The following is a 144,179-nucleotide window of genomic DNA, read 5'->3' as shown; positions in this document are numbered from 1 at the left end:
CCTGGATGGGCCAACTCCTTCCATTAGGACAGCCTCCAAAAGGGTAGGAAAGAGCCAAGTGTTAACAGGCACCTTTCCCATCTTTTCATTGATGCTGCAACCAGAACATTTAAAGATGAAATGAATAGAGGGGAAGAGGAATGATGCTCCACAGTAAATACTAACTGCTCTACCTCCATTGATGGCCCTTCACAAAAGAGAAGGAAACTTTCCACACTTTTTAAACAGTTTCAGTTTTCTAGCTGATGACAATCAATCAAAAAGCATTTAAGCAGCAATTACTATGGACCTTTCCAACCAACCAACCAGGTTGTCTTGGGCTGGAAATTTGTTTCACTCTTGTCTTTTTGTGGGTTCTGCTGCTCTAGAATTTGTTTAGAACCATTATGTACAGGTATTTGGAGGGATTTGGGGGAGAACTCAAGCAAGTCACTGCTTTTACTCTGCCATCTTGGCTCTGCCCCCCGCAGCAATTACTATGGGCCAAGTGCTGGGGACACAAAGAGAGGTAAAAAACAGCCCTTATTCTCAAGGAGCTCTAAATCTAATAAGATAATATCAATAAGTAGGCAAACACAGAACGTATACGGTGGATGGAGGGTAATCTTAGAAGGGAAGACGCCGTTAACTGCTAGCAGGCAAACCACTATTGATCTATTCTAATACAAAGTACTCTATAGAGCCAGACAGAATATTTTTGGCTTTTCCTTCCAAAAGCTTTCCACTCCTTCTGTTGAATGGAAATGTACTTCTATGTTATAATAGAACTCAATGTAAAAATAGGCCATGCTTAAAAGAAAAAGTCTTATTGATGCCTTTCCCATCCCAGTAATTTCCCAATATATCTTCCCTCCTTAAAACAAAGCAAAAAAGCTAAATAACTGTCTGACAAAACAACCCATCTGATAGCGTGTACATCTGCATCCATGGGCCCCTCCATCTCTCTGACAAGGGCAGTTGTTTCATCAACTGTTCTCAGGACTAAGATTGGTTACTGCAACCAATCTGATTTCAGCTGCCTTTTAGCAGAGTTCTAGGGCTGCTTTCTTCACTCCATAGACTAATTTACTTTGAAGGAAACCACTTCTGAAGCAGTTTTGCTCAAGTATGTCTGTTCCATACAGTGGGAGGTACACGCACGGTTTTCATCAAGTTTTAATATAGCTTAAACCTTTTCTCTCCTGCTCTCAATTTCTAAAGACAAGGGAGCCTTCCTGATGAGGCTCTAATTCATCTTGCTTGTTCCGCACTTCTCAAAATCTCTAGCTCTTGTAGCTGGGAAGCAGTCAATCAGGGCCCATGGCTCCTTTTGGTTTGAGCCTGGAACGTAGGAGCAGTGTTCTTCAGTGGGAGCCATGCTCTTTTTACTCTAATGACAGAGTTCACTAAGTGTTACTTGTCCAGAAAAAAATAAACTTCTGACTTCGAATGAGTTGGCTAATTATAGGTTATGCCTGGCTTACTCCAGGACGTTTTGACCGTCCCAAAGTAAACCCTAATCTTCAGGGTGGGAGCCCAAATGGCTTCCGTCGTCCAGAGATCAGGAAGGCCTAGGTCTGGGCCAAACCATTCAGGCTTATGCTTCAGCAGAGTTCCTGGGCCCACTGATCTATCCCCATGCCTCTTGGCTGGAACCAAGATAAGCCTAGCCTCCTGAAATACTTCATGGCAATTCAACAGTGAGTTGGAGTCAGTGAGAAAACAGGAGAAGAGGGTGCCTTGGAAGCCAAAACCTAGGACAGAGAATTCCTGGCATCTCTTGGCATTTCGATTCACTCCTTGACATGCAAAGAAATCTCGGGTTATACTCACATGGTGTCAAAACAGCTACTCAGTAGAATTAATGCGCTGAAATAAAGAGGGAGAAAAAGCTGACAAACTGGTTGGTTTTCACCAACAACTGTTGATTGGCTGAAATGTCCTATTTTTCAGCTCAATGTTCTGACATCATCTGGACAGCCCTGGCGAGCAGCCACTAAAAGATGATGCCTTGTATTTTGTGAGCATCCCCTTGGCAAACAACACTCATCTGGTTGTTTACCAATTTTCATTTCTATCTCTACTAACAATCACCAAATATAACCAGACTAAAGTAGGGGCAGTTAGGTGGCAGAGTGTCCAGTCTGGAGTTAGGAAGACCTGAGTTCAAATCCTACTGACACTGGTATGAAACCTTGGACAAGTCCCTTAATTAGTTTATCTCAGTGTCCTCATTTGTAAAATGAGAATAATAACAGTACCCATGTCTCAGGGTTATTGTGAGGATCAAGTGAGATATCAAGTGTAAAGCACTTAGCACAGTGCCTAGCACATAGTAAGTCTAAGTCAACATTAGTTATTTCTATTAACTAAACTTCCCTCCTGAGTTTTGACCTCACATTTTCAGCTACCTCCAGAATACTTTGACTGAACATGTACTGAGACAGACCAGTCTTCTCCCCATTGCCCCTAGCCAGCTCTGTCTTCTCAGCAGCCTCATTTCATCAATGCTCCCTGTATTTTCCCATTCGAGAGGCTTCACCCCAAGACACACAGAACCAAAATTTCCTGTTGGCTTTCTTTCAAAATGCCTTTCAGACTCAGCCCTTCCTTTCCATTCACTATCTGCTGCCAACCTTGTGACCTCATGCCTAAATTATTACAACAGTGTCTCAACTCATCCTTTTTTTTCTTGCGTTTTGGTGAGACAATCAGGGTTAAGTGACTTACCCAGGGTCACACAGCTAGTAAATGTCAAGTGTCTGATGCCGGATTTGAACTCAGGTCCTCCTGACTCCAAGGCTGGAACTCTATCCACTGAGCCACCTAGCTGCCCTCAACTCATCTTCTTGATTCCAATTGCCCCCAAATCACTAGAACCACATCTATCTTCCTAAAACTCACCCTTCACTATAACAATCTGTATTTGTGTATGCTTTCCAAAGCACTTTTGCAAAACTTATATCTCATTTTATCTTTACTATACCCTTCAAATTTGTGGAAAGGTATTTTTATTCCTGATATACAGATAAGGAAACTGTGTACTAGAAGAGTAAGGGTAAATTAACCTCTTTTTGTATCATGGGTCCCTCTCCCTTTGGCAGGGGTGGTCCTTCGAGCCCCTCTCAGAATAAGGATTTTTTTCTTTTTAACAAGAGACTTTTAAAATTCTTTTTGTCTTTAGTTCCAAATTCTCCCTCTCTCTACTCTCTGCTCCACCCAATGAGAAGGCAATAAAAATAAAACCTATTACAAATATGCATAGTCATACAAAACTAATTTCAACATGGGCCATGTTCCTCCAAAAAAGACAAGAAAAAGACAGAAAAAAATACACTTCAATCTGTACTCTGAGTCCATCAGTTCTCTGTCTGGAGGTGGAGAGCATTTTTCATCATTAGTCCATTGGAAGTGTGGTTGGTTAATTATGTTTCTGAAAGTTACTAAGTCTTTCCAAGATGATTATCTTTATAATACTGCTGTTACTGGGTACAATGTTCTTCTGCCCTGCTCACTCCACTTTGCATTTCTTACAGCACAATAGTATTCCATCATATTCATATACCATAATTTGTTTAGCCATTCCGTGATTGATGCAGAATTGATGTCTGTTTGACACCACAAAAAGAGCGACTATAAATATTTTTGACATGAGTCCTTTTCCTCTTTGATCTCTTTAGGGTATAGCCCTAGTAGTGTGGTACTGCTGGGTCAAAGGGCATGCTCATTTTAATCACTTTCCGCACATGCTTCCAAATGGCTTTCCACAATGGTAGGACTATTTCACAGCTCCACCAACGGTGCATTAGGGTACCTGATATACCACATCTCCTCTAGCATTTGCTAATCTGATGAGTGCCAAGTGGAATCTCAGTGTTACTTAATTTCCATTTCTCTAATTATTTGTGATTTTCATAAGGCTATCAAAAGTTTTGATTTCTTCCTCTAAAAATTGCCTATTCATATTCATTCTTACCTGCTATCAGTTGGAGAATAACTCTTAGAATAAGTCTTAAATGCATGCAGTAAAAAGCATTAGATTACAAAGGAAACCACTTATCAAAAGATTTTCAACACCACGTTTGCAGACCCCATGAACTGATGGTGGTCTCTAAAGTCTATTCTATAATTGGTGATGCTAAGGAAAGATAACTGATGATCTCCCACAAACAACTGAGCAGATCAGGACCTCCCACACAACCAAAGCTAAAGGAATAAGCCACGGACAGCTTTTTGGTGTTGGAAAAGGTGAAATGACTAAAAGGAATCATTTCTACACCAGCAGAGCCTGATGGGAACAAGGATTCAAAATATTAAGGTGATGAGACCTTAAGGGTCATTGATTCCAAGATCTTCATTTTGCAAATAAAGAAATTTAGGCCCAGAGAAATTTCCCAAGGTCATACAGGGATTCAATGACTGAGGCAGGATTTGAGCCCTAGGTTTCTAAATCCAGTGCTCTCCAGACCATATCCCCTCACCACTAGGCTTAGCTCCCAAGTCACCACATTGGTCACAACCTTCCTCAGGTATCCAGTTATTCTCTTTACCTCCTGAAATGATATTATTTACTATTGTGCATCTGTTATAACCCCACTGTGAGGACAGGGTCCATTCCATTTAGCCAATGGGCCAGCCAAAGGTTGGCCTCCATCACCATGGAGGATGTCCAGTGCAAAGTTGGGAGCTTTCCTGGGGGTGAAGTCCTCTGAATGCCTCCATTTATTATTTACATGTCATGGATGGAACAAGGTGAAAGAACAAGCCCTTTTAGCACTTAGCAGAGTTTATTCAATGCCTGCTATGTGCCAGGTATTGTGGTGAGCACTGAGAATATAAAGAAAGGGAAAGAACTAAAGACAAAAAGAATTTTAAAAGTCTCTTGTTAAAAAGAAAAAAATCCTTATTCTGAGAGGGGCTCAAAGGACCACCCTTGCCAAAGGGAGAGGGACCCATGATACAAAAAAGGGTTAATTCACCCTCATTCCCTTCTCAGTTTAATTGAAGAGTTGAAGTTGTTTAGCTGTGCTGAGTCTTCATGAACCCATCTGGGGTTTTCTTGGCAAAGATGATAGAGTAATTTGCCATTTCCTTCTCCAGTACATTAAGGCAAATTAAGGTTAACTTGCCTAAGGTCATGTAGCTAGTGAGTACCTGAGGCCACATTTGAACTCAGGTCTTCTGACAACAGAGCCAGTGCTCTATCCACTGAGTCACCTAGCTGCCAGCTAACAACTACGTATAAAAAAAGATATGTACAGCATAGACTGGAGATAATCTACCAAGAGAAGGTACTAGTATTAAGAAGGATCAGGAAAGGCTTTTCATAGAAGGTAGGATTTTAGCTGGGACTTGAAGGAAGCCAATGGAGCCGGGCAAGAATTCCAGGCCTGTGGAGAAAGCCAGGGAAAATGCTGGAAAAGTCGGAAGATAGAGTGTCATAAGTGAACAACAGCAAAGAGACCAGTATCACTGGATCATAAGGGTACGTACAGGGGAGTAAGGTGTCAGAAGCCTGGAAAACTAGGAAGTGGCCAGGTTATGAAGGGCTCTAAAAGCCAAAGGGGAGCTTTTCAATTTTATTCTGGAGGTGATAGGGAGCCACCCAAGTTTACTAAATAGGGAAATGACACGGTCAGATCTCAGACCTGCACTGACAACTAATGGACTGCATGACGGGACACTTGAAGCACCAGACCAATCAGAAGGCTGTGGCAATAGCCCAGGTATGAGGCCATGACAGCCTGTGCCTGGGTGGTGGTAGTGTCAGAAAACAGGAGGTGTACATGAGAGACTGTATGAAGGTAAGATTGACAGGATTTGACAACAGATTGGTGACGGGGGTGAGAGTGAGCCAGGAAGGTGAGATAGGGAGGACAGGGGTGGCCATGGCACTAACAGGGCAGATAGCAAGAGTGGATGCTTAGTAAATGTTCATTTGACTGAGTCCCTGAGGAGATCATATCCTCAAGGGTTACACGATGAAGTGGGCAATTGCTGCCTGGCTCTATCACAGGCCTCAACTGTTTCCTGGTACCCTGCCATCTCACTTCAACATTAACTTGTTATGACCAACGCAAATTATAGCCACCTCCATTATTAGTCACACTGGGATGCTACTGTCTTTTTCTTATCCTTATAGAATCAATTACATCTCCTAGAGCCAAGTCATGGTGTGAGCACTCAATAACTGCTGATTGATTAGTATATGGAACAGACTATAACTAGCTCCACGTATCATACTCAGATCACTGAAGATATACCTACAACCTTGGCCTGTGATTACATTTCTTGCAACTACCAGGTACTATACACCAAAGTGATTATTACAGTTCTTAACTCACATTTTCACTTGATGAAGTAGAAAAATACTTATTAAGCACCTCTTGGGTACAGAACCCCGGGTGAGGTATGGAGAGAGGAATATGAGTAACAGGAGAGGGAGGGCCTTGTTCCCACCTTCTCTTCCATTTGTGTAATGCAAGTAACAACCAGAAACATGCAGGGGATCCACAAGTCTGGATGCCGGGTTATAATATAATATAATCCTGACTGAGGGCTGTCAATACCGTTTATGAGCACATTGTTTTATGCCTTAATTGATATTAATAATTAGAAAGGCACCCAAAGCTCTTGCTACTCTTCCCACTCTCAAAGCACATTGTATAATTTTGGTACATGTACAGGAACTACTCTGAAAGAAGAATTTTTAAATGGGGAATTCTGTTCTATAGAATCACAGCAGAAATTCAAAGCATTTACAGTAATAATACAAATTGCCTTTATAAAGTTGAATTGTTTTCCGTGTGTGTGTGTGTGTGTGTGTGTGTGTGTGTGTGTGTGTGTGTGTTTAAGATATTCAGTAGTGCATTTTTCCCCAGGGATCTCAAAGCATTTAATGTATTTTACCTCTCATTTTTCTTCAGACCATAGTTATGACAATTTCAGACCAACTGATATATAAGCAATTAATACAAACATATATAAAACCAAGAGCCATTCCCCAGTGGAGAAGTGGTCAAAAATATATGAGAAGTTTTCAAAAGAAGAATCACGAATTATCTGCAATCACATGAAAGATTCCTCTAAGTCACCAATGAGAGAAATGATAGTTAAAATAAATTTTAATTTTCACTTCATATTTTGTTAAAAAAATTAGCAAACATGGCAATAGATCAAAATAGTCAGTATTGGAAGACCTGAGAGATAAAAAAGGAAACTAATGCATTGGTGGTTTTTGTTGTTGTTGTTGTTTTTTTGTTTTTTGCTTTTTGATGAGGCAATCGGGGTTAAGTGACTTGCTCAGGGTCACATAACTAGTAAATGTCAAGTGCCTGAGGCTGGATTTGAACTCAAGTCCTCCTGACTCCAAGGCTGGAGCTCTATCCACTGCACCACCTAGCTGCCCCTGAAACTAATGCATTGTTGGTAGAATTGTGCTCATTCTGGGAAATCATTTGGAATTTTTAAAAAGTCACTAACTGTACATATCCTTTGACCCAGATAGTCCACTACTGGGTCTATACTCCACAGAAGTCAAAAACAGGAAGAAAGACCCTACATGTATGCCAATCATAGCAATACCTTTTTGGGTAGCAAAACAGGTGTCTAAGGACTAGGAATGACTGAATAATTTGTGGTATATCATTGTAATGGAATATTATTTCACTATAAAAATGAACATGAAGGATTCAGAGAAACACGGAAAGACTTGAATTAATATACACAGTGGCATAGACCAAAACAAGGCAAAAAAGTGAGTAACTGTAATAAGTGGCCAAGGAGAGGGATAAAGAATGTGTACTTCCCTCCTTTCAGAAGAGTGGTGGGAGAACTATGGGTAGAATGTTGCTTATACAATACTACCATGTTACTCATTTTATTTAACACTAAAAGGACCTGAATTTAAAAATAGATTGAAACACCAGGCTGTCAAGGAGGCAAATACAGGAGGCTATTTGATGGCAGTGGTAGAATGATGGACCTGGAGTCAGGAAGACTCGAGTTCACATCCATTCTCAGATACTTACTAGCTAAGTGACCTTGAGCAAGTCACTTGACCTTTGTCTGTCTCATTTTCCCCAACTGTAAAATGGAGATGATAACAGCACCTACCTCGAAGGGTTGTTGTGAAGATCAAATGACATAATTATTTGTAAAGCAGAGTGCCTGGCACATAGTAGGTACTATGTAAATGCTTATCCCTTTCCCTTTACCTAAAGATAGTAGGATGAAAATGTTTATTTCAAAGTAGAATTATATCTGCCCATAGTTATTTGTATTCAAAGCATATTTACAGAGATAGAAATAGCCAATAATAGTAAAATTATGGGGAAAATTTTTAATTATTTTTTTAAATTACTGTATCGATTAAAACAATTGATATGACTGGTACTTCACCCTTCTATTACGAGGGAGGACTCACTGGGTTGCAGGGAGGGGGGTTGTCACTGCCAGAAATGACTATGTTATAAAGCATAAAACATGTTTTAATTACCCCCAATTTATAAAAGAAACTGAGGCCCAGAGTGTTTGTTAAACTGAATTGTGCCAAAGGTCCAATGGGTAATAACACCAGAAAAAACGATGAGAATGCAGTTCAGTAGTCTTGTCTTCTAAACTATACTAGCATGATACCTCTTCGTGTCTTTTTTTTTTTTTTTATTCTTATACCGTAGTGGAAAGATCACTGGATTTAGTCCAGGAACCTTGTATGACTTGAGTCCCAGCTCAGCCGGTGCCTCATAACCCAGCAGTGGGCACCTCTTTAACCTCTCCATGACTCTCAGCTTCCTCATCTTTCAGACACTACTACCCACACATCAGACAGCCTGTGAGGATGAAGAGGAAATGTGTGGGAAGGTGTGTTTTGAAAAGGAAGGACAAAACACTACACAAATCATTTTCAACACCTCAAGGACTTTTGGTCCTCATTCGACCCATAGATATTCCTGCCTGAACTTTTGCACCCAGGAAAATCAGAAGTTAATAGTAAGTTGCCACGAGTGGTCTGACAAAGAAATTATATGACCAGAAATTGATGACCTGAATGAAACTGAACATTGCCTATGGCAAATGGTCAGCTTTATAACAATAAGGATGCTTCTCTCCTCACCCAACCACCCACCTCCACTTGAAGCAAAGGCACCATGTGAAATTGTACTAAATCTCAAAGATGGAAGGGACCTGAGGCCATCTTGTACTTAAACAAGAGCCCTTCAATAACAGATGAGGAAAAAAAAAAGCAATTTTTGCTTAAAAACCTCCAGAGTCAGCCTTCTTCAAGGCAGCAAGATATAGTGGAGAGTGCAACTGGAGTCACAGGACCTGGGTTTAGTACCCAGCTCAGTCACTTACGACCTGTGTGATCCTGGACAAGTCACTTTTCTTCTGTGAGTCTCACTTATGCTCATTCCCTGAGTGATATGAGGCAAATCAATTCCCTGGGCCTCGGTTCTCTTCAACTGTAAAATGAGAGGGTTGTACTAGATAGCCTCTGATGTGGCTTCCAGCTATCAATCTAGGATCTCAGAGCATCACCATACACTTGAGCATATGGATACTAGGGGCCTGTCAAGCATCCAGGGACACACAAGATGTATCACATTACCTTTCTTGCATACCAGTAATTCAATGGGAGTTCATAACTATCAAGAAGATTATTACCTATACTACTATAAACTAATGATAATGATAACAATAATTCTTTGGAGAGAGAAGACCTTAACTTTAAGGCATTCTCTATGATGAGGCAGACACAGGCCCCTGAGGAGGTTCTTTATCTTCTGGACCTCGGTTTTCTCAACTGTGAAATGGGATTGATAATACCTTCCCTACCAATTTCACAAAAGTGTTATCAAGATCAAAGGAAATGACATACGTGATGGCACTTTGCAAAAGGATGAAGTGTCAAAAACTGTCAAGGTGATAGTGGAGAACTGAAATGACTGAATCTTATTACCCCTGAAGCAATAAGATGTGGGCAGAGTCCATTGATATTAAGTCAAAACATCCAATGCTGTGTTTGAAGAATAATATTTGACCATCATACAAGAAGGGAGATGGCATGGACCTAGTAGGTAACGGCCCTCTAGCCACCCATGAAGAAAGAAAGATCTGGTTCAATTGTTGCCTCCATGTGTGACCATGGTGAAGTCACCTAATCTCTAAGGCCCCAGAAAACTCTTTACAGACCAGAAGGAAGAAATAGTAGAGTTAAAATAGTCTTGGATGGTAAGATAGTAAGAAAACCTGAATTTGAATCATGGCTCTGCCACTTGCTGTAACTTCTCTTGTTCTCAGTTTCTAATCCTCCTCCGTAAAAAGGGGCAGATAGGTGGCTCTGGCTTGGAGTCAGGTGGACCTGAGTTCAAATCTGGCCTCAGACACTTGACACTTACTAGCTGTGTGACCCTGGGCAAGTCACTTAACCCCAATTGCCTCACAAAATAAATAAATAAGATTTGGATGGGATGATCTCAAAGGTCTTTTTCCAGCTCTAAATCTGCGATCTTATGATCCACAGATTTCAATGGAAATGGTTTCCACTCCTAGAGTTCTCTATATCAAAGAATCGGATAAAAAGCATAACATCCTTGTCCCAAAGTGCTTTCTACATAATCTCATAGTTTACTATCCAGTTTACTCTTGTGTGACCTTGGGTAATTCACTTTTCCTCCTCTGGTCCTTATTTTCCTCACAACTAAAATACAAGGGGTTTGACCATAATGGCCTTTAAGGTCTTTATTAATTTTACATCTATGATCAGTCTTGCAATTAATTTCAGAGTAGATTTTATCAAAGTGGGCTGCCCACCAAATACCTATATCTTCCCGAGATGTACAGATTATAGTGTTGAAGCCACCTACTTGGTAGTAAAATGAACACACCTGGCTCCTCCCTGCCCCACCAAAAAAATGTGAACTTCTGTGTGAGTTTCCTCTCCTCTTGGAGCCTGGGAGCTCACATTGAAGGCAAGGTCAATCTGCCTGAACCTGCAAACACCTCCTTAGTTGCATATAGCTTCGTGTTACATTCTTTACGGGTCAGAAGCACTGGATCCAGATCTTCCTTGAAAGTTTGTGGGAAAAGAAATTTGGGCAGCTTTCCTAAATGCTTTTTTGTTGTCCCTGCCAAAGGAAACATTTTCCTGCTACGATTTTGGTTGTGTGATAACTGCTGCTTTGCTATCTAGAAATGACTAGACTTCAGAGAATTATGCAATGATTTAGAAGCTGAGGGCTAGAGGTTTGTTTTTTTTTTAAAGGATAAAAAAAAAAACTGGCTCTGCAACCATAGTGTGTACTAAGAAACTTTTCTAAGTTTGCACACACAAACATGTGAGAGAGCACTAAATATATTGCATTCCAATAAAAAGTCAACAATCAATTTATCTCATGTATGTGTGCACATATCTTTAAAAAAAAGTACTTCCAAAAGGAGGTTTCTATAGAGATATTTAGGCTTCAAATAGCATTAAAAACATCTTTCCCCACTATGAATCCTTCAAACATATTTATGGTACTACAAGGCACTCAGCATAATTTCCTTCAAAATACAGACAGCGCTTGGAATTGTATGCTAAGCCTAAAAATAACTTTGCTCTCATAAGGAACAAATTACAAATCTAAATGTCTACTCAAGGCTCTATACAAGTTATATGGCTTGCTCTTGGCTCCCATCCACTTACCCTTGACCTGTATCCATACAGATTTATAAGCTGTTAGAGTTAGAAGAGACTTTTGTTATTTTAACCATGACATATGTACCTTCTGTCCAACCATGTCTTAATATTTCTGGTCTAGTGCCTGTGTTTGGATATAGTGTTTCCTGTCCCACTCCGGGAAGTGCCCAGTGAGCAGAAATTATGTCTGTCTACCTCTCAGTACAGTAGTTAGCACATGACCTAGGCAAAATGGTATTCAATAACCATAAAATACCCATCATCATCATCATTCTTATCACCACAAAAGGCAGAGATAAAAGCACAATGTGAAACATGAAAGAGGCTGCTGCAAGGAGCAGTAACAAGGACTGTTCTTGGAATGAGGAAAACCCACATTAAAGTCCTGTCTCTGATACATACATAATAGCTCTGAGTAGGTCATGTCATTCAACACAGGTCCTTACCCGCCAGGCTGTTGTCTGAGACTACAAACTATGGTGCCAATACCCATCTGCAGGGTTCCCCTTTCCTCACCAGGAATTCCCTATAATGCTGAAATCACAGGTCCAAGCAAAACAAAAAGGGCAAAAAGAAAAAAAAATTGCCCCCTACTAACGAAACAGGCTTCCACTAATACCATGGGGTAGCTGGCTATCCTATCCCTCTTAATGGAAGCCACGCCAAAATATAGACTGTATCCCTAAAATGAGATCTGTTTGGAAGCAAAAACAGGTAAAGAAGTTTTTTGTTTGGTTTTGTTTTGGATTGGTGGTTTGTTTGGTTTTTGGTCAAAATCTGTGATTTCATGGGTGCCAAGGAACTTTCAGTCAAAATACTCCCTCCACTGATTTGAAGGAGACAGACTGCTAGTCAATAAACATCTATCAAACACCTACTATGTGTCAGGCATGGTGCTAAGTGCTTGGGATAGAATAAAAAAAAAATTGAAAAACAGCTTCTGCCTTCAGGGAGCTTACATTGTAATAGGGGGCCACAAAATACAAAAGAAAGCTGGGGAGGGGAGAGGAGAAAGAGGAGAAAGGCAAGGAGGCAAAATGAAGGAGTCAATCAGAGAAGTGGCAGAGTAGGGCAGCTAGATGAGAAATGAGACCTCTGGACCTAACTCTTTCCTTAAAAAGAGATTTGGATATCCTGGCCCCACCCTCCATCAGAGAGGCAGACAGCAGTGATAAGACAGAATCCCAGGATGGAAGAGATCCTAAAGGACGATGCGACTGTCTCAATTATGAACTTCCTGGGCCAAGGTGAGAAATCAGTTAGGAGTTCCAGAGCAGTGAAGCCAAGTGTAAAAATCCACCAGAGTCTAGACAGGGAAGGCTTCCTGTAGCCAGTGTCCCTTGGGCAGAGTTTTGAAGGAAACAAGGAATTCCCAGAGGTAGAGAGAAAATGTACCAGCCATTGGCCCACCACTATAAAGACAGAATGAGCATAGGCAGAGGCAGTCTGATGCAAAGGAAGTATTTAATAAATTCACCTTGGTATGTTCCTGATTCCAGGGCTATGAGATATTATCATCATGCTAGGCTGTCTCATATAGACAGACCCTAAAAATTATGCGAAATTGTTATTGCATGACGGATTTACTGTGGAAATTGAGCCTTTCAGATATATATATTTCTTTTTATTCAAATAAAGATTCCCTTACAATTTTTTATGTTACTCTCACTAATGGAATGATCATAGGCCATACTCAAACTTAAAATAAGCTAAATTTAGGAGATAGTACACCCTATATTTGGGACACTGCTGGAAATTTTGTGGCTGTCGACATTTCGAAAGGATTACAAGTACGTTTCTAGCCCTTCCACAGTATTTATCTAGACTTGAACCACTACTTTTCCCAAACTTTTTTTTGGGGGGGGATTATAAAATAAAGATCTCAATTCACAAATTGTGTAAAGCTCTATTCAGGCTTCTGAGACATAGTATCTTCACATAAAATCTGACCTAGAACATAGGAAGGACAGAGAGTAACCATAAAGTCAGTCCCCTCCTGAAGAGATGTACAATGTTCCTCTTACCCAAAGACATGGGAACTATGGATACAGACTGTGGCATATGCCGTCAGATTCCAGGTGCTAAATGGCCCACACTCTGCCCATTGGAGTTCCTTAATGATTCTGTTGTTGTTGTTGTTAAAGGGGAAGGGGGAAAGGGTGGGGATGGGATCTCAGAATATCCAGAAATGACTTCTAAAAACAAAAGGTACCAAACTTTAAAATGTGTTTTGCCTGGTTTAGCCTCAAAAAATTTCAGTTAAAATTTCCCAACCACTTCGCTCTAAGGTATCACTTCTCAAGTTGTCCCTATTTTGACACACTATCACTGACCCAGATCTCTCCTACCAGAAGCTTGGGGTAGAGAGGTGACCGATTCACAAAGCTAGAGAAGAGCTAGGGTGAAGGTCTAGAGATACCTTTGCCAAGACACAATTCAAAAGAATTCCACCTGTGCCCTGCAAAACAAGTTAGTTCCTTTTCTGTAGGAGGGATGTGGTAGGCTACCCTACCTGTGGGGGGAGGAAAAAGCAGGCAACAGGCTAATGTCAGTGCCCAGTTTCTTCTTCATTTGAACCTAAAGAGGAAAATAAAAGTATCTCTTTCAGGAGTCTTTGACTGGTTTCTTCCTCTGCTCCTCCAATTCCCTATTCTCTCTTTCTTTTCTTTTCTTCCCAGATTGCCTAAGGGGTTGGTATTTAATGGGTTCCAAGCTGTCCCTTCTGTCCTTTGTAAGCAGTGGCACTTAGAGAAGAATTAGACTCCTTTTAAAGATGTACAAGTAAATGACCCTTTTCTATATGCTGGACAAATCAAGGGCATTCATGAGAATGCTGAATTATAAGAGTGAGAGAGGCCCTTATAAATTCTCTTGGTTCATTTGTGCATCTCTCTTAAGGTCTAACCTGACATGGCTGGCATTTGTATCCTTACTGGCACCGTTTGGGATGGGAGGCTTCTGAAAGACAGGCTTCCTGAATTGATGAGTTGTTTTTGTTTTGTTTTTTAATTCTTTTATTGCCAGCACCTAAACAGTCCCTGGAACACAGTAAGGGGGTGCTAAATGCTTGAGTAAGGGGATGCTAAATGCTTCAACTAAGAGTCAAGCTTCAATTGGATTAAAATGCAATGCTTCAGTTAAGATTGTACCTAAAACTCTTAAATACAATCTGAATTGAATGATTCATTCACACAGCTCTCATTCATTCCAATGGTTTTAGATCCATCCTAACTGCCTACTAAACTAATTCTCTTCCCTGAAAAAAAAAAAAAAAAAGGAAAAGTCCTATGTATACTAGGCAGAAAAAGAGCCAGAGAAGGAGCAGCTGCTCTGGGAGCTCCCTAATCAATGTGGGGTTTTTTTTATCCTTATAGATCCCTTTCTGCTCCCAAGTTCTTAGATTCATAGGTTTCAGGTGGGGCAGGGGCCTTAGATCATCTAGTCCAACTCCATTGTTTTTCGTATTTGTCAACAAGGGCCACAGAGATTCCTTGAGTATCCAGTGATGCTGCACATTGTAGGCACTTAAGAAATGCTTGTTGATTAATAATAAGTAGCAAAGTCAAGATCTGAATCCAGGCCCCCCCCATTCAAAATCTAGCACACATAGTGGAACCTAAGGTTTCAGACTGACTTTGAGCATGAGGGGCAGTGATCAAAGTCTTCAGAACAGGAGACTGAAATAAGAAACTGGAAAGAGAAGATCGAGGGTGATGTGCCGCACAGGTGGGCAGGAGGGTAGGGTAAATTCGGGAGAGAAGGTCGATCCAGGGTAGTTGAACTCGATGTCGGAGGACTTTAAACTCCTAGAATCCCAGCTCTTGGCCATGCTTACCCTGTGGCCGGGGAAGAGACACAGCTAGATTCTCAAATTAAGATGGTCCTGGAAATACTTAAAATATACCCCGGTAATCATTAAGATTAACAACTGTGTTCTTTGCTGGAATCTGGCCCTACCACCCAACTCGAGCCATTCTAGGAAACTGGGCTCTGGCTCCCAAGTACCCAGCTTGGGAGTGATTAACCAGAACACTGTGCTGTTTGGTCCTTCCCCCCTCCCCGCCAACTCCAGTCACAGGCTGAAGAAGCAACAAACCCGCCTTCTTCAGCTGTCACCCTGTCAAAACAAAGACTATCGTTCGAAGGGCCACTGACCTCCAGGAGCTCGGAGGCTACTATCCCGAAGATCAGAATTCAGCCCCCACCCTGAGCCACATCTGGATTTGGGAGGGAAGGGGAAGTGGGGGAAAAGAGGGAGGGAAGGCAGAAAAGGATCCCAGACCATAGACAGGGGTGGGGTGTGGAGCACTAGAGAAAGAGGGCAGAGGCAGAGGGAAGCGTCTTATTCTTAAGACCACCACCAGCAGCCAGCCCAGCCAAGCTTATCAACCCGCCCAACTGTTCACAACCCCAACATCTGGGGCAAGGTTTTAAGCACACCCGTAAGAAGGCAAAAATAAGGCGTGCTGGCATCCCGCTACCCAGTCCCCGCACTGGAAATTTGGCGGACCGCCGTACCCATCCTCCAGGCTACCTCCTTCCCTCCCGCGTCCCGCCCCTTCCCCCGCCTCTCCCCCTCGGGAATCCTTAGCGCCCAGCTGCTGACCGCCAGTCAGTGCTGGCAGCACCTCCCCGACTGGAGAAGTGGAGAAGCAGGGCACGAGCGCACGCCCCGATCGCTCCCTCCCTTACCCAGGCCACACCAACACGCAACACTCTTCGCCAGACTCCGAAAGCCAGTCCTCCGGGGACAGCGCGCGGGCGCGCCCTCCCCAGCCACTCTTTCACTCGCCCCCCCCTCCCCACCAGCAAAGCCGCTCCTGGCCCAGTCAAACAGATCCGGAGAAGCAACTTCTCGGCTGCCCCCTCCGAAGCCAACACACGCACGCACCAGGGCCCCAGACAGCAAAAATCGCCTCCCGTCTCAGCTTTCTCCACCCCACCCACCCCCACCTCCACCTCCACCTCCACCTCCACCATGCACGCGCGCATACACACATAAACACACCCACGCACACAACGCAGTCCAAGAATCCAATCCACCCGAGAGCTGCACTTCCGCGGTGCAGCACAGAGAGGGAGGAGAGGAAAGGAGAGGCGGGGGAGGCCTTCGGGGAAGTGAAGGCAGCGGGTCCCAGCGGGCGCCCCGTCCAGTCCCCGCCAACAATCGCGGGGAGGTGGGGGGGAGGGGGCAGGACCGCTCCCCAGGTCTCCCTGGCAGTGAGGTGAAGCGGACGCTACCTTGCAGGAGGAGTAGACGCCGAGTTTCTCCAGTTTCTTGGCCCGGGGAGCGGAGCGCAGCTGCGCCTTCTTCACCGCGATCCGGGCCGTAGAAGCGCCGCTGCCGACCCCCGGGCTCTCGGCGGAGGCCGGCCCGGAGGAGGCGGCGGGGCCGGGGCCGGCCGGGACGGGGGCAGGGACGGCCGCAGCAGGAGCAGCAGCAGCAGCGGCGGCGGCGGCGGCGGCGGCGGCCGCGGACGCCGCGGCCCGGGCCGGTCCGCCCCCAGAGGCCGGGGATCCCTGCGGGGGCGGCGGAGGAGGAGGCAGAGGCACAGGCGGCGGCGGCTGCGGGGGAGGGGGCGGCGGCTGCTGCTGCTGCTGCCCCCCAGCCCCGCCGCCACCGCCACCACCGCCACCGCCCCCGGCCGGCCCGGCCCCGCCAGCCGCGGACATGCCACCGCCGCGGAGCACGGGAGGAGGAGGAGGAGGCGGAGTGTGGTGGTGGCCGCCGCCGCCGCCGCCGCCAGGGTCTCCCTGGGCGCCTCTGGGCTCAGGGAGGGCGAGAGGGACCCTCCCCCCTCGGGGCCTGGCCTCCCTCTCCGCTCCCTTCCCCCTCGGAGTTCCCCTCCCCCTCTCTCCTCCCTCCTCCCCCGCGCCCTGCGCTGCGCTGAGCTGCGCGGCTCTGCTGCGCTCCGCTCCTCTCCCCTTTGGCTCCGAGCCCCGGCTGCCCGCTGCTGCTGCTGCTGCTGCTGCTGCAGCTGCAGCTAGGGCTGGGGTTGCGGCTGCTGCTGCTGCTGTCGCCGCCACCGCTGCCCCCGGAGGGAGGGCACTAGCGGCCCCGCGGCCGCCGCTCCCGCCTTCCCCCGGGGTCTACTCCCCGGGGCCCTATTGGGCTCTGTGCCAGCGCCCCGCAGCAGCAGCCGCAGCAGCAGCAGCAGCAGCAGCTGCAGCCTCCGCCACCGCCGCCGCAGGAGCAGCAGCAGCCAGGGACATGTTCAGCACCGGGGGCCCCGGAGCGTGCATGCGTGGGTCAGCCCGAGTGTTCGGCCGCTGCTCCTCCCTGAAACCTTCGCTCCTCTTCCGCTCCCCGCGGGGATGACCCGGGTCTCCCTGGGTCCCCGAGCGCCCGCGATGTGGGCGGGGCTCGGCGGAGGGGGGGGGGGGGGGGGTGGCGCTGTCCGACGGAGGGCGAGGCGTAGCGGAAGGGTGGCGGAGCGAGAAAAGAGCCCGGAGCTGAGATCCCCAGGCACCTGCTGGAGGCACCCAAGGCTTCGGGAGTCCCCTGCCCCACGGCGGGGAGTGGGGGGGGGTGGTAAACTCACTGCTCCCCAGTCAGCCCCACCCCGTCCAGTGGGTAGAGCTGGGTGCCTTGCGGGGGGGGGGGGGGCCGAGGCCGAGCAGGGACGGGACCCCATGCACTGCAGGTCCCTGGAGGGCGGGGTTGGGGGTGCGTTTGCTACAAGAGGGGGCCTAGGCACTGTGCCTACCGGCTCCAGTTAATTCCACACACATACACATACACACACCACCACCACTCCCCGCACCCTCCCCCCCAAACACACCCACACCAGGAAGGGAGACAGCTTCACGCAGCTTTTTTTCTGAGCCCTAGAGGGAGCGGAAACAAATATTTCGAATGCGACCGAGCTGGACAGATGTTCCTCTTTGTTGTTAGCCAAAATAAAGACGACTTGTTTTCTTTTTTAAGCGCCAACTTTTCCGCTCTGCGATTCTTGATTGGAAGGTTAGAAAAAGTTCTTCTTTCGACTACTCCTAAACTGTGCTAACAAAAGAAAAAGTAAACTGGGGCTATTTACACTTTACAAGAAAAAAAAAGTTTGTCTTTTTGGTTTTTTGTCACAACGCCTTTAAAAGTCAATTACTAGACTGTTTGAAGTGAGGCTTTATGATACAACATAGAATGCAGAGCTAAAAGAGTTTCTGCAACATAGAAAGAGAAAAAAAAAACTAGCAAAGCATCTCGGTCAGAAAGGACGTTGGCGACCATCCAGTCTAAACTCCTTTAACCGAAGAAACTAGAGCCCAGAGAGGGGAAGTCACTTACCCAAGGACACACAGCAAAGCAAGAGGTAGAGCCAAGAGTAAAAACGAAGTCATCTGTGTCCGTTTTTATCCGGTGACCTTTTCACTAAACTATCGCTGTGCCTGATCTTCAGGGCCTTACTACTAATTTGGGATGGGGAAAGCTTTTGAAAAAAAAGTTTTAATTGCTTTTCATTAATTAGATGGAACTGGGACATTTTATTGACTTTATGCAGGTGAGGGGTTTTTTTTGAGTTGCCTTCCAAATTTACTTTTAAAACTATTCATTATTTCTCCGTATCTTTTGCAAGTGCATGGTGTAGGACAGGGAATTTATATGTATATTTTACCAGATTGTTTGCATTCCTTAAGAATAATAGCTAGCATTAGTTTAGCGACTTGAGGTTTGCAATGTGCTTTGCAAATATTTCAATGTTATCCTCTCAACAACCCTGGGAGGTAGCTGCTATCATCGTCCTCATTTTATAGATGAGGAAATCAGTGAGTCTTGTCCCTGGAAAGACCACCAGCTTTCCAGTCTCAGCTTACTATTTTTTCCATCCCTGATTTTTTTTTATTTTTTTAAGAGTTTAAAAAAACATGCAAAATCAATGTCATTGCGAATCTGAACAGAGATTGTTTTAATAGTAAAGCAAATACCTTCCACCCAATCTTTTAAAAGTCAGTATAAAATTGCTGCCAATTAGGTTGCATAATGTAAGTTATGAGAAGTTCAAGGTTCCATTTCCTGTCTGATATACAGAACTCTACTTTTCAGTGTTAACCAACTCACCGTGGTACTGAAGGCTGTTTGCATATTATTGATACTCTCTGCACCAGTCAGGTGAAATTCTAGGGGCTCCCACATGGTCCTGTCAGGGAGGTGGAGAGACCACTCCAAAATCACAACAATGTTGACTCACCCAACACCTGGACAAGGTCAGTATGCATTTTGCCTGAAGCTGGAAGACACAGAGAAAATTTGAGAGGCAGCCTGCTTCCAAGACATACAGTAGTTAAGGCTCCGAAATCCCATTTCAATCCACCCTGAAAGTCATTATGTTTGGATGGTGAATGGTTTCTGACAGCTGAAAATGGATTTTCATTATGTCATATCTCACAGCCTCGGAATGACATGTGGCTTGAGGCCAGATGCCTGCAATCCAAGGCATGTAGGAAACCTATCAGGGGCTTTGGATGCAGGGTGCAGCTTCTCCCCCTCATCATGATCAATCAATGAGCAGCATTTAGGAAGTTGAGAGGTGATAAAAGGCACCAGACTAGGAAGGACCGTGAATTACAAAGAAGCCATTATATTGAGGGCATTGATTGAGAGCTGGAAGTTGTCATCGTCCAACCCCACCCCACCCCATTCTGTAGATGCTGATAGTCTGGCCCAGAAATGCTAAGAGACTTGCCCAAGGTCACAGGTAATGAGTTGCAGAGTCAGAGCTGAACCCAGGTCTGGTGACTTCAAAGCCCAGGCTTTTTCCCATTTGATTCAATAAGTGTGCATTAAATTAAATTAAGTACGTGCTATGCAATATGCCAAGGTATTGGACATAAATGTGAAGTCTATTCGGGCCTTCCAAAGAGCTCGAGATGCACTGCTTAACAAGAAGTACAAAAAATAAGTTAAGCAATGGGAACAGGAGGAAACATAGCATGATCTGGGATCAGGAAAGGCCTCACACCTTACCGAGGTGGGAGGCCCAGCACTTGAGCTGAGTTTTGAATAGTATTAATAATTCCAACAGGTTGGGGCAGCTAGGTGGTGCAGTGGATAGAGCACTGGCCCTGGATTCAGGAGGACCCGAGTTCAAATCGGGCCTCAGACACATACCACTTACTAGCTGTGTGACCCTGGGCAAGTCACTTAACCCTATTACCTAGCCAAAAAAAAAAAAACTAAAAAAAAATAATTCCAACAGGTAGAGATGAAGAGGCAGAGCATTCCAGGCTTGGGGCATAGCCTGTTCAAAAGCAGGAGATGGGATATCCTTTATGAGAAAATAAGAAGGGACTACAGAGTCTTTGAGGGGGAGTGATGGGAAACCATTTGAAAAAGATAAGCTAGACACGGCTTGTGAAGGGTTTTTCATGCCAAGCAGAAGAGTTTGTATCTTCTTGTATCGGAGCACATGGAGGCCGATAGGTGGCTCAGTGGATAGAGCACTGGGCCTGAAGTTAGAAAGACCTGAGTTCAAATACAGCCTTAGACACAGTCAATAACTGTGTGACCCTGGGCAAGTCACTTGAACTCTATTTGCTTTAATGGACTAGAGAAAGAAATAGCAAACCATTCCAGTATCCCGGATAAGGAAACCCCACAGACAGTGTGGTCCTCAGAGTCATGAAGAGTCAGAACTGACTGAGCAACATCGACATAGGAACACAGAGCTAGAGTTGGAGGGGTCCTTAAAGGTCATCTCATTCAGTCTCCTAATTTACAGATGGGAAAACTGAGAAATTAAGTGATTTGCCCAAGGTCACAAAAATAGGAAGCATCTGAAGCAAGATTTGAACTCCAGCCCTTGATTTCCATTCCACAGCTTCTCATCTCTAATTTTAAGAAACTTGCAACTTAACAGTGGCAAGGAAGTCGGGTCAATCAGTCAGTCAACATACGTTGGTAACGACCTGCTATGTGCCAGGAAAGGCAAATAAAAAAAAATCCCTGATCTTAAAAAGCTCATATTTAATGGAGAGGACAACATACAAATGCATATGTACAAATAAGATGTAGCAAAGATAAATTGGAGATAATCAGCATAGGGAAGTAGCTGGCATTAAGGATGATCAGGAAAGGATTCTGTGAAATGGGCTTTTAGCTGGTTCTTGAAGGAAGCCAAGAAGGCTAAGAGACCAGAATGGAGAGAGAGAGAGAATGCCAGGTGTAGGAGAGAGTCAGTGGATGGCAGAAAGGCAGGAGAAGGAGCGGGGGAGCAACAGCAAAGATGTCAGTGTTACTGAAAGGAAGAGTATGTGGGTAGGAATAAGGTGCAAGACCTCACATAGGAGAGGATCAGCTTCTGATGAGCACTGAAGCCAGGGCTGTCAAATAGATGCCAACTCAGTGAAAGAAGCATTTCTCCATCTTTATAATGGGACCATAGCAAAAAGAACTGGGGAAAACCTTAGAGATTCCCTAGTCCAGCCCTCTCCTTACATGTGAGGAAAACTGATGCTTTGAGAAGTAGTGACTCCACCAAGTTCACACATTTAGGAAGCAGCAGTCAGAATTACAAGTCAAATCCAGTACTTTTTGAAAAAAAAAAAACTATTCTTTGATATGAAATATGGATTACAGAACTATGCCTAGACAGCAATGGATAAGGAAGTACCCTGCCACAGCATAGCAGAGGATTAGCCTTCGAGTCAGAAAAACATGGGTTCAGATTCTGCCTGTGACAGATATTGGTGGCTATGTGGCCTGTCACAAATCTGGCAAATCTTTGACTATAAATTATTGATGATTTTTTTTTTACTTCTCTGAGGTAGAAGTAGTTTTCACACTAGATGTTCCACACAGATTAAATCACCTCCAAATACAGGTTGTTTCTGTATGACAAGAACATTTGCTGTTGAGTCCTGGATATTTGGATCCCAGAAGAATGCCACACCATTTGCATACTTGGTAGAATGGCTTCCAATTCCTCCTTCTTTATTTCTTTCAACCATTGAATCATATACAAATAACCTCAGTGCAGAGATGACTAGCAACACTAACATTGAATGGAAAAAAAAAGTTAGTTTTTCCAAATTCAATTCAAAAAGCATTTATTAAATGTGGTATTGGGCTCTGGGGTATAGGGTATAAATGCAAGTCTCTGCCATTGCATTCCATGAGGAAAACAACATGTGTACATGTAAGAATATATAAAACATGAAATTTATATGTATGTAGGCATGCATACATATGTGTGTGTGTTATAGATAGATAGGAAGGCCCATCTAAATGTGTTAGTTAAAATTTAAGAAAAAAAATATAAATGAATTTCAGGGAAGAACCCGCTTGGAGCAATTATTCCAGTAACTCATTGAAAATCAAATTTTAAAAAAAGACCTATGGACAAAGAAATCCTGCCAGAAAAATCCCATGTTAGCTCCAGATTAGAAGTGGGCCATCTTTGCTCCCTCTCTTTGACCTGCTTTAAAGATAGGCCTCCCATCCCCCAGATCTAGGCAGCTATGTGATACAATGGATAGAGCATTGGATTTACAGTCACAAACAGCTGTGTTCAAATCTAGCTTCAGATACTTTCTGTGACTACTGGCAAATCACCCTCTTCATCCTCAGACTCAATTTCTTCATCTATAAAATGAAGATTATATTAGTACCTATTATCAATATAAAATCACATGAGAAAACATTTGTATGTGTTTATACACATACACACACACACACACACACACACACACACACACACACACGAGTCATCCCTTCCACACCATCACTTTCTTCCTCATGGTTTTGATATATCATGGGTCAGCATAAGAAATTAAATGGGAATCTTGGGGCAATTTTGTGGAAGCCACCGATAACACACAAAACCAGCAGATGACAGAAAAAGTTTAGAAATTCAGAAGTACATAAAATTTATGTGTGGTATTATATAAAATCAATATATTTTATTTTTCAATACCATAATAATTCAGACTTCTTCTCTGGTACCAAGTCAGGGCCCAAAAATTTTATGAGGATTTTCCAGGTTTCGGGGTACTGAGCACCTAACCCTACCTTGATGTCCAAGGGAAAACTCTGTGTGTGTGTGTGTGTGTAGCACATTGCAAACCTTAAAATACTACAGAAATACTAGTTATCATTTTTATTACTGTTGCTATTACCAATGCTAGCTGTCATGATTTTATTATTACAATAAGGTTGTTGAGAGGATCTAATGACATAATCTGTGTAAAGTGAATTGAAAGCTTTAAGATTCCTCCCAGAGCTCAGGCTGATCTATACTAACCTTGAAGCCTACTTGGACTGCTGGTCAGGGGCTGAGCAGCATTGGTACTATAATTCCTGTGTTAATACTTAAAGGAAACTAAAATGTATCTCACATTAATGAACCAATTAACATAGTGTCAGCAAGGGAGATTAAGTCTGACTTAATCCCATTGAAGCAAGTGCTGGGTGAGTGTGTTTGTTAGTCTTTCTTTCTGAAAGGCATAAATAAAGGGCTGAGACCCCTCCACCCAGAAGCATCCAAGATAATGAGGACTCTGAAGGCTATCCCACCTAGAAACATCTGAGGTAATGAGGACAGCTGAAGACAGACAATGGGGCCAAGACCACCCCACTCTGACCACTGAGGCCAACGTGTCACAGTGAAGACCAACCGTGCCACACAAGAACAAAACGGGAGGAGGGCTTAATTGTCCCAGAATTAATGGGACAAGGCTTCAACATAGTACAAAGAGAGCTTTTCAGGGACATTCATGGGGATTTTTGTATGAAAGGATCCAGTGAAATGAGGTCCTTTCCAGAATTCCATCCTACTCATGTGCATATATTTTCCAAGTCCTCCTCCTCCTTCTGATGTCACTCACATGTACCCCCCCATTCCCACCCTGCCACCCTCCCACCCTTGCCCCCAATGATGGGTGAATTTGATAACTATGGACTGTACATAAGCTAAAACATGAATGAATAACTAGATATGAATGGGTCTCTATGTGTGGATGTATCTGTATACTAGGATTAATGAAGCTTCTTAATTAATAGCCTCTTGCTAGTTAATAAATCTTTGAAAAGTCATTCAGCCCTTCCTCTTTTGACTTCCTTCTGATGATTCCATCCCTTTCCCTTGGTCTTGCCAACCTTAGCTTCTCTGTTCAGACCAAGTGCCAGCTCCTCTGGGAGATCCTCTCTGATCTACTCACTTCTTGGTTTGCTCTCCTCCCCAGGGAAAAATTCCTTGGTATTTACTCACAATCGTGTTTGGGAGGATCCTGGAGCTGGAATGGATCTTAGGGACCGCACAGTCCAACGCCTTCGTTTTACAGGTGAGGAAGGAAACTGACGACTTATGGTCACAGACCTTAAGCAAATGAATGTAAAACATAGGAGATGCTGTATAAATGCTTGTCCTCTTCTCCCTCTTTCAGTTAGAAGGGACCTCAGAGGACACTTAATCCAATACCCTCATTTTACAAATGAAGAAACTGAGGCCCAGAGCCCAGGAATGACTTGTGTAAGGACACCAAAAATAGCATTAAAAGAAAATCCTGATTCAGGTCTCTCCCTGATCAATTAAAGGCAAACTCAGGTAATTAGACAAAAGGAGTATAAACTCCTTTGGCACCCCAAAACATCAAGTAGTTGGAGTAAGGCAAGCCTCCAAATTCCAGCATTGAGCTGTTTTTATTAGCCAGGAATAAAACAATTTGTAGCTAGGTGGTGTGGTAGATAGAGCACTGGACTTGGAGTTGGGAAGACTCATCTTCTTGAGTTCAAATCTCAGACACTTACTAACTGTGTGACCCTGGGCAAGTCACTTAACCCTGCTTGCCTCCAGAGTCTTTGCTGAGAAAACCCTGAATGGGTGGGACACAACTGAAAAAAGACTGAGTCTCCCCCATCACAGCATCGTTGGGAGATGGGAGTAGCCCTCAGGTGATGGGATTTAGTCTGTAGGAGATGGAATTAGTTTGCAGGATATGGGTATAATCCTGAGTGGACCAAGGAGCCCTCTTCTGCAGGCTAGCTGAGCACTCAGAGATTGAACAAGGTTCACTCAGACTGATTCTGTCCCAATGGCTGACTTTGTACAAGCTCCCCCTTTGGTGCTAACCGTGTTCGTGGTGCAACACCACAATCACACCTATATGGTTCCTCTCTCCTTAACTACGTCATCCTAATCTCTGCTGCTCATGCCAAATTCCATTTGAGTGAGCATTAGTGGAACAGCAATAAGGTGGAACACTTAAACCAGCAACAGGAAACAAGTATATTGTGGCCATGAACATTACAAAAATCATAATACCGTGTTTCCTTCGGTGTCATAAAAGTTAAACACACTTAGTTGAGCAGAGTCATAATAATACTCCCCAATAGTAAATAACAGCAAGTCTCCTAGTAATCTGGTAACCCACTTCCATTATTTATTCAATCCACACATTTGGGCCCATGCAGTCTTCTGGTCCCTGGAAACATCTTCCTTGGACATTCTGGAACAGGCCTCAGGTAACTCTGAAGGAGCATCCTCCTAATGGATCAGCTTTTCTGGTTCCAAGTCACTTGTAGAGATTCCAAGGTAATTCTGCTACAATCTGCCAGGAATAAGATTCAACTCAATTTAGTACCACCTCCCCAATTTGCTTCTCCAGTACCAAGCTCATGTGGTAAAAACTAACTCAAACCTTACGTATTTAACCCTATTAACAGAACTACAGGAAGAACAACAAATTAGGGACCCAAGATTCACCTTAAACTTCTGAGAATTTCAGTTTTTACATACCACTTGCTCTTTCTATCTTTACCCAAATCCTGTACTTGATATGGACAATGTCATTCACAGACTGAAGGAAGAGGGTCTGACTTGGAAAATGTACCCTCCTGTCCCTCAATATTAACAGACAGGAACTTCAAACTGAAAGGAAAAAAGGACATGATTAAATGATTTAAATGTCTTGGGGCAGCTAGGTGGCACAGTGGATAGAGTACTGGCCCTGAAGTCAGGAGGACCTGAGTTCAAATCTGGCCTCAGACCAATCACTTAACACGTACTAGCTGCAATGACCCTGGGCAAATCACTTAACCCCAATTGCCTAAAAAAAAAGTTTTTAACAGTCTAATCTTGTTGGTTTCTTTAACTTTGCTACTCCATTAAATTTAAAAGCTTTTTAACATCTTAATCTCATCCCCACCCTTTTTTTGAGTATGTGTATACACACACATATGCACACACATATATTCCTCATATCATTTTGAAAGAATGAAGTACTTTAAGGACCTAATCTTATACACAAATATATAACTATTTGCAAGTGGATAACAAACCCAAGAACTCATTTACTTAGTTGCTTAGAATGTGGAATTGACAGCAACTTTAGATTAAAATAGTAAGATTTTTTTTTCTACTTGCACTTTATTATAGTAACTCATTACCTGTGTGACCTTGGGCAAGTCTTTCAGCATTTCTGGGCCTCAGTATCAGCATCTTCAAAATGAGAATGGGGTGGGGTTAGACTTGATGACTACTTTCAGCTCCAAATCAATGCCCTCAACCTGGTTTAGTATGTCTGCCAAGTTGGTTTTACCAGGGTGTGGCCACTATGCGGGCTTTAGCTTCTTGGCACCCAGCTCAAATGCTGACTCTTCCTTTAAGCCTTTCCTGATGCCCACCCCCACCCCAAAGCCAGCAATAATCTTTCCTGCTTGTATCTTCCATACCACTTCATTTACTTCCCATACACTTGTCATGCATTATTTTACACCAGAGTTTATCTTTGTATGTGTGATTTCCCTAGCTTGCTTCGAAGAGTGAAGTCCTTTAGGGACCTAATCTTAGACACAAATATATAACTATTAGCAAATGGATAACAAACCCAAGAACTCATTTACTTGGTAAGTTGTAGGTAAAATAATCTCAGAGAAGGCAGTAGCATTGGAATGGGAAAGGCCTGGGAGGGAGATTGGGGGGGTCATTTTAGCTGTGCCTTGAAGGACACTCCTGACTTCAGAAGGACAAGATCATAACCCACATAATTTCTGCCATCCTGCCCTTTCTAAAGGAGGGACATTAGTAGCAGGGAAATAGCAGCCTATTAGGAAAACATTGGACAACAAGGCATTCTATAGATTCCGTGGAATTACGAGCTGTAGTAAATTGTAAGATGCTTCCTTCCCTCCATTGAGTACATTGCTGTTGGCCTTATGAGAACATGACTTCTTCCTGCCATCCCTCCCACAGCCAGGCCCAAAACCTAGTTGTTGTTGTTCACCCTTCCTTCCAGAAGAAGACCAGGAGGGGGATGTCCTGACTTGCACGTGAATTGGACTTAAGTGAAGCAGGGCTGTGCAAGGTTACCAGTCTCACTTCAGAGACATCAGAGTCCAATGGCAAGACATAGATCAAGACTCCTGGTGATGGCCTCGGATGCAGTGGGAGACCTTGGCCTTTTTAAGTTAATGTCTTTCCCTTGTCTCAATTTGTCTGAGGCAACGCCCATTGAGTAATTAAAGGCTAGGTAAGAATTGAGTCAAAAGGTGGTCTAGTTTGCCTTCACAAAAGAATCAGTCTGGGAGGGGAAAACCCTCAGAGTTTCAGGTTGAAGCAGAAACAATTTTTATTTACACTCTTGTATTTATTTATTTATTTTAATGAGCTTTGATAAAGCCCATTAAAATTCAAATGGAGCTACTTGATTATGCCTTTAAATCCAAATCACCCTGGTTTTGGTTGGTCAGTAATAGGATCCAGCCCAAGCCTCACTTGTTCATTGTTTGTGTTTTGATGGTCCAAAACTTTAGTTATCTACCTCAAGTCGCCAAGTTCCCTCAAACCCCTGGCTCCATAGCTAATTAATTTCCTAGTCTTGTCATCTACCTCCAAGGCATCCCTTACATGCATCTCCTTGCCTCAACTTCTATGGTCACCACCCTACTTTAGCCCCTCAGTGCCTTTCCACTGGATTACTGAAATAGATTTTTAATTGGTCTCCTAGCATCCAGCCTCTCCTCTCCTCTCTTCAATTCATCTTCTTTAAGACTACCAAATTGCAATTCTCTTTTTCTTTCTAAAAAAGCGTTGATTGATAGCTGATTTTATAAGAGCTTGATTTTCAAGTGATGCCTTCCCCTTTAGGGTCGGGGACATCTGGGGGGGCACCTCTCTTGATCAATAGTTTGACACCTATAAATTTCTAATTTTCCTTTCCCCATTTAAATTCCTGTGATTTATGCCGATAAAACTTACTGTTATTTTTTTAAAAGACAGCATAAAGCAGTTTAACAAAACCAAGACATCAACTATGACAGACAACATATCAACTATGACGGACAGCAATATATTCTGCACCTATAGTCCCCTCACTTCTGGGAAGAAAGGAAGGAACTTCTCAAGGTTTAAGCAGATGCCAGCTAGTTTTCATTTTACTCTCAGAACAAGTATATGTATTACGTGCCCATAATGTGTGAGGCACTATGCTAAGCATTAGGTATCTCTCCCCTACTTAGCACAGAGATAAGACACCATTCCCTAGAAGATTTAACCTGTTGACTCAGCTGTCCTGATTGGTGATTTCCTCACATGGCCCAACATATCTAAGGAAGCTCTGGCCAGGCTTTATTTTACTCCACAGCAGCCTTGCTATGTCAAACTTATCCCATTCTACTCCCCCTTTGTAGTCCTGAAATCATAATCTAAACAATACTACCCATCCTATTCTTAAGGTTATATTAATCTACTCACCTATTGCTCTATTCACCATTTAACAACAATACCAAATTCTGGCCTGTTGTTGTTCAGTCATCTTTATGACCCCATAGACCATAGCATGTCAGAGCTTTCTATGCTCCACTATCTCTTGAAGTTTGTCCAAGTTTACATTTGTTGTTTTATGACATTATCTATTCATCTCATCATCTCCTGTCTCCTTCTCCTTTTGCCTTCAATCTTTCCCAACATCAAGGTCTTTTCCAATGAGTCTTGTCTTCTCATTATGTGGCCAAACTATTTAAGCTTCAGCTTTAGTATTTGACCTCCCAATGAGTAGCCTGAATTAATTTCTCTAAGTATTGACTGATTTGATCTCCTTGCTGTCCAATGGACTCTCAAAAGCTTTCTCTAGCACCATAATTCAAAAGTATCAATTCTGCAGCATTCAGTTTTCCTTTTAGTCCAACTCTCACAGACATACATTGTGATTGGAAAAATCATAGCTTTGATTATATGGACCCTTATCAGCAAGGAGATACCTCTGCTTTGTAGTATACTGTCCAGATTTGCCATAGCTTTCCTTACAAGGAACAAGAATCTTTTAATTTCATGGTTGCAGTCACCGTCCACAGTGATCAAGAATATTAAATCTGACACTGCTTCTATCTCTTCTCCCTCTATCAAGAAGTGATGGGACCAGTTGTCAAGATCTTAGATTTTTTGATGTTAAGCTTCAAGCCAGCTTTCACACTTTCCTCTTTCACCCTCATCAAGAGGCTTCTTAATTCCTCTTCACTTTCTGTCATCAGAGTGGTATCATCTGCATATCTGAGATTGTTGATATTTTCCTCAGCAACCTTAATTCTGATTTTTGTTTCATCCAGCGTGGCATGTTGCATGATGTACTCTGAACATAAGTTAAATAAATTAGGTGGCAATATACATCTTTGTCATACTCCTTTTTCAATGTTAAACCAATTAGTTGTTCCATATTCTGTTCTGTTGCTTCTTGGCCCGAATATAGGTTCTTCAGGAGATGAGTAAGATAATCTGGTACCTCCATTTCTTTGAGGACTCACCACATTTTGTTGTGACCCACATAGTCAAAGGCTTGAGTGCAGTAGTCAATGAAGCTGAAGTAGATGTTTTTTCTGAAACTCCCTTGCTTTCTCCATAATCCAGCAAATATTGGCAATTTGGTCTCTAGTTCCTCTGTCTCTCTGAAGACCAGGCTGCTTTTTTGCTGATTCTCAGTTCACATACTACCAAAGCCTAGCTTGCAGAATCTTAAGCATAACCTTGATGTTGTGTGAAATGAGTGAAATTGTTCAGTAATTTGAACATTCTTTGGTATTGTCCTTCTTTAGGATTGGGATGAAACTGATCTTTTCCAATCCAATGGCCACTGTTGTGTTTTTCAAATCTGCTGGCATATTGAGTGTAGCATTTTGATAGCATCCTATTTTAAGATTTTTTTTTTCATCACAATGATAAATTTTTATTTGTCAATCTTTAAAACTTCTTAGACAGATTCTTGAACTGGTGGTTCATAGCCATCAGCCCTTTCTACTTTTGTGCCCATTTTACCTCCTGAAGGTTTTCCAGAGCCACCACCTTCACCATGCATGCAGTTCCATTAGCTTTCCCAATTCAAATTTGGGCTTCTTGAGCATCTTGACTTTTAGGACAAATAATCATGGAGAGGGTAAATGGACTGGCAAACCTTTTCTATGTCTTTTCCAAAGCTGTCTGGAATTAGTTTATTGACAACTTCTTTCAAGTCATTTGTCTGCAGCTCTCAGGTCATGATCTCCATCATTTTCCTATGAAGTTGACGGACCTGTTGGTGCTGGGCACAAGAGGTCTTACAGATCTGGTTGTTGTGCTTTTTGGTAAAACCAGCACAAAAGAGGCAGAGCAAGTACCCATTGGTAGTTTTGACATCAACATGGGTTTCAAGCATGGTCTGCCACTTTTTGACCATGGAGCACATCTTGTCCCAGGTAAGGTCCATTCCATGGAAATTAGTCAAACAATTTTTACCCTGAACATCTTCAGTAATTAACTCGAATTTACAAAAAGCACCCTCATCATTCTGCAGATCAGCAAGGCTCACTTCAAAAACTCAACCCTTGAGACCGGCCGAGGCAATTTTTGTTCCTTGGGTCCTTGTAACCAGTGTCTTGCTAATATTGCAAATGTTGAACATGGCTGGTGCTTCTTTGAAAATGGATCAACCATTTTCTTCTTGGCTCCTTTTTTGCCGCCTTTGGTGAGGAGCTTGTTCTTGCCCACTGCCATGATCCCTCTCTGAAAGCCAAAAGCCATCTTTTAAGATTTTAAATAGCTAAATTGGAACTCCATCATCTCCACTAGCCTTATTGTTAGCAATGCTTCCTAAGGCCCACTTGACTTCACTCTCCAAGATGTTAGACTCTAGATCAACCACCACACCCTAATAGTTATCAGTGATGTTAAGATCTTTCTTACATAGTTCTTTTGTGTATTCTAGCCACCTCTTTTTAATCTCTTCTACTTCAATTAAATCCCTACCATTTTGGTCTTTTATCATTACCATTTTTGCATGAAATTTCCCTTTGATATCTCTAATTTTCTTGACATCTCTTATCTTTCCCATTCTGTTGTTTTTTTTTTATTTCTTTTCATTGCTCATTTAAGAAAACCCTCTCCTTGCTGTTCTCTGAAATTCTGTCTTCAGTTGGGTATAGCTTTCCCTTTCTCCTTTACTTTTAGCTTTCCAAGATCCTTAACACCACTCTCCTACTTGTCTTTTTCTCCAATTAAAATGTGAGTCAGTCAATAAACATTATATACCTACTATGTGTCTAGTACTGTGCTAAACAATGAGACAACCATTGTCCTCAAGGAGCTTACAATCTAATGGGGAAAGACAACACACAAACAGTTGAAAAGGAGGAGGGGTATGATGTTGAAGTCCAGAAGGAAGCAGATGAGCAGGGAACAGAAGGGTTAAGTGTCAAAGAAAATTCTGGGTGGAGCTCTCCATCTACCCTCTCCAATCAGAGGGATGGGATATTGAGAAGGTGGAAATTCCAATGTCTTTATTTTTGTATTTGAATCCCCAATACTTATTCTGGTGTTTGGCACATAGTCTCTAAACAAATGAATATTCCTAAAGCATAGGTATGACTATGTCACTTTCCAGCAGAGAGGCTGACTGTAGCTCCCTATTGTCTCCAGGCCAAAATACAAAGTCATCAGCCTGATATTTATGTCTTTTCTGGCTCAGGCCTACTTTTCCACTATTGAGTTACTCCTCCTTCAAGCACACCTTATTCCAGCCAAACTGGCCTACTTCTTGTTCATCAAAATCAGCATTCCATTTCACACCTCCAAACCTTTGCATAATCTGTTTGCCAATCCCTAGGAAGAGGAGGCTTTCTGTCTCCACCTCTTAGAATCTTTAGCTTCTTCAAGTCTCAGTGTAGGTGCCATAGCCTTACAGGAAGTCTTTCTTTGTTCTCCTGGGCACTAGTTTCCACTCCCTCCCAAGTCAAATTATCTTGTAGTTACTTATCTATGTGTGTGGGCAGAGGCCATATCGGTTTTTCTCTTTGTATCCTCAGTACCTACCGTTGCACTAGTAAATGCAAATTGAATTGAGTTGAATTTTTCAGGTTAAAAGAAAAAACCAGAGCAATGTATCTCAACACATGGAATTGGAATATTTCTAAAAGTCCATCACAGTTTTAACTTAAAAAAAAACTGAGAGTGGACATTAGAGTAACATAATTTTACTCTTAAACCTAACCTTTTTCTTTGAAACCATGATGAGTGGTATATGTGATGTAGCCGAATTCTTTTAGAAAACATTTCCAGAGACAGCATGGTGGCACAGTGGATAGAGCACTGGCTCTGGAGTCAGGAGGACCTGAGTTCAAATCCATCCTCAGACATATAACACTTACTAGCTGTGTGACTCAGGGCAAGTCACTTAACCCCAATTGCTTCACCTAAAAAAAAAAAAAAAGAAAGAAAAGAAAATATCTCCAAACTATTAGCTCCTTGATGTCTTACTTTGAAATTTACAAGGAAGTAGGTTCCTTCCTTCCCTTTCTATGGCTATTGCTGCCATGGAGACCAGCATCAACTTATGGAAAGCATAGCAGGGAACACAAAAGTCCTTTGCCCTTCCTTCCACCCCCATTCTGTTCCAGCAGAATTGTCCATTCCCCTGTATACATGCATTATCATCTTTCCTGTGGATTAGGCTAACGCAGAACTCATTAAATCTCAAGGACTTTAGGACCCAAGTGAATACTAAGCATGGTTAGAGATTAACTTTGGTGGCAACTTTTCCTACTTTTTTCTCTCGTCTGTTCTTGGACCTGATCAGTTCCAAAAAGTATCACTGGTATCAAGCAAGGTATTGTTCACTTCATTTTTAATTTAATTTGTTTTTTATTCATTTTAAATTCTGAACTGTCTCCCTACTTCCCCACCCCACATAGAGAAAACCACCATTTTACACACACACACACACACCCCCACACACACCATACTATGCATACTTCTATTTATCAGTTCTTTCCCTGGAAGTGGATAGCATCTTCCTTGGGGGTCCTCTGTAGTTGGTTTGCGTATTTATAATATTCAGAATAACTTAGTCATTCATAGTTGCTCTCTGAACAATATCACTGTTACAGTATGTATCATTCTCTTGGTTCTGCTCACTTTACTTTTCATTATTTCATGCAAGTCTTTGGACTTTCCTAAAAATTTTTTTCCTAAAAATGTTTTTCCTAAAAATCAACCAGCTCATCATTTCTTATAGCACAGTAGTATTCCATCGTGATCATTTACCACAACTTATTTAACTATTCTCCAATTGATGGGCATTCCCTCATTTTCCAGTTCTTTGCCACCACAAAGAGAACTGCTATAAATATTTTAGAACATATAAATTCTTTTCCTTTTTATCCTGATCACCTTGGGAAACAGACCTACTAATGGTATTGCTGGGTGAAAGGGTATACGCAGTTTTGTAACTCTTGGGCATATTTCCAGATTGCTCTCAAAAACAGTTGGATTAGTTCACAGTTCTACCATGTATCGGGGTCCTAATTTTTCTACATCCCCTACAACATTTGTCTTTTCCCTTTTCTATCATTTTAGCCAATCTGATAGGTGTGAAGTATTATTAACTTTATTTTTTAATTTTTTTGTGTGTGTGAGATGGGATAAAGTGACTTGCCTGGGGTCACACAGCTAGTAAGTGTCAAGGGTCTGAGGCCAGATTTGAACTCAGGTCTTCCTGAATCCTAGGCCAGTATCTTAGTATCCACTGTGCTATCCAGCTGCCCTGGTATTACTCACTTTAACAAAAAATGTAAGATACAGCATATGAAAACATATGAAAAAATGTAAGAAAATGTAAGACACAGCATACAAAAACAAGAGGGACAATTTCCTTTTTATAGGTCTTCAAGCAAAGATGCAATAATCCTTCCCTGAATGGGTTGGACTAGATGATAGCTAGGGTTCCTTCTAACCCTCAAATTCTGTGATTGTATGAACTAATGAAAAATAAGAAGTTATTTTCAGTCCTTATAGGGACAGTATAGAACTATGCCCTTTCTGTAACCATTCCCCCCTCCATGTCATGTACTGAAATGGTCACTTTCCAGTTAAAGGCTCTTTTAAGAGCTCAGCACAGGTGACCAGAGAACCAAGTAAAAATATATATGAATGCAAATTGTAGACAGGGAAATTACAATCCTGGAATACATATGGATACCTTATGTCTTAGATAAAGAAGGGCAGTCTGAGATTTCAACCCTTTTCACAAGTGTCCACCAAATTGTCCCTCTTTGATACATTTTGCCCCTCAATAGGCTCCACTCTCTTTTTACTCTGTCCTGTTGTCTAGTAAGAATCATATTTACTTGTTCAACCAAAGCCTTAAATTATCCCTGGCCTTCTGCCTTCCAAGGTCATTGCCTAACCACTCAGAGTTGACTCTGCAGATGGACCCTCCCCATCTGTTTCCAGTCATTTTTCATAGACTGAGTTGTTAAATCCTATTTAATAGCCTTAACCCAGAACTTGGGACAAGAAGGAAGCCTGGCTCTGGGTCCAAGCTCACCCTTATGCCCTAAACAGTTGGTTGTGTCTGGAACCTGGTCCCTTAAATGACCAAATCCTGGAAGAAAAAAGAAACTAAGAGTTTGAACTGGGTTTGAATCCTAGATCTGCTCTCTCCAGTGTTTAGCACAGTGCCTAGCACATAGTAAGTGCTATATATATATATATATATATATATATAATATATATATATATAAATTATTATTATTATTAATAGTAGTAGTAGTATCTACCTGTGTGATCTTAAGTCACTTAACCCCTCTGGCCTCAGTTTCCTCAAATGTAAAATGAATGAGTTGGGATATGTGACTTTGAGGTCCTATCCATCTTTAGATGCATGACCCTATGACTAACTAACATCTAAAGCCTCTTTTAGCACTAAATTTTGGTTCCTTTGAATCTCAGTCTTGCCAATGATCATCTCTGTGACCTTAGACAGGCCTCTTAAATACTCTGAACCTCATATTACTCATCTCTTAAAAACAGTTGGAGAGTAGCAGTGGTAAATTAGATGACCTCATGTAGACAGAAATAAAGAGCCAATAGATTCTCGCAGCCCTTCATGTCGTAGCAAAGAAATGGAAACAAAGTGGCTGCTTATCACGTGGGGCTCTTTGACCATAGCAGTAAGAAAGGATATAGATGAGGGATTCAGAGAAATATGAAAGGACTGGCTGGACTGAAGCAGGATAAAATAAGAAGAACCAAAGAATACATGTCCTGGACATTTGCTCTGTCTGTCCCTCATGCCCGGAATGCTCTTGCTCTTCCACTCCCATTACTGATCTCCCTGGCTTCAAGTTCCAACTAAAGTCCCACCTCCTACAGGAAGCCTTCTCCAACCCCTCTTAATTCCAGTGCTTTCCTTCTTTAAATTATTTCCTATTTATCATGTGTATAGCTCACTTTGCATATGTTCGTTTGCACGTAGATTGTAAATTCCTTGAGGGCAGGGATTATCTTTTGGCTCTTTAAAAAAAAATCCCCAGTGTTTGTGTCTGGCACATAGTAGGCACTTAATAAATGTTGGCTGATTGATTGATTAACATGCAAGGACTCAATAAGAAGCAACTGGTGGCTCAGTAGATAGAGTACTGGTCCTGGAATCAGGAAAACTGAGTTAAAATTTAGCCTCAGACACTTACTAGCTATGTGAGCCTGGGGAAGTCACTTAACCTCTGTCTGCCTCAGTTGCCTCAACTATAAAACAGAGATAATAACAGCACCTACCTCCCAGGGTTGTTGTGAGGATCAAATGAAATATTTAAAAAGTGCTTAATGCAGTGTCTGGCACATAGTAGGTACTTAATAAATACTTGTTTCCTTCCTAAAAAGGAAGAGGAATTCTGAGCAATTGGAAAACCAATAATGGTCCCAGAAAACAAGTATCGAAACATGTTTGCACACATGACAGACACTACTGGGATATTTAAACCATCTATCTGCTATTCCTGGCTTTCACCACATGACCAGCTTTGTTCCTTTTCTAATCCTCATTTCATTCATGCTTCTCTTAAGCCACTTGCGTTGCTATCAATGGGCACTAGGAAGGTAGTGACTTAATGGAAAGATACGCAGTGGTGGGCATGAGCAGGTTGTGACATATAACAAACAATGTATACAGGAGAAATGGGTCAAAGATGTTATTGAAGAAGTGGGTGACAAGAAACTACAATGAGTTATTGATGTGGTGAGTGTGAGTCAATCAATGGGTAGCCTACATAGGCCACTGTTTTCTATGCACTGTGATGGAACATTGGATCATCTTGCTGTGGCAAATTCTTTGGAGGACATGAGTAAGAGATGTCTATGATGGGCAGGCATGGATAAGTAGCCTTCTACATTCCTGGAGATCAGAGAACTGTTGTAGTATGACGGCATATGAATGAGGGGCAGAGAGGCTTAACCTCTATCATACAACAAGCCAACATTTAAACCTAGATCATCTGACTCCAAATTCAGTGTTTTCTTCTACTCCTCCAGCCTCCTGCTTCAAAGCTGTGAAAACCCTCAAGTTCTTTGCAGGGAAGATCCTGAGTGATTCTCCTTCATTCCTCTGTGGAGTCAGGGTCCTGGTGAAGGCCTGTTTATGGGGCAGGTCTCCCTAAACCAGGAATATTCTGGGAATGTTCCAAAGAGAGGAAAGTAGACTTTCATTAAATTAATTTTAAAATGTCCGAATATTTATATCAGAAAAAATTCTGCTGAAACAAATCATTTGGTCTTTTACAAAAGCTTCATTATTCCCATTCTCTTCTTTCGTTGGAAAGCTAGGCAGGTGTCCTTCTCAGCACAAAGCTACAGCTGGCCCCAATGGGAGATCCCTGTGCCGAGCAGTCCTGGTGCTGGGCTGAGGGGATGAATGGAGTTAAGTTGTGTTCCTTCCTTTAATGCATTGTATGTTCCTTCTGTGTGTTTCTTCCATTAAATAAATACTGGGGTATTTATAAGAGCTGTCAGCAAACCACCCACTTCATTTTCTGTTCTACAGACCCACTTAGCTCATGCAGGAGCCAGCTTTCACAGAAACAGTAACAGCCTGTACCAGAATCACAGTGATATGCAAAGAGATATGCCTTAAACGAATGCTAAATATAGCTCTGTTCCACATCCTCTAGTAGCTGAAACCTCAACTTTCACAACTATTGTTTGTAACTATCTTTTTTGGCTGTTTGTTTGCTTGGGGATGCAGATCTGTAGTCTCATCTGTATGGGAAATCCTGATGGAGAAACGCACACCAATTGATACAGATCTGAAAATGAGCTGCCATTTAGAGAGATTTGCATAAGACTTGGCAAGGAAGCCAGGTGACTCAACTGTGGTGGCATAGTTAGTGTCAGAGGTAGGATTTGAACTCAAGTCTTCCTGATTCCAAGAGCAGCCCTCTAGTCACTCCCTCTTCCATATGGTCTCTCCTAAACTTGAATATAATGGACTCCTTAATGTGCAAAATATAGAGCATATCCAATGTACCCTTTAACCATTTTATAGCTTGGCCCTATTGTGAACCTGTATTTGGAGAAGGAAAGACTGAGAACTTGGGCCAATAGTTGAGAAAGGAAGAGACACAGAGACAGAGAGACACACGGAGACAAGAAGAGACAGAGAGATAGAGAGAGAGACAGAGAAGGGAAAGGAAGATGGAGAGAGAGAGAGAGATGAGAAAAGGGAGACTTTGTGAATGGTTTTAAGAATGTCAAGTTTTCTGGTACATCAAACCAACTCTTTTAAATGCATCTTTTCTGAAATTTCAATTTGCCTGGAAAGGCCAATATCTTGCTTGAGTCAACTGTCAGCTTTCCTAGTTGCCGTGGACAGCCACAAGTTCCTATAGCCTCGACTGTTTGTGTCTGCTTTGGACATGAATCAAAGGGTTAAAAAAAAAATCCCATTAAATGTCTCCCTTCTCCTATTTCTTGGATTTAAAGTTACAAGGGACCTTAAAGAGCATCCAGTCCAGTTCCCTATTGATAGAGGAATAAACTTAGAGATTAAATAACTTGTCTAGAGCCACATAGGTAGTAAGTGTGAGAGCTGATTTTGAACCCAGTTTTTTTTTTTTAATCTAAACCTGATATTCCCATGGTACCACACTGCTAAAGACATTTTAAATGAGGCTTATAACCACTCTAAGCAGTTTATTTTTTTTTAAGTATGGCATGAAAATTCACACAAGAAAAACAAAATGGATGAAGAGTGTCTATTGTCTAGAAAAGATTTACAGCAGAATGGACAACACGTAGAGCTTCCATCAGACATTACAAATGAACACTGAGCTTGACCCAGAATTGTATGTGAGGAGGAGAGTAGGCTGATTGCCTATGGGAAATTTCCATAAGCATGCATAGAACATGGGCAGGGTGTGCTAGCACACACTAGACTAATCATCACAGTGCCAGAATGCCCTGTTCATATCCAGCTACACCTAGTGGATATCCACACCAGTAGTCTTCCAGTGACTTTGTATGGTTATGAACTGCTATAGAACTATGGTGCTAACACTCTAGAATACTACAGTCTACAAAGAGTTGAAACTGAGGGTAACCCAAAAGGCAATGGAGATGCCCATGGAGGCTGTGAACAATCTACAAATCATTGCAATAGGGAAGTCTGCGAGAGACACTGTCTAAAAGCTGTCACTGTAGAAATGCACAGATAGGCATCCCCTTGCTCCATCTGGTCTTTCTCTACTCTACTCAGAATGATGCAGACTTGGCTAGAGCTGGTGACAGAAAGTGAGGAGAGAGGAACAGCAGAGACAGAAATGCCATGCTGAAGGCCAAGGTCAGAGAGCAAGGGACGTCAGGATTGGCGATGGTGGTGGGTGGCCTTCTCTGCCAAGGATAGCTACTGAGTCTAATTAACCTGCTCTCTGATGGGCTAGCTACGGCCAGATGATATTTTAGTTACTCTTAACAGGACAAGACAGTCAAGACCAAGGGGCAGCTGGTGGCGCAGTGGATAGAGCAAACACCTGAGTTCAAATCCGGCCTCAGACCAAACACTTGACACTTACTAGCTGCGTGACCCTGGGCAAGTCACTTAACCCCAATTGCCAAATAAAAAATAAAAAATAAAAAGACAGTCAAGACCAAGACTATCACTTGCAATGGTAACTTAGATATTTTCTCAAATCCTTCCAGATGCCCAGTTCTTTCCCCTGGTCTAGGCCCAAGACGCTCTCCTAGTTTCTGTCTCTTTATCTAAAGACAAGCCCCATGTGAAACATGAGTTGGGCAAAAAGTGAACCTCTTTTTCCTACTTAAAGAGGAGTATCAGTTGGAAAATAAATTCAACATACTCACTTTCTACAACTCCTAGGTTGAAGCAGTTTCTGAAATTGGAATGGTTGAATTTAACTCTATATGTCTTACATACAGAATTTGGTTAGTGGTTAGGCACATTGAGTTTGCAGCATAGTTTTGGGTTTTTGTTTTCCTGGAGTTGATCTGGGATTCTTTAAATTGGCACTGTTTTCTGTATTTGGAAGTTCTGGGCAGTTTTCTCATAATATTTCTTCTTTTTTTTTAATTGTCATGTTCTTCTAGAAGATTTATGATCTTTAAGCTGTTTCTTTGGAAAGAGTCAATGACATGGATTCAAGTTTTTCTATTCTGCTAATTATTTCTGCTCAGTGGGCCATAAATCCTGCAATTTGTTCCCTTTTTAACTTGTTTTCAAAATTCTTATTTTTCGCTTGAACCATTCAAGAGTATTTTGTTGTGACACTATGTTTTCTCGGGAGTCCACAGAGTTCTCTGCTTAATTAAGGGTTAGTTCAATTTCACTTGTCTTGTAATGAGTCTCAAATTCATTTAGATGTTCTAGAGGGCATCTTCTCTTTTGTTTTAATATCTTCTCCATTGATTTAATTGCATGTACTCTCAGTTTTTATCTGAGCTTTCTATCTCCTCAGATACTTGGTAATTTCAGTTCTTTTGCCCCTTATATTCTCCTATCGCTCACTTTCTGGCTCCTTCCCCTTTGATGTCAGGTCCTATGGGATTTGAACCTCAAAGGCATCTCAGCCTCCTCCCACATTGGGGAATTAATTTTTCACCATCCTCGGTTCCTGCCCCCAAATGACTTCTGGGGCTAGGGGAAATTAAACTGGCCCCAGTTGAGGCAGGTGTTAGTGCCCTTTCCTTCAGGTCTGGTGCAACCCCCCACATGTGCTGACTCTCTGCCTCAGTTTTCTGGCTGAGCACTGCTGTTTCATTTGGCCATGCCCCAGGCAAAGCACAAACATTTCTACTTTCCTGTACCTTCTCACACAATGGGGTGGGCACAGTTGAGGTCTGCTGCATTATTGCCACAGAATGGTGGGGTGAAAATGTGGGCCAGATTGCTGGCAGAGACTGCAATAGCAGCAAGAAAATCGCTGGGTTGATCCCAGAGCATAAGAACACTGGCTGGGTTTTGTCACTCTGCCAGAGTTTGGGGACTGGAGAGGGAGGGGGTACTGAGAAAGCACATTAGGGTTTATTTTTTCTGTTCTTAATTCATCAGATTGTTGCCTTAATCAACTTCTTGGTGTCTTTGCCTGTTGAGATATCTGCAATTGTTTTACCTTTTCTACATATCTCCTATTTTGAGGAATTTCTGAGAGTTTGTGAGGAATAGAGAAAATCTCTAGTCCTTCATCTTATCATGTAACCTGGAAATCTTGAATCAGTTTTTGTACTGTCTAAGGGGGCTTTCTGGGGTTTGGAAGAATGGCAGGTTAGTAGTCTCTTGGTAGAAGTATTATTATTCATGGTTTCCTTTTTATTATGTACTGTCCATTTGTTCATTGATTTTATGCTATAAGTAGATGCTGAATACAGTATCCAAGCAATCTACTTCTATGGATAGCCATCTCCAGTGTAACAGTACTGTATGACTAAGGATCATTGAAATATAGCAAATCCAAAGAAAGAGGGAGAGTTTGCTAGTAGGTGGGGGCTCAGAGGTAATTTCTGTTTCAGTAAATCTACAATCCACATATCCCTTGACAATAAATCACTAGTGTCCTACAGAAACAAATGAAACTAAGGGACAGAAGATCACTGACTCTGAGAGCCTTCGAAAGCTCAGCACTTAGCACTTTCACATATCTGGGTATGTGCAAAATCACCAGGGTGATGGCTGGGTAGGAAAACCCAACTTCTAATCTTTCCTGTTCACTAAGATCAGATGAGTGGCTATCAATACAATGCAGTGGTTAAATAACACTGGAAAAAATGGGCTGGCCCATACAGGAAAAGTAAGAAAGAGCCTGCATGTTCCATTGCTATTCATCTGTGTGAACTGGGTATGAACAAAGCTTAGACTTCTCCATTGAAACAATCAATCAAAGGCAGTTCACCTAGGTGCAACAGAAGGTATGTTGAGATTTACTGAAGAAACTTAGTCAGGCCTTGTGGCTTTTATTTAAAATAGCAATCCAATTGGATGCCAGCATTTCAGTGGCGAGCCAGGAAAAATTAGTCCCAGTTAAGCCAAGAGGGAGCTGTTCAAGGATTGGAGAGAAGAGAAGAGAGGGAGATAGAGAGACAGAGAAAGAGAGGCAGAGACAGGCAAAAGGAAACCTAGAGACAGAGACTGAGGAGTGGGGACTTGGAGAGATGAGTTACAAAGAATCAAGCAGCATAGGGGCACAGATGGAAGGAAGAAGAAAAGGTAGCTGTGCCTATAGGCATCTCAGGGTGGAAGACTGGGGCTGAAACCACACTTGCACCAATGTCTTCAAGGACTGAGGGAAGTCCCAAGAAAAAATATTTTCCTTCCCCAGGGTCCCCTCCACAGTGCCTATCAACAGACACTGTGGCTTAGTATCCTTGTTTCTTTATACAAACACTTCTGGTAACCTGAATTTTTTCCTCAACCACAAGGAATTTGAAGGTTGTCTAGAGATAAATATAGAGAGCAGCAAGGTGGTACAGTGGATAAAACATGGGGCCTGGAGTCAGGAAGACCCCAATTCAAATTTGGCCTCAGGTACCAGCTGTGTGACCCTAGGCAAGTCACTTAACCCTGTTTGTCTCAGTTTCTTTATTTGTACAGTGAGCTGGAGAAGGAAATGGCACACCACCCCAGTACCTTTGCCAAGAAAACCCCAAATGAGGTCATGAAGAATCAGACAACAACAAGATTAGGGCAGAGAGACATCTACCTAAATATTAGGAATTTTCCTGAGAGTTCTGGATTATTATGATTGAATTCCTGACATTTAAGCTATATAAATAAGGTAGCAGAGAAAGGAACCACATAGACCTGACAGGTATTGATTCTAGACCAAGATCTCTTCAGATATCCTGGTGAAACCTATGGACCCATTCTCAGAATCATGTTTTTAAATGTATAAAATAGAACACATAGTAATGCAAAGAAAAGCAATTATATTGAAATACAATTATCAAAATAAATGTCAACAATTTCAGTACCTCAAGTTAAGAATTCATATGGCCAAGGCCAAAAACCAAGCTAATTGTTAACAGGGTGTAGCTAATTGATTAAATTCCCAGAGACCAAGGGGGCAAAGATAACCATGATGTTATCTTTGGTCACCTGTACTTGCAGCAAAAACACCCCCAACATCCACAGGCTTTACAATATAATGTCCAAATAACTTGAGGAGGGCTCTTAACACCTTCAGTGGACCCTTATATTGGATCTACTGGAAGACATAAACAAGATTGGTACAGGCTAAGTTGGAGTGAACGGAACGGGAGCTGCGTCATTGGAAGGACTAGTAGCATTGATACCATTGCTAAGATTAATTGGGGTGTTGGAATTCATTTTAAAAATTCTCTAGAAATAATCTTGTTAGGCAAGAATATGTACAGGCGTAACCCATAATAATGTTGCTCTGATCAATAATAGTCATCATATTGAAAAGGCAAGAGGAGCTATGTAAGGCTGGTTGCATTTTTCTCCCAGAAGAGAGACATGGTTAGATTGGACCTGTGCGTTAGAAAGATTATTTGGCAGCTTTGTGAAGGATGGAGGGAAGAAGGAAGCTATAGCCCACTGTTGGTCTTTTATTCCGTCCTCTCCCAGCTATATCCTCCCCTTCTTCCCACAAAAAAAACTAGAAGTTCCCAATCTGACCTATTGCTCAATGTCATGAGACAGAATCACTCCCTGTCTAAACACAGAACTTTCGGTCTGCAATTTTCACTCTCCTTCCATGTCCCTTCAAGCTCCCCTCACTCCATGCCAGTCTCTAAACTTCCCCTCTACCAACACCAGCCTCAAGCCATGTCTTTTTTTTTTTTGGCTAGGCAATGGGGTTAAGTGATTTGTCCAGGGTCACACAGCTAGTAAGTGTCAAGTGTCCGAGGCCGGATTTGAACTCAGGTCCTCCTGACTCCAGGGCCAGAGTTCTATCCACTGTGCCACCTAGCTGCCTCCTTAAGCCATATCTTGATGGGCCTATACTTACTGTGGCCATCTTTGTCTAGTCCTGAATTCTTGGGCTCACAGTAGTTTATTCTTTCTCTGTCTTTATCTCCCTCTTCACATAAGTCCTAGTTGATATCTATTATAATTGAAGTGAAAAGGGATGAGAGCGTGGACCAAGGGGGTTGCAGGCTTTCATCACTCCTCCCTCCTTCTCAGGGGTATGTTGGAGCTAGCTCATACTGGCTCTGAGAGTTGATTATAAAATTTTCAATGTCAGCATTTACACTTTGGGAATCAGCAAACCCTACAAATCATGGATGGTTTGTTTTGTTGATTGTCTAGACTTAAAGTGATGAAGAAAATGCAAATAATACAGATTAAATTGAAAAGTATGGCATGCTTTCTGGAAAGCTGGTTGTTAAACATTTACTATGTTTAGTAAACACACACACACTCCTCCTAGAATATTTCTGGGTAGTAAGGAAGGAAGCTACACTAAAAGTCAGGTCACCACTATGCTTTAAGAATCTTTCTTTGCACAACTTCTGCAGCCTAGCTCAACATTTGGCCTTTCTTACTCGTGGCCAGCCATTCCCTGAAATCACCACTCTTGAACTAACTTTCCAAATGCATTCTCCAAGCGAATTTCACATAAACTGGTGAATCTTCTCACCTACATTCATTCTCTGAACACTCTCCCCTCTTGTTTCTCAATATCAGCTCTTCTGCCAAACTCCCTCCAGCCCCAGTCATTCGAAGTTACCCTATAAACCTCCACCGAAAAGACTAGCCCCAAAGACAACTTCCTGATAGAGTTCCTCAGCTTGTAGGACAGACATCTGTGTTTCCCCATTTCCCCTTCCACCAGCCTCAGACTTACAGTTATTTCTTCTTTCCTTCTTGTCCTTCTAGCATTCCAAGCTGCAGATTCTTTCTCTCTCTCTTTCTCTCTTTCCATACGTAGATAGATAGAGAGATACAGATATACACAAACATACATATATATGTATATATGTGTAAATACATACATATACATACATATGTATATGGCCATCAGAGTTAAGTGATTTACCCAGGGTCACACAGCTAGTAAGTATATGAGGCCAAATTTGAGCTCAGGTCCCCCTAACTCCAGGACCAGGGCTCTATCCAGTGCACCACCTAGCTACCCCGACTTCAGACAACATGTCCATCTCCATAAAGAATCTGCTTTATAGTACTCAGAGAGGAAACTCATTCCTACTCAGTTTTGTGAGAAAAAGGGCCAATAGTCTTAACACCTTCTCATTTGCACATTTTCAAAAGCTCCTCATTAAGATGATCGTATGGTTAGTAAAAAACGTGTCAAGGATCTTGGAGTCAATCAAGTTCAAACTTGTTGATTTTACAGAAGAGGAAACTGAGGCTGAGACAGCTTAAGTGATTTGCCCAGGAATAAACTAGTAAATATCTGAGAGCTTGGATGTTTCTAAGTGGAAATTCAGGACACTACCCACTGTGCCATCTAGCCTATTCCTGTTGTTCTTCTTCACCTTTTGTTTTATTTTTTGGTGAGGCAATTGGGGTTAAGTGACTTGCCCAGGGTCACACAGCTAGTATCATGTGTCTGAAGCCAGATTTGAACTCAAGTCCTCCTGACTCTAGGTCTGGTGCTCTATCCACCGTGCCACCTAGTTGCCCCTTTCTTCACCTTTTTTGTGTAGTGGACCCAAATATTGACAGTCTGGTAACGCCTGTGGGCTTCTCAGAATGTTATTTTTAAATGCATAAAAGAAATCACATAGATTTACAAAGAAAGCAAAGGTTAGTGGAAACAAAGATGTATTTTTTTTTCTCATCCAAGTTAATGGAACCTCTGAAACTTATCCATGGACCCATTAATTCTAATTCAGAGGTCTGTAGACTCTAGGGTGAAGAAATCTGCTCTCCACTGTACAGTATATTGAGAGGGCTAAAGTTTGCTGAGGACCAATGTCACCCTTGTCTCCATCTGTATAGCTGAGATGGAGATTTGAATTTAAAGACCTTTTCAACCTGCAGGCTTCTTCACAGGGCATGCCTGATCCTACTTGAACATTCCCAAAATGTGACTATTTTTTTTAAATCCCTGTTCCTTATTTTCATAGCCACCCCCTAACAGTGTGCTTACATTCAGACTTTTCTCATCATTGAAGAATCATGGCTATGTTTGCAATTTTTATTTTGTTTTGTTTTTGTTTTTGGTGGGAAAAGAGGAGGTATCTCAGCTTTCATACCCTCAAGACCAGTTTAGGGGAGTGACTAAGTCCAAACCTCCCACCCTTCTGAGGGAAGTATTGTCAGCACCAGTGGGCCAACTAGGCCCCAACACTGCAAACATGGGTCCACATTAGTCCAGAATGGCCCTGCCTTAGAAACTAGAAACCTCTGTATGGCCCTAAGTGACTCTTTCATCTGCTGTCTCTCCCAAGACTACTTTTTTCCCAACCTGAGCCCAGGACTAATTACACTAGTGGGCTAGATGACCTTAGTCATTTCATCTAGGATGAAAAATGATGGCTTGCCCTATATTGCCATAATGGGGATACCTACCTGGGCCACCTGATCCTTACATTTATGGGCCCTAGCCTTGGTTGCAGGTCCCACAACTACCCCAACCCCCAACTCCACATTCTTAACCTTTGTTTTAAAGAAAGCTGGTTTTAAAATTTTTATATTTAAAAATTTTAAATTTAAGAAGTTATTTTTTATTTTATTTGTAATATGTTTTATTGTCATTTAAAAAACATCACTGTCCCTTGGTATGGACATCACCAACAATAGGATCTTCTCTTGTAACCACTAAGTATAGTCAGGTAAAAAAAAACAAACCAAACCAAAACCAAAACATACTGGCCATGTCTAAAAATATATGCTTCATTTCACATGCATAGGCCACCACTTTTCTGCAGAGAGGCCCAATTGTTGGGCATCTATTCCCCATCCCCTGCCCCATTCTTTGCTATTACAAAAACTATTGCAATAAATATTTTTGTTTTTATAGGACTCTTTTCTCTGTCTTGAATTTCTTTGGTGTATTTGCCTAGCAGTGATACTGCTAAGTCAAAGGGCATGTGCATTTTGTTGGTTTTGGGGGGAAATAATTTTAAATTGTTTTCTAGAATGGTTGGACCAAGTCATAGCTCTCTATAAATAATACATTAATGTATCAGTCTTCACTTAGGCCCTCTGATAATTACCATTTTCATCTCATCATTTTGTTATCTTTGTCAATTTGACGGATGTGAAGTGAAAATCTAGAGCTGTTTTAGTTTGTCTCCTATTATCAGTGATCTGGAGCATTTTTTCATATGGGTCTACCTAACTTGCCTTTCTTCTTTGGAAACTTTTTGCCTATGTCCCTTGGCTACTTATCTGTTGTTGAATGAATGGATCTTATATTAACTGTAAATCTTTGCTATTAGATCTTCAAGAGATAGATTTGCTACAAATAGTTTCCACAATTAACTGCTTTTCTTCTAAAGCTAGCTACTTGATTTTGTTTGCTAAAAGCTTTTCAATTTTGTGTAATCAAAATTGTACATTTTGTCTTTTACAATCGCTTCTATCCCATGTTTAATTAAGAAATTCTTTCTCTAGCTTAACTGGGCAAAATGCCTCCTTCCTTTCTCCTCCAATTATTTTTAGGATGTGACCTTTTACATTTAGGTCATGGATCCATTTGGACATTATTGTTCAAGCTCCTCAGCCTTCATTGGCAGCAAGAGTGCAGGGTTATGTTCTAAACGCTGTCCCAGAAATGCTCACTTCTCCTGGAAATTAGGTTGGGTTGTTGGCCTTGACTTCTTTGGAATCACCAGGTTTGAGAGTGAAATCAATATAATCTACGCTGGATGATGATGTTGCCCTAGTGGTGGAGCAGTAAGCTCTTAAAGCTCCCTCAGTCTCTCCTCTAAAATCTGAATCACCCTCACCAACTTCTCCAAGGTGATTAGAGAGAGGGTACTATCTCCTTGGTTATGTAGCTGTTATTGTTACCATGCACTGCCTTGCTTAAGGGCAATATGTCTCTCCCTCAAACCCTTGAGAAATCTCTTTGCAAAATGGAACCAAAATGAACTTAGAAATCCACAATTCAGATACGCTACATGAGACAGAGTCTAATCACGAAGTGTTTCATCATTGGTCTCTCCTGATGACGTATTGATGTGTTAATGAACCTAGTCACAACCTTACCCTCCCATATGAAGTATCTCTTATCACAGATGTCCCCATGAACATCAGGAGCTCCAGACTCCCTTCTCATACCAACGCATCACTCATTAACTCACTGGATACTCTCACCAAAATCACTCCCATCTCCAAAGTCCAGGATTATTTCATGATGGGAGAAATCACTCACCTTCACTCACTCTCTAAAACACATTATTTGTTCTCACTCTGCAGTATTAGCTCTCCTCTCATGCTTTTTCAAGCATTATTCATGGCACACCAGTCTCAACTTTCACTCTTATAACACCACTTCCAGGTTATGTCCTGCTGCCTGTAGAACTGTGGCCATCTCTTGTCCAGTTTTCCTGCATCTTTGGGTGCACAGATGCTTTTTCTTCTCTGTCTTTATCTCTCTATTCACAAGGCTTCTCACTGTTATTTTAAAACGCAAAGTGGTTTGGAAAGCCTGAACTTAGGGGAGCAGTATGCATTGTTAAAAATCTACTAGCACGTTGATCTATATTTCAGTGCCCCCAAATCAAAACATCTGGTCAGCAATGATCTAGGCTAGCCATGGACCTCAATAGTATTAATTCCATCCATGGATGTACATCACAATCTAACTCCACCCTAATCCCACAGAATGGAATGTTCCGAAGCACAATAATATTCTCATAATACCTTTGTTATTAGGTGACACAGGCTACCTAAATCCTGTTTATCTGGTATTTTTAAAACCCTAAAGAGTATATTTTTCTTCAAGGTCATTCTTCCACCAAACTTCTCCATTTCTGTTGATGATACCACCATTTTTCAAGTAACCTAGGTTCATAGCCCAAGACTTATCCTTGATACTTTAGATCTCACCTATATCCAATCACTTACCAAGTCTCATTAATGACTAAAATCATTCTCTATGTACCAAACACTGTGCAAAGCCCTAGGGAAATTAAAAAAAAAAATGGGATAGTCTCTACTTTCAATCAGACCACACTCTAATTGAGGGAGACAACACAGGGAAGAGAGTTCATCTGTAGGGCAAATAGAAAGTCCCCAAAGCCCTAAGGATTCATAAGTAGGGTGATCAGCAGGTCAGTGACAATACCTGATGATCTAGAGGGCATCTGATGGCAGAACAGATGGCAAGGCCTGGTGGTAGGTTCTCCATTTTGCTGAAAAGGTGATAGCTGGTGACTGCCAACCTACCCAAGTGGTGATAGCAGCCATGTCCTCATTCTTTCTTTTTTTTTTTTTTTGGTTTTTGCTTTTGTTAGGCAATGGAGGTAAGTGACCTGCCCAGGGTCACACAGCATGCTCTTATTCCTGCCAAGTGGACGGGAAGGGGTCTGGGAGACCCTGGCTATGGGAAAGGGTGAAGGGAAAGCAAGGGGGAAGGGTGTTCCCTACTGGCAGCTATTCCCACAAAGCCACACCTCCTTGTTTCCAGGATTAATCCTATTTCTACCACCTCTTAGACACCTATTTCCTTCTCCCCACTCATATGACCCCTGCCCTGGTTTTAGCGCCTCACCATCTTATATCTGGACTATTGAAATGAATAGGTTCCCAACTAGTCTGTACCTCTAGTCTCTTCCTTTATCAATCCATCCTCCACAGCTACTAAAATGCTCTTCCTAAAAACACAGATCTGGAGATGTCACTTAACTTACTACAACACCTTCTAAATCTCCTTATCTCATTGACTATGAGATAAAATACACATTTCTCAGCCTAGCACTGAAAACCCTTACCAGTCTGGCTCTGACATACCTTTCTAGCTTGTTGTTGCTGCTGTCGTTTTCATATTGTTTCCCTTCATGCTCTCCTTCTAGTCTAACTGGCATTAGCTAACTGGTCTAAGCTGGTTCACACATATCATATTCCAACTCCCACCTCCACACCTTTGCACTACCTCTCAGAACTCTTAGATTCCTTTTTTTTTAACCCTTAGATTTCTTTAAAACAATAGAGGGCCAACTCCATGAAATTTTTCCTGATTCTCCCTACCCAATTTTTAGAAATCCCTCTGAAAATTATTTTGTTTTACTTTTGTACAGTTCTTAATTATTCATTGTGTAGAGGCTTAACTCCAGAGTAGAATAGAATGTAAACTCCTTGAGGATAGGCACAGTATCCTTTATTTATTTATTTATTTTTATCCCCTATGCTTAGCACAGTGACTTTCACATAAAAGAGGCTTAGTCAATTTGTGGAATTGAATTGAATAGTCTAAATAATGTTCTCAGGCTCTGAAAATTATTTATTTTTAGGTGAGGCAATTGGAGTTAAATGATTTGCCCAGGGTCAGCTAGTAAATGTTATGTGTCTGAGGCCAAATTTGAACTCAGATCCTCCTGATTCCAGGGCCAGTGTTCTATGCACTTCGCCACCTAGCTGCCCCTGAAGATTATTTCCAATGTATTTGTAGCAAAGGTAGCATCTTTAGAAGTCCCCAAGTGACTGATTTGAAGACACCAATGGTTATGTGAGGGGGCACTCAGAGAGCCTACCTGATCTGCAGGACGGGGGCAGGTTCAGGTCCCATGGGGCAGAGCATTCATTCTAGTCCCTTCTAGTGTGGCACATGCCCTGGCCTCTGCCTCTCTTACAAATGTATAAACCCAGTTTATGTACCTAAAAACCAAGTTCTATTATTTTATACTCACACATGGCAGGTTACTGAGTAATGATGCATGTCCAAGGGGAATCTTAAGACTGTGCTATTTCTCGCTTTAATTCTGATGATGAGATCTTCATTCCTCAACCCCACCATTTGGCTGGACCCTATTGCTCAAAAGACATAGCCACCCAGAACTACAAAGTAACTTGTGGCTAAGGATACAGTTGCTATAGTGAGCATTCCAAACAGGAAATTCTACTCTTGAAGACCTGCTGAGCTCCCGTAAGAACTTTTGGGAAGGGGGTAGGAAGAAAGAAATGGGACAATGATCCCCAAACAACATGTCAGAAAATCTTAGTGGGTAAGTTTTCTTGGGTTTCTGCCCTGCTCCTTTATCTAGCTCTTTCCAGGTATTTAAAAAGCAAATGAAACCTTGAAACCAAGTTGTATCAAATGAGTGTCAGGGGAGATACTGGAGGGATGCCATTTGCCAGATATTTTTGTGCTATAAATTTGTATAATGAGACAGGCTGTCCGCTTAGTAGCATTAGGTATTTATGAGTTAGGGGAAATTTTGTTGCCATAAACTTGTTACCTTGCAGGAATCTGCTGTTTGGATTTGGAGTCGATCTGGTAGGCTCGGCTGTTTTTTGTTTGTTTGTTTGTTTTTTCCCTTTTCTTTTTCTCTGGGACTTTGTAATATGCGTTAATTCTGTTGTTCAATACTTCATAATAGTAGCTGACATTTTTAAGGTTCGTAAAGGGTTTTATGTACCTTGTCTCATTTGAAAGCTACAACAATAACAATTCACATTTATACAGCCCTTTAAGGATTACAAAATGTTCTCTATACACTATCTCCTTTGGTCCTCACAACAACCTTGCAAGATAGGTGGCATTTTAATCCTTGTTTTAAAGAGGAGGAAACTAAAGTTCAAAGAGGTTTGCCCAAGACCCCACAGCCAGGAAATGTCTGAGGCCAGGATGGAACCTAAGACTTTTGAACTCCAAAACCAACACTCTATTCACTATATCTGGCTGTCTTTGCAAAGGTCCTTCCCTTGTTAATCGCTTTACCTTTGCCAATATAAGCAAGGCCTCCCATAAGGGTAAAAACACAACTGCCCATTTTTATGCCTTAGATAAGCAGCTGTAGGGATTGGGGATAAGACTTGCCTGGAATTTGGCTACTTGTTTGTCCTAGATATCAGGAAGGAGATCTCATGACTTGCAAGTGAATGGGATTTAAATGAGGGAGGCTACTAGGGCGAAAATATCTAGAACACTTGAGGTTTCTTCTCTGTTGAAGGATTGGCTGCTGGGCAGTGGGAGGTGGGGGTGGAGAGTTTAACTCTGCTTTGTAGAAGGAGGAAATGACTCAGGATAATAAGGTCATCTCTTCCCCTTTGAAAATCAGGGCTGGACAGAGGAGGTGATGTGAGTGTGGTGTGGGCTAGGGGGAGAAGGTTCATCTGGGTTGTCATGCTGGGAGTCAATATCCCTTAGAAAAATACGGGGTTTCTAGGGTGCTGGAGCACTTGTCACTGCTAGAGAAAAGAGGAACTATTATACATGTATGTTACCTAATCTCAAGCGGGCTCTCACTGCAGCAAGGCAATGTGTCTCCTCCTTTCTATCCCATTTACCAGAGCAGCTATTCCTTCTCTTCTCTCCTCTCCTCAAACTTGCTACAATGCTACCCCCTGCAGAAGCGCACACTCAGGTAAGGATCTCATCTCATACTTCACCAAAAAAATTGAGGCCCACTGTCAGCTCTCTTTTCTCTTCAAATTTTCATAATCAACTTGTGACCATTCACCATAATCTCCTTTGTAATTCTAGTGCCTGAGGAAGAGAAGGCCTTTTACCTTGCCAAGACCAATTTATTCCCATGTACCTTTGATCCTATCTATTCTCATTTTCTCCAGTAGATAGTCTCCACTATCATCCCCCATCTGATCTTCAATCTTTCCTTATCTCCTGGTTCCTTCCTCATTGCCTACAAAACACCTAGGTCTCCTCTATTCTTAAAAAATTCTCCCTAGGTTCTAAGTTACTGTATCTCTCCTGTCCTTAGCTAAACTCCTTGAAAAAGCCATCTATACTCAGTCCCTCTACATCTCCTCCCCTCCTTCTTTTCTAAATCTTCTGCAATCTAACTCTCTACCTCATTCAATTGAAATTGTTCCCTCCAAGGTTACCAAAGATCTCTTAATCACCAGATCTACTGGGATTTTCTCAGTCCTCATTCTTCTTGACTTCTCTGTAGGCTTTAACAATGCTGATCATGAATCCTTCTAAACTCTCTCCTCTCTGGGTTTTTATAATGCTGCTTTTCTTGATTCCTTTTGTACTTATATGACTGCTACTTCTCAGTCTTCTTTGCTGGACCTGCATCATGCCATAATCACTAATAATGGCTATACCTCTGTGCCCCCTTCTTTTTTCTCTCTTTGGTGATCTCATTAGTTCCTTAGGCTTCAATTATAATTTCTTTTTTTTTAATTATTTCTTTTGATTCATCAACAATCACTTCCATAAGCTTTTGCTTTTGAGTTTTAAATTTTTCTCCCCCTCCCTCCTAACCTCCCTCCCCAAGACGTTGCCCAGTCTGATATAGGCTATACATATACATTCCTATTAAACATATTTTCACATTAGTCATGTTGAAAGGAAGAATTAGAACCAATAGAATGAACCACAAGAAAGAGGAAACAAAACAAAACAGAAGGAAAAAAAAGAGCAAATAGTATGCTTTGATTTGCATTCAAACTCCATAGTTCTTTCTTTGGATGTGGATAGCATTTTCCATCATGAGACTTTTAGAGATGTCTTAGATCTCAATTATAATTTCTATCTAGTTCATTCCTAGATCTTATCTATTCAGCCCTATTCTCTCCTGAGTTCCAGTGTAAACTCACCTAGTGCCTATTGGACATTTCAAACTGAATATCGTGTAGGCATCTCAAACTCAACATATGGAACACAGAGCTCATTATCTTCACCCCCAAAGCCTCCCCTCTTCTCAACTTTCATATTACTATAGAGGACACTACCATACTTGAAGTCACCCACTTTTCAACCTTTGTGTCACTCTCTATTCTTTGCTCAACACACACAACCATTCCATCGTCAAACTTTGTTATTTTATCCCCACAACACTTCTTGTACGGGTCTCCTCCTCTCTGCTCACATAGCTACCACTCAAATTTATGCCTTCATCACCTTTTACCTAGACTGTTTCAATAGGCTCCTAATTGATCTCCTCACCTGTTTCATTCCTCTCCAATTCCTCCATCACATTGTTGCTAAAGTGATCTTAATCGAGTGCATTTCTGACCATGTCATTCCCCATCCCTCACTCAATATATTGCAATGACTCCCTATTATGTTTAGGGTCTAATAATATATTTCTCTGACATTTAAAGGTTTTCTTACACATTATTCCCTTCCACACATTCCACAGTTTAACGTACTGGCCTACTTGCTTTTCCTTACACACAATGCTCCATCTGCCACATTTTCAATGGGCGGATGGACCATCCTGCACGAGGCCCAGAATTCTCTCTTTTCTCACCTCTACTTCAGAGAATTCCTAGCTTCCTTCAAGACTCAGTCCAAGCACTTTTTATTTTTTAAGTTTTTTTTTTTGGCAATAGGGGTTATGTGACTTGCCCAGGGTCACACAACTAGTAAGTATCAAGTGTTTGGTCTGAAGCTGGATTTGAACTCAGGTCCTCCTGACTTCAGGACTGGTGCTCTATCCACTGAACCTCCTAGCTGCCCTCAAACACTTCTTTTTGAAGGAGGCTATTTTCTCCTCAGCTCCCTGTGCTACTTTGTGCATATCTAGCTTATACATAATTTATGTCCAGATCCTCTCCTCTAATTGAATGTAAGCTTCTTGAGGGCAAGGGTTTTTTCTTTGGATCCACAGTGCTTAAATACTTTCTCTGGCAAATTGCAATTTGGCATAATAAATGTTTGTTCAGTGAGTGATTGGTTGATTCTTCATCCATTTGATTGTTCCCATGTGCATGGTCAGGAAAAACTCTTTCTAGTGATTACAGATCTCTTCCAGGAACCTCTGCAATGTTTCGGGGATTGATACAAAAGGCTTAATGTTATCTTTAAACGGGAGCTCATATGGCCTGCTTGCAACATTCCCAAGTGTGTGAACCAGATTAAAATGTAATTGGGAAATATTTAACAAAATAAATAAAAATACAATAAATAGATAATATTAATGTGTAATTGTCTAAGTCAATATGTGGCATATAGCGATCTTTATATATAGTTTAGGGGTCCCACTTTCTATTTACATTTGACACCCTTAGTGTAGAGGACCTCATTATCCTCAGAGAATGTCTCTTCAACTTAGACTCTACCCTGAATTACTTCATCTCAATGACAAATACCTTTGGGAACATGCATTTCCATGTTCTATGCTCCAGCTGATGTTTGGGACCAAAGGGTCATTGAAAAAGGTTATTTCTGTGGCTATAATTTTTAAGAAATGTTAAATGATTTTGATATATGAAAGAAAGAAATATTGCTGGAAGGAAGCCTTTAAGGCAGTCTTTTGTTCTGCTGAATCAAATGTTTTTTCATAATCAGCAAACAATGGGCACGTGAGCAGAGCCAAGATGGCAGAAGAGAGGCAGGAACTCACCTGAACTCTCCCAAATCACACTCTAAACAATTTTAAAATAATGTCTCAAATAGAATTCTGCAGCAGCAGAGTCAACAAAAGGTTGGGGTGAAACAATTTTCCAGCCCAAGACAACTTAGGAGGTTGGAAGGAAAGATCTGTCTCATAGGGTGGTAGTCAGGCCTGCTGCACAGTGGCAAGGCCAGCAGCGGGTCTTGAAGATGCCAGCAGCAGCTTTGAAGAGCCCTCAGCCAACAGATATTAAGGGGATGGGACAACTGATTAGAAAAAGATTGCAGGTGACCTGGCACTGGGTTTAGGACCCTGTTGCATTGCCCAGATGCGGTTCTGGGTCATAGTTCAAGGGTGAAGAGAAGCTGCCAGAGGGGAGTGGGGACCCTAGTTACAGTTATAAGGTGGAGAAGAGTGTTTGTGGTCACTAACAAGGGAGCAGGGGTCCTGGTCTCAATTCCAAGGCAGAAAGGAGCACAAGCACATGCAGCCATAGGAGAGTAGGGGCCTCCAGGGTGGAGAGGAGTGCTTGTGGCTTGGTTGCTCACAGGGAAATAGAGGTCCAGGTCTCAGTTCCAAGGTAGAAAAGAACACTAGCATTTGTGCCTATAAGAGAGTGGGGGATCTGGTCACATTTCCAAGGGTAAGAGGAGTGGGCTAGCTGTTCCAGGAAACAGGGTTCCTTCCCGTGTAAATACCAGAGCACATGCCAGGAAAGCAATGGCTGCATATTCATCTCTCATAAAACAGGCATGAAGGGAAGAACTTTTACAGTAGAGAACGTTAGAAACAGGGTTCAGTCACTCCTTGGTAGGGCTCGGGGTTTAGCCAGAGCGTGCAGCCACAACTCCTTTGCTCCCCTAAAAACATATCACGCGGAGTTCTGTCCTCACTTAAAAAACAAAACTTAAACTGAAGTGAGCAAAGGACACGTTTTTTACAATTCTTGCAAGAAGGAGGTGTGTGTGTGTGGTACCCCCCCAAAACACACACACACACACACACACACACCAACAGATGCCAGAGCAAGCCTTTTATGCAGTTAGTTCCTTCTGGTCCCTCCCTTCAGAGCTGGGATTGGTCCCTGCTGTTCCAGGTTACAATTTTCCTGATACTCCCACTTCATAACATGTCCCTCCTCCTGCTAACATAAGAAATGTGCCTAGTTTTGTGCTATTGCTCCCCTCTGGGAGGAGAAGTTAGTATTAATGAGCCCATTACTCATGTGCACTCTAAGTAAAGCTTCAGCTTTGTCCTACTTCCAGCCTCTTTAATCAAACAACCAATTTCATCCACTTTTAGCCAGTTCTAGAACCTCTGACCTAGAGCTACTTTTTCTCTCAATTTCCTTATATGGAAACATAATCGTTTCTTACCTCTCACAATGGGAAAATGGGGGCTTGAACCTTATTTTCATCAGAATTGGCTCAAAGAGAAAATAACATACATACTCAGATAAGTATATATTACCATAGAAAGAAATAGGAGGGGAAGGGGACAAAAGGGGCGAGTGGGGCTGATGAAGGGGATGGCATGTTAAGGAAGGTAGTAGTCAGAAGCAAGACAGACTCATGAAAAGGAATTAGGAATCATAACTGTGAAAGTGAATGGAATGAACTCATACACAAAATGGAAGCAGATAATAGGATGGATAAAAAACCAGAATCCAACAATATGTTGTCTATAAGAAACATTTGATTCTTTTTTTTTTTCTGGTGAGGCAATTGGGGTTAAGTGTCACACAGCTAATAAATGTTATGTGTCTGAGGCCACATTTGAACTCAGGTCCTCCTGACATCAGGGCCAGTGTTTTATCCATTGCGCCACCTAGCTGCCCCTAGAAACACTTGAAATAGAGAGACATACAGCATAAAAATCAGGGGCTAGAGCAGAATCTATTATGCTTCAGCTGAGGTTAAAAAAAAAGTGGGGGCAGCAATAATGATCTCAGACAAAGCAAAAATTGACCTAATTAAAAGAGATTGTCAGGGAAACTACATTTTGCTATAAGTTACTATAGACAAGGAAGGAATATCAATACTAAACATATATGCACCAAATGGCATAGCATCCTAATTCTTAAAGGAAAAGTTAAATGAGTTACAGGAGGAAATAGATAGTAAAATTATGCTAGTGGGAGACCTCAACTTTCCCTTGTCAGAACTACATAAATCTAATAATTACAAAAAACAAAAAGAAGAAAGAAGTTAAAAAGATGAATAGAATTTTAGAAAAGTGAGATATAATATACCTCTGGAGAAAACTGAATGGGAATAGGAAGGAATATACCTTTTTCTCAACTGTACATGGTACTTTCACAAAAATTGACCATGTATTAAGATATTAAAAAAATGTGAAGGAAGGTGGCCTAGCAATACCAAATCTCAAACAGTATTACAAAGTGGTAATCATAAAAAATAAAAAACAAAATCTAGTACTGGTTAAAAAATTGAGTGGTAGATCAGTGGAATAGATTAGGTACTCAATACATAATAGTAAATGACCCTAGTAATCTAATGTTTGATAAACCCAAAGATCCCAGCTTTTGGGACAAGAACTCATTATCTGACAAAAATTGGCAGCAAAACTGGAAAGCAGTCTGGCATAAACTAGGAATAGACTAGCATTTCACACCCTATGCCAAGATAAGGTCAAAATTGGTGTATGATTTAGACATAAAGGACATAAAGCATAATTAGGGGAGAATGGAATAGTTTAACTCTCAGATCTATAGATAAGGGAAGAATTTAGGACCAAAGAAGTGATAGAGAACATTACAAAATGTAACATGGATGATTTTGATTATATTAAATTAAAAAGGTTTTGCACAAAGAAAACCAATGCAGCCAAGATTATAAGAAAAGCAGGGAATGGGGAAAATTTTCCAGCAAGTGTCTTTGATAAAGGCCTCATTTCTCAAATATATAGAAAACTGAGTCAGATTTATAAGAATACAAGTCATTCCCCAATTGATAAGTGGTCCAATAATTTGAATCTTTTCAGATGAAGAAATTAAGACTGTCTATGGTCATGCAAAAATGTTCTAAATCACTATTGTTTAGAAAAATGCAAACTAAAACAACTCTGAGGTATGACCTCACACCTATCAGATTGGCTAATGATAAATGTTGGTAGGAATGTGGGAAAACTGGGACACTGAACTAATTTAACCATTTTGAAAAGCAATTTGGAACTATGCCCAAAGGGCTATAAAATTGTGCATACCCTTTGACTCAATAATGCCACTACCAGTTTGTGTCCCAAAGAGATCACGAGAAAAGAAAAAAAAGACTTATATGTACAAAAATATTTATGGCAACTCTTTTTGTGGTGGCAAAGAATTGGAAATTGAGGGGATGCTCATCAATTGGGGAATGACTGAACAAGTTATGGAATATGATTGTGATGGAACACTATTGTGCTATAAGAAATGGTGAGCAGGATAGTTTCAGAAAAACCTGGAAAGGCCTAAATAAACGGATGCAAAGTAAACAAAACCAAGAAAACATTGTACACAGTAACAGCAACATTGTGCAATGATCAGTTGTGAAAGACTTAGCTATTCTCAGCAATACAATGATCTAAGATAGCTCTGAAAGATTTATGATGAAAACGGCTGTCCACTTCCAGAGAAAGAACTGATGAAGTTTGAAAGAAGCATATTGAAGCATTACGTCTTTAAACTTTAAACCATTAAAAATCATTAAACTTTACATCTTCTTTTTATTCTAATGCTTCTTCTTCTTCTTCTTCTTCTGCTGCTGCTGCTGCTGCTTCAGCTCCTTCTTTGTGTTTTCTTTTGCAACATGGTTAATATGGAAATATGATATGTATAATCTATATAAAATTGCTTGCCTTCTTATTGGGGGGGGAGGAGAGGGAGGGAGTTCGGAACTCAATTTTTAAAAATGAATGTTAAATTTTTTTACATGTAATTGAGAAAAAATAAAATATGAGAGGAAAAAAAAACAATTGGCACAGTGGTATTTTGTACTCACTACATCTAGCCAGTTGTGTAACAGTAAAGATAATTTAAAAAAAATAGCTAGCATTTATATAACTTCAAGGTTTTTGAAATACTTTACAAATATTATCTATTTTTAGCCTCACAACAATCTTAGGAAGTAGATACAAATATTATTCCTATTTTATATATGAGGCAACTGAAGGAAACAGAGGTTCAGTGACTTGCCCATGATCCCACAGGCAAGTAAGTGTCTGAGTCTGGATTTGAACTCAGGTCTTCCTGACTCCATGGACAGTTATAGGGCAAGCTATAGAATGCCAAGTCTTAAGTCAAGAAGACTCCCTTTCTGGGAGTTCAAATCTGGCCTCAGCCACTTACTGTGTGTCGGGGCAAGTTTGCCCAATTTGCCTCAGTTCCTTGTCTTTACAATGAGCTGGAGGAGGAAACAGCAAACCAATCCAGTACCTTTGCCAAGAAAATACCAAATGGGGTCATGAAGAGGGAGATGACTGAACAGCAACAGCATCCTGACTCCAATGCTCTAGGTCCAGTGCTCTATTCACTGTGTAACACAGCTGGCCCTGATGAGGTCCATTTGACACTATTGATTGTGATAGCCTCCCTTTTTTCTGCTAATACCCTCATCAACAATACAGGCATACTTCGTTATATTGTGCTTCACAGATATTGTGGTTTTTTGTCTTTTTTTTTTTTTTAATTGAAGGTTTGTGGCAACCTTGTGTCAAGCATATCTATAGGCACTATTTTTCCAGCAGCATGTGCTCATATCATGTCTCTGTGTCACATTTTGGTAATTCTCACAGTATTTCAAGCTTTTTCGTTATTATTATATCTGTTATGGTGACCTGTGATCAGTGACCTTTGGGGCAATTGTTTTAGGGTGCCACAAACCATGCCTATAATAAGATGGCAAACGTAGCTGATAACTGTTGTGTGTATTTTGATTGCTCCACCAATCAGGCCATTTCACCCATCTCTCCCCCTCTCCTTTGGCCTCCCTATTCTCTGAGACACACCAATATTGAAATTAAGCCAGTTAAGTCCTACAATGACCTCTAAGTGTTTGAATTATTATTATTATTATGATTGGCAAAATAATCACGGTAAAGTGACTTGCCCAGGGTCACACAACTAGTAAGCATCAAGTGTCTGTGGCTGGATTTGAACTCAGGTCTTCTGACTCCAGGGCCGGTGCACTATTCACTATGCCACATAGCTGCCCCTAAGTGTTCAACTTAAAGGAAGAGTCCATTGATTTGTCAAACTTCATTGGTCTTATTTTAATAAATTGCCATAGACACTCCAACCTTTGGCAACCATCACCCTGATCATTTAGCAGCCAGTAGCATTGAAGCAACACCCTTCACCAGCAAAAGAGTACTATTAGCTGAAGGCTCAGATTTAACATTTTTTAGCAATACAGTATGTTTTAATTAAGGTATATCCATTACTTTTTTTTTGGACATAATACTATTGCACACTTAATAGACTAGATTATAGTTTAAATATAACTTTTATATGCACCAAAAAACTTGTGTCTCACTTTATTGTGATATTCACTTTATTGTAATATTTGCTTTATTGTGGTGGTCTGAAACCAAACACATATTATCTCCAAGGTATGCCTGTGTCCTTGATAGATAGACAAAAGATAGATACAGAGATAGCTAGGTAGGTAGCTGAATCTCATAAAGATTACAGTTGGGAACATAAACATATAGATTAGTAGCTATTTATGGTTCCTTGATTACCTACCTTGTTATTGTTGTTGTTATTAATAAGGTTTAAATTATCTTCTACCCCCTTTCCTGGAACATGGTTAAATACCTAATAAATGTTCAATTTAATCTAATCCTTGGGCATCTTCACCTCTTTCCAGATACTTTGTGAATCAATCCCTCAACTACCTCATAATCCTGTAACCTCTAGGACAGATTTATTTCCTTTATCTAATCTTGATACAATCCAGCTACTTTTCTTTATTTTGTTATCTTTAGTTTCCTCTCTATAAACACATCTCGGACAATGATGTTAGAATTCAAGTGTGGTGGCTCTACTGTACTTTCTGGTGAAAAGTTTGTTATAAAAAAAAAATCTTTGCAGATCTTTTCCATTTTATTCTGTCTGTCCTTCTATTTTCAACCTTAAATGTCTTGGGGCATGAAATGACTGCTTATTTGGATCTCTTACTAAGCCTTTTTTTTTTTAAACTGTTGTACCCTCCGCTGCTTTTCTTTGCTTTTAAAGGTAGTACTACTCATAAGCATCCATCATCTTCATAACATTTTATTACCAAGTTTATTTCTTAAACTAGCATTGCCTTTGTCTACCATCTCTCTTTGAGTTTGGTAAGTAAGGCAAGTATATGCTTACCAAAGTGCTTTTTAGGCTTTTTTGGTATCCCTGTGATACCAATTGATACACATCAGTTAAATATCTCTATAAAATTTTTATAATTGGTTTCTACTACCCATTATTAATTTTTAAGTACTTACTTAATTAGTTCAAGATTGAGTTATTTCAACTTCAGGCCCTACGTTTTTCATTATTATTCTTTACTCTAACTTTTTATTAATTCTGATCTTTGCTATAACAAATCAGTGGTCTGACTGTTACACAGAGCTGACATAAGGATTATAAGCCATATTAATAATAATTATAAAAATAGCTAGCATTTGCATAGTATTTCTAGTCACAAAATGCTTTACAAATATTGTCTCATTTTATCCTCACAATAACCCTGGGAGAGAGGTACTATTCTTTTTTTTTTTCTTTGAGAGTTGCTATTCTTATTTCTACCTTACAAAGGAGGGAATAGAGGCCACGAAAGGTTAAATGACTTGTTTATGATTATATAGCCAATAAGTGTCGGGGGCAGAATTTGAACCCAGATCTTCCTGATTCTAGCCACCACAGCATACTGTCTCTCTAATACAAGTATACACATCCCAACAGTGCTTGTATTAAATCATATAAGTCTCTGCACATTACACTAGGAGAAGGATCTGCTCAGAGAGACAATTGAAGTTTCAGGTTGCTTCCTGCATTTGTTAATATCTCTCTCCCTGTTTGCAGAATACTGTGGAGGTCTAAGGTACCGAATGTTTCGAAAATTTCAATCAAGGAGGAGAGGAAGCTAGAAGCTGACACGAAGTCTGAGAGTTCAGTATTCCAAAGAGAATCCTCAGAGTTTTCAATCAGTGGAACTTTCCAAAAAGCTGAAGCAGGAACAGCTCAGAACACCCCACTCTTTAAAAGGTCAACCTATAGGTTCAGAGATGCTTACAGGTTCACCATTCCCTGTTCGTTATGCCACCAAGAACTTCGTCCATCTGAATTTTTTGCCCATAAAAGACAGCACAAAGCCATGACTGTGATGGGCTTTAAGATGACAGCTGGGGAAAAAACAGAAAGACAAAAGGTTATAACACAGAGGCATTTTCTAATCTCTACATTAATTGAAGCCTATTTGTACAATGAAAAAACCAGACAAAACATTGACAATGCTTGTGAACTCCTTTGTATGCAGCACATACCTTCCTATTACAAGATTCTTAGCAACTCTTTCAATAGCTCTGTGCACCTTAGGAAAACAAAAAACCCACTAGTTAATGCTGTTGCCATCTGTGAAGACCAGAACAAGTCATGGAGATCAGTAATGGAAGACAGATATACTTTCCAAGGCAGATACGGGAAAAAATCCAATGTGTGTTTTTTTGGTTTGTTTGATGGACATCATGGCTCTGTGGCAGCTGAAACCACCGCTGTCGAACTCCCTAAATTTTTTCTGGACCAACTTGCTCAATATGATTATTCCTATAAGCTGACCAAGAGAGAACAAAGATTTGTCCATTCTTTTGACACAGTGTTTAAGGAGGCTTACAGGAGACAAGAATACTTGTTTTCTTCCCAAAAGAGAAAGATTTCAGCTTCAAGCTGTGATTATGAGTGGATCCATAGGGCCTTTGCTAAAGCTTTCTGGAGGATGGATAGAGTTTTGAAACTTGGGAGGAAGGAAGTATCCAATTTCTACTGGAGCGGCTGTTCAGCCGTTGCCTGTTTGCTGGAATTCGAGGACGATTTTGGTAGTAATACCACTTCGCAAACTTTGAATCTCACTGAGGATTCAGAAAAGGAGATGGAAGAAGAGAAGGGTTTTCAGCTTTCCAAACAATTAGAAAGTAACTTTGGAGTATTACATATTGCTAATGTTGGTAAGTAAGTTGCTCAGTGATAGCCCAAAGTTGGCCTTATTTTATTTCTTAGTAGCAAAGAAAATGTTTAGTGAAGAAAGAAATATATGACCAATACATGCCAAATTTCAATAGTATTCAGTTCAATTCCACAAACACTTATCAAGTGACTCTGAGAGTAGAGGCAACTAGATGGCACAGTAGATAGGAGTGCTGGCCTGGAGCCAGGAAGACTCATCTTCTTGAGTTCAAATCTGGCCTCAGATAGTTACTAGTTGTGTGATTCTGGGCAAATCACTTAACCATGTTTGCCTCAGTTTGTAAGATGAGCTGGGAAAGAAAATGGCAAACTATTACAATATCTTTGCCAAGAAAATTCCAAATGGGTTCATGAAAAGTCAGATACAACTGGACAGCAACAACTGAGAGTAGAGCATTATGTTGTGCCATGGGAGAGATGTAAATTCTAGAGATAAGAAACGGTTTCTTCCTCCAAGGAGACTACAGCCTAGTAGGGGATGTAACATACACATAAATAAGAACAACACTAAATAATTTAAGATGAGTGCATAAGAGAAGGGAAAGAAAAGAATTGTGGGAAGTCTGGGGACAAGTTATTGCTTAGTGGGGTAAATCAGTGAAGATTTTCTAGATGAGGTAGAATTTGAATTGGACTTTGGTCCAATTTGGTTTGGTAGCAATCCAATAGTTTGGGGTGGAGGGCAGAAAAGAGGAGAGTATTCCAACAAAGGAAACAGTGTGAGCAAAGACATTGAAGTGGGAACATGCAGGGTGTACAGAAAGACAAGGAATAGTTTAGTTGTTTTTTGGTGAGGCAATTGGGGTTAAGTGACTTGCCCAGGGTCACACAGCAAGTGTCAAGTGTCTGAGGCCAGATTTGAACTCAGGTCCTCCAGACTTCAGGGCCAGTGCTCTATCCACTGCACCACCGAGCTGCCATCAGGAATAGTTTAGTTGGGCTGGACTATAGGATATTTGGAGGGCAATCATTAAAGATAAAGTTGGAGAAGTTGGCATTGTGCTAGACCATGGAGAACAAAGTATGTTATATGCCTGATTGGCATGGAAGCTGTTAAATGGTTTTGAGCAGAAGAGCAACGTGGCCAGATCTCTACATAAAGATGTATCAAGGAGAGTTGTGGAGGATGATTTGCAAGGAAGCAGGGAAGAGGGTAGATTTGGGAAGATCTATCAGGAGAGAGTAACTCTAATTAGGGTGGTGGCAATAGAACTATACAGGAGAGAAGAGAAGTCTGAGACAAAGTAGTTAGAGAACTGAAAGGATTCTGTAACTGATTAAATATGTGAGGGAAAGACAGAGCGAAGTGGAGAACCTGGGGTCTCAGCCTTGAGGCCACATGTGGCCCTCTAGGTCCTCAAGTGAGGACCTCTGAGTCCAAGTTTTATAGAACAAATGCTTTTATTAAGGGATTTGTTCCGTGAAGTTTGAATTCAGTCAAAGGGGTGCACTTGAGGAAGTAGAGGGCCACGTGTGGCCTCCAGGCTACAGGTTCCCCGCCCTTGACATAGAAAATATCAAGATTAGGAATTTGCAAGATGAGATGAATGGTGGCACCAATGACAAAAAAAAAAAATAATAATTAAATCAAGAGAAAACCAGATTTAAGGGGAAATAGAACAATTTGTTTTTTTTAAATATTTTATTTTTTCTAATTACATGTAAAATTTTTTAAACATTTGTTTTTTTTATTTTGAGTTTTAAATTCTCTCCCTCTCTCCTTTTTCTCCTCCCTTCATTGAGAAGGCAAGCAATTTGATATAGGTTATACATGTGCAGTCATGCAAAACTTATTTCCATATTAGTCATGTTGTGAAAAAATACAGACCAAAAAATAACAAGAAGAATATGGAAAGTTAAAAGAGTATGCTTCAATCTGCATTCAGACTTCATCAGTTCTTTCTCCGGAGGTGGATAGCCTTTTTCATTATGAGTCCTTCAGAATTGTCTTAGATCATTGTATTGCTGAGAATCGCTGAGGCTTTCACAGTTGATAATCATACAATATCGCTATTGCTATGTAAAATGTTGTCTTGGTTCTGCTCACTTTACTTTGCATCAGTTCATGTAAGTCTTTCCAGGTTTTCCTGAGAGCATCTTGCTCATCATTTCTTATAGTACAATAGTATTCTAATTCTATCACAATCATATAGTACAACTTGTTCAGCCATTCCCCTATTGATGGACATCTCAATCTCCAGTTTAACATTACAAAAAGAGCTGCTATCAATATTTTTGTACATATAAGTCCTTTTCCTTTTTGTGTGTGATCTTTTTGGGATAGACTTAGTAGTGGTATTGCTAAGTCAAAGGGTATGCGCAGTTTTATAGCCCTTTGGGCATAGTTCCACAATTTGGGTTTCTGATATGTTGAATTTGGTGGGCTGATAGGAGTTGCAAGTAGAAATGTTATTTAGGCAGTTGAAAATGTGGATCTGGAGCTAAGTCAGGGTTGGTGGCATAGATATTCAAGTCATTTATATAGATGAGAGCTGAAGCCCTAGCAAGGAAGGGGTTTGAAGAGAACACCTTGGGGACTACCAATTTTAAGAGGATGGGAAAAAGAGAGATAGGAAAGGAGAAGAGGGAGTGGTCAGAGAGGAAGAAGCAAAACTAGGTAAGTGTGGTGCCTTTGAAACCAAGGAAGGTGAGAGTAACCAGTGTTGGAGGTGGGGAGGGGAGGGAGGAGTTAGCAGTGTCAAAAGCTGCTGAGTGATGGAGGCCTGAAAAAAGGCCAATGGGTTTGGCAATGAGGATGTATTTGGTGATCTTTGTTTTTCAAAGTTTTCAGTAGTAATAGTTGTAATAATAAAGCTAGCACTTATATAGCATTGGAAAGTTTGCAAAGCAATTTATACATATTATCTTATTTGGTCCTCATAACAATCATTGTGAGGTACGTGCAATTCTTATTCCCTTTTTTGTAGATAAAGAAATTGAGTACAAAACAGGTTGCTCCTAGTGTCTACGGGATAGGAGTCAAACTCAGGTCTTTCTAATTCCCAATGCAATAGGCTAAACACAATGCATTGTAAGATCAGTAGTAGGAGAGAGTGGGTGGTGAGGCAGTGGAGATGACAGGTGTGGACAATGTTTTGAAGAAATTTGGACCTAAAGGGGAGGAGGAAAATGGGATACGATTGATTGGTCAAGGGTAAGGTTTTTGTTTTATGTTTAATTTTAAGGATTGGAAAAACCTAAGAATGTTTCTAAGTAGGTGGGAATGAATGGGTATTTAGGATTCATGAGAGAGAAGAGTGATCATTGGAGCTGAATTCTAACAGAAATGAAGGGGGAAAGAAAGAAGGAAGTTCTGAGTAGTCACTGAAGGGAGTTGAGGAAACTGTCATAGGATCTCCTCAACCTTCTCAGTGAAGCAGAAGGTAAATGGGGCAGGGTGGGGGGGGCAGGAAGGAAAAGTATTGCATTTGTGGAGTTGGGGAGAAAGGAATGTGGTGGAGAAAAGATCGCAATCAGTAAGATCAGCTGAAGGATATGAGCAGCAGTGAGAGCTCAAGCAGGGAAAAAGAAAATGCAGATTTAATGAAATTGAAGTTGAGGAAAGGATAATCTCAGAAACAAGGGTTCTTAACCTTTTGCGTGTCATGGATCCCTGTGGCAGCCTGGTGAAGCCTAGGAACCCCTTCTCCAATAATGTTTATTGCCTACATTCATAATAGAAGGAAAGGCTAAATTTAGTTAGAGGTTAGATATTATTTTTCCCCATTCAAATTCACTGATCCCCTGAAATCTGTCCATGGACTCCTGGGATGGTCCCAAAGACCCATGTTAAGAATGCCTGTTCTAAAATGTCTTTGGAATTTAAGATAACCAATAATATTTTTTTCCCATTTAATTTACAACACAAGCCCATTGCTTCTTTTCAAGATAACTGAAACTATGTTTCTTCTTTTTTTAATAGTTGTAAATTTAAAAGTGTTTAATGTCTTATTTTTACATAATTTTCAGTTCCAAAATATCTTCTTTCCCATTCCCTTTCCCAAAGAGCATCACTTGTAACAAAGAATAAAAAAGAAAGGGGTAAAAAACAGTTTGGTAAAACTAAACAGTGAATTAGTCAAATCTAGTTACGGGAGGCTCTCCACCCATAGTGCCTCACTTTTGCAAAGAAAAGAAAGAAGGTGATCCTTTTGCTCATAATTTCTTTAGAACCCAAATTTTCTCATTTCTTAAGGAAACTGTAAGTCTAGTGGTTCAAATTGGCTTGCTTATTTTGGTAATTTCCAGCTTACTTTCAAGTAAGCTGAAAAGTCTAAGAGACCGAGGTGAGGAGGTCGCATTTTCCACAAAGGTGGGGGTGGGGAGGAAACAGTTGGCTCAACTGGGTAGTACAGTGCCTGCAGAGGAGTAATGAGTAATAAGCCTGGAAAGGTCATTTGGACTACTTAATTCACAGGGCTGTTGTGAGACTCAAAGATAATGTAAGTAAAATTTAAAGTGGCACTTTGTATGGGTCATTTACTAACTGATCAGGACACACGTTCTCATGAATTTCTACTACTATTAAAAAAATAATAGGAAGCTAATTTTACCGATCAATTCCCCAAACACATCATGCTAAGAGTGTCTATTTCTGTGGTACTTTAAAGTTTGCAGAGTGCCCGTCTTATAATAACCCTTTTTAAACGTATACAAGTGAGAGTAGTAGTATCCTAATTTTCCCAATTAGGAAACAGAGTCTCAGAAAGGTAAAGTGACTTTCCTAGGTCACACATTGAAGTATCCAAATTAGGGTCTTTGAATCTATTCACTAAATCTAATGCTTCTTCCATTAATTGAACCAAGTTGCCTTGTCATATGACAAGCTGAATTGTATATACAAATAATCTTTTTTTTTAAAATAAGTATTGGACCTATGATTTAATTGGTGGAGAGAGATTCCCAGGTGAGCAAACTCCTTCCACCCATGCACTTCTGTGCCACTTATATCATCTTTTTGCCCCTCCTCTTTAATATTTATTTTTAAAATTTTGAGTTCTCAATTTCTCCCCTGCCCTCCCCTACCCATTGAAAAGGAAAAGAACCTATATGTTCTAAAATGTTTACAGCAGCTCTCTTTGTGGTGGCAAAGAACTGGAAATTGAAGGAATGTCCACCAGTTGGGGGATGGCTGAACAAGTTGTGGTATATGATTGTGAGGTAATATTACTGTGCTGTAAGAAATGATGAACAGGTTGATTAAAAAAACATAGAAAGACTTTCACAAAATAATGAAAATTGAAATGAACACAACCAAGAGAACGTTGTGTATAGTTACTGTAATATTGTGCAAAGAATAATTATGAACAACCAAGTTATTCTAAGTATTACAAATACTCAAGTCATCTACAAAAGACCTATGAAGATGCTATCCATCTCCAGAGAAAGAACTGATGAATAGAAGTATGCATAGCGTGGTTTTACATATATTTATAAATCTGTGTCAAATGGTGGCCTTCTCTTGGGGTGAAGAGGGAGGGAGGGAGATATTTTTAAAACTTAAAATGTAACAAAAGAAAAAGCAAGCAATATGATACCCACTCTACATGTCTATATTATCATGTTGCAAAAAAACAAGAAAATATGTAAAGAGAACAAAATATGCTTTAGTCTGTACTGAGTTAATTGGTGAATAGCATTTTTTTATCATAAGTCCTTTGGAACTATTGTGGATCATGATATTGATCACAGTTGCTGTAAGTTCTTTTTATGTGGCAAAGAATTGGAAATTGAAGGGATGCTCATCAATTGGGGAATGGCTGAACAAGTTGTGGTATATGATTGTGAGGGAATACTACTGTGTATAGATTATTATATGCTGAATATATTATATATTGCTATAAGAAATGATGAAGGGGATGCTTTCAGAAAAACCTGGAAAGACATATATAAGCTGATGCAAAGTGAAGTGAGCAGAACCAGGAGAACATTATACACAGTAACAGCAATATTGTAGGATGATCAACTGTGAATGGCTTAGCTATTCTCAGCAATACAATGATCCAAGACAACTGAAGGACTTATGTTGGAACGTGCTATCCACCTCCAGAGAAAGAACTAGTGGAATCTGAAAGCAGATTGAAGCGTACTTTTAAAAAACTTTATTTTTCTTCTTTTCTTTTCTTTCTTTCTTTTCTTCCCCCCTTTGGTCTGTGTTTTCTTTCACAACATGACTAATATGGAAATGGCGTATAGGGTGTTCAGGGAAGACTAGTACCTCTGGTGTGGGGGCTGCTGAGCCCTTTTCGGGGCTGCTTTCCACCTTTGGTGTCTATCTGATTCACCAAATTTTTAACTGTGACTCCAAGAAGCTGTAACATGCAGAGCAGCCACACTCTAGCAGACCATTGTGCAGACAGGCTAAATTAGGTTGAGGTTAACTGAGGGGTCACTAACCCATTGGTGAGTTAGTGGTGTATCTATCCCAAACGTGTGAAGATTTCCTCTGGCAGAATAGGCAGATGAGAATATTTTGTTCCAGTGGCCATGAAGGCAGCTGAAGCAGGCACTATGGAGTGCTCAGAGCTTGGTCAGACATCAAAGACTCTAAGACCATTCACTGCATCCTAGGCCATTGCCAGCTGTCTTGCCACTAGACTTCAATGACTGGAAAAGATAGTGAGGCTGGTGACTTTGCACAACTCTGCCTCACTTAAATACAATTTATGTGGGAGTCAAGACATCACCCATACCATTTTACCATTTTTACTTACCTCAAAGTCCTGTGGTGACAGGCAAGTGACTGGGAACTGTAGTCACAACCCTGCACACAGATGACCCAGGCTATAAGATCATTTTCTCACTGGACTGAGGCAGCAGTGGGATTTAGTAGCACCCTGGGTGTCTAAGCAGTTCCTTTAAATGACTACACTGCCCTCCTCCTAGCATATGGAAGGGGCTAGAAAAGGTGCCTTAAAAATTGTCTGCTTCACTCAACCCTGGCCTTCTAGCTGAGTTGGGCAAAGAACCTATCCTAAGATTGAAACACACACACACAAAATGTATAAAAACTTTTGTGAAGATGTTTCCACTCACCATCGGTACATGGGATATGTGAGTGCTCATGGACAACATGAAAAACCAGAAAGAACAGCTCGTTTTGAGAGAACTCAGTAGTTATCACATTCAAATAGCAGCCTTGAGTGAAACAAGGCTGGCAAATAAAGGCCAGCTGACCAAAGTCGAAGCTGGATACACATTTTTCTGGAGTAGCCGCAGTGAAGGGGAGCACTGTGAAGCTTGTGTAGGTTTTGCAATTAAAACTTATCTAGACAACAAGCTTGTATGCCTACCAAAAGGAGTGACATGCTGCTGACAGTGATTGTCATTTGCGGGAAAGCACTAGACATCAAAAGTGCCTATGCTCCCACCATGACAAACCTTGATGAGGCTAAAGAAAAAATTTTATTAAGACCTGAATATCTTTATCATCAATGGGCCAAAAGAGGAGAAGCTTATAATTCTGGGTGACTTTAACGCCAGAGTAGGCACAGACTATCAGACATGGCAGGGAGTCCTACAGAGGAATGGAGTAAAAAACAGCAACAGCAATGGTGACTTACTACTGAAGAGTTGTTTGTATCTCATGACCTACTCATTACCAACACTGTCTTTCATTTACCTAAATGCAATAAAACTTCATGGGTGTACCCTTGCAGCAAGCATTGGCATTAAATAGACTATGTCATTGTAAGGAGAAGAGACAGGAAGGATGTGAAAGTGATGGAGATCTGTGGCACAGAGTGCTGATCTGATCAGAGACTTAATCCTCTCCAAGCTAAACATTTGCATTCAACAAAAGTGGTGGCCCCAAGGTAAGATGACTGCTAGAAGACTAGAGCCCTTCTCCAAGTATGAATGGTTGGTTGCTAACTTGGAGAGAAAACTGAGCTAACATGTGGTTGGTGACAGTGGAGTAGAAAAGGAGTGGGCAGCTTCCAGAGATTTGGTGTACAACACTACATTTACTCATCTGGGCCAGAACACTCACCAATATCAAGATTGGTTTGATGAAAATGAAAGAGAAATTCACAAGCTGGTAAAGGAAAAACATGAACTCCATAGGGTTTGCCAGCAGGATAGTTCATCCATCTCTAAGAAGGCAGCATTTAACTCCATCAAAGGTAAAGTGCAAGAGAAACTCAGAGAGATGCAGGATTCTTGGCTCAGTAAGAAGGAAGATGAAATTCAGTTTTATGCTGATAGTAACAATCCGAAGGGCTTTTTATGATTCCCTAAAAGCTATTTATGGGCCAAAGACCTATGATGCATCTCAAAAACTCAGTACTGACAGAGCCACATTGATTAGTGATGAGGACATGAACACTTCTATAGTGTTCTCAACAGACTGTCATCAATCAATGCTGAAGCCTCTGACCATTTACCTCAAGTTGAAGTCAATTCCTCTCTAGCTGAACTTTCAATTGAAGAAAGGTTTTGAATGACATCAGGCTCCTCTCATGAGGCAAAGCACTTGGTGCTGATTCTATTCCAGCTGAAATTTACAAGGCAGGAGGTCCACTGCTCATGCCAAAGCTTTCTGAAATTTTCTGGGTTATATGGCAAGAGGAGGTTATCCCCCAGGAGTTCAAGGATGCCTCCATTGTCCATCTTTATAAAGGAAAGAGAAATCAGTTATCCTGTGACAATCACAGGAGGGATATCTCTCTTGGTCATTGCTGGCAAGATTCTTGCCAGAGTCCTCCTTAATAGGCTGATCCTTCACCTGGAAGATGGTCATCTACTTAAGAGCCAGTGTGGCTTGAGAAAGGTCAGAGGAATTATTGATATGGTTTTGCTGTCCAACAACTCCAGGAGAAATGCCAGGAGCTGAATAGAGGTCTGTACACAATGTTTGACCAAGGCCTTTGATACAAGCGAGGGCTTGGGGAAGATCATGGCAAAATTTGGTTGCCCAGAGGAGTTCATCAGTATTGTACTTTAATTTCATGATGTCATGCTTCACGAGTTCTGGATAATGAAAAATGCTCTCATGCTTTCCCAGTCACCAACGGAGTGAAACAGAGCTGTATGCTTGCTCTCATGTTTTTTAGCATGATGTTTTCAGCAATGTTGTTGGACACCTTCAATGAAGATAAAAACGGTATCAAGGACAGCTGCCAAACTGATGGTAAATTATTTTGACTTGAAAAGGCTAAAAGCCAAGACTAAAGTGCAGGGAGAATTGGTGCATGACCTTTTTTTTTTTTTTTTTTCTCAGATGACTGTGCACTCAATGCAGCCTCTGAAGCTGAGATGCAACAAAGTATAGATGGATCCTCTGCACCTTGTGCTAATTTTGGCCTAATGACGCCAAGAAAACAGAGGTTCTCCACCAGCTAGCACCACACCATGTTGGAAACATTGGTTACAGCAAATGGAGAAATTTTGAATCTTGTGGATCAGTTCACTTGTCCTAGGAGTATACTTTTCAGAGATGTACATCTAGATGATGAGGTTGACACACATATTGCCAGAGCTAGTTCGGTGTTTGGGAGGCTCCGAAGGGAAAGTGTGGGAGAGGAGGTTATCACGCTTCCTCAAATTGAAGGTCTACAGAGCCATTGTACTGACCTCATTGTTGTATGCCTGTGAAACCTGGACAGTATACCAGTGCCATGCCAGGAAAATGAATGGCTTCATTTGAATTGTCTTAGGTAGATTCTGAAGATCACCTGGCAACATAAGGTATGAGATATTGAGGTCCTTTCTCAAGCTGAACTGCCAAGCATTCAAACCTTACTACAGAGATCACAACTCCAATGGGTTGGCCATGTTGCTCAAATGCCAAAAGTACATTTCCCTAAAAAGTCTCTTTTATGGAGAATTCACACAAGGGAAGTGCTCACATGGAGGTCAGAAGACACAATACAAGGACACTCTCAAGGTCTCTCTGAAGAACTTTGGAATTCATTTTGAGACATGGCAGGCACAAGACACGGCATGCCTGCATCAAAGAAGGTGCTGTACTCTATGAGCAAAGCAGAATTATGGTAGCTCAAAAGAAACATGAGCTGTGCAAATTTAGAGACATCTCCACTCCAAATGTTCACATGGACTATTTGTGCCCGACTCGTGGTAGAGCCTTCCAAGCTCATAATGGTTGGGTACACTGTACCTTGACCTCAGTAGTGATGCCATTTTGGTCCTCTTTAAGAACAAAGGACAACCAAATAACCAATATGGAAATATGTTTTGCATGACTGCACACATATAACCTGCATCAAATTGCTTGCCTTCGCATTGAGGGGGGAGGGGAAGGAGAGAATTTGGAACTCAAAATTTAAAAAAATGTTAAAATTGTTTTTACATATAATTGAAACAAATATTTGAAAACAGAAAAAAGCTGATGCGTATATATATATATATCAGTTTTATGTATATATATATGTATATATATACACACATACAGACACACATTTTTCTACAAATAAGTTCCTTTTCCTTTTTTTTTTAAATCTCTTTGGGTTACAGACTTAGTAATGGTTTCGCTGAGTCAAAGGGGATGCGGCTTTGTAGCCCTTTGGGTGTAGTTCCAAATTGTTCTCCAGAATGGTTGGATCGGTTCACAATTTCACCAACAACACATTTGTGTCCCAATTTTTCACATCCCCTCCAGCATTTGTCATTTTCCTTTTCTGTCATCTTTGCCAATCTGACAGGTGTGAGGTGGTACCTCGGAGTTCTTTTAATTTGCATTTCTGTAATCAATAGTGATTTAGAGCATTTTTTTATATCACTATCGATAGCTGTGGTTCTTTTCTTCTAAAATCTGCTTGTTCATAGTCTTTGATTGTTTATCAACTGGAAAATGACTCTTATTTTTATAAATTTCACTCAGTTCCCTATACATTTGAGAAATGAGACCTTTACCAGAGAAAGACCTTTCTGCTTTCCTTCTAATTTTGGCTGCATTGGTTTTATTTGTGCAAACCATTAAAACAAATTTCATATAATCAAAATTATCCATTTTACCTCCCGTGATCCTGTCTCTTGTTGGTCATGAAATCTTTCCTCATCCATAGATTTGACAGACACAATTTCCCACGTTCCCCTAATTTGCTTATGCTATCACCCATTATGTCTAAATCATGCACCCATTTTGACCTTATCTTGGTAATACAGTGCGAGATGTTGTTCTATGCCTACTATCTGCCAGACTGCTTTCTAGTTTTACCAGATTTAAAAAATCAAATAGTCAGTTCTTGCCCCCAAAGTTTGGATCTTTGGGTTTCTCAAACATTAGATTACTGTGTTCGGTTACTTCTGTATATTATAAACCTAATCTATTTTACTGATCAACCACTTTATTTCTTATTTAGTACCAGAATGTTTAGATTTTTACTGCTTTGTAACATAGTCTGAAATCTGGTCTTGGTAGGTTGCCTTCCCTCACCCTTCCCCTTTTTCTTCCTTGATTCCCTTGATATTCTTGACCTTTTTGTTTTTCCAGATTAATTTTATTATTTTTTTCTAAGCCACTTGTAGTCTCAGAGAGTTGTCTAGAACACTGGGACGTTGTGTCTTGGGTCTCACAGCCAGCATGTGTCAGAGACAGGATTTGAACCTGTGTTTTCCTGGATTTCCTGGATTGTTCAAGCCTGTCAAGTTTTGACCCAGTTCTGGCATTTGAATAAAGAACAGGCTTAACCTTAAGGGAGGGCTTCAGTCAAAAGCAGGCCCAACTTGCCTAAGATCCAGGTCACTTTGAAGTCTATGCTGGAATTTAAGACTGCTTGAAGACAGGACTACTAGTCCTAGAATCACAGTCCATAGATAGACCACTATCTCCTCTTAGATTGGAGCAAAACTACTGGGATTGTTCCCTAACCAATCATAAAGAGAACCGAGATTAGATGATCTGCCACCATGACAGGATTACCTGTCCTTTTTTTTCAGGAAAGATGGGGAATATAACTTTGCTTTTTTTTTTTTGAGGGGCGGGAAGGGAGCCCAGTTTTGGGTAAAGTATGCTACACTTAGCATCGGGAAACACCTGTTCAAGTCCCAGGCCCACTATTGGCTAGGAGACCTAGGTAAGTCACTTGTCTTAGTTTCCTCATCTATAAAGGGGGGATATTTTCACTACCTGGCTCTGCTACTTTATCTACACAAGGTTGCCGTGATCACCAGAGGAGTTAACCTGTGAGTTAATCACAATGAGAATAAAGTGTTGTGTAGAATTTGTAGTACTGCAAAAAGGCCCACTCTGATGCCTTATGTGGATTGCAGTTGACTCTAGATTAAAACAAAACACAAAAACAAAAAACTAGTAGCAGAGTTAAAACTCTGACTAGTACGACCAAGCTGGAAAGGCTTTGAGAGAAAATCATGGTGGCACATTCTGCCTTCTGTCCGAGGATTAGCCTGCTTAGCCAAGTACAGAGTCATCACCAGTAAGCTAGATGTTAGGTGATGAGTCAACTCTTGGTCATGACATTGCACAAAGCAAAAGTGTCAGATGGCCCTCCGTCCAATCCATGGGGATTGTTTTTAGATTGTCGATAAATGTTTACCCTCAATAATCTACTTGTGACATTCTTGTCCAATGACTGAGTTGACAATACTATTGGAAGAACTGTATCACATCAAGACAGATAATTTCATTATAAATGAAATCAGAAGACATGAAGTTCAGAAACATGCAAGAATGGTTCACAGGTTCTCCTTGGGGAGGCAAGGAGCTGGTTTCATTCTGAGTCCAGAGAAAACACAAACATGGCTTCCAGCTGACTTAATAATTTCATCTTACTGTGCTCACAAAAATAAGCAAAAAAAGCAAAACAAAACAAAACAAAAAAACAAAACCAACACCATGAAGAGAAATGTAGCTTATATGCTAACATCTGTTGCAGGCTGGAAAATTAAAGTCTACAAAAGAACTTCCTAAGATGAAGTATATGAGCTTTTTTTGAAGTATATGAGGACCTAGGTTCAAAACTCACCTTTCATACTAGGCAAACTGCTTAATGTAACTGGGCCTCAGATTCTTCATCTGTAAATAAGTAGACTAGATGGCCTTTAATGTTCCAGCTTCTAGAAGTATTATTGTTCAATCATGTCAATATATACCTTGATATTTGGTGACATCAATGCAGAAATGGGGATAAAGGAGGATGCTGAAAATATTTCATTCAGATTAAGGAATGAGTCCGGAAGTTTTTAGACTATATAGAAGCATTCTATCTATATATTATGAAAAGTTTCTTCGAGAGGAGGCTTAAATGATGCTGGACATAGAAAACAATGAACACCATTGCAAAAAATGAAATCCATGTTATCTTGAAAGGAAATGACTAGTTACTGACATGGAGTATCTCATCAGAATCAGATGTTTGTAGGCAGACGATTGACTTGTTAAGTAGAAAAATAAGAAAATCAGAATGAAGATGGGAAGTTGCAGTATGTAATTACAATTTTAACTGATCTACTCAAAGTAGTTACACTGAAAAATGCAAACAGATAAAGGAAAAGACACTGGCTTCTACCCAAGTTGAACCAATGTAAAGCAGAGGACTATATTAAAGAAGTTACTTGAGCCAGCAAACACTTCTGCTCCTTGCCAAGCAGAAAGACACGGTAGCCAAAGGTAACCTAAATTTAAAGTTTAAAAAAAAAATGTTTTCAAAATCCTAACAATGAAAATGCAGGAAAATTAAGAACACTATTGCCTCAGAAAAGTAATAAACAGGGGAGGGGAAAAATTGAGATTGCAGAAAGCCTGCCCTAAGACCCTTTGACAGTAGAATCATCACATTTGGACTCACATCTCAGATCCTTATGCTAAATGGGGAAGTGAAAATGGCACCAATGAGGATCAAAATGAAAAAAAAAAAAAAACACCTGTGACAGCAATAGATGGAGAGGAAACCCATGCTGGAGGAGATAGAATTCTGAAGCATTATCTGAATAAAAGAGGAATATATAGAATTACTGGGGGGAAAATCACTATCTAAAAAAGGAGGGAAGCCATTAATGACTATTGAGTCACGTGCTGTTCTTATACCCATAAAATCCTTGTGAGGATGACATATACAAGTACTGAGGCTATCCACAATGAAAATATAAAATAACTCATAATGAAGTACAAGGGAACCTGAGTTCTCAAAGAATTACAGGCTTGGAAAGTTTTACTGTAGATAGGCTTTTGTAAATGATTTTCTACAGCATATTACAACTTCATAGCCACACATTATCTGAAAAGTAGAAAATATGGGATCTCAATATGTTCCTCATTTGATCAGAGAAGTCTGACTTGGATCACAGTGCAAACTTAAAGGCTTGTCTTAAAGCATTTCCTGTATGCATAGGTTAACATTGTATAAGATTGCTTGATATAACAAGAGGTAACACCATTCAATGATTGTTGACCATTTTCATTAATGTCAAAGGTGTTTGTCAACGAGGATGTAACGGAAGAGGTATTTCCTATAGGTGCTAAACTCCGCCAGAAGCTCCTGTGTGCTGACTGACGTCTGAGATCTTAGCAACACAAATCTAGAGCTGAAAAGGATAGTAATCCAGTCCAAAGCCTTCACTTTATAGATAAGGAAAGGGAGACCCAGGGAGGATAAGTGATTTTCATAGGGTCACACAGATGGCACCAGAAATGGGATTTGAACTCATCTTCTGAATCCAGAGCCAGTGGCTCATAAGTTTAGAGCTGAAAGGGAACTCAGACGCCACGTACTCCAACCTTTTCATTACGGATGAGGAAAGTGGAGTTCTGGGAGGTTAAAGTCCCTTGCCCAGTCACAAAGGTAGTAAACAAGACGACAGGATTTCCTTAATGAGAACTGTCACCAATCAAGAATTAGTCCTAACAATCCAAAACGGGGGAAAATCCCAAGTAGAAGAGGACTGCTTATTGTCAACTAATATCCAGTTGGATGAGAGCCAATCATTGAGTTGTTAGAACAGTATATTTCTTAAGACAATGAACTGGGCCTAGAAGTGAGGTGGAAGAAAAGAGGCTGAATTTCATTAAGGAAACTGAAGCATATTCAATGATTCCAAGGCAGTTCTTGAACAAAGGCTCCCTTTTAAATGCCGTGTAGATGGGAATTATGGAATACAACAATTGCCAAAAAGTACAAATGCTACTCATCACAATTTATAGTTTTAAGTTGTTTGGTTACCCTGGGTGGTTATGTGATTTGCTCATGGCCAGTAGCCATATCATAATCAGGTCTCAATGACTCAGACCAGTTTTCTATCCACTATGGCACACTCTCAACATATAACAAACCACTAAAATGCCCTTCTCTTTTCCTAATGCAAAAGACACTTCTGCCTTAGTTACATTCCATCCATACCAACATTCCTCAGTCTAACTTTCAGACTGATTTGCTACATTTACTGGGAATGTTACTAGATAGAGCACTCGGCTAGCAGGAATCGGAGGGTCTCCATTCAAATCTTGGTTCTTACACATGCTAGGTATATTACTTTGGGCTTCAGTTTCCTCAACTGTAAAATTATGGAATTAGGAGTACATGATCTCAAAGGCCCTTCCAAGCTTAATATTCTAAGATCCATGAAATTTTGCTAACAGTTACTGACAATTTGACAGGCTAGCAATAAAAAAAGGATTTTCATTAATGTCGTTATATAAATGGCATGCCCTGCAGGAGGCCAAGCTACTAGAAAATATTTTGGGGTCAAATTTTTGTGTTCAGTTACATTACGCTCTGTATTAAAAGTAAAATTTAAAAAAATATGCTGAGCAATTCTTTTACATTTATAGTTTTCCAGTTTTCAGAGAGCTTTCAAGTATATTCATAGATATTCAAGTATATTCCGTTTGTCACCTCCACTCCAATGATTGTCCCTAACTTCTGTTCAATTCAATGAAAGTAAGCTCTGCATACCATTAGTGACAGTTCTGTTAGCTAATAAAAGCATTCCAAAAATATTAAGATAATCCAATTTTAAAATCACTTAATGATCTTCTTTACAAAGTTACATAAATGGGGGAAAATCTCAAAAATAACTAAAGCAATATTGTTGTCCCTCACTGTTACAGAATTGTGATCCTGAAGAAGATATAAATTAAAATTTGTAAACAAAATAAAAATTTGAATGCACCAAAACTCTTTTAAGGCATCCTGAAATAATATTTAAAGTTATTTAGTAATAGAAATAATCATCCCTCACTACTTTATATTTTCTATGTTGGATTTACTTAAAAATGTAGTATATTTCATTTTCAACGTGGATATTACAGCTGATGTCTGTGAATAAGGTAATGAACATTATCAGGTTGGACATCTTTTAACACTTTTGTTCCCAAGTGGTCTATTAATTTAACCAATTATTTAATCTGCCAAAGTTATTAAAAAATTACCCGCCATACTGAGGAAAAGACATTAAGTCAGTTGGATTATCAACAAAAGCATCAGGAGAAATGGTTTATTTTATTGATCAGTACCAAACTTAAGCTTTAGATTTTAATCATGGACATTTTTCATAAAAATTGAGTTTTACATTGAATTAAATGAAGCTATTGCTTTAACCTTTGCTAATCAGCATCTTATCTCTAAAAGGATTCTACAAAAATAGGCATAAACCAATGTACTTTCTTGGATCTTCATACGTGTATCAACATTACTAAAAAATCCTAAAATGCTCAAAATTTCAGAATGACAATATATTTTGAGAATTAGTGCTGGAAGAAACCTTACCATTGAATCTGCCTTCTTTAAAAGGCATCAAACATCCTGTGACTTGTCTAAGATCCCATAGCTGAGTAGTGGGGAAGCCAGGATTGGAATCAAGATATTACGTGGCTGATGGGGAAGCTAAGTGATGCAGTGGATAGAGCACTGACCCTCAATAGGAGGATGTGAGCTCAAATCAAATCTCAGATACTTGACGCTTACTAGTTGTGTGACCCTGGGCAAGTCACTTAACCTTGATTGCCTCCAAAAACAAAAAATTACGTGGTTAAGGCCAGTATTATTTCAACTATCTATCAACTTACCCAAAATGCTAGACTTTTTAGATGACTATTACTCTTGTGTCTCCTTAAACTTTGTAGAGTGCTTTACCTAGAGTGTTCGCATTTGATCCTGATAACCACTTCATGAAAATTAAAATTTTATTTGAGTAAAGGAAGGTTCAGGCCATTTAAATGACTTGTCAAGCTTATATAGGGTTGGAGATGGTACGTCAGTCCAGGTCTTCATGACTTCATTCTACTCACTACAGTCATCCTGTCTCTTCCTAGACTAAGAACTATATTTTAAAATTGGGGTTATCGTAAACACATTTTAAAAAGTTATGTTAGCCCTACTTTAAAATGCAACCAATTTATTAGTATTAAGGAATGTTTTGATATTATTTACTTTGAAAATATGTAAGTTGACTTTAAAAACGGTATGATGCACATAATTATTGCTGTATTTTGCCACTATAAAATTGAATTATTACTTTCTTCTTTTAAAAAAAACTTTAGGTAATGTACATGTAGTCTTATGCAAAGGTGGGCAAGCCTATCTTCTTACAAAAGAACATACAACTCGAAGCCTAAGTGAAAGACACCGTGTATTAAAGGAAGGAGGAAAAATCAGCAGCAATGAACCAAATGGATACACTGAAGGGCTTGTGCAAATAACTCGTGGGCTTGGGTTTCATGGAAATCCAAATCTGAGAAAGTCTGTTATTCCAGTACCCCAAACAATCTCTGTCCCTATAGATGACACGTGTCAATTCCTTATTGTTGCTACTACTGGACTCTGGGATGTTATAGATAAAAATGAAGCTGCAGCAATAGTGATGTCATTATTTAGCATATATGAGGAAATATATAAAACGACTAAACGAGAAATGCACAGGCCACTCTTACACAGAGTACCTTTTTTCCCTAGTATATCATCTTCAACTATTAGTGTACAAGATAGTAAAATCAAATTATTGTACCATAATACTTCAGCATTTCTTCAGAAAATGTCCCAGCAGAGCACGAATGAAAATTCACAAGTAAACAGCAAAAATGGAAGTTCTCCAACTTTAGAAAGATTGGATAAACATAAGGATTCAAAATCTATGTTAAATAGTAAAACAGAAATTTCAAGTTCAAGACCTTTTTATTTGTATGGTATTGAGGATAGTGATGAAACAAATAGCAGCACATCTCATGAATCATCAAATTCAAGTATAGCAGACGAAGAAATAAACAGGAATTTCTTTGATTATGCAGCAGAATATGTAAGTCATGGACTCGTCAAAGCTGCTCTTACAGCAGGTTCTAGGGAGAACATTACTGTGCTGGTAACAATTCTCAATGGATGTGGCTATCAGCTATGTGGAAGTGAAATCGGATCCACCTTCTCTTCTGGATCACAGAAGCATGTACCATAAGAAACCATAGGTACTATATTTGTATAGTACTGCATAACCTTGCTTTCATATCATGCGTGTAAATGTGTGTGTGGGGAGGTTGTAGGGGAGGGGGAAGAAGGGAACCGCTTCTCTCTTACATATATGGTACAATAAAGGTTTTGTGATTTAAAAAAAAAGAATGATAAATACAGTCCTGTTTTATACCACTTTATTAAAACCTGAGCACCTCAATATAAAACTAAACACGGGTGAACTCTCATTTTCCTTGCTAAGCCCCAATTACTGCAAATTTACAACCTGCACAAGTAAGTTTCCACTAGCAGTTCAACATTTAAATAGATTAAATTTTCTCTGACACACTTGGTAGATTTCATATAACGAAAATAACTAAAAGAATTAGTGCAATATATGGAACAGATCAAAGTAAAATGAACTTTAGAAAACAAGGCTGTAGAGTTCGTTATTGATGGACAGCAGTACTCATGTTACAGACACAGTAGCTTCATTTTATTACTGTTCTAGCCATGGAGGAATAACTGAAATCCTCCTCAAATCCAAGGGAGGAGGGGAGGGAAGCGGTGTAGAGGAAATAATTAGCTGTTTTAGTAACTGTACATTTTGCATACTTTTAAGCAACTCTTAAATATTACAGAACGTATTAAACATAAATGGAGACTACGATGCAGTACTCTATTTACAATACATTTGAAGATCCAAGTTTAAAATAATCAAGTTGAATGTACATAATTGTTAGTGCATTGACTAGATTATGTCCAAAAGGATAAAAAAAAAAAAAAAAATCCACCACAAAACAAAACAGAACCACCCCATGTAAATGGCTAGCAGTGATTAAAGAGAAATCACAGACACTTGGTTTGTTTCATTTTAGTTGAAGAGTTCTTATGTTTGAAGAAAAACACTTCTCTCTGTCAAGTTGCATTTATTAGTTTTGTCTTTATAAGAGAAAATGGGGATAAACTTGATTTTTATCACCATTTAAAAACAGGATAAGACGCTATAATTTAGATACCATGTACCAACTAAGGTTCATTTTTTTTTGAAGACATGGATGGCTAAGTTATTATTTTTTTTCTGTTTTTTTTAAATGGTTAAATTATTAAAATGTGGAATGTATACTTAAAATAGATACTGGAAGAAACTATCATTTTTATGAATACTGCAGATAAGCAGAAGTATCTTTAGGACCTGCTTCTAGAAAGAATTTATTTTAAAAGAACAACTTAAGGAGTCCCAATTCTGTGTCATAGATTGTATCTGCATCAATATGGAAATTTAGAGCAACTAGCTGGTTAATTGTGGGTCCGTACAATAATTCTTCTATATTTCTAATGGCAAGAACTGATTCCCCACCCCAACCTTCCAATGAAGTAAATATTAAGAGCTTCCATTTTCCCCTTCTATTGCTGAAACATTAGTCAAATAGTGACACATGCATGTTATTAAAAATTAAGTTCAAAACACATAAAATAATTCTGTATTAGAAACTTGACTATATTATAAGTCTCTTCTCCTTTTTGGAAGTTGTACTGGGCCAGGTTAAATGCTCCAATTCCACTGTTATTAATAATTAGGAAGCAGAAGAATATTCCAGATAGTTTAGTTACTACAACACTGACTCCTAGTTGGTTGTGTGGGTTCGGTAAGATCTACACCTCTTCCTCTGGCAGAATTGGCTCCTGGATTCTGTGGTTCATTCTTCGGCAACTTTTTGGCTGAAAGAGTAAACAACAAGAACTATCAAGATTAAAACAACTACAATTTACCTCAGCTACATACACATTTAAAAGGAAAGAAAGTCACTTGATGACTCCTATCAACTGTTTCATGGATAAAAGCTGAGATTCTGTCACCTTAACCTTCCCCTCCCCCAGCCCCGATTCCATTTGATAGAGATCACAAACAATGGCATCAAGATGTTGAGAGAATGCTGCTTAACACTGGGAAGGGGAGAGATGTTTCTCCTGTACCAGATTCCTACTAGGTAAAAGCTGCCAAAACAAGAGTTAGAATGGTGTCAAAGTGAGAAGAGCCCTATTTATAGGTTCTCTCTAAACTTCTGAAGGTTACTATATTTATCATTATGGCTGGGCCAGAGAGCAGAGTAGAAACCACTAACTGGTTGGTATAATTAATATATAAATTAATCCTGATTTGGAGAAACTTTTTTTTTTAAAACCTCAAATAACAACTTGAAAGCATATTTAGTATTTTGATGAATATTGTGAATAAGCTCTAAGTATATTCTAAATCAATTATTTAAAAGCCCAAATTGATAAATATGGTTATGACTTTCATCATTCTAGAATTCTCTTTACTACTATAATACTATCCTGAAATGACTAGAAAATAAAGTATCAAATATCACACACTACTCTAAAAGATCAGTGTAGCATTTGCAAGTTATATGTACAAAAACAAATGTGCTAATTATAGAAATATTTGAACATTATTAGGAAAGAAGATGCACGCAAGGGAGAAAAACGTGGGCATGGGAACAGTATAAAATAAGGAGAACACGAGATCAGAGATTATCATGGATGGGGTTCTCAGAGACTGTCTACCCTAAGCCCTCATGTGACAGATGAAGGTCATACAGTAAAGTATGTGTGGAGGGGATGCAAAGTGTGAGCATGTGTGCGTGTGTGTAGGGATGTGAATTCAATCTGCCTGACACAAAGACCAGTGTCTGATCTACTATGCCATGGAGAGAAAGGACAGGGGAAAGAAGGGGGGGGGGGGAGAGGGAAAAGAGAGGGGGGGGGGGAAGGGAGGAGGGAGACATACAGAAAGGGAAAGAGAGGGAGACAGGGAAACAGACAGACATACAAGGGGTTCAGTGACCTGCCCTAAGGCACAGCTAAAAGAATTTAGCAAAACTAGGATTTGAACACAGGTCGTATGCCTCTAAATTCAGTTCTATAAGTCTAGTTTTCTTTCCACTATATTTCATGTTCCCCAATAATTTGGATTTATTACTAATAACTGTCATCAGCACCTAGTAGGAAAATAACACAGAATGCTATAATAAGATCTTTAAATTCAAGATGGGAGGAACTTTTTCTTCTCTTAATTTTCATCTTTAATACCAGAATTTTAAGTCATATCATGGAGCAAAGCAGTTTAAATACTAAAGTTAACTATTCCTTCTGGTGGGGAGACAAGATGGTGGAGTGGAGGAAGCACTACAAGTGAACTCTCCCAACATTCCTCTCTAAACAACTTTTAAATAATACCTCAATTCGAATTCTAGAGTGGCAGACCCATCAAAAGGTCAAAGTAGCACATTTTTACAGCCTAAAACAATGTAGGAGGTCAGCAGAAGAGGTCTGTGACACGGAGGCAGGAGGCTGGCCCACGGGGCACAAGGTGGCAAAAAGAAACTAAAGGAATAAGAATAGGCAATGAGGAAACAAAACTATCAATTTTTGTAGACAATATGATGAGATACTTAAGAGAACCCTAAAGAATCAAGTAAAAAACTATTTGAAACAACAACTTTTGCAAAGTTGCAGGATATAAAATAAAACTACATAAACCATCAGCATTTCTCTATGTTACCAACAAAACCCAACAGGAAGTGACAGAAAGAGAAATTCTATTTAAAATTACTGAAGAGAATATAAAATACTTGGGAGTCTACCTGTTAAGACAAATCCAGGAATTACAGGAACACAATTACAAATACAAAACACTTCACACAAATACAGATCTAAACAACTAGAGAAATATTAATTGCTCATGGGTAGGCCCAATATAATAAAAATGACAATTCTATGTAAATTAATTTACTTATTCAGTACACACCAAAGTATAAAATAATTATTTTATATAGAAAACAAAACAAAACAAAACATTTATCTGGAAGACAAAAGGTCAATAATATAAAGGAAAGCAATGAAAAAGAAAATGTGAAACAAAGTGGCCTAGCAGTATCAGATCTCAAATTGTATTTCAAAGTAATAATCATCAAAACAATCTGGTACTGGATAAGAAATAGAGTGGTGGATCAGTGGAACAGATTAGGTACAGAATACACAGTAGTAAATGACCATAGTAATTTAGTGTTTGATAAATCCAAAGATTCAAGCTTTTGGGGCAAGAAATTACTATTTAACAAAATTTATTGGGAACACTGGAAAGCAGTCTGGCAAAAATCAGGCACAGACCAACAACTCACACCATATTATCAAGATTAGATCAAAATGGTTACATAATTTAGACATAAAGGATTCTACCTGTCAGATCTATGGATAAGGAAAGAGTTTATAACTAAACAAGAGATAGAGAGGATCAAGGGAGGTAAAATATATAATTTTGATCACATGAAATTAAAAAAGGTTTTGCACAAATAAAACCAATGCAGCCAAGATTAGAAGGAAAGCAAGAAACTGGGGAAAATTTTTTTTTACATCAAGTTTCTTTGATAAATTAGGCTTCATTTCTCAAATATGTAAAGAACTAAGCCAAATTCTTAAAAATAAGAGCCATTCCCCAGTTGGATATGAACAGGCAAGTTTCAGAAGAAATCAAAACTATCAAAATATATGAAAAAATGCTTTAAATCACTATTACCTAGAGAAATGCAAATTTAGACAACTGTGGTCCTAATTCACACCTATCAGACTGGCTAAAATGACAGAAAAGGAAAATGACAAAGGTTGGAGGGGGATGTGGAAAACAGGGACATTAATATACTATTGATAGGGTTGTGAACTGGTGCAACCATTCTGGAGAACAATTTGGAACTATGCCCAAACTATAAAATTGTATACCCTCTGACTCAGCAATGCTGATAATAGTTCCGTATCCCAAAGGGATCAAAGAAAATTGAAAAAGGACCTATGTGTATAAAAACATTAGCTTTTATGGTGGCAAAGAATTGGAAATTGAGGGGATATCCCTTGAACAAGCTGTGGTATAAGATTGTGAGGGGATACTATTGTGGTATAAGAAACAATGAAGGGGACTGTTTCAGATAAAACTTTATGACCTGATGCAAAGTGAAGTGGACAGAAGAAGGAGAACACTGCACACAGTAACAGCAATGATCAGCTGTGAAAAACTTCTTTATACTTTTAATCAATACCATGATTTAAGACAATTCCAAAGGACTCATGAAGAAAAATGCTATCTACTTCCAGAGAGAGAAATGATGAACTAACCATGAGTACGGATTGAAGAATACTTCTTTCCACTTTTTCTTTTGGCACATGGCTAATATGGAAATATGTTTTGCATGACTTTACATGTATAACTAATATAATACTGTTTGCTATCTCAATAGGTGGGGAAGGTGCTGGAGGAAATTGAGAACTCAAAAGTTTTTAAAAACAATGTTAAAGTATAATGATTTTTTTAAAAAAGAAACTATTCCTTCTTTGAGACCTCACCCAAATCCTCAAATTCAAATGAGCATGGAGTACTTAAAAATCTTTCAAGAAGCTTACGGTTATGATTTCCCTGTTATATCAAACATTTGACAATTTTTTTTTACTATATCCTCAACATAAGTCATATCTCTATCCATGGACAACATTTTAAAGGCATTACCTCCACATAATCACCTCAAATAAAAGAATATTAAAACTTAAAGGGTAAGTTAAATAAGTTGTAGAATTCACATAATAACAGGGTATATTAAAGATTTCCAGTGATAAGAGTCAGAAATGGGCCACAGAAACTGATGGAATGCGCAATTTCTAGGAGACGGAATCTATTATTACTTGATCAAATGAAACAGCACTTTTCATATTGGGAATCAAAGAGCTGACATGACAACCTACCTGGTGTCAGTTAATTAAGCTGAACAAAGTTTATAAAGTGCCTGAGGACTGTGTCCTTGCCTTCAAGGAGCTTCTAAGCGCAAGGAGACACCCACAAACAAACACAGGCAGTTAATCCTACATGGATTTTCATAAGTACTTTAGGAAGTTGAGAGACAAAGTGGAGTATGAAGTTTGGAAGTTAAATATTGAATTAAGAAAACAAAAGGTGTATTTTCGGGGGTCAGAGGAAAGTCCAGTTTTGTTGGACCACAAAGTATAAGAAGAAGATTGATATGAGAATATGAGATCATAGATTTAGCATTAGAAAAGGACCTTAAGGGGTTATATATTTCAAATACCTCATTTTAAAGGTGAGGAAACTAAGGTCCCAGACAAGGCAAGGAACTCAAAGTAATGGTAGAATTAGGATTCATACCCAAGTCCTTTGATTCCAACTCCAACACTGTTTTTTTTTTTACTTCACCACCCTGCAACCCTCCTTATTGGAAGGTTAAGATGGTGCCCAATTGTGGAAGGTCAAGAATGCCAGGCAAAGGAACATGAATCTGATTTGGTAGGTACTCCTTTGAATAGAGAAGTGACATGACCAGAGTAGCAGTATTAAGGATGGATAATATGGCATATCAGAAAGGAAGTTGGCCTTAGAGTCAACAAAGCTGGGTAACTCATGGAAAATGTGGGATTTGAGGTAGGCTAAAAGGATAGAACAGGAAGAAGAGAGAAGGGAATTGGATAAGATAAAACAAAATATGGATCATAATGCTTCTAAGTGCAGTCTCTTTCTGTCCCAGTATTACAGTTATGGCCATGAGATGCAGATGTTTGAAGAGATTACTTTGAACCTAAAAGTATGTAAGGTAGCTAGGTGGTGCAGCGGATAGAACACTGGAGACTCATTTTCCTCAGTTCAAATCTGGCCTCAGACACTTACTAGTTGTGTGACCCTGGTCAAGTCACTTAACTCTGCCTCAGTTCTTCATCTCTAAAATGATCTGGAGAAGGAAATGGCAAAACCATTCCATTATCTTTGCCAAGAAAACCCCAAGTGGGGGTCACAAAGAGTCCAACTCAAATGAAATGAATGAACAATCACCACAAAAGAGTATTTGTTACTTTTCCATTTAAATCATATAGTAATTATAGCTATTTATATTAAAGTAGGCAGAATGGCTCACATTACATATAAGTTTTCCCAGATTAAGAAATCTTTGCAGTAAGTTTCTCTGAGGAAGGTCTGAGTCAAATTTTAGAGCCATTCCCCAAATGATAAATGGTCAAAGGGTATCAACAGACAGTTTTCAAAGGAAGAAATTCAAGTTATCAACAGCCATATTAAAAAAAATGTCTAAATCACTAATAGAAAAATGCAAATTAAAACAACTTTAAGGTGAACTTCATACCTCTCAGACTAGCTAATTTGACAAAACAAAACAAACAAAAAAAAGGAAAATGACAAACGCTGGAAGGGCAGTGGGAAAACAAATACTTTAATCCACTGTTGGTGAACTAATTCAACCATCTGGAAAGCAATTTGGAATTATGCCCCAAGCTATTAAACTATCCACAAACTTTGACCTAGGATAGATACCACTACTAGGTCTATGCCCCAAACAGATCAAAGAAAGAGGAAAAGGACCTGTATTTACAAAAACATTTATGGTAGTTCTTTTTGTGGTAGCAAAGATTTGGAAACTGAAAGGATGCCTATTAATTAGGGAATGGCTGAACAAGTTATGGTATATCAAAGTGGTGGAATACTATTGTGCCATAAGAAAAGATGAAGTGGATAATTTCAAAAAAACCTGAGACTTGTTTGAACTTATACAAAATGAAGTGAGCAAAACCAGGAGAATAATTTATACCACAATAATATCATAAAGACAATCAACTTTCAAAGACTTGGTAATAACTCTGACCAACACAATGACCAACCCATAATTCCAAAGGCCTCAAGATGAAACATTCTGACTACCTCCAGAAAGCTAAATAGTGTAGAATGAAACATGTTTTCTTTTCTCCTTCTTCCTTTTTCTTCTTTCTCTCTTGCTGGAATTAATTTTGTATGACTTCTCAATGAATGGAACAAGAGGAGAGAAAAGAATTTGAAACAAACAAAAAAAAAAAACAAAAAAAGCAATGAAAATGGGAAAAAAAAAGAGAAGTTTCCCCAGGTTTCTCTGAAACCATCCCTTTCATCAATTCTTCTGGTATGGTTATTTCTTTTTCTCCAAGCAAGTACCAAATTCATGGCAATTCCAGGTTCGATGTGGGGTGGGTCCAGTATTCCATTTATTGAGGTTAGTTTAGGACAAGGTAATGCTTTGGATCAAGCTAAGGTTATCTGAACTAGCCTTGTCAGGAACCCTTAAAATTTTCTGGGAAAATATCAGTTAGGCAAACAAGGTTCAAGCTTCTATCAAATTCTCTACCAATACTTCAGGCAGGAAACATAAATAAAATAACAAAACATTTAATTAGGACTGAATTGCAAAATAATTTAACCTGACCTGTGAAATTCTAGTGAGGAACTCCTTCCACAAATGCAAATTAGCATTACCTGAGTTAATCCTTAACTTCTCATGCTCACAATCTCAGCCCTCACAGACAATCTGTAGTCAAGGCCTATAGATTTCACCTCTGGAACTTCTCTCCTCTGACACTGCTACCATTCTAGCACACGTCCTCATCACCTCCTTGCCTGTACTACTGCAATAGCTTGCCAGATGGTCTGCTTGCCCCAGGTCTTTCCCTACTCCACTGTATCATCCATTTAGTCACTAACATGATTTTCCTAAACAGTGGTTCCAATCATGTCATTTCCATACTCAATAAAGTCTAGTAGCTTGTAATCACTTTCAAGATTAAACACAAAATCCTCTGCTTGGCATTCAAAGCCCTTGAAAACCTAGCCCCACTCCACCAATTTTCCACTCTTCTTATAGCTTACGCCCTTGCCATGTACTTTTAGATTCAGTAACACTGGCATCCTTGCTGTTCCACAAATAAGACATTCCATTTCTCAGCTCCAGGCATTTTCTCTGACTGTTCTCCTGGAATGCTCTCCACCATCTCTGTCTCCTGGTTTCCTTCAAGTCCCAGCTGAGATCTCACCTTCTCCAGGAAGCCTTTTCCAACCTCTCTTAATTCTAGTGCCTTCCCTATCTTGTCTGTTCGTGTTTGTTTGTTCAATGTCTCCCCCACTGGATTGTGAGCTGCTCAAGGGCAGGGACTGTTGTGGGCCTTTCTTTGTACCCACAGTGCTTAGCACAGTGCCTGGCACATAGGAGGTGCTCAATAAATAAATGCTTATTGAGTTGCCTTGGTCACATAGCCAGTATGTGAAGAAACCTGGACTCAGGTCCCTTCTGAATTCCTCTAAGGCTGGCTCTTTACCCACTACATTGGGTTGCTTTTCCAAAATAATTAATGGGAAAATCAAGTAGTATAACTACTGTGCTCTCAGCACCTTTACAAACATGGGTAGACTCCTCCCAATTACTGTGCCAGTGGGAGAAGAAATAATGCACAGCCAATCCACCCTTGTTAGTGTGCCTTTAATGCTGCTCCCTTCATTTCTGTAGCATGCCATCTGCTGCTGGAGCCTCTTCTTTCTTGAAAGGAGGGTGTGATTGTTATTCTCTCAGACTGCCACTGGGCAGGCACACAAAGGAGGTCCTCAAACAGCTGCCCAGAGCTTTGTTCTCCTTCAACAGTACCCTCTGAAGGGGAGAAGTTAATTATTTTCAGTTTCCTTCCTACTCTCTAAAGGTGATAGGCCCCAAACCGTCAAAAATAGCGCAGATTTTAGAAGATGATATTCTTGATACTTGTATCATGACATGACTAGAAAATAAAGTTGAAAAATAACTACTTACATTCTAGTTAAATGGATTCATTGCTGTTATTTTGGGAATTTACATCTTAAGCAAATACAAAGCACAAAAATACTTGGGGGAACTATCATTTTTACACTATGTGGTTACCATGGATTTTCTTCATTAATGTAGAGCTCATTCCATTCTGAGGGTGGCTAGGAGGCACAGTGGATAGTGCAATGGGCATGGAATCAAGAAGACTCATTTTCCTTAAAGTCTGGCCCCAGATACTTACTAGCTATGTGGCCCTGAGCAAGTCACTTAACCCAGTTTGCCTCAGTTCCTCATCTATAAAATGAGCTGGAGAAGGAAATGGCAAACCACTATGGTATCTTTACCAAGTAAACTCCAAATGGGGTCACAAAGAGTCAGACATGACTGAAAGGACACAACATTCTATTCTGAATGGTTTACTTTTTCGTACTCTTTGAGCTTGTGGAAAAATTTAAATATTAAGGTTGGTTTATATATAATTGTCCCGAAGTATGTCTAAGTGTTCATACAGATGGGGGAAAAACAAAACCAAATCCATTTGAGATTTACCAGCTCAAAATCTACCTTACATTCTGCTTAAATATGTTTTTAAAAGGATGATGTTAAGGGAAAAGTAAGAGTGTGGTCTTTTCAAGGGTAGGCTGTCCACCAGAGTCCAGATCACTAAAATAATGTTACAAAGGAGTTACATCCTAAACTTTACACAAATCAGTCTTTTAAGAAACTAAGAGTACGGTCAGATTTCATTAACCTGACATTGAAAGAAGATGGAGACGTGTCATGAGCAAACTGAAGTCATGTGCAGCCAACTAAATGCTGTCCTGACCTTCATTATCTCTGCTCTGGATGTCCCTCTAAGAGATCTTGGTGGTCTCTTCCACAAGTTGTGATCTTGCCTTCTGGCTTTTTACCTCAATCTCTGTGTATAGCACCGGGTCATCTAATTTATGGGATAAGCAGCAATTTTTTTTTTTTTTTTTTAAATGAGTCCTAACCATACGTGGCTATACGGCATTATTCTAATGGAAAGGGGGAACCCCAGAAGAACTCAGAATTGAGCTGCAAGACAAATAGCTAAATGGGAGAAAAGAACCATTGTTTGGTAGGCCAGTAGCACCACACTACTATTTTTCACTCTAATATTCTTTTAAGAAGGTAATGACACACAAAACAATCAAGGAATGCTAAGAAAACTAAGAAGCCAATTTAAGGCCTCTTCCCTCTTAAGGTGTCAGACAACTGAAGATTAAAGTTAAGGTTATATGGGAGCTTTTAAATTCAAACCCCAAGAATGGCTTTTGTGAAAAGGTACTTAGTAAATTAGGTCAAGTATAAGGGAAGGCCATTAAGGTTAATGAAATTAAGAAAACAGTTCTATTTTTGTAGAAAAGCATAAAATATCAAAAAACTATGGTAGCTATGTTTCTTAGTTATACATGTCCACAGCAAAACTATTTTGACCCCAAGGACACGGAACAGGAACTATCACTCAGTTTGTACAAACTCATCTGAAGTACAAGCAGAATACCTAGGGAAGAAATAAAGAACTCCTGCAATACAAACTCAAATATTTATCAAGTGACTATAAATGGCACAATATTATTACTAAATTTTAAAAAATGGGAAAAGAGTTTTGAAAGCAGCCCACTATAAATGGGAGTCCAAGACAATAAAAAGAAGACAGTAAATACTTAACATAGATATAAAATTTGAGAATTTTTTTTTTGGGAGAGGCAGTTGAGGTTAAGTGACTTGCCCAGTGTCAGCTAGTGAGTATCACGTGTCTGAGGCCAGATTTGAACTCAGGTCCTCCTGACTCCAGGGCTGGTGCTCTATCCATTGCGCCAACTAGCTGCCTGAGAACATTTTTTATGTTAACTTTGGTCATTTAAAAATAGAAGCCAGTCTTACCTATTGCCATGAATATTTCATTTACATTCATTGATGTTTTAGCTGACGTCTCCATGAATAATAAACTGTTGTCATCTGCATAAGACTGTGCTTCCTGTTACAAAAGAAAATTGATTTTACCATTATGTTTTTTTTTTCACACAGCAGCTTCTATTTTCCTATTATCTACTGTTGGTTTAAACCTTGTCACATTGGAATAGCAATTGCATTAGCTTTTGGCAGGAGTATCTGTAGCTTTTCCATAAAAATCAACAATATGACAAAACTTCCAGTATTATTTGCAAGCATTTTCCCTATCTTTTTATTCTGGAATATATGTTACATAACTTTGTAAATATCTCCCTATGTCTAATACAATGATTTAATTTCTAATCCTGAGGAATTTGCTTTTAAATATTAACTCATTCAAGGTAAAAACAACTTTTATTCTGTATAAAGAATTCTGCTTGACCTACAGTGCTGTAACTAGCCTTAATGGTATTAATTATTTTATGAACAAAGGAGGGTTTTTTCTCCCCTTTCATGAAAGCTGAGAGTCCAGAAATCTATCCCTCAAAAGAATGAGTAAGACTCTATCATGAGATAAGTCTGAAAGTTGAATATAAGGAAATAGGTGTAATTAAGTGTAATAAGCAGGTGGACCAGGAAAAGATGTGCAATGTTACTCAATCCCCAGGTATGTGGTACTATCTCTACTTTTAAAATGGGTCTAGAAACCGGAATTTGGGGTGGGAAAAAAAGAAAGGTGATGAAATAAAGAAGGAGTTGGGGAGTGGGTAGGGTACACTGGTAGTGGTGTGAGAGAGAAACAACAGAAGATGACAGGAAAACACTAGTGATGGGAAGAAACTCAGGGTCTTGGAACTTAGGAAAGGGTAACATGGCATGTTAGATTAAATAGTGCATCTTGGGAACACACTCCAGAAAGATGCCAGTCTAGGGCAACAGAGAAGAAAAACCATATCAACAAAAGACTCTCTGAGGCCATGGAAGGGAATACAGATAACAATCCCACAGGGTCCATCGCTACAATGCTTAAGGTAAGACAGATGAGTAGATCCTAATACATATAAATACCTGAATAAAGACCATGTGTAGAAGGGCATAAGAAAGAAGCATGTAAGAAGAGCTCACACACCTAGAATGACAAACAATGAAGTATATTCTAAAAGCATTAATATATCTAACCTTTTAAACCAAATTTTGATCAATTATAAAATCTAAAATTTGTTAGAACATTTGGCCCAGGAAAGATGGGGCCAGATAATTCCAGAGAAAATTGGGAGAAGATTTCAGCCAACCAGACAACAGGCACTATTATCTTTTACTTTCTACCACATTCCATCTCTCCTTATATTTTCCCCAGTAATAATGAGAACTATTTAGTTCTACTAAAGGATTGTAGAGTATTTTCAAGGAGCAAAGGAAGAGATGTGAGGGAGAAAGAGATGATATTAAAGAGGGAAATTTTGGGTTTGCCAGTGAAAGAAAAGAGTAGAGCCTCAGGGTAAAATGGGTTCTTAAGGCCAGACACTGATGAACATTTTTCTTTATGCGCCCCCCACCTTGCATAGAGGCAGAGGGAAAAACAAAACAAAACAAAACAAAACATATATACAATGTTAGCTTCCTACCACTTACCTGGTTTTTAAAATGACTACACGGCCCTCCTCTTACCCCACCCCCCAAATGTTCTGGCCTATGATTTCATCAGTGTGGGAAATTCCCAGTATAAAAAATCTCTCCAGTGATGCAGATCAGGAACTTACACTTTTTTGAGAGTTGCTGTGCAGCATTGATGGGTTAAAACACTTGTCCATGGTCACATAGTGAGTATATAGCAAAATGAAAGACCTGACATATGTCTGTCTAGATATAGATATACACACACAAACAAACCACAATTTTAATTCTAGTGAGAACTTATACTAAGTCATAAATGATATATTTGAAATCAACCAACAAGGCACACAGACAAAGTAGAGGGGCTTATATTCTACTGGGGGAAACAACAAGGTCCTATCTAAGTACATACAGGATATACTAATAAACCCTTAGTGATGGGGACTGGAGGGGACCGGGTGCTAACAACCTTGAGACTCCACCTCAGGAGGCAGTGATGGAGTTGAGCCTTGAAAAAATCCTTAAGGGCTGAAAGCCGAAGAGGGGAAGAAAGAGAACATTTCAAGCATGGGGGACGGCCTATAGGGAGCATCAAACTGGCTGATTTGGCTGAAGCAAGGAGTACATGAGGAGGAAAAATGTAAAACTGCTTGAAGAGTCTGAAGTGAAAAGGGCTTTAAATGCCCAAACAGCAAAGTCTGAGTATCTCACCCTAAATGCAGTGGGAAGGCACTAAAAGTTTCTTAAGCAGACGAAGTGATAAGGGTAGACTTGTACTTTAGGAATATGAATTTGGCAGTTATGGGGAGGATGGGTTAGGAAGGAGGGAAGTGGAATCAGTGAAACCAATTAAGATGCTATGCAGCAACAGTAAGGTGTGAAGTAAAGCATAGTAATGGTCACCATCTCAAAAAAGACCAGTACGTAACAAGGTATGTTTTCCATTCTTAAGAACGTGCAAAAAATGGCTTGCAAGTAAAGTTATCATTTGCAGAAACTAGTACTGTGTGCAACTATCTTCTTCAAATAACAATGTCCCTCAATTCAATGAACAATAAAAACCAAACAAATACAACAACCCCGCCCTCTTTGCCAAACTGCACTTTACCCCCTCCCACAAACTTCTCACCCTGATCCTAGCACCAGCTGTCCCACAAAAGGCTTTAGGAAAAGATGAAGTCTGAGATAGCTTTCAGGACTTAAGAACAGAACACAACTATAGCTTTCTATACTTTATAATAAGAACATTTTATTTTAATTGTTAGGCAACGGAATTAAGTGACTTGCCCAGGGTCACACAGCTAGTAAGGGTCAAGTGCCTGAGGCTGGATTTGAACTCAGGTCCTCCTGACTCCAGGGCCAGTGTTCTATCCATTGCACCACCTAGCTGCCCCTAATAAGAACCAGTGACAAAGTGCTTAACAGATCAATTCTTACCAGTAAGAGTTACCCTCTAACAACGCCTATTTACTAAATGAGTATTAGTAAAATTCATTGATCAATCAGTAAATTAAAATACCATGAAAATTCAGATATTTATTATAAACTTATTCATCAGTTATGTCAAAACATTTGTATATTCTTTAATCTGTAATTTCAATTGAAAAATGAGTTCAGAAAAAATATTCTTTAATATTTGCTTTTAAGTTAAAAAGTTAAAATACAACATACCTGGAAATCTACAGCTCTTTTATTTGCTAGGTCAGCCTTGTTCCCTGCTAAAGCTATGACAATATTAGGACTTGCTTGCCTCTGAAGTTCTTTAACCCAGTTTTTTGCTCTTGCAAAGGACTCCTGGTTAATTGGAGGAAAAAAAAACCAACACAAAATTACCAACTAAGAGTCATTTAAGCTAGCCAATTTATCTCTAAAATAGGCCTTTTAAAATTGTTGGGTATGACCTTATCGGAAATAAGTTCTTAAATACTATTTACGGCACTGTGCAAAAAATTTTCCAAAAAATCAATTCCTTTAAATGATGAAAATTTGACAGAAACAATATTATGTCCGGCCTTCCCACGTTTTCACATGGGTATTTCAGAGTTTCTCTTGAGTGAAGGGTTGCAGACTCAAAACGCACACTGAGGCCAGATTCCCACTTGGATCTTCCTTGCTTTAGGCCAGGCACTCTGTCCACTAGGCCACCTAGCTGACCAAGTATAAACTACAGTCACTCCATACTTACCTCATTTGTGATATCGTACACAACGATTGCTGCTTGTGCACCTCTGTAGTACATTGGTGCTAAGCTATGGTATCTTTCTTGTCCAGCTGTATCCCATATTTCAAATTTTACCGTTGTGTCATCCAGACATACAGTCTGGGTTAGAAAAGCAGCTGAAAAAAAGAAAAAAAAGAGCTTGAAATAAGTTAATCACTGATTTTATTAAAGTTTATATAATTAGATTATGTATTTCCACATTTAATTAATATAGAAGTATATTGGAAAGGGGCAAGATGCAGGCATGTAGGTTGGTGGACAGGGCTCTGGCCTATTCACTTAACTTCTGACTCAGTTCCTTATTTGTAAAATGAGGATAACAATAGATTTTTGTGAGGATCAAATGAGATAACAGTTGTAAAATGCTTAGCACAGTGCCTGGTACATAGTAAATGCTTAAGAAATGCCTGTTATATATATATTTTTAAATATAAAGTCTATTATTGGAACTAGGGAGATAAAACATTTAATTATCAACAATGGGATTCACCTGCATTTTAATCTAAAAGAAATCTAACAGAAGAATTTCTCTATCCTTATAATTTTGGATATTCTCTCAGCATGGGTAAACTGACAGCTCTAAGACATTTTTTTAATTCTAAAAATGAACACCCAAGAAAAATGGTTCAATGGGTGCACTGAAAAGAAACCAATAAAAAAGGAGTAATTAGAATAAGCTGAAGACTTAAGAACCAAATATTAGAGTAAGCTTACAATTTTGGTTATTTATGTAGACAAGGCATCAGGCACCTATGGAGGTTAATGGCATTGAGACTATCATCACAGTCACACACTCCCATTCTGCTACTTTATAAATTGTCATCTGCCATCATACCTCCACTCAGTGCTACCACAAGATAGCTGGGCTTACCCAGTTAATTCCTGGGCTCATTAGAAGAGAGAAAGAGAAAGAGAGAGAGAGAGAGAGAGAGAGAGAGAGTGTGTGTGTGTGTGTGTGTGTAAGCACAAAGCAGGGTGAACTATCTCATCTAAGATACAGCTATATTCTATAATAAATTAAATAAAAAAAACCACTTATTAAACACTTACTATGGCATACTGTGTGTACTAGATGCTATGGATACAAAATTGGGGGGGGGGGAACTGTCTTGAAAGAGCTTACAATCTTTTTTTTTGTTTTTGGTGAGGCAATTGGGGTTAAGTGACTTGCTCAGGGTCACACAGCTAGTAAGTGTCAAGTGTCTGGTCTGAGACCAGATTTGAACTCAGGTCCTCCTGACTCGAGGGTCAGTGCTCTATCCACTGTGCCACCGAGCTGCCCCCAACAGCTTACAATCTTGTAACTTATTAATTCACATATGCAAAGAAATATAAGGCCCTAGGTACATAGAAAGGGATGAAAAAACTGGTATGAGAGAACAGAAGCAACTGTGATTGACTTAGCCATTTCAGCAATACAATGATCCAAGAGAATTCGAAAGGATTTATGATGAAAAAATGTTATGCACCTCCAGAGACAGAACTGATGGCGTCTGAATGCAGATCGAACCATACTTGTTATTTTTCTTTTTAGTGTGTGTTCTCTTTTGCAATATTGTTAATACAGAAATATATTTTGCATGACTGCACATGTATAATCTATATCTTTTCTTTCCTTTTTTTTGCTAGGCAATGGGGTTAAGTGACTTGCCCAGGGTCACACGGCGCGTAAGTGTTATGTGTTTGAGGTCACATTTGAACTCAGGTCTTCCTGAATCCATCCAGTGCTGGTGCTTTATCCACTGCGCCACCTAGCTGCCTCATGTATAATCTACATCAAAAGCTCTTGCTTTATCAAGGAGGAGGGAACTTATAAAAAATGAATGTTAAAAATGGTTTTCACATGTAATTGAGAGAAAATAAAACAAAAACATTCTTTAAAAAAGAGAATGGAAGAAGGGATCAAGGAAATTCCTCACACAGCAATGTCAATCCAAGAAAACTGCCCAATCATGAGGCAATTGTCTTATGTTAATTTTACATTAGATTAATGTTTAAAAATTGAATGCAATTACTAAACAAAATGAACATTTCCATATACCAGAATAAATGGAGGGAATTGCACGTGAAAATGCAAATCTCTACTTTGAAGAGCCCATTCAAAGGTGTCTTGCTTGTCCTTTCAATTATTAGATACTGAAAGCAGAGAGGTGATATTATGTCTACAAACTCTTTGGATACTGCACAAGCAATATGCCTGAGATCCCTCTCTGAAAAAAATGAACAAATCTAAAATAGTTATGACTTTATTACCTTGAATTTCAAACCTGAATGATTCCAAATTCTAATATAATCATAAATTTAATATTTTGAAAATATAAAATAGAAAACTCAACATTAGTTTTAAAGTTTGTTGACAGTCACGTCAATTTGTTTTTGAAAGAATATAGGGTAGGATCAAAAAATATTTTGTTGTCACAAAGGAAGAACTATATGTACATAGCTAAACAAATGGGAAAACTAAAAATAAAACAACAAAAAAGGAATACCTTAAGGAAATGATATGTTGGTAAGAGAAGGAAGATCTTCTGGTTATCTCATGTTCTTAACTGTTTAATATAGCTTAAAAAAATTAATGTGTTTTACTAGAAGATATGGGATTTATTGCTACTCAAAAAGGAAAATCATGAAGACAAGTAACTTTATTATGATATATAAATAACCTGCTTCTATAAAGACAATGAAACTAAAAACATTTGAAATTAACTCCTGTTTCTTTAATAAGAAGGTAAGTTTTATGGCTTAGTACTGGAGTGGGGATGAGTGACCATGGGATAAGGATTAGGCACAAAGTCTGCTTCACAATCCTTGTGAGCAGAGTTCAAAACAACTATAAAAATAGTCAAATTTGAGCCCATATGCTTAAGTAGAATGATTCAGTATATTTCTTATTTAAAATGTTTTATTCTACATTGAGGAACTTGCAAATATAAACATTCATACAAATGTAAAACTGATCCCACATTAAAAAAATCTTTAATTTGCTTAAAAATAAGTTTATCATCTTTCACAAAATGATAGTAAAAAATCTGTCCGCTTATGATCCCTTTTGACTTTTTCTTCTATTTCCCCCTGGATTTTGTTATGTTTACCTAGTTAGAGTTTGTATGTAGAGTGATTTTGATTGTGTTTTCTCACTCTGCATTATTTCACATAAGTACTTTCCATATTTCTTTGTATTTTTCATACCTGTTATTTCTTATTATGCAACAATATTCCATTAAATTCAAATCTCAACTTGTTCAGCCATTCCTCAATGACTGGATAAATGGGCTGTTTCTAAGTTTTTCTGGACATCTGCTGCTATGGATTTTTGTACAGACTGTACTGAAAAGGTAAATATGACCAAACAGTGGCCAGATGTTATTGATTCTACTTTCTTGACTCTTAAATCTGTCCACTCACAAAGTGACTACTCTTAATTCAGGCCCTAATTATCTCTCCCCTGGATTGCTGAAAAATCCTCTTAATTGCTTATCCTGCTTCTAATCTCTCACCTCTCTACACTGTCGTCCACACACCACCGCCAAACTGATACACACAAAACACAGACCTGATCAAGGCAGTCCCTCCTCAAAAATCTTCAGTGACTTCCTCAATTGGCTTCTTAAAATAGAAAATCCTTGTCCTATCATTTAAAGCCCTACACAATGTGGCTCCCTCCTACCTTTCCAACCTTCTTTCATCTTACTTCTTTTAATGCATCCTGTTGTAGCCAAAATGGCCTCCTTGCAGTTTCCCAGAATGTGGCACTGCATGGCCTGCCCTCTGACCTTTCTGTCTGAAATTCACGCCTTCCTCATTTTTGCCCTCTTGGAATCCCTAACTCCCTCAAAAGCACAGCTCAAGCACCTAGTGCCGTGGGAGGCTTTTCCTCATGCCAGCATTCTCGGTGCTTGCTCCTTTTGAAATGACTTTGAATAACTGTACTTATTTCCATGTAACGTTGTATATCTTCAGCTGAATGTAAGCTCTTTGAGGGCAGGGACTATTTCTTTTTGTCTTTGTATCTCCAACTCCCACAACAGGGCCGTGCACACAAATGATTAAAAATGTTTGTTGAACTGACTTTTGTAAAAGCATCCATTTCAATCTTCTAAATCAAGAATAAACCAAAGAGGCAGTAGCAAGTCTGCCTTAATGGGCAGGTTGGACTCTAAAACCAGAGAAGTTAAGACTACCTGAGAAGACACATGTAGCAGTTAACTATCAATTCATCATGGAAGGACTTAAACACAAAATAGGGAAAATTTTGATGGGCAACTGACATGTCTAGATTGTATTAAAAGATGGCTCCTGCCCTGAACATTTGAATTTTTTATCACCTCCAGGGGACTGATACCAATATTACCAGATTCTATCACATATTACATGCTGTGCTGGATCCATGAATGGAGCATAAGTGAAGGATGCCTAACATGAAACACTTCTCCCATTAACTTCACTTCACCAAACAATAAGGTCCATTGAAGGGGAGACACAAGTGGTTAGATGAAGAGAGATTTCTGCTTTATTCCTAAGATTTAGATAAAAAACTCTAACACAAAGTAGTATAAAAGCATACAAGAGGTGCAAAGGGAAGCCTATAGAGATGCAGCATGAACAAAGTCATTACTAATGCCTGGAACGGATCCAGGTGTCCTGGGGGTCAATGAGTGGCACCCAAGATACATATCACATTGACCCTGAAGAAAAAATACACTTGAGCTGATAAACAGAACGTTTACAAGCCTGTGCTTAGGTTAATTCTTTAGGGGGAAAAATTACCATATAGCCCCATAGATTTCTTTTAAGTATCTCAAGCTGGGATTCAAAATCCATGTTTTCATAGAAACATACATAACGAAGAGGTTAGCAAACCACAGCTGGCATTGGCCTGACACTATTTTGCATGATTTGTGAGCTAAGACTGATTTTTGCATTTTTAAGGTGGGCAACAGTCTGCCAACCATTGTAGTAACAGGTGGTTAGGTTCCATATTATATAATATAGGTGCATTGTAGGTTAGATAGTTCTGAAGGCTAGCATGAAAAGCTAATCAATTTATAACATGATTTTCATGGAAATATGTATTCCCAAGTGCAAACAACCAAAAAACTTCTTAAAAAAAAAAAAAAAAAGAAAAAAGGATTTTTAAAATGGAAGCTGTTGTTTCTACTCTATCTACTTCCAATTATTCCTTAGTCAGCTCAAGAACCACTGGCAGAATACAACAGGATAAAATGGCAGCACACTTTCACTGCCACAACTGTAATGGTAGGTAATCTCATGGTCACACAGTAAATATGAGGCAGCATTCAAACTCAATTTTTCCTGACTCCAAGTCCACCCTTCTATTCACTGTACTCAAGGAGTTTCCAATCTAGTTGGAAATAAGAGCAACAAATAACAAGGCAGGGATTTTGTGAAGTTAGGGACTGTGTCATTTGCCACATGTGTATTCCTCAAATCATAGCATAATGCCTTGCATGTAATAGTCACATAATAACGGCTGTTAAAACTGAAAATGAAAAGTTTTAAGATATAAAAAAATTACACAGGAAATATAGTAGCTAAGGAAGTTCAAGAGACTCATAATAAGATGTTGATATGTAAACAGAAAAGGGGAGAGAATTCTAGGGGAAGTGGAACAAAAGTCAAAGATGTGTCCTGTTAGATGAAGAGTTGGAGCTAAGGCTGGAAAGGCTGTTCCACAGTAAAACTGCGGAAGACCAAGAATTCTCAGATGAGAAGTACGGACCTCATTCTGTAGAAAATCAGGAACTATTGAAAGTTGAGATCAGGTGACTAATATGGGTCAAAAGATACAAATACTAGAAGAGGGAAAAGACAGGAGGCAGAGATCAGTAAGCAAGCAGCAATAAGGACCTGAAAAAGGGCAGGGAAAGACCTAAATCGAAAGTGGGAAGGGAAGACGGCACAGTGAGAATAGGTCCGGCAGTAACAATGGTAGGAAACCTGCTTTAGTCATTACTGGGTGCTGAGGGAAAGGATGGCTGGCTTGTAAAAAGAGACTTGGGGAAAATAAACTATAGCTGCTAATTTCCTGTTAAGTCTTTGAAACTTGGAGATCACTGAGCACAATTCCATCTGAATGGTTCACTAGGCCCCTCTCTTCCATTTCTTCTTCAAATTCCCTTTATTATTAAATGATCATTATATAACTGGCATAGATTGCACAAGAAGCTGTACATATTACAGGAATTCTTTAAGACTTACACAGAGGCAGAAGGGATTTCTTCAGTATGTACATGCCAGAGCAAACTCTGTAGCCTTCAGGGTTGATCATATGCTACTTAGTGGATAGAGAGCCAGCCCAGCAGGACTTGGGTTCAGATCCTGCCTGTAATACGTGCTAGCAGTGTAGCTATGGGCAAATCACTTACCCTCTCAGTATCCCATGTACCTCTAACACTCTTCCAGCTCTGCCCTGTTGCTCTGGAGGGCAAACCCTAATGATAGCAGTTGTTTGATGATTCGGTTGCAGCTAGTTTTCAATGATGGCTGGGCAAAAATCCTGCATCCTGGTTCCCCAGGCGCATGTCACAGTCTGTTGAAGATTACTATTACCCATGGTTTCTCTGTGTCCCCGCCCTCAGTATGAATGAATTTCAGTTCAAATATATGCCTGATAATCTCTTGTTTTGAGTGGAGGTGGTTAGGGAGCATAAAGCTAATGCTTGGGAAGGAAACGCCACTGAGGGGAGAAAGGGAACAGAGGGATACTGAAAGCAAACCATCTATTTCTCTATTTTGCCTGTCTGGCTGATTTATCCACAGTACTTAGCTGTATAAAGTAGGTGCTCAGTATTTGCTGAATGAATACCTCTTCATTTGTGTATAGGGAAACAGCTATCCACAGGTGTATTTTACATTCTGCAAAGCAATATGCATTTGCGCACATTAGAGAACTATGTGTTAGGCCTCAAAAAGAGATTGTTAAATACATTTCTCTGATCACTTCTTTACAGACAGAACTGTTTAAAGCTTGGGGCCAAGTACTTGCTATCACCCCATTTCTCCTGCCTCTGCCATGTGTTCCTCTACTTTCTGTGTTGCTACCCCTAATGCTGGAGGAAGTCACAGATTGTAGTGACTAGGTCCACTACAAATTCACATTAGCAATAAGCGTTTATTCGGTCTGAGATCTCTTCCAACTCAATCCAGATTCCTAAATCTCTGAATGTTTCCCTATGCCACAACACACAGTGGCTATTCCAAACCTTTTTAATGCCCCAACTTGGCCCTTAGGCCCAACTTACTTGGCAGGTGATCTAGTAATAAAGCTTCCTCATCTTGTGTTTCTCTTCTTAACTTGAAATCTCTCTTATTCAGAGGAAAGGACAGGTGACCTCAGAAGATGAAGTAGTTCTCTTTATTCTAAGCTCTACTTAACACCTCCTTTGTGCCTCTGGTTCTGCCCTTCCTCCTGTGTTCTCTGGGACTGAGCAACTGATCTGTCTTGCATGGTGTTATCTTCAATCTGCTCCTCTCTGTGGACCCTTCCCCTCTGCTCAGAAGCCACAGTACCCTCCCTTGTCCTAAGGGTCCCTTTTCATGGCCATGAGGACAAAGTTTTAGTGCAGTGCTAAGCTTTAATATTAAGCTCGAAACTGACCATTCCACAACTTGTGGTTCTACTGACCACTCCATCCTTGCAATTCTTTTCTTCTCCTGGCTTACCTGGCCCTTTTTCTTGCTTGTTTTCCCACTTACCTGACAGCTACTTTTCAATTTTGTCAATTTTCTCTCATGCCCTAAATTTTAAACTTTAATAGCTTACAACTTCATAAAGCCTTTTGGAACACCCTGAATTATAGTAGCTTTCTTCTACTCTTGACTGCTAAACTTCAAGAAAAAGTGGAGTTGACATTTGCTACGTTCATTTAGCCACTCCTCCAACCTCTGTAATCTGGTTTCAACCTTATCACTTTAGTGACAATGTACTCTCAAAGGTCAACAATGATATGGACATGGACAAATTCAATGGACTTTTCTTAAGTCTCCATGCTCCTTACTTCTGCAACTTGTGATTTTGCTGACCCCTCTATCTTTGAAATTCTTTCTTCTCCTGGTTTACCCGGCACAGCTTTCTCTTGGTCATTTCTGAACTGCTTGACTCTGTTGGTTTTCTCCCATCTCCTAAGTACAGATATTTCCCAGGGTTCTGTCCTCGGTACCTTGACATTCTTTCTTTTAGCGATCTCATATACTGTTATGGCTTCAAAAATCACCTCTATGCAGATGCCTCAAATCTATAAATTAACTCTCCACCTCCAACCTCTCCCCTGAAGTCCAGTTCTACATTTTCACTTGCTTGCTGGATATTTCCATCAAGATATATTAAAGGTATATCCGACTCAAAATATCCAAAATGGAACTCAGTCTCCTCTCACCTCAAATTTGCTGTTCGTTTCAACTTCCTCATTTTTGCTGATGGCCCTGCCATTCTCCTGGTCACCCAGGCTGGGAATCTGAGTTACTTTTGACTCTTTCCTCTGCCTCAACCCCTATATCCAATTGGTTATGAAACTTTGTTCATTCTACCTCTGCATTATCTTCTGCATCTACTCTTACCACTCCTAGACTAACCTTCCTATGTATAAGACAGTCATCATATTACTAAAATGCCTTAAGTGACATACAATACAAACACCTTAGCCTGACATTAGAAATTCTTCACAATCTGGTGGAAATTTACCTTTCTAGTCATTCCTTTCTTTACACAGTCTATGTTTTAGCTTCAGTAAACCTCCTCTAGCTATACCCAAGGTTCATCTTGCCCTCTCCTATCTTCCTTGAATTTGCAGATCATTCACAGTCTTGGGATGGAATGCACTTCCTACACATTTCTGCCTGTTGGAAATGTTCTCTCCTTTTAAGGCCCTGCTCAGGTGCCACCTTCTGGCATGAAAAAACAACTTCTTCCTCCTCAAATTTTAATGATCACTTTGAACATTTCCTTTTGCTCAAATTATATTCAGTAAAATTCAAAAGTATTTAGAGACAGCATGAAAGAATGGAAAAGAAAGCAGGATTTAGAGTAAGATGACCTGGGTTGAAGTCCTGATTCTGCTATTTACTATGTGTGTCATTAAGCAAGTAAAGTCTATTTTAGTAGATGTTTCTTGAGAACCTATTTATGAGTTCTAGGAGACACAAAGTGTCTATAAGACACTCTATAAGAGTGGTCCCTATCATCAAGGAATCTGTGCATTCTAGCCTTTTCTGGAATAAGGATAGAGTTGCTTATTTATACAAAGTATGAGACAGAAGCTTTACTCTGTAAAGTATTCTAAAACAGAGCAGGGTGAGCAGGTTAAAGCAGTGTTCCTTAGAAGATCATGTAAGGAAAAACAAATAGGAAACCTGAGAATACATATAAATGTGTATTTATGGGTGGCACATTGGATGGTGCACTGGGACAGGGACAGAAGTCAGGAAGACCCAAGTTCAAATTCTTCCTCCGACACTTACAAGCTATGTGACCCTTGGTAAATCACAACCCGTTTGCCTCAGTTTCCTCATCTGTAAAATGGGAATAACAGCTCCAACCTCCCAGGTTTGTTGTGAGGATCAAATGAGATAATACTTTTAAAATGCTTAGCATAGTGCCTGCTACATAATAAATGCTATATAAGTGTTAACTATTATTATTACTGTTATACTACAATAAAACTTTCATAGTTACATAGTAATATGTTATCTCATGAATAAAATGAGGTTGGACTAGATTCCATGTAGTTCTAAAATATGGTTTCTGTGTTCCACAATTTCTTACCTTTGTTCACACTTGTCTATGCTAACTTATATCTTCTGAAATCCTACCTCTTGCATAATGTTTTTCTTTTTCTTTTTCTTTTTTTTTTTTTTTGCTAGGCAATGGGGTTAAGTGACTTGCCCAGGATCACAAAGCTACTAAGTGTCAAGTGTCTGAGACTGGATTTGAACTCAGGTCCTCCTGACTCCAGGACCAGTACTCTATCCACTGTGCCACCTAGCTGCCCCAAAATGATGCTTTTCTTGACCTCCACACCTTCCTCTATACTGCAAATAAGTCTTTCCTTCTATTCTAATAGACATAGGATTCAAAGGACTGAATGAGCTGGAAGGGAACTCGGAGATGATAAAGTCCAGTGATTCCCATTTAATAGTCCGCAATCTTAGAGGTTCACATTATAAATTCTTTAATGGTACCTTAAGCAGTAAATAACTGCTTAACAAATATATCCCCTCCCACCCCAGAACATGTGGATTTGAAGTATTCCAGGTTTGTTCTGTGACAACTTGAAATCATCATGATCATGTGCACAATGAATCTGGCATGCATGCTGCAATTATATGAAACCGTTTCTGACTGAGCACATGTTCTTGTAGTTTTTCAAACTGTCATCAAACCACCACAAAGGTTCAACATCAGAGTGGAAACCAATTCCCCACACAAACTGATGGTCAACCACAACTGCATTTCCTCATTTGCATTCTATATACTACACCAGAATAGCTTTTCTGTCCTCTGTTAATTGTGGCACATCAGCTATGGAACTGCATGATCAAGACGCTGCAAGAAAGTTTTGTGTTCTTGCAGCGTGCAAATGGAAGGTTGCTTGAAAAGCATGTTTGTGGGGCATGTGCATTACCAATCATCCTGAAACCACAAACATTCTTTGGAAACAAACCTTACACTGCCCTCCTTGAAACAGAAAGACTTTTTTCAGATTTAAATTTAACCTCCACTTATTTTACAATTCTTTTATCTGGTCAATTTTCAAATAACCTTGTTGGCAGTGCTTGGTACTTAGTAGAGTTAGGAACCTGAGTACAGTTGGTGTACCAGAAAAAAAATTCGCATTTGAAGAGATTCCTTCCTTACAAACATTAGTTTACATATAAACAATGTTAAAAACAAAGCAACATATATAATTAATAATAACAATGATGCTAATAATAACAATAATGCTAACAGCTAACACCTACTATGTGCCAGGCCCTGTGCTCTCTAATCGCTATCTTATTTGATCCTCAATACAATACAGGGAGGTAGATGCTATTATTATCCCTCTACCGATGGGGAAACTGAGGCAGACAAAGATTAAGTGACTTGTCCAGCTATTAAATGTCTGAGGCCAAATCTGAAGTCAGGTCTTTCTGACTCCAGCCCCAGTGTTCTATCTACTGCACTATACTTTGAATTTGTCACTTAATACAGTTGCGTGTCATTTGCCAGTATAAAAACAAGTATTTTATATTGTCACTAGCTTTTCATTTTCATTGACTGACCAGATTTAAAACTGTATCTGGTATTGAAATTTCAACATCAAAATTAAGTTTACATATGATTATTATATATGTTAGACATCTTTCAAGTTCTATCTTAATTCATCAGGAAGTCTTGCTGGATTAATTCCTTTATAATTCTCACAGAATGTTACACATAAAATATTCATAATTATTTTATAAGTAGTTATTTGTTAAGGGGAAGCTAAGTGGTTCAGTGGATAGAGCACTGGGCCTGGAGTTAGGAAGATCTGAGTTCAAATTTAGCCTCAGACACTTACCAGCTGTGTAACTCTGGGCAAGTCATTTAACCTGTTGCTCAGTTTCCTAATCTGTAAAATGGACAGAATAATAACAGCACCTATCTCCCAGGGTTGTTATGAAGCTCAAGTAGAGCACTCAGCATAGTGCCTGGCTCATAGTAAGGGCTATATCAATGTTTGCTATTATTATTTAAATTATCGCAAGCATTTGATGAATACATCTGAAAGATTATCATGAGTAAATATATTAAATTTGCCCTGGAGATTCCAAACATGGTTTTTATTTTTTTTTCCTGTTGTTGCTTAAAGGAGTTCATGGAACAAAAAATGTTGACAAGTCAGATCTAAACAATTGGAAAAATATCAATTGCTCTTTGGTAGGCTGAGCTAATACAATAAAAATGACAATTCTACCTAAATTACTTTACTTATTCAAGTGCTAAACCAATCAAACAACCAAATTATTTCACAGAGCTAGAAAAAATAAGTTAAAAATTAATCTGGAAGAACAAAAGGTCAAGAATATCAAGGGAATTGAGGAAAAAGAAAATTTGAAGAAAAGCAGCCTTGCAGTACCAGATCTCAAACTGTATTAAACAGTGGTAATCATCAAAACTATCTGGTACTGGGTAAGAAACACAGTGGTGGATCAGCAGAATAGATTAGGTATCTAACACACAGCAGTAAATGGCCATAGTAATCTAGTGCTTGAAAAACATAAAGACCCAAGCTTTTGGTACAAGAAATCACTATTTGACAAACTTGATAAGAAAACTGGAAAACAGTATGGCAAAAACTAAGTATAGACCAACATCTTACACTGTATATCAAGATAAGGTCAAAATAGGTATATAATTTAGACATAAAGGGAGATATCATAAACAAATTAAGAAAGCAAGGAATAGTTTACCTGTCAGATCTATGGAGAAGGGAAGAATTTATGATCAAACAAGAAATAAGAAAGTATTATGAGATGTAAAATGGATAATTTTGATTATATTAAATTAAAAAGGGTTTGCACAAACAAAATCAATGCAACCGAGATTAGAAGGGAAGCAGAAAGCTGGGAAACAATTTGTACAACCAGTGTCTCTGATAAAGGTCTCATTTTTCAAATATATAGAGAACTGAATCAAATTTATAAGAATACAAGTCATTCCTCAATTGAGAAATGGTCAAAGAATACAAACAGGCAATTTTCAGAAGAAATCAAAGCTATCTATAGTCATATGAAAAAATGCTTTAAATCAATGATTAGAGAAATGCAAATTAAAATAATTGTGAGGTGTTACTTCATACCTATCAGATTGGCTAATATAACAGAGGAAAAAAATAAACGTTGGAGGAGATGTGGGAAAATTGAGACACTAACGCACTATTGGTGGAGTTGTAAAGTGATTCAACCATTCTGGAATGCAATTTGGAAGATCCATAAAAGGGAAAAGGACCTATTTGTACAAAAAACATTCAGAGTACCTCTTTCTGTGGTGGCAAAAAATTGGAAATCGAGGGGATGCCCATCAATTGGGGAATGGGTGAATAAGTTGTGGCATATGATTGTGATGGAAGGTTATTTTGCTATAAGAAATGACAAGCAGGATGATTTCAGAAAAACCTGGAAAGATTTACATGAACTGATGCTGAGTAAAGAGAACAGAACCAGGAGAACACTGTACACAGCAACAGCAATACTGTACAATGATCAATCGTGAATGACTTAGCTATTCACAGCCATACAATGATCTAAGACAACTCTAATGGACTTATGAAAAATGCTAATCTACATCCAGAGAAAGAACTGATGGAGTCTGAATGCAGATCAAATCACACCACTTTTCACTTTATTTTTTTTCCTGGGTTCGTTCATTCTTTCTTTTTTGGTCTGTGTCTTCTCTCACAACATGACTAATATGGAAATATGTTTTGTACGACTGCACATGTATAACCTATATCAAACTGCTTACTGTCTTGGAAGGGGAACGAAGGGAGAGAATTTGGAACTAAATTTTTTTTTTAAATGGATGTTAAAAATTGTCTTTACATGTAATTTGGAAAAAACGCTAAAAATAAAAACCAAAAAATGTTGGAAACAACTGGTCTAGTCTAACCTCCTTATGTTAGAGATGAGGAAACTCAGACCTAGAGAGGTTAAATAATTTGCCTGAGTTGGGATCTGAACCTGAGTCCTCTGAAAATTTTACAACATGCTCTTTATTACATAGTAGAAAGTGAAGCAGGAATTCAGAATGACTATCAGTAGTGAAGATTACAGTGTTTTTTTTTTTGTTACTTCTTTTAGGAGTTAAGCCAGGCTCATGGAGTTTTAAGAAGCTCCAACACGATATATATTCAAATGAAGATTAAAAACATAGACACACATACACTCCCTAAAGCCAAAGGTGAAATATTTTTGAATTATCCACATTACTACTTTAGTTTGTAGATAGTTGAAACCTAACTACTAAAGAGTAAAATTTATGGTGCCAAATTTTAGCTCAATTCCCTCTTGATTGTCACATGTCACCTTGATTTATTTATATTTAATACAGCTGTTTCCTAGCTTTTTACAGCGATATTGTGCTAATGCCCTCATTTGTACTTTAGAATAACCTCATAATGTTTCCACATCCAACCTATTGATTTTCCACCCAACTACGGCAGCTGCTTTGCTGTCATCTAGTCATACTGAAGAAAAGGTCCGAGAAGCCAAGTATGATATTTATGGCAATCACACCTCAAAATCATCAACTAAACATTTGGTCATCTACCAAAGGTCTACTTATCAAAGCTAGGCTGTGCTGGGCCAGGCTGTGAAATACAAAGAAACTTAAGACACAGATGCTCAGCCACTGGCTCCAAAAAATGCCACTTCCATTCTGGTCACCATCCCAACTGCTTCCCACAGGAAACTTGGACTCTCAACTCTAGAACAACCCTGGGCTCTAACGGGTGAGCTCTCTGCCTTATCTTGGGAACCAGTCTTCCACCTTACTTCCCAGCCACCAGCTCCAAACAATGTTCCCCCAGTTTACTCTCCCAGTCCCATCCCCAATTCTAGATTTTTTTACGCGTTATCTTCTCTCACGAAAATGTATGCTCCTTGATGTCAGGGACTATTGTACTTCCTGTATTTGTGTCCCTAGAAGTTAGTACAGTGCCTGACACATGGTAATCACTTAATATATATGCTCTATCTCTACAAAGAAGCTGAGACTCTACTTAGGATCTACCGGATACCAAAAAGCCTAATTGGAATAGAGTTTCTGCTAAGGAATCCAATAATCCAATTCAATCTAACAGGTATTTACTATGGGTGCTGGAGATACAAAAACAAGATGAAAAACAGTCCCCTGTCCTCAAGGAGCTTACATTCTTCTTGGAGTATACAACATTGCAAAGAGATTGAGTTTATACATTTGAGAGAGCACGCAATCAGGGAATCAGGGAATGGTTCCCAGTAGGAAGTGGTGCATAACCCAAAGGGCTCTAAAACTGTGCATACCCTTTGATCCAGCAATACCACTACTAGGTATCCCAAAGAAATCATTAAAAAGGGAAAAGAACCTACATGTACAAAAATATTTATAGTAGCTCTTTTTTTGGTGGCAAAGAAATTGGAAATTCCAAAGAAAATGGAAATTGAGGGGATGCCCATCAGTTGGGGAATTGCTGAACAAGTTATGGTATATGAAGGTAATAGAATATTATTATTCCATAAGAAATGATGAGCAGGTAGACTTCAGAAAAACCTGGAAAGACTTACATGAACTGATGTTGAGTGAAGTGAGCAGAACCAGGAGAACATTTTACATAGTAATAGACACACTGTGGGATGATCAACTATGACAGACACACTCTTCTCAGCAACACAATAATCCAAGACAATTCCAAAAGACTCTTGATGGAAAATGCTATCCACATCCAGAGAAAGAATTATGGAGTCTAAATGCAGATTGAAGCATACTATTTTCTCTTTTTTTTCTTTCTTGTGGTTTTTCCCTTTTGTTTTGAGTCTTTTTTTACAACATGACTAATGTGGAAATGTTTAATATGATTGTACATGTATAGCCTATATCAGACTGCTTGCTGTCTTGGGAGGGAGGGAGAAAAATTTGGAACTCAAAATCATACAAAAATTAATGGTGAAAACTATCCTTAAATGTAACTAGAAGAAATTAGATACTATTAGGTAGAAAAAAAGAAGTGGTACATAAGCTGAGGTCCAGGTGAAGAAGATTCTAGGCACAACCATATACAAAATAAATAAAACAGTAAATAAAATGCTGAGTTTGGGAAACTGCAAGCAGGCCAGTTTGGTAAGGATGTAGAGGGCATGAGGGGGTGCAGTGTGTAACAAACCTAGACAGGTTGTCAGATTAGGAAAGGTTTCAAACAGCAAGCTGAACAGCATTTTTCCCCCCTAAGAAGCAACAGGGAATCACCAAAGGTTCAAATGATACTGTCAGATGTATGCTTTCGGATGAACAATCTGGCACTCGTGCAGAAGAAAGAATAAGTGATTGAGGTAGGGAGATCAATTAGTAGGCTATGGGCACCTGCCTAAAAGAGAGATGATAAAGGTGGTGGTCATCATATGAGTAGGAAAGAGATGGATAAGAGATGGAAATTTAGGAAAGAAATGTATCCAGTCCAAAATGATTGCTGGGGAGAGATGGATAGCCAAACAACATAATGATCCTTAGAAGGATGAAAAGCAGTTGTGAATTAGAATCCATGCATTTGCACTGGGTATTTAAAAGCCACTTTCTGTTTGTCAGTACTTAGCCACATTCTCTTTTTCCTTTCACAAGTCTCTTATGCTGTGCCACACAATGACTAACTCTTCCTCTTATTTTTGTCAGTTATGGAATTTGTAACTTTTTGTTTTACAAGCAAAAAGGTAAGCATAATGGATCACTTGTCAGGACAAGTCACTAAAGAAATCAGGTTGACTATTCTATTGTTTCCAGGGCAACAGGCAAAGGTCCAGTGATACACTCCTAAGTTGTCAGTTAGGGGAATGGACAGTAAGATCAATATGGTAATCTAAAAAGGTCAGGAGAGATAATTCTGGGCAAGAAAAAAGGGATACTTAGACATAGAAAACTTCAGCCCAAATTACACTGGTTAGAAATATTGAGCATTCATAGAGAAGAAAGAATGCTTTTCTAATTTGGACTTCGTGCTGGATCTGATGAACTCCTCTGATAACTGTCTACCTCTGTTTTATGCCTTGCCTGACAGCGAGAGGGCCAAACAAACAGGGTTATCATTGTTATATCTATCAAGGAATTTTGAATAATTTTGATGTGTATATAGGGGACACATTTTTGGAAGAAAATTCTTTTAGATGGCATTTTTTTTCTTTCCTTTTTTTTTAAAAAAAAAAAAGGCAATTGGGGTTAAGTGACTTGCCCAAGGTCACACAGCTAATGTCAAGTGTCTGGTCTGAGGCCAAATTTCAACTCAGGTCCTTCTGACGTCAGGGCTGGTGCTCTATTCACTGCGCCACCTAACTGCGCCTTAGATGGCATTTTGTTCTCTGACAAATGTTTTTAAAAAGCGTTAGCATCTTGTACATTCTATATCTTTGAGTCAGTTATGAGACGGCAAAGATGTTTTCAACTGTGGGATGCTGCTTGTGAAAGCCTGCCTATTTACTATTACTACTAATACTCTCATGGAGTATGCACGTGTAGATAATTTAAAAAAAAATTTTTTTTTTTACAAAGCTGTGCGAGTAGACAGTTGGCAACAGCAACTAGTTTTTTAGTCCCCCCCCCAACTATGATATCTTCCGCTCTTTCAAATACCTTGTGAATCAATCCTTTAACATCCTTATAACTGATCATGTTATATTATGTACAGATTCCTTCTGTGTACACTTGCTCCATTTTGCCTGCTTTTTCCATCTCTGTTCTTTTTTAGTCATTTTTCTACTTCTTCTATAAGCACATCAGGGACCATTATGTTAAATGTGGTAGCTTTAAAAAGTTTATTAAAATCTTTGCAGATCTCTTCCATATGCATTCTCTTTATGCCCTCCTTCCACTTCCACTTTTAAATGTCCTTAAACGTCTTTGAAATAACTGCTCAGTTAGGTATCCTGCCATGCCAAGTGTAAGACTCTACTGCTTCTTTCTTTATGAGGTAATCATTTTCATCAACTTCTATCATTCTTCTCTATAACTTTTACAAATGAGCTTACGTGGTCTTTGTGTTGCATGACAAAGGTGCTCCACAGGGTGTTTATTTTTTATATTTAATTTTGAACACAAAACACTCTCCATACCCCCCAAAAGCTTTTCACAAAAAGTGGAATGTAAAAGAGGGTTCTCTATGAAACCACCAATCTCTGTTTCATATTGCTCACTTGAAAAAAGAGAATGCAATCAATTCTAAACATCACTTTCAAAACTTTTTTTTTTTAAGGCAACTGGGGTTAAGTGACTTGCCCAGAGTCACACAACCAGTAAGTGTTATGTGTCTGAGGCTGGATTTGAACTCAGGTTCTCCTGAATCCAGGGCTGGTGCTCTATCCACTATGCCACCCAGCTGCCCAGAGGAGTTGGATTTTCTACATAAAATCTTCCAAACAATGGCATGGAAAAAATGAAGAATCAAAAAGACTGTCCCTACTTGATTTTATATATTTTTAGTGTATATCATTCTGCTTTCATGGTCAAATTTAAATTTAGATGAAGATAATACTTCTTTAGAAAAACACATTTTAGATTAATACATCCTTGAAAGTTTTCTCTGAGTGGCGTCAAAGTTACTTTTACAGACAGAAAGTTTGATCATCATGAAACTAGTTTATCACTTCTTGGTTGGCACAAATCCAGTTATTACACTGGTGACTTAAGTTATATCCACAATCACAAAACCAATTATAAAAATAGTGGGCTATAAACATGAATTGTTACATTACCTTTTAACATGTACAGGGACAACAAAACCCACCAAAATCAAATAAATTAGTGGTTTAGTACAGTTAGAGAAACTTGCTTCATATCCTGCCTCTAACACTTACTAGCCAATATTACTTCCCTGAGCTTCAGTTTCCTCATCTGTTAAATGAAAGGGTTGGACTAAATGGTCTCTGATCCCTTTTAGCTCTAACTCTAACCCAAGAACAACCATTATTCAATTATGGAATGGCAGAAAAAATGTCAAATTGTTAACCTAAAGCATTTCAACAATTATTATAATTACAAGAGAATCTCATTAATTTGATCACTAATTCCAAATCCAATTAACATTTATTAGCTTCCAGAATAAAATACACATTCCTCAGCCCGGCATTTAAAGTATACAATCTAGCTCTGACCTGTTTCCTGTTTCATCTCATATTTCTTGCAAATATGCTACATTCTAGCAAAAGTGGACAGTTAGTTGTTCTCTAAATTTGATTCAATTTCCCGACTCCATGTATTTCTACGAGCTACGTCCAAGGCCTATAATACACTGTATTCCCAGCCTCTCAGAATCTTTATTTTCCTTTTAGAATCAGTTTGGGACGATCCTCCTAGGTGAAGCCTCCCATATTCTCTAACTACTGCTCTCTTTTCCTCTACAAGTAATTTATGTTACACCACTTCATAACATGAGGTGAGGAGGAGGTGCAGGTGTAAGATCCAGGAGGGAAGGGACTGGTTTCCTATTGTCTTTGTATTCCTAGTGCCTAGCCCTGTATCTAGTACATACAGACTAAATATTTAATAAATGATTGAACTGGATCATTGTAGTTGTTTTGTCATTTTGGTTCTGTCTGTCTCTGCGAACCCATTTTGGAGTTTTCTTGGCAAAGATACTTAAATGGTTTGCCATTTCCTTGTCTAACTCATTTTACAAATGAGGAAACTGAGGCAAATAGGATTAAGTGACTTGCCCAGGGTCACATAGCTAGTAAATGTCTGAGGCTGGATTTGAACTCATGAAAATGTGTCTTCCTAATTTCAAGTCCAGTGCTTTATCCACTGTCCAGAACTGGATCATGAGAATTACAATAAAAACTCCACTAATTTCTACCTACTTTAGGAAGTGGATACTCCACAATGAAAATAAATATAATGAAAGAGCACTAAGCTAATTTCAATAAATTCCTCGCCGCTAATGAATTATTTGATGTTTCTTAGACTGCTTTACCATAATAAATAGAGTAATTTGATGTGATCTGCCTCTTAAGAATTAAAAGTAGTTTAGGCTTTTGGACCAGAAAAAAAAATTAAAATCCTGATTCTCAGGTTCAACAAGTATTTATTAAGGGCCTACTGTGTGACTGTTTGCTAGGTATTACATAAGATGCTGAGGATAAACAATAAAACAATCCCTACATGTTACAAGCTTACATTCTAATGGGGGCGGTGGTGGATAATAAGTACACAATACAAATAGGTACAAAGTAGTTAAACATAAGGTAGTCTGGAAGGGACAAAAAGTTGGGGGGCATCAGTAAAGGCCATTTGGTGCTTGAGAACTGCATTGAAGAGAAAGACTATTCCACAAAAGGTAAGGAGGAAGTATATTCCAGGCACAGGGAATTAACCAGTGCAAAAGTAAGGGCACAGGCCAGATCACAAAGTGTGGGAGAGGGAGCAAGGTTCAACAAAGTTGAAAGGTAGGCTGGGGTCAGGTAGTGTAAGGCTTTTAAAAGCTCAACAGAGGCATCTAAAGGCATTATCTTAGAGGAAACAGGAAGTCACTAGAGTTGACAGACTAAAGGAGACACATGGTCAGATTTGTCCTTAAGGAAAATTATTTTGGCAGCAGCATGTAGGATGGACTGGAGGGTAGGACACCAATTAGGAGGCTGCTGTAATAATCAGACCCTCACCTAAGGTTTTATCAATGTGAGTAGAAAGGGGTTGGATGTGAATTCTGTCATGAAGGTAGAAACTGAAAGATTTGGCGAATTACTTAATTTGAGAGTGTCAAAGGAGTCCAGGACAACACCAAAATTATGAACCTGAGATACGAGGAAGAATGGTGGTGCCTTTCACAGAAATAGATAATTTTGGACAGAGAGAGTGTTTAAGAGGAAAGACATGCTGAGTTTAAGATATCTCCAGAAGATCTAGCTAAAATGAATAGGCAATTGGTCATCTGGAACTGAAACTCAGAGGAGACTGGTTACTTTAATCTAAGTGCCATTTATGTTTCATAATAGAGTTCAATTTATAAGCTATACATTGTGCTTTGGATTTTGGGCCATAAATAAAGGTTTTAGAATACTGATTGCTGGTTTGAGGTCTTCAGTTGTCATTTGTACTTGGCTTTAAGGTTGTCAACAGTTTATTTTTTATTTAAACTTCGAAATATGAGACTTATGTGTGAAAATTTGTTGGTGACTACAGAGACAGTTGAGATACAACATAAAATATGGTATTAATATTCCATGGACATATGGTTCACTAGTACAGGTATAGGCCAATGTAGCAAACCCTCTAATGTTAAAAAAAAGTTCCAGTAAGTGAAAAAATCATCATCCTAAGGTCAACCTGGTGGTAAACCTTTTTTGAATTTAGCCTGGTTGGCACATGCTTGTTGCTGGGGCCATAGTTAGAAGTATTTTTAGAAGTATTTCCAATTTGTTAGGATCTGTAAGAGCGTGTAATAGTCTATCGGTGTGTGGGTAAATACAGAACCTACTACTTCCAGCAGCTTTAGGTTTTAGACCTTGAGATGAATGGTGTAGCAGAATGGCTAGTGAAGTTCCTAGTTCTCTGTCCTTTCACACTATTGTCGCCACCTTTAGGAAACAGTGACATCTTTTAGTAAATTAAGGATATTTATCTTCCATATAATTTTGTCTGCCCATGTTTATAAAGCATTAAGTATGACTCATATTCAAAATCTAAATGGGGAGGGCAGAATAACTCAGTATTCAATCTGAGGAATCCTCATCTGTAACGAGATGATTAAATGGTCTCCTAAAGAACTCCTTCATACACTTCAAGACAGCTAGTGATTAGAGACTTAGAATTACACATAGATAGCTGCTACTTTTCTCGTACTCTCCCAAGAAGTATAATGAAAGTGTCTCTAGATGGTTCCAAGTTATATCACTTTACTATTACAATCTAAGTCAAGAGGAAAACGGGAAAGGTCACCCCCCCATCCCAGAATGAGTTTACAATGTTTCCAATGATTACAAATCATTATATTTTTGTTCGAGGCTTAAAAGCACAAACTTTTTTGTCATAGAAACATCACTTACACAGAAAACACTTATCCCAACAACCTCAACTATATGAAATAGCCAGGAAGCAGGCAAAAAAGTCTTCTAACTAACTAAATAAAATTAGCATTGAAAAGTCCACATACTTTTCCCATGGAAGATCCCCCCCCCAAAAGCCCTCATTCAACAACTAATTATTTCTTAGAATTAAAAAATGATTGCTTATTAAGTATTCTGGCCTATAGCAGATTAACAAGAAATCAGAAGGGGTGAGGGAATGGAAGGTCAGTTAGAAGCAGGCCCACTGGCATAACAAAAACTGCAAAAAGCAGACAATTATCAATGCACAACTTTTGCTATTATAGAGGCCATTTAGCACTGGAGCAAATGGATCATTGTGCATCAATGACCTGATAGCGCCATTACTGCCTATCAAATGGTAACACAATAATCAGCATTCTTAATTTCAAAATAAGAAAAGATAAATTATAATTCTTGCCTTCTTTTTTATGAATAAAATTGAATGCCAGCTAGGAGGTGCAGTGGATAGTGTTGGGCTTGGGGTTAGGAAGACCTCAGTCCAAATCTGGATTCAAACATTTTCCTAGCCGTGTGACTGGGCAACTCACTTCACCACTGTCCTCATCTGTAAAATGGAGATAACAATAGGACCTACCTCCCAGGGTTGTTGTGAGGATAAAATGAGAGAAAAGGTAAAGTGCTTTGAAAACAAATCGCTATATAAATGCTAGTTATTAGACAGCAATAAGGATAGGGAGAGGAGCGTAAAACACGTCACATGGATGTAATGAAGGAAATGAAGATGTTTAGTCTGGAAAAGAGAACATTCAGAGGGTACATAATAGTAGCATGAATATTTGAAGGGTTGTTAAGTGGGAGACAACTACTACTATTTAGCTTGAGGGCAGAAATAGGAATAATGGTAAATTGCTGAAAGGCAAACTTAGGTATAAGAAAAAACTTCCTAAAAAGTGAGAGCAGTTCAAGGCAATATGTTGCTTCAGGAGGTAATGAGTATTGTTAGAAAGGATTCTTGATAAGGTATAGGCTGGACTAAAAGGCCTCCCAAGTCTCTTTCTAGTACTCAGATTCAGTGATCTTCCTTTCTGCCTAGGGTGCTCTCTCTACCATCTTTGGGTGCCGGGACCTGGGTATACCCAGGGCCAGTTTCTGGAAGCGTTTTAGTAGCTGGGAGAGGTAGAGGCAGGGGAGCAATTGTAGGATCTGACTGGGAGGTAGGGAGGGGTCCAAGGTGTTGGCAGCTGTAGAGATAGGACTTCAGGAGCACTGAAGTGCCAAGCCCAGCTTTGGCCTTAGTCGTCATGATAACCATGTCATTCTTCTCCCTGACCTTAAATTCTACAATCTGGCCCTCATCACAGAAACCTTCCTGCAGAGGTGAGTTTCTGCCCACACACAGCGAAGACATCATGATGCTCCTTTAACTTAATCTTCTTCTTTAGCACCTTGCCCAGGCTCCAGATGATGGTGACCACTAAAGCGGAGCAAGGACAAATGGTAATAGTGGCCGAATGTCTGCTGACTTCTGTGTCAGATGCAGCTCTAACTGCTGTGGATCTTTTGAGCCACACCCTAACCCTACTAGCCTTCTAAAAGAACATCTCAAGATTTTAAGCAAGATTTCCATGGGACCAATGCAACCAAGATTAGGAGGGAAGCAGAAAACTGGGAAAGAATTTTTACAACCAGTCTCTCTGATAAGGGCCTCACTTCTAAAATATATATAGAACTAAGTCAAATTTATAAGAATACAAGTCATTCCCCAATTGATAAATGGTCAAAGGATATGAACAGGCAGTTCTCAGATGAAGAAATTAAAGCTTTCTATAGTCGTATGAAAAAATGCTCTAAATCACTATTGATTAGAGAAATGCAAATCAAAACAACTCTGAGGAACCATATCACACCTATCAGATTGGCCAACATGACAAAACAGGAAAATGATAAATGCTGGAGAAGATGTGGGAAAATTGAACACTAATGCATTGCTGGTGGAGTTGTGAACTGATCCACCCATTCTGGAGAGCAATTTGGAACTATGCCCAAAGGGCTATAAAAACGTGCATACCCTTTGACCCAGCAATAGCACTTCTAGGACTGTAACCCAAAGAGATCATACAAATGGGAAAAGAACGCACATGTACAGAAATATTTATAGCAGCTCTGTGGTGGCAGAGAATTGGAAACTGAGAGGATGCCCATCAACTGGAGCATGGCTGAACAAGTTGTGATATATGAATGTAATGGAATACTATTGTGCTATAAACAATGATAAGCAGGCGGACTTCAGAAAAACCTGGAAACACTTGTATGGTCTGCTGCTGAGTGAAGTGAGCAGAACCATGAGAATGTTGTACACAGTAACAGTCACATCGTGGGATGACTAACTTTGATAGACTTAGCCCTCCTCAGCAATGCAAAAATCTAAGACATCTCCAAAAGTCTCATGATGGAAAATGCTATCCACATCCAAAGAAAAAACTATGGAGTTTGAATGCAGATTGAAGCAAATTATTTGCTCTTTTTTCCTTCTTTTTTTTTGTTTCCTTTTTCTTGTGGTTCCTTCTATTGGTTCTAATTCTTCCTTACAACATGACTAGTGTGAAAATAATTTAATAGGAACGTATATGTATAGCCTATATCAGATTGTGCACTGTCTTGGGGAGGAAGCTGGAGAAAAATTTAAAACTCAAAAGCTTATGGAAGTGATTGTTGATAAATCAAAATAAGTTAATTAAAAAATTAATATAAAAAAAGATTTCCATAGGGGGAAAAAAGCTTAAAAGGGAAAAAACAAATTGATGTTTAAAGCAGTAAACTTTGGTCCCTAGCAAATGAACTTTTGTGAAATATGCCCTTCCTTGACTCCTGGACCTAGAATCTTAGAAGGAGAAATAATTCTTCATATTACAGATAAGTAAAGCTCAGCAGATATAGCACTAGGCCTGGAGTCATTAAGACCTGAGTACAAATCCAGCCTTAGACACTTACTAACCGGGGGACTGTGGGCAAGTCACTTAACCTCTGATTGCCTTAATATACTGGAGAAGGAAAGGGCAAACCATTCTAGCATCTTTACTAACAAAACGTCAAAGATAGTGCTGTCCATGGTGTCATGAAGAGTCAGATATGACTAAATAACTGAACAAGAAACTAAGGCAAAGAGAAGTGGAATGATTTCCTAAAAGCCAGAGCTATTCTTGTCAGTCAGAACCAGAAATCATGTCTCCTGACCTTCCAACTTGAGAGTTCTTTGTGAGGTATAACAACTTGAAAATAGTTGCAAAGTAGACATCCATGGTGGGTTAAACACATTGTGTTCCTCGAATGTAATGGAGTCTTACTGTACCATAAGAAACAATGATGATGAAGAATGCAGAGAAGCCTGGGAAGACACATATAAACTGACTCAAAATGAAGTAAATAGAACCAGAAAAACAATGTAGACCTGTGGTTCTCAAACTTTCTGATCTCAGGACCCCTTTATACTCTTAAAAACTGAAGAACCCAAAAAGTGCTCTTGTTTATATGCATTTATATCTACCTATATTTATCGTACTAGAAATTAAAACATCTTAGTATTATTATGAAAATAGTTCTGACCTTGTGGTCTCACTGAAAGGGTCCCACCTTAGATCATACTTTAAGAACAACTGATATATACAGTGATACTAAAAAGACAAAAATAATAAAAAATGAAAAAAGAATACTGTGTAACTATAATAATCAAAGCCCCCAAAAGAGAAGAAAATGTACCTCCCTCCCTTCTTTGCAGAAGTGGAACGCTATTGGCAGGAGGCACAACATATACTATCCGATTTGATCAATGTGTTTGCTGAGCTGCTTTTTCCTGTCTTTTTGATTCTTTGTTATAAGGGAAGGAATATATTCAGAAATGAAGGTGAAGTAAAAACAAAAATCGCAGTAAAATTCAAAAATAAGATAGTCAATTACTCAGACTATTAGGTTAAAAAAACTCTGTAAATTATCCATTCCAACTATATGAACAAGAATAAGTCCCAACACTCCCCAACAAGTGGTCTTCCAGCTTTTGCCTCAACACCTCCAAAGAAGGGGACCCCAGCACCTTCCAAGGCAGACCATTCTCACTTTTAGATATCTTTATTAGGAAGCTTTCCTTTACTTGAAGCTCAAATCTGCCTCGAAGTTTTGTGAAAGTTTATTTTTAGTACTTACAAGGACATAAGGTACTTTTTTTCCTTTATAGGTCAAGCTGAAAACAAAATATATCTGCATTAATCCTCCCCGTCCTCCCTCCCAATGTGCTACATTCCTAGAGACTACATGTCTTCTAAAGATGACAACTGAGTTAACAGTATATTTCTTCTATTTAAAACCAAAGTCTCTAGATATTTTAAAGTTATCAAGCACAAAGAAGTATGATTGCTTTAGAAGATATTTCTCTCAGTGAGAAAGCCTGTTTTCCATTTCTTCTTCTCCAAGGAAAAGAATCTTTCTAAAACACCATATTGAGATCGAGAATACACAATGCCCAACAGGAACAAAAAATTTAGAAGCCATTGTTTCAAAAGGCAGTCCTTCTCCTTTGTCTTAAGCTTAATGTTAAAGGTCACAATGGTAAAATGGCAACGTATACTAGAATGAGGAACAGTTGATACTGTCCCATTTGCTTCAGCATGTAAACTTTCTTCTGACCTAGTTCTTATTACTCAGACTTAGCTTTTCTAGATGGTATTCACTTCAGTTTAGAAAGTCACTTTAGTGTTCATATATTTGGGAGTCCTTCCTCCAAACCTTTTAAAAGAAAACCTCTACAAGTCACTTAATTCAAAATGATATAAGTTCCTACATGGCAGGGGCTTTTATTTTTGTCTCTGTATGCTTAGTGTCTAGAAGAATGCCTGACAGTAGGACAAGGATAGGGACAGGCCCTGTGATTTCACTGATAAAGGCAAGTCCTACATGATAAGACTCCTTCTACCATAGTAGGTGAGCACCTTCTCTGCAATTTAGTCTTTTTTTTTTTTTTTGGTAAGGCAATTGAGGTTAAGTGACTTGACCAGGGTCATACAGCTAGTAAGTGTCAAATACCTGGTCTGAGGTCGAATTTGAACTCAGGGCCTCCTGACGCCAGGCCTGGTGCTCTATCTACCGGGACACCTAGCTGCCCCTAACTGCAATTTAGCCTTGGAGAGAGTTGCCTAGAGTTCTGAGGTCTTAAGTGACTTTCTGGGATCACACAACCAGTACATGTCAAAGGCAAGACTTGAATCCAGGTCTTCCTGACTTCAGGACTAGCTTTCTATCTATGAAGCTTTGCTGTCTTTTATCTGAATCATAGTAAGCATTAAATGTTTGATGCACGAAATGCTGAATGGGGCAAATTAATGTATTTTTGAAGGGCATATGTGGCTGTCTATAAGAATCTGTTTTATTAACTATTCTATTAAAAATGAAAAGTCCTTAGTGTTTTAATATAGTCCCTAATAAAACATAGCATAGTTCAGGGTCTTGATGAAGTCAGAGGACCTGGGTTTGGTACCTAACTGCTACTTACCTACTGACCTTCAGTAGGGCTATCTTCCCTAGCCTCTGGAGTAAAAATTCTTTCAAGTCCCTTTCCAGCTCCAAAGTCTATAAATGGCTCCAATAAACAGTATTCCTCAAGTAATGAAAATTTTGGACCTCAACGAATTTGTTAATGGATGTCCCTTATTTTTGTGCTCTAAATTTCAAACAATTGAGCAGTAGTTTGTCCTATGAATCAATGAGGAATAAAAGTCATCAAACTAGATGGATACCATGTCATGTGTTAAACAAAAATGCTGTTCGTAATTAGATAGATTTAGTATGTAATAGTCTGTGAAGGAGCTGAGTGGACAATGATAATATACTGTATCCTATTATTACAGCTTTTAACTTGCCCTCTCCCCCCATATGCTGATACTGAAAAAGTGGAGGTTTAAGAAAATTTTTCAAGTACTTTAACATAGATTCTGAATTTAGCTCAAGAACTGGCCTCTGCTATTTCCTGATTAAGCTGTTTCTCTGGACACGTGGGAGAGTTTGGAGGGAACCATAATCTATGTATGCCAGAGTCTGTAGGCAGGATGGCAAGTCTAAGGCTCCTTCATCAGACAGTGACTTGGTGTGTACCCTTGTAGATGGTACTTAATAGCCAGTCAAAATGAACATGTATGCTTTTGTGTCTTCAGGATATTCTAGGGGTTATGGAGACAGAAGAAATTAGGGTATGTAGTGAAGAGACAGACCATCAAGGGCTTATTAAAGAGATACTGTGCACCCTAACACATTAGCCTACTCTAATGTTCCTTGCAGTTACCAGTGTTCTTTGGTGACAATGTAATTAATTTAAAAGTATGTGTGTACATGCCCCCCCCCCAATTCCCAAACCCTAAATTACTGCTAATTTCATCAAAAGTGGAAGACATAAATAGTAAGCAGAAGAGAGGTAATGTATGGTGTAGCACACTGCTAAACTGGGAGTAAGGAAGAACTGGGTTCAAATCATCCCTATAATACTTGCTGTACTGTGACCATTGAGGTCATTTGGCCTCTCTGAGGCTCACATTCCTCAGATGAGGTCCTCACAGAGCTAAATGTTGGATGGAAAGCACTGTACAAGCCAGTGTGGCCTAAGTACCTCTTTTAAAAATGTCCTTTCCAAATGCTCTAAATCACTATTGATTAGAGAAATACAAATCAAAACAACTCTGAGGTACCACATCACACCTATCAGATTGGCCAACATGACAAAACAGGAAGATGATAAATGTTGAAGATGTGGGAAAACTGGAACAGTTGTTCCATTGCTGGTGCAACTGTAAACTGATCCAACCACTCTGGAGAGCAATTTGGAAGTAAGCCCAAAGGGCTAGAAAACTGCATACCCCCTGACCCAGCAATACCACTACTAGATCTGTATACCAAAGAGATCATAAAAAAGGGAAAAGGACCCTCACGCACAAAAATATTTATAGTAGTTCTTTCTGTGGTGGTAAAGAATTGGAAATTGAGGGAATTCCCATCAATTGGGGCATGGCGGAACAAGTTGTGGTATATGAATGTAATGGAATACTATTGTTCTGTAAGAAATGATAAGCAGGCGGATTTCAGAAAAACCTGGAAAGACGGACATGAATTGATGATGAGTGAAGGGAGCAGAACCAGGAGAATATTGTACACAGTAACAGCAGCATTGTGGGATGACTGACTTTTTAGCTCTTCTCAGCAATGTAAGGATCTAAGACAATTCCAAAAGACTCATGATGGAAAATGCTACCCACATCCAGAGAAAGAACTATGGAGTCTGAATGCAGATTGAAGCATATTATTTTCTCTCTTTCTCCTCTTTTGTTTTTTCTTTCTTGTGGTATTCCTTTTTGTTCTGATTCTTCTTTCACAATATGACTAATGTGGAAGTATGTTTAATATGATTGTACATGTATAGTCTATATCAGATTGTACGCTGTCTTGGGGAAGGGAAAAATTTAGAATTCAAAATCTTATAAAAGTAAATGTTGAAAACTAAAGACTAATCAAAAAAAAAACCAAAAAACCTGTCCTTTCTGTGAGGCTTGAAGGCAAGATACATGTATTTCAGTGATCCCGTGCCTTCTCCCTCTGCAACCTGGAGTTGTGCCCTCTAGTAAGTTTATGAAGAGCTGTATGAATGTCAGTTATTATCATTTTATAGAAATAGCAACACGTATTGTTCATACATGTTGTCATAAATAGTAAGAATAACAAATAATCGTAAAAGGCAGAGAGGATTACAAGCAGACCTGAGTTCAAATCTAACCTCAGACACTTCCTAGTTGTGCAGCCCTAGGCAAGTCACTTAACCTTTGACTGCTTGACAAAGGGATATACTGGAGATGGAAATGACAAACCACACCAGTATCTCTGCCAAGAAAACCCCAGGGATAGTTGGTCCACAGAGTCATGAAAAGTTGGACATGACTGATCAACTAAACAACAAAATTTTATAGTTGAGGAAACTGAGGTAGACTCAGTTAAGTGACGTGCTCAGGATCACACAGCTAGTAAATGCCTGAAGTTGAATTTGAACTTAGGTGTTCTAGACTCTAAGTCCAGCGCTATTCCCTGAACCACCTAGCCACTCCACAGCAAACTCATTACTACCAGTATAGGAAGATACCAAACATGGTAAGCCTAGCACCACTGTCACAGAAATTTAAATGTCAGTTTGTGTTGTGATTTTGAACTATATAAAACAGAAGATATTAAGGAAACTGTATAAATCTTTTTTTCCCTCTTTGGTGAGGCAACCAGGGTCAGGGTCAAGTGCCTTGCCCAGGGTCACAGAGCTAGTAAGTGTCAAGTGTCTGAGGCCCGACTTAAACTCAGGTCCTCCTGACTGCAAGGCTGGAGCTCTATCCACTGTGTCACCTAGCTGCCCCTGTATAAATCTTTATAGCAAGCATTCATCACTGAAAGTTAGCTAACTCAGGACAGAATGTTAAAATGGGAATTTAAACAATACTTAGCAACGTTAAACAATTCAAGAGAGGAAGATGGTTGCTATGTTCAAATGAAAATACAGATATTTATGTAATCTTATTTGAAATGTACCACCACCAGCAAATTAGGGAGGAGGGAGATAGGGGATAGGACCTTACTTGAGACCTTTAAAACCTTTATTACCCAATTATATTTATATCTTAGACAGAACCTTCAACATAGTGCCATCTTACATCAAACTCAGATAATTTGTATATTTTTTTTAAAAACTCTGTTCCTAAAGAAATATGGAATTTTTTTTTAACTTGTCTACCAATAAGTTATCTAACAGATGTGTAGGTCAGGACTGACTAATATTAGAAAATGTACAGGTAGAGAGTAAAGAATGTTATTTTATTTCTAAAACATCTTTTAAAAAAATAGAGACAATATTAACTGGAAAATCAAACTTCAGAGCAGAATTGGAGTGTACAGAAACACTGGATCATTTTCCCAAGTGACCCTTGGGGTAACTGTACTATGTGCATCATTCTAAGTATTAAATGTCCCACTACTATTAGAAATTCTCCCTACTAATTTGGCATCACATACATTTGCCCACCTTGCCTTCTGGGTCAGCCCACTTGTGCTTTGGAAGTGATTTTTCATGACTACTCAAATGGAGTATCTAAAAGCATTTAACAGATGTAGGAAGTATCTCAGAAAAGTTAAGCTAGCTACAAAGCAGGTCTTTAGCACCCAAGTTTTGTGTTCTTCCCACTGTAGCACACTGCTAAGGCCAAAATACAATGGCAATCCGTTATTCTGGGATCAATCTGACGAGCTCGGCTCAAACTCTGCCTCTGACACTTCTGACCTGGGGAATATCATGTGAATTCACCTCCTGAAGCCTCAGTGAGGCGGCTGCACACGAGAGCTGCCTTTGAGGCTCTTTTTAGTTCTAAATCTACAATCCTGCACATTACAGCATTTGAATCCTTCAAGGTGATAAATTTAATGGAATCAAAGTAAAAGAACATATTAATATATTTATGTCATCAGCAAGTGGCTACCTGTGATTGAATCAATTGCAGGATACTGGGGACGGACACACACACACACACACTCTCATCTTACCTATCATTCATAAGTGAAGGTACTATTATTTTATACTTAGGAAAGATGTCAGATAGTCTACATAAAGATTATAAATAACAGATCACAAAAACATGATTCAAGCCAGTATATGAATTAAATTAAATTCAGTAGGGAAAAAAAGTATTCTCACCCCCAATGGTACTCTCTTGAAATTCGTGAAATTGACCCTTCACAAATCGAAGCACAAGACTTGATTTTCCAACAGCAGACTCGCCAAGAAGCACTAGTTTGAACTGGCAAATTTTATTCCCAGTATTTGGCCCATTGGGCCTTGTTGCTCCTCGATTAGCCATGTCCAAATCAGAATAAAGTCCCTAATTTCAGGTTCTTAGGTAGTAGACTTCCAGGATGCAAGTGTCAATTTTTTCTTTCTATTGCCAATAACCTGTTAATCAAAACCAAAGTGAATACCAAGTTATTAAATGTAGAAAATAATAAAACAGATAAAATCCAATATGCATTATTTTAATGACCACAGTGTAATATTACATGACAGTTACTCTGATTTTCTGGGAAATATGCTCATTTATTTTTTAAAACTTTTACTAATTTTTAATTCCACAATTGAAAATATCAAGGATTATAATCTTCAAAAATCACCCCTGTGCCACTGTCGCTATGGAAATGTATTTTGTTTTTCATTAATGACTGCACAGATATACTGCTATATATTTTCAGTAGTATCTTGCTCAACACAATATATATAAAAGCATATAATTTATACGTTTTAAATCACCCAAGAATATAGGTAGTACAGTGGTTTAAAGAAAATTATTCTCTTAGAAAAACTACTCCATCCTGTTTCTTTTCTCCTTTAACAATCTATTTCTCAGGGCAGCTAGATGGTGCAGTGGATAGAAGGTACTGGCCCTGCAGTCTGGAGGACCTGAGTTCAAATCTGAGCTCAGACACTTTATACTTACTAGCTGTGTGACCCTGGACAAGTCACTTAACCCCAAATGCCTTGAAAAACCAAACCAAACAAACAAAAAAAAACCAAACCACCAATCTATTTCTTAAACTTAAGAGTTAGGGAACAGTAACATTATTTCAGGACAATAGCCAAATTTTTTTCTTCCAATTTTAACCAAAACTTGTTACTTTTCTATACAGTATACTTGAGAAGTCACTGAACTTACGGATACCTCCAATAGTATTTCTGACCCACTGTTTTAGTAGGTCTTGAATTTAAGCATACTTTAACTCCTACAAAAATGTGGCAGTTTACATAAGCAACACTCTCAATGATGAAAAAATATTATCTATTGACATCCAGGAGGCTCAGTGGATAGAATACTAGGCCTGGAGTCAAGAAGACCTGGGTTCAAATTCTTAAGACACTCACATTAGCTGTGTGACCCTAGGCAAGTCACTTAACCTGTTTGCCTTAATCCACTGGAAAAGGAAACAGCAAATCACTCCAGTATCTTTGGAAAGAAAACCCCTGACAGGATATGAAGAGTCAGACGTGACTGAACAGCAAATTGTTCTTAGTCCATAAAACACATGTGGAAACATCTGCCTGCAAGAACTATTCTTAACTAATGGGGAAATAGCTTACTAGGTGTCCACATGATAGGGACAATGATTAATCGCCAATGCAATGTCTTGTAGACTTAAAATGCACAAACACACCTACCCAGAATATGACTGATGGCAACTGAAACACTCCCTAGTTGTGTGATGTGGTATGGTTTGTAAAACTGCATATTAGAATACTGAGCAAGGATGTTATGTTTAGACTTGTTAGTTATCTAACAGTAAGCCCTTTGAGAGGGAGGAACGTTTTTGTCTATGGGCATATAGTGCCTAGCAAATAGAGGCACTTGTTAAGTGCTTCAAGTTAAGTCAACAAGCATTTATTAACTACCTACTATGTGTATGTTAGGTGTTCAATAAATGTTAGTCCAATGATAGGTACTACACTAAACTTTGATTAAAAAAAGTCTCAGTTTGAAAACTCACAGCTGAATGAATTGCTGTGTTAATTCTAAAATTTGCATCAAAACACCAGACTTGCATGAAATTAATCTAGGCCTTTCAGGCTGCCAATAACAGCAGTAAGAAATAGTGGTTTATAATAATAGCTAATGTTTCTATTGCACTTTAAGGTTTGAAAAGCACTTTACAAATAAATATCTCATTTTATCCTAACAACCCTGAGAGATAAGTGTTATCACCCCCATCTTACAGGTAAGTAAACTGAGGCTGGAAAGATTAAATGATTTTTCCAGTTGCTAGTAACTAAGATTGGATTTGAACTCATGGCTTTCTTTACTTGAAGTCCATATTCCATCCACTACTTCACCTAGAGGCCTCAAGGTTCAGGACAGACAACTTTAAAGGCATTCTATTTACCAAAACTGTGAGGCTTGCACTTCCTTCTGTGACTGTTAGTATTTTGGTATTTAAGCTTGGGATTTGTTTTCTCGTTAACTAATCATAAAGTTTATTAGAAAGGCTGAGTTGGGTGGCTGGACCAGATTAAGCAAAAATAATAAAGACAGGCTTTCAAGGCTTCATATTTTCACAAAATATGGCTCTCACATCACATCACTCACCTCTAATAGAATATTTAAATTATTTATCATAGTATTTTAAGAATGCAAAAGATAGTTAAGTGGATGATAACTTATCAAAGGTATTTCCTCCCACCCCCATTCCAGCAGGTTTCAAAAACAATTCTGAAGCACTAAAAATATAGACAAAGTAAAAATTATTTGGTTTTTGGCTCACATAATAATAGCTAACAATGATATAGCATTTTAAGGTTTGCAAAGCACTTTACAAATATTACCTCATTTTATCCTCGAAAACAGGATTAGGGTATCTTATCTATAATTTCTTTAATTAACACGATATAATTGGAAGGAGTATGGGTTCAGCATTTCATCTGTGGGTAAACTGGGTGTTTACTCTCAACCTAGGCAGAAGACAGGTAACTCACCCACTGAGGGCCCGGAGAGAAAACTGAGTAGAAGACTGCAGTATTTTAAAAAACAACAGAGATTACTGTATAAAATGAGCTTTTCGCATAATACACAACACCCCGTTTTTTTACGAAGTTCCCTCCACCCCGCCGGCGGCTCTGCACAGACTTTCTCATCAGAGCTCCTCCAAGGACCTTGAGAAGACCATTTAGTCCAACCCTGTCATTTTGCAGAGGAGGAAACTGAGGCCCAAAGAGGTTGGGGAAGTAGCCCGAAGCCTTCCGAGGGCATTACAAACGTCTGCGACCCCGGGGTTCGCACTGGGTTAGGCTGAAGCCCCGATGAGTCCTGCCCCCCACAGGAAGGGACCCCGCACCCCGCATTAGCCCAAAGGGAAGCCCAACAGGTGGACGACAAGGCTCGGGCTGAGAGACTCCGGGGAAGAGCCCGGAGCGGTTCGGCCGGCCCGGAGAGCTCTCCCCGACCTGGCCCGGCTGCCCGGGCCGGGGAGGGCCCCGGGCCGCCATCTTGGGCCGGGTGCAGGGACACCGGCTGCGCCGGGCCTGGGTCCCGCGGCCAGCTAGAGGCGGCGCGGCTCCGCTCGTTACCTGGCGCGGCGGGGCCGGCGACTCCTCAAGGACGAGGCCCGGGGCCGGCGTCTCCTCCTCGGCCTGGCTGCACCTCCTCGCGCCGCTCCCCTCCCTCAGACTGGCCGTTGCGGGGCTCGCGCCGCTGGGGCCGCCCCCGTCGGGCTCCGTCCCCGCCTCCCGCCGCTCCTCCCCCTCGGCCGGATCCGGGCGCCCAAGGCCGCCGCCGCCGCCGCCGCCGCTTCCTCCTCCGCCCCTTCCTCCTCCGGCTCCCCCGAGCTCAGCCGCCGGGCGCCTTCCGAAACCAAAACACAAACACCAACCCCAGCACGGGCCGCCACTTCCGCTCCCCGGCGCCGACCCAGCCGCCGCCGCCACGTCCGCGCACGTAACGCGAGCCGTGACGTCACTTCCTGTCCGCGGGCCCGCCCTAGGCCTCCCGCCCCACCTCTCAGCTAGTGTCGGCCCCGCCCCCGTCTCGACGAGGCCCCGCCCCTGTCTCGACGCGGCCGCGCCCTCTCCGGCTTTCTCCGGCTTTGGCTCTGCTCCGCTCTGCCGCCGCGGGCGCCGGAACTTTGGGTCTGCGGTGTCGGGGCCCGCACGGGTTGCCTCGCGCTGCGCACCGCCGCGGACGCTTCACCCTCAGGCGCGGGCTCGGGCCCGCTTTGGAGGGGCAGGGCGGCTGAGCGCGGCCCGGGCGCCGCGGGGGTGTAGTCTGTGGGGGCGAGAGGAGCCCCACGAACCCCACGGGCCCGGCGACCCAGGGCCATCAGCCGTGACAACCGTAACAGCAGCCATTTACGTAGTGCGTCAGGTTGTTCAAAGCGCTTCGGACGAATAATCTCATTCGAACCTGGCCAGTGCCGTTATCAGCACCGTTTTACAGATGGGGAAACTGAGGCTGCGAACAGTGATGTGACCTGGCCAGTGCCGTCGCTCAGCTGCTAAGTGTCTGAAGCTCACTAGGCTGCCCGGCTGCCCACAGAGCAAGGGTGACCTGCGCGGACTTCAGGAGCTTGCTCTCTGCTGGGGGATGGCCTTGTCCAGGGCCCAAGGAGGGATCCGATGGAGAGATCTCCAGCCGCTGCTCAGGGAAGTGATGAGGCCGGGATCTCGTTCTGAGAAGCCAAGCGCTTCAGCAAGTAGAGCGCTTTAGCTGGAACCCGTCGGTGAACACGCATTCAGGGCCAACGGTGTGCAAGGCACTGTGTGCTAAGCATCGTTAGTGATTTCCCGCAACATAGCTTGTTTGTATGTGTTTGTTGGCATGTTGTCTCCTTTGCATCCCCAGCACTTAGCAAAGTGCCTGGCACATAGTAGGTGGTTAATTAATGTTTGTTGATTGATTGATTGATACATGGACTTGTGGGGGAAAAAAAGTAACCTGCCCTGAAGGAGCTTACATTAACCAGATTACAGAATTTGAGAATTCACAGGGTCAGTACTGGCCATCTAGTCTAACCCCAAAGCCAAAGGAATCCCTTCACTCTGATGGGATGAATTATATGCATATAATTACCTTCCAGGGCACTACCCCGCACTCTCATCAGTCATTCAGGTCTGCAAACTTGACACTATTCTACACTCCATATACTCATTACATACATACATAATTTCTTTAGCCATGTCTTGTCTTTTCTTTATGCCCCACTACTGCTTTTTCCCACCCTTTTATTGACTATGAGGGCTGCTCCATTTCTTCTTTTTTTAAATTTTTAAATTTTTTTGGTTAGGCAGTGGGGTTAAGTTACTTGCCCAGGGTCACACAACTTGTAAGTTTTATGTGTCTGAGGTTGGATTTGAACTCAGGGCCTCCTGAATCCAGAGCCAGTGCTCTATCCACTTCACCACCTATCTGCCCCTGCTACTCCATTTCTTCTAAGGGATTCTTGCCCACAGTAGTATATGTAATGATCACCTGAATTAAATTCATGCATTCCTATCCCTTTAAAGTTCACTAACACCCAAGATGTTTAAACTTTCTGTCTCTTGTTTGACCACATCCTATTTGACCTTGGTTCATAGATCATACATTCCAAGGTTTGCAGTGGTTGTTACAAATATTATCTCATTTCATCCTCACAACACCCCTATTTGGGAGGTAGGTGCTATCATTACCCCCATTTTACAGATGAGGAAACAGGTAAATTGAGGTTAAGTGACTAGTTCAGCATTACAAAGCTAGTAGGTTCCTAAAGCAGCATTCTAACTGGAGTCTTCTTGAATCCAAGTCCAATGCTCTGTTCACCTAGCTATTTACATGTTGTTTCCCTCATTATAATGTAAACTCCTTGAGGCCAAAGACTATTTTTGCCTTTCTTTGTATCACTAGCGCTTAACACACAAAGAGATGTACAAAGAGGCACTTAATAAATGCCATTGACTCACACACACACACACACAGAATACAAGGTACTTTAGGGGAGAGAAGCCACTATCAGCATGGAGAATGGGGTGGGGTGCAGTTTGTGGGGGTGGAGAGAGATCAGGAAAGGCTTCATGTAGAAGGTGGTGATTGAACTAATCTTGAAAATTAGGGATTCCAAGACGGGGCACTCTAGGCCACTTTTAATAAGTTATTGAGAAGGTGCTAACCTATGCTGATAGAGGGAGTTCCCTCAACCAAAGTTCCCTTTATCAGTGAAATCCCAGGTCCACTCCCTGTCCTTATATAGAAAGTAATAGATATGGCTGTGTGAGTACTGCATGTATGTATGGCTACTAGCTGTCTCTGTCAGCCATATTTGTTAAATATATCTCTAATGCTACCATAATAAAATTTTTTTTTGATTCTAGAAGTTGTCTTATTCTCAGATGTTTGATGTATCATAGGTAAATTAAACCACCCCTATTACTTTCTTGAATTATTTTAATATGATACATATTAGTCATGATAATACATTTTGGACTCCACCAAGAATCAGGAAGTTGGGTGTATCAGGTTAGTTTTGTCAATGTAGACACTGTCAGCAGTTTCTTAAAAGTAAATGTGAGGATGTTTGGAAAGAAACCCTCACCAGTATCTCAAGTGGATATCCAAATTTATGAATTGTCAATGTTGAAGCCCTTTTCATTATTAATATGCTTAACGTGAATGTATTACATGAATACAATATGTTTGAAAAAATCTACTGAATGCTCACAATTAAGTGAGACACATCTTAGACAACTAAAAAAATTAGAGAAGTACAATCTTTCCATCTAGAATCTTACCACTGCTACCATTTTTATCACTGTCCTCTCAGGTAACCTTCCTCATTCATTTGTGACCACTAACTTCCTTTCTAAGTTCACCTCTCCTTTGTAAACACCTTTCATAGTGTAAGTCAGTACAGTAATACAAATGAATTGCCTGGGATGAATGTTGTCCACTGAGGAGCACCTTTAATATTCAATACATTTTTAGAGAAGTGGAAATAATGACAATGATTCTGCTTATATATTGCTTTTCACATGGCTCCTTTGATTTCAACTTCCTTTCTATAGATAGCTTAGTAAATTTGACACCTTTTCCTCTTTGCAAAGTTATCCTCATGGATAGATTTCAGAGAGAATATGAATGGGGAGAAATTACATCTGTATTTATACTAGCCTCTAGCTCAAATTTAAAAAAAATTAATTTCCTTTGATTACTTAAAACCATTATTTGAGATGGAATCCACAGGCTTCACTGATCTGCCAAAGAAATCCATGATTGCAAAAATGCTTAGACCTCTTGAATTAGGAAGTTATTGCAATATTCCAGGCTTCTTGTAAAGAGACGATGAACTTATGAGAGGTGGCCATGTGAATGGTGGAGAGAACCCTACTGGTGAGAATGTCTTCTAAAGATTAATGGTGTGCCTCCATGGTGGTTGTCAAATCAGTGGTACTGAGGCAACTGTTTATCATTCTGAGTACAACAATAAAGAGGTCTACTGTGTTTCCAGGGCATGTGTCTTAGATATGAAGAAGAAATTCTCAAGGCCAGAAGCCTGCATGAAAGGGTAAGGAGGATACCAGCACACCTCAGGGAAACATTCCTATTGACCCTTGTCCTGGAGTACAGCCAGTATGTCGGGCAGAACTTGAACCCGGGTTCCACTAACTGTGAGATCAGCTCTCTGTCCAATGCTCCATGCTGTTTCTCAGCTTAAGCACAGCTTAAAATATACAAAAGACAATCACAATACACTTAGAACTGGTAAAAATGTTATTTGCCTAATGTCTTTCAAGTTTACTGAAAAGGTCTTTAAACGGAAAAAGAAGGCAGAGGAAGAAAATGACTTAGAGATACTCCCCAAGTTAGATATTGTACCTAGCTATGACACAAGAAGATTACAACAAAAGATAACTAGAAATTCATACAAGACAAATCAACAAGGTCAATGTCCATAAATATCTGTAGAAAAGTATGTAAAATAAGAAAGATGAATTAGAGCTTACAATACAGGGAGGCAAATTCGATTTCATAGTAATCACTGAGTTGATGGAACAAGACCCTTGACTGAAATATGTCTCTGGATGGATATATATCTTATTCAAAAGGGAACAGGTAAAGTTGAATAGCTAATGGGCTGGGGGAAAGAGGAATACTGTGTATTATGACGCTATATTCACTTTTACTTTCTGTGGACTCGTTCCCCAATGGCTAACATACTTGCAGTGTCTTCTACTCTCCTCACCTCTATGTTGAATCCCTGGCTACTGAAGAACAAACACTAACCTTAACATTACTTGCCTCATCCCTCATTCCCACCCTCTTCACCTCTACCTCCCAATATTGCCTCCAGATCTGCCCACCCCTTCCTTTTTCTTCTCTGGACTCTCTGTCTGCTCCATAATGAACAAACTTGCTTTCATCTAAAATCTCCCACTTTCATCTTAAAGTTCCCAGGTCTTCAGTCAGGAAAACTCTCATGATCTGCTCTTCCATTTCACCTCAGCATAGGAGTGGTCATACCTTTGACCTTGTTATCACCCATAAGTATTCTACTTCCCAGTTCAAGAACTCTGAATGTGCTTTATCTGATGATAATCTTTTATCTTTCTATCTCTTCCTATGCCTTATTTTTCTTCTTAAAATCTATATATTTTCTATTCTGAACTTAACAAACACTTAATAAAATGGGCAATTCCATATAGAACAAGACAAAAAGGATTGTATGTCAGACTTCAGATATGTTGTATACAGCTTTCCTCTTGTTTTTAATAATTAATTCAACATGTAACTTTTAAAGCTATCCTGCAGCAATGTGATTCTTTCTGTCTATCCTCTTCTGTACATTCAAAAATGCTTCAGTGACCTGCTTTTCTCTTTTGGGTTGGAGGGGGAAGGATGCCATCCTCTTACTCCCTTCTACCCAACCACAAACTGGAAAAAAAAAAAGAAAACAAAAGAGCAACGAAAGTCTTGTAGTAAATATACAGTCAACCAAAACGCATTCCCACATTGGCCTTGTCCAATTTGTCCTCCTGCATCTTGAGTCCCTCACTTCTCTATCGGAGTTGGGTAACGTACTTCATCATGGGTCCTCTGAAGTTTGGTCATTGCATTGGCCATAGTTCTTATGTCTTTCAGAATTGTTTTCCTTGTAGTGTTATTGTTTTTGTATAAATTGTATACTGGTTCTACTTATTTCACTCTGAATCATACACAGCTTCCAGGTTTCTCTGAAACCAACCCTTTCATCATTTCTTATAGTGCTATTTCACTACATTCACATACCATAATTTGTCTGGTCCCTAGTGGATGGGTACTCCCTTTGTTCCCAGTCCTTTGATATGACTAAAAAAGCTGCTATAATTATTTTTTCATATATGGATCATTTTCATCTTTCTTTGATCCTTTTGGATTGTAGGTCTAGTAGTAGTAATGGTTTACATCCTCACTTTTGCTCTCTTAGTTTTCCTCCTACCTATCTGATTGTTAGTTCTCAATCTTTTGATGGATTTTAATCTATGTCACTCCCACTAACTGTGGGTGTGTCACAAGCCTCTGTTCTCCATCTTTTTTTTCTCCATTGTCTCTCTTTTGTTGGTCTCATCAACTTCCATGGGTTCAATTATCTCTAACCATATGATTCCCAGATTTATTTGTCCAACTCTAGTGTTTCTCCTGAGCTCCAGTTCTGCATCACCAACACCCTTTTGGACATCTCAAATGGGATGTATAGTAGACTTTCCTTCCTTCCTTCCTTCCTTCCTTCCTTCCTTCCTTCCTTCCTTCCTTTTGGAGGCAATTGAGGTTAAGTGACTTGCCCAGAGTCATACAGCTAGATTTGTCTGAAGCTGAGTGTCTGAGGCTGGATTTGAATCAGGTTCTCCTGACTCCAGGGCCAGTGTTCTATCCACTGCACCACCTAGCTGCCCCTACGGTAGACTTTTCAAAATCAATATGTTTAAACAGAACTTATCTTTCCTTCAAAACCTTCCCTCTTTTGACTTCTCTATTAATGTTGAGGGGACCTTCATTCTTTCAAACAGCTTTGAAGCCTTGGAGAGACTCCTCTCTCTTGCTTATCTCTCATCTTCAAAGCATTACCATATCTTTGTAATGTTTTTCTACAATATTTTTTCCAAATGTCTTTTTCTTTCCACCTACACAGATACCACCCTAGTTCAGACCCTCATCCCCTCTCGCCTGGATTATTAAAATACTCTTACTTTAAAAAAAATTGGTCCTTTGTTTTTACATTACATATACTCACCCCTAGGTCCCTTCCTAGAGAACCATCCCATATAAAGAAGAATTATTTTTTTTTAAAGAAGGAAGGTGGAGCCAAGATGGTGGAGAAAAAGCAGGGACTTTCCTGTGCTCTCCCAAATTCCCTTCTAAACTACTTTAAATTTATGCCTCAAAAAGAATTCTGGAGTGGCAGAACCCACAACAGGACACAGGAGTAAAACAATTTTCCAATCCAGGATAATGTAGAAGGTTGGCAGAGAAGATCTGTCGTACTAGATGAGAGTGGAGTGCAGTCCAGCTCAGGCCACTCCAGGCAAGCCAGCAGGGAGGCCCTGGGCCCTGCACTGGGCAGCCAGCAGAGGGCCATGCAGTTGGCCTTGTGGGTGACTGAACTGGCATCAGTGGCTTCTGGAGCTCTCAGCCCACACACAGTAAGGGGGTTGCACAAAGGGTCAGACAGAGATATAAGGGTCCCTTTGCTGGCATTGAGTGCATATCTCTATTGTATTGCTTATACTTGGATCTGAGTAACAGTCCTGAGTCACAGTCCCAGGGTGTGGAGGAGCACCAGGACACCACAGCTCACAGCTGCAGGGAAGAGGGGATCCTTCATCACAGTTCCAGGGAGGAAAAGGGTGCTTGTGATTGCTCACAGACCAGAGCACAGGCCAAGAGTGTAATAAATGCACCTCTTCTAAGATCATATCACTTTGGAAGAACTGAAAACTTATAGATCCCTAGAACTAGTCTTAAAACAGCTTCAAAGACAACTGAAGCTCCCTGGGAACAGAGTCAAACTTTAACATAAAATTAAATGTCAAGAAATAGGCTGGAAAAATGAGCAAACAACAAGAAGAATAACAAACAAATCTGACTACAGAAAGTTACTTTGGTGACAGGGAAGATCAAAACATAAACTCAGAAGAAGATAACAAAGTCAAAACTGCTATATCCAAAGCCTCAATGAAAAAATGTAAATTGGTCTCAGGCCCAAAAAGAATTCCTAGAAGAGCTCAAAAAGATTTGAAAACTCAAATAAGAGACGTAGAGGAAAGATTGGGGAGAAAAATGAAAGTGATACAAGAAAATTATGAAAAAAAGAGTCAATAGCTTGGTAAGGGAGGCAAAACAAAAATGCTGAAGAAAATAACACCTTAAAAAGCAAAATAGGTCAAATGGTAAAAGAGGCACAAAAATCCACTGAGGAGAAGAACTTAAAAAGCAGAATTGAAGGGCAGCTAGGTGGCTCAGTGGATAGAGCTTTGGAGTCAGGAGGACCTGAGTTCAAATCTACCTTCAGACACTTACTAACTGTGTGACCCTGGGCAAGTCACTTAACCCCAATTGCCTCACCAAAAAGCAAAGACAAACAAACAAACAAAAAACAAAAACAGCAAAAACAAAAAAGCAGAATTGGCCATGTGGTAAAAAGAGATACAAAAATCCACTGAAGAAAAAACTCCTTAAAAAGTAGAATTGATCAAGTAGAACAGGAGGTACAAAAGCTTACTGAAGAAAATAATTCCTTAAAAATTAGAATTGGGCAAGTGGAAGTTAATGACTCCATGAGACCTGAAAAACAATAAAATAAAATAAAAATGAATGAAAAATAGAATAAAATTGGAAATATCTCATTGGAAAAACAATTGGCCTGGAAAATAGATCAAGGAGAGATAATTTAAGAATGATTGGACTACCTGAAAGCCTTAAACAAAAACAAAAAAGCATTATCAAGGAAAACTGCCCTGATATCCTAGAATCAGAAGGTAAAATAGAAATGGAAAGTATCTACTGATCATCTCCTGAAAAAGATTCCAAAATGAAAACTCCTGGGAATATTACAGTCAAATTCCAGAGCTCCCAGGTCAAGGAGAAAATATTGCAAGCAGCCAGAAAGAAATGATTCAAATATTGTGGAGCTACAGTCAGGATAACACAAGATTTAGCAGCTTCTGCATTAAAGGATCAGAAGGCTTGGAACGTGATATTTCAGAGGGCAAAGCAGCTAGGATCACAACCAAGAATCACCTACCCAGCAAAACTGAGTATAAATCCTTTAGGGGAAAAAATGGACATTCAATGAAACTTTCAAGCATTTCTGATGAAAAGATCAGAGCTAAATAGAAAATTTGATTTTCAAATACAAGATTCAAGAGAAGCATAAAAAGGTAAACAAGAAAGAGAAATCGTAAGGGAATCAATAAGGTTAAATAGTTTACATTTCTACATGGGAATATGATACTTGTAACTTTTAAGAATGTTAACATTATTAGGACAGTTAGAAGGAATATACATAGACAGAGGGCATAGCTATGAGTTGAATATGATGGGATGGTATCTAAAAAAATAAAATTAAGGAGTGAGAAAGAGGAATGCATTAGGAGAAGGAAGAGGTAGAATAGAGTAAATTATCTTACATAAAAGAAGCAAGTAAGAGCTTTTACAGTGGAGGGGAATATAGGGAATTTGGGAGGGAGGAACTTGAACCTTACTCTTATCAGAATTGACTCATAGAAGGAATAACATACACACTCAGTTAGGTATAGAAATCTACCTTACCTTATAACAAAGTAGGAGGGCAAAGGGATAAGGGGTGGCAACTGATCGAAGGAGGGAAGATTGGGGGAAGCAGTAGTCAGAAGCAAAACACTTTTGAAGAGGGACAGGATGAAAGCAGAGAGAGAATAGAATAAAAAGGGAGGAAAGGATGGAAGGAATATACTGTAATCATAACTGTGGAAAAATTATAGCAAGTTTCCTGATAACGACCTCATTTCTCAAATATATAGAAAACGGAGTCAAATTTATAAGAATACAAATAATTTGCCAGTTGAGAAATGGTCAAAGGATATAAACAGGCAGTTTTCAGATGAAGAAATCAAAGCTATCTATAGTTATATGAAAAAAAAATTCTATATTACTATTGTTTAGAGAAATGCAAGTTAAAACAACTCAAGTCAAAATGACCCCACACCTATCAGATTGACTAATATGATAGAAAAAAGAAATGATCAATGTTAGAGGGGATGTGGGGAAATTTAGACACTAATGCACTGTTGGTGAAATTGTGAACTGATCCAACCATTCTAGAGAGCAATTTGGAACTATGCCCAAAGGGCTGTAAAACTGTATATACCCTTTGACCCTGCAGTAAGACCATTCTAGGTCTGTATCCCAGAGATAAAAACAAAAGGGAAAAGGACCTATATGTAAAATATATTTATAGCAGCGTTTTTATGGTGGCAAAGAATTGGACATTGAGAGGATGCCCATGAAATAGGGAATGACTTGTTAGTTGTGGTATATGATTGTGATGGAATACAATTATGTTATAAGAAATGACAAGCAGGAGGCTTTCAGAAAAACCTGGAAAGACTTACTGATGCAAAGTAAGATAAGCAGAACTGGGAGAACATTGTACGTAGTAACAGCCATACTGTACTATGATCAACTGTAAATGACTTGGCTATTCTCAGCAATACAACGATCTAAGACAATTCCAAAGCCTTGTGATGAAAAAGGCTATCTACCTCCAGAGAAAGAACTGATGGAGTCTGAATGTAGATTGAAGCACACTTCTAAAAACTTCATTTTTCTTGTTTTTTTTTATGTGTTTTCTTTTACAGCATGATTAATATGAAAATATATTTTGTATGACTATACGTGTATAACCTAAACCAAATTGTTTGCCTCCTCAATGAGGGGAGAGGGGAGGGAGGTTGAGAATTTGGAACTCAAAATTTGAAAAAAAAAAGTCAAAATCGTTTTTATATGTAATTGGGAAAAAAATTAAAAAATAGAAAAAAGGAAAGAAAGAAAAGAAAGAGAGGAAGAAGGGGAAAAAAAAAACAGTGAGCAAAACCAATCAGTATCTGAAAAACAATGTTCCACATCCATGTACCATTCACCTTTGCAAAAGTGTTGGGGGAAGTACCTTCTCAGTTCCCTTCTTCAGGACATTTGTGCTTTTTGTAATTTTGTGACATTTGCTTCAGGTTTTTTTTTTGGTGGTTATTTTTATTTATATGATTATAGTCATTGTGTATGTTGTTTTCTTCCTTCCTTCCTTCCTTCCTTCCTTCCTTCCTTCCTTCCTTCCTTCCTTTCTTTCTTTCTTAAAAGAAAGTACTTAAAGCTTTCTTTCTTTCCTTCCTTCCTTCCTTCCTTCCTTCCTTCCTTCCTTTCTCTCTCTCTCTCTCTCTCTCTGTCTCTCTCTCTCTCTCTCTCTCTCCAATAGTTTTCTAATTAGTCTACTTTCCTTAACTCTCTCCTCAGCGCAAACTCTTCACACCTGCTAAAGTGATTTTCCTAAAACATAGATCTGACCACACCACCCTCTAATCATTAAACTCCAGTAGCTCACTGTTACCCCCAAGGATTAAATGTGAAGTACTTTGTTTGACATTTAAAGCTCTTTACAACCTGGCACCTTCCCACTTTTCTAATCTTAAACACTCTGTAATTCAGATGGACTGGCATACACGCTGTTCCTAAAACACGGGTCATTCTATCCTCAGTCTCCCTACTTTGCCCTTGCTGCTCCCCATGCCTCTGGCATGCCCTCCCTCCCAACCTCTTAGAATCGCTGGCTGCAATTAAGACTCAGATCAAATGCCACTTCTTTAGGAGGCCTTTGCTGGCAGCCCCAGTTTCTAGTGCCGCCATCACCTTTAAGGTTACCTTTTACCTATTCTCTGTGTGTCTTATATGTAGGTAGTCATTTATAAAGTGTCTCCCCCATTTAAATATAAGTTTCTTGAGAGCAGAACTGTTTTTGCTTTTTCTTTGTGTCTTTTTAGCACTTAGCACAGTGCC

General features: G+C 39.6%; 4 protein-coding genes and 1 pseudogene across 5 annotated transcripts in view; 2 read left to right on the top strand and 3 right to left on the bottom strand.

Moving 5' to 3' along the window:
- KAT2B (lysine acetyltransferase 2B) overlaps positions 1-17,335 on the bottom strand; it is a 116,674-nt gene extending 99,339 nt beyond the window's left edge. Inside the window, exon 1 of the mRNA XM_027872328.1 lies at positions 16,904-17,335. Within this exon, the coding sequence (XP_027728129.1) occupies positions 16,904-17,335 (432 nt within the window). The remainder of the gene's footprint in view (positions 1-16,903) is intronic.
- LOC114050335 (basic proline-rich protein-like) lies at positions 17,334-17,981 on the top strand. Its single transcript, XM_027871939.1, has 2 exons — positions 17,334-17,787; positions 17,854-17,981. Exons 1-2 carry the CDS (start codon positions 17,334-17,336, stop codon positions 17,979-17,981), a joined length of 582 nt encoding a protein of 193 aa, XP_027727740.1.
- A 12,817-nt stretch (positions 17,982-30,798) lies between these two features.
- Positions 30,799-31,614, bottom strand: LOC114050687 (annotated as a pseudogene).
- A 19,824-nt stretch (positions 31,615-51,438) lies between these two features.
- On the top strand, positions 51,439-82,452 carry PP2D1 (protein phosphatase 2C like domain containing 1). Its single transcript, XM_027872469.1, has 3 exons — positions 51,439-51,498; positions 62,864-64,002; positions 81,477-82,452. The coding sequence occupies exons 1-3, from the start codon at positions 51,479-51,481 to the stop codon at positions 82,379-82,381; spliced, it is 2,064 nt and encodes a 687-aa protein (XP_027728270.1). The 5' UTR covers positions 51,439-51,478; the 3' UTR covers positions 82,382-82,452.
- Positions 82,453-82,554: 102 nt separating this feature from the next.
- RAB5A (RAB5A, member RAS oncogene family) lies at positions 82,555-132,803 on the bottom strand. Of its 2 annotated transcripts, none has more exons than XM_027872470.1 (6): positions 132,719-132,803; positions 129,311-129,565; positions 97,759-97,910; positions 97,245-97,367; positions 93,951-94,044; positions 82,555-84,096 (listed from the first exon to the last, which is right to left on the bottom strand). In XM_027872470.1, the coding sequence occupies exons 2-6, from the start codon at positions 129,471-129,473 to the stop codon at positions 83,981-83,983; spliced, it is 648 nt and encodes a 215-aa protein (XP_027728271.1). In that variant the 5' UTR covers positions 129,474-129,565; positions 132,719-132,803; the 3' UTR covers positions 82,555-83,980. The 2 variants fall into 2 exon arrangements, with proteins under 2 accessions (XP_027728271.1, XP_027728272.1); XM_027872471.1 differs by lacking the exon at positions 132,719-132,803 and adding an exon at positions 131,978-132,103.
- Positions 132,804-144,179: the final 11,376 nt, after the last annotated feature.

Source organism: Vombatus ursinus, unplaced genomic scaffold (assembly GCF_900497805.2).
Source record: "Vombatus ursinus unplaced genomic scaffold, bare-nosed wombat genome assembly UNPS02014799.1, whole genome shotgun sequence".
Lineage (NCBI taxonomy): Eukaryota > Metazoa > Chordata > Mammalia > Diprotodontia > Vombatidae > Vombatus > Vombatus ursinus.
The sequence above is the reverse complement of the archived record's forward strand: the minus strand, read 5'-3'. Positions and strand labels throughout refer to the sequence as shown.

Excerpts from the sequence above, each read along its gene's own strand:
- PP2D1 (XM_027872469.1), top strand. The coding sequence starts at position 51,479 with ATGTCAGAAAATCTTAGTGG. Across the intron at positions 51,499-62,863 it reads ATGTCAGAAAATCTTAGTGG|AATACTGTGGAGGTCTAAGG; the intron begins GTAAGTTTTCTT and ends CCCTGTTTGCAG. Across the intron at positions 64,003-81,476 it reads ATTACATATTGCTAATGTTG|GTAATGTACATGTAGTCTTA; the intron begins GTAAGTAAGTTG and ends AAAAAACTTTAG.
- RAB5A (XM_027872470.1), bottom strand. The coding sequence starts at position 129,473 with ATGGCTAATCGAGGAGCAACAAGGCCCAATGGGCCAAATACTGGGAAT. Across the intron at positions 94,045-97,244 it reads AAAGAGCTGTAGATTTCCAG|GAAGCACAGTCTTATGCAGA; the intron begins GTATGTTGTATT and ends CTTTTGTAACAG. Across the intron at positions 84,097-93,950 it reads TGAAATATTCATGGCAATAG|CCAAAAAGTTGCCGAAGAAT; the intron begins GTAAGACTGGCT and ends TTACTCTTTCAG.
- LOC114050335 (XM_027871939.1), top strand. The coding sequence starts at position 17,334 with ATGCCACCGCCGCGGAGCACGGGAGGAGGAGGAGGAGGCGGAGTGTGG. Across the intron at positions 17,788-17,853 it reads CTATTGGGCTCTGTGCCAGC|GAGCAGCAGCAGCCAGGGAC; the intron begins GCCCCGCAGCAG and ends CCGCCGCCGCAG.